Source organism: Sceloporus occidentalis, unplaced genomic scaffold (assembly GCF_023333645.1).
Source record: "Sceloporus occidentalis isolate IW3139 unplaced genomic scaffold, rSceOcc1.0.p SCAF_5, whole genome shotgun sequence".
Lineage (NCBI taxonomy): Eukaryota > Metazoa > Chordata > Lepidosauria > Squamata > Phrynosomatidae > Sceloporus > Sceloporus occidentalis.
The window spans coordinates 119,057,954-119,186,542 of NW_028316985.1; the positions used below are offsets into that span (position 1 = coordinate 119,057,954).

The 128,589-nt window shown below is 39.4% G+C and overlaps 3 protein-coding genes across 6 annotated transcripts; 2 read left to right on the forward strand and 1 right to left on the reverse strand.

Annotated features, from left to right (window-relative positions):
- The first annotated feature begins 28,672 nt into the window (after positions 1-28,672).
- SRD5A3 (steroid 5 alpha-reductase 3) lies at positions 28,673-36,246 on the forward strand. Its single transcript, XM_089526973.1, has 5 exons — positions 28,673-28,872; positions 30,218-30,390; positions 31,227-31,421; positions 31,905-32,027; positions 34,468-36,246. The coding sequence occupies exons 1-5, from the start codon at positions 28,673-28,675 to the stop codon at positions 34,725-34,727; spliced, it is 951 nt and encodes a 316-aa protein (XP_089383099.1). The 3' UTR covers positions 34,728-36,246.
- A 3,267-nt stretch (positions 36,247-39,513) lies between these two features.
- LOC149312736 (putative divalent cation/proton antiporter TMEM165) lies at positions 39,514-58,121 on the forward strand. Of its 2 annotated transcripts, none has more exons than XM_089525245.1 (6): positions 39,514-39,841; positions 47,270-47,495; positions 49,244-49,419; positions 51,075-51,257; positions 53,940-54,045; positions 56,849-58,121. In XM_089525245.1, exons 1-6 carry the CDS (start codon positions 39,620-39,622, stop codon positions 56,923-56,925), a joined length of 990 nt encoding a protein of 329 aa, XP_089381371.1. In that variant the 5' UTR covers positions 39,514-39,619; the 3' UTR covers positions 56,926-58,121. The 2 variants fall into 2 exon arrangements, with proteins under 2 accessions (XP_089381371.1, XP_089381373.1); XM_089525247.1 differs by lacking the exon at positions 39,514-39,841 and adding an exon at positions 45,660-45,788.
- A 1,284-nt stretch (positions 58,122-59,405) lies between these two features.
- CLOCK (clock circadian regulator) lies at positions 59,406-115,897 on the reverse strand. 3 transcript variants are annotated; one of them, XM_089525249.1, is made up of 22 exons: positions 115,756-115,897; positions 96,391-96,517; positions 95,925-96,011; positions 94,846-94,905; positions 92,532-92,680; positions 90,030-90,121; positions 88,378-88,467; positions 85,421-85,541; positions 84,357-84,470; positions 83,859-83,977; positions 82,963-83,045; positions 82,657-82,763; positions 81,898-82,045; positions 81,091-81,166; positions 79,646-79,787; positions 79,026-79,120; positions 77,870-77,959; positions 74,220-74,378; positions 73,148-73,354; positions 71,368-71,573; positions 70,119-70,431; positions 59,406-64,563 (listed from the first exon to the last, which is right to left on the reverse strand). In XM_089525249.1, exons 3-22 carry the CDS (start codon positions 95,969-95,971, stop codon positions 64,369-64,371), a joined length of 2,613 nt encoding a protein of 870 aa, XP_089381375.1. In that variant the 5' UTR covers positions 95,972-96,011; positions 96,391-96,517; positions 115,756-115,897; the 3' UTR covers positions 59,406-64,368. The 3 variants fall into 3 exon arrangements, with proteins under 3 accessions (XP_089381375.1, XP_089381374.1, XP_089381376.1); XM_089525248.1 differs by having other exon boundaries at positions 95,925-96,016; XM_089525250.1 differs by lacking the exon at positions 96,391-96,517 and having other exon boundaries at positions 95,925-96,016.
- Between the last annotated feature and the right edge of the window lie 12,692 nt (positions 115,898-128,589).

A 128,589-nucleotide genomic window follows, 5' to 3' on the forward strand; every position in this document is an offset into this window, starting at 1 on the left:
ATTAATCACATTAGTTATCAAATGAAAAATAACAACCTATTGTGAGGCTTTCTATGAAATTATCCTGTTAAAATAGAAATGATAATACTGGGAGTGGGGCCAGGAAGCCAATAAGTATCTTTGTTTCTCTCTTTAAAAATTTTTATCTCAAAAAATCTCAAGGAAGGATAGCATCAATAAATTGTATATCTTACCCTGAATGTAATAAGTGGGTGGGAATGGATAGTTATTTTAGGCAAGTTAAGATTCCCCGAATCCCTCTAAAGTAATTTTTCCAGTATCAGTCTGTATCAGATGTATATTGTCATGGTTACTACAGGCAACACAATGAGTAAGGGAGTAGCACAATTGTATCTGGGGAGTGCAGTATTGCTGTGGGTGTCAAGAGGTGGTGGCATTTCTTAAAATACAGAGCCTTGCAAACTGCAGTGCATGGACAACTGATGGCCCATGAACTCCATTCACAGAGCCATGGAAAAGAATAGATTGTGCCACCCACCCATGCCAATTTCCATAGTACTTAAAGCCAGCTAAGTTATTTTGCAACACAATGCCTATCTATCTATCTATCTATCTATCTATCTATCTATCTACGGGCCGGAACAGACAGGCCAAAATAATGGTGCTTCGGGTCACTTTGAAGGTATGCAGTTTAAATGACACACACATCTTAAGAGACCAGAAGCTGCACCACTTCTGGCTTCTTAGGATGCATGCATCATTTAAACAGGATACCTCCAAAGTGACTCAATGCAGCTTTATTTTGGCTTGTCTGTTTGGGCCCTATCTATCTATCTGTCTGTCTATCTAATCCAGGGGTAGGCAACCTTTTTAACCCAGGGGCCAGGTTGCTGTCCCTCAGAAAACTGGGGGGCCGAAGCCAAAAAATAAATAATTAAATATTTTTTAAAAAATTATATAAATAAATAAACCGGGACAAATGTAGGACAAAATTTTCAAATGGAGGACACTTTTTTAAAAAAATGGAGAACACACGAAAAAATTAGCTGATTTTTTAAAATTTTTTAATATAAATGCATGTTTCTGAGGTTTCTATAGACAATTGCCCCCCTTGCCCCGCTTGCCCGCCGCTTGCTCCCCCTTGCCCACCGCTTGCCCCCACTTGTTCCCCCTTGCCTGCCTCCTCCTGATAGGCCAAAGGCCCTGCGCCCTTGCGCGAGAGGCCAAAGGCCCTGGTGGCAATCAGCAGCAGGACTGGGCTGGGGCCGGTCCCAAGGCCTCGCCGGGCCGGATCCAGCCCACGGGCCGTAGGTTGCCTATCCCTGATCTAATCCCACAAGCACTTCTCCTCATTATCCCTGTCAGTAAAATAAATGAGAGCCAGCATGGTGTAATAGTTAGAGCATTGGACTTTAACTCTGGAGATGAAGGTTCAAATCCCCACTTGACTATGAAAACCTAGAGTGACGTTGGGCTACTCACACTCTCTCAGCTTCAGAGGATTACAGTAACAAAACCCCTTTGAAAAAAATTGCCAAGAAAGCCCTGTGATAGATTTGCCTTAGGGTCACCATAAGTCAGAAACAACTTGAAGGCACACAACAACAACAAAAATAAAATGAGAATAACAACAAATAGCGTACAATGTGCTGGTTTTTTGTGACATCTGTATGCTGAAGCAATACTGGACCTATCCATTCAGGATATCTGCTGAAAAGTTGCAGAACCATCACTAATATCTGTATTTTGTTCTATGCCTTTAGTAGACTTATTTTTTCCTTCAAATTCTTGCAGTGGGAGGCATATCATAAAGTTCTGAGCAGGCAGAACTACAACATGTTTCCTTCTCATCACTGAAGCCCACTTTGTATAGTACTCAAACCTGCATTTTGGGGTGCAGCTCTGCTGCTCTTCTCTGTTCTCCACTGGCCAGAAAATGGCCATATTTTGGAGGCTGCAGCAGCTTAAAATTAGGGTATTGGTCATTGCACAGGAGGTACAGAATTCCAACTGCTGCAATGACCAAAAAACAGTTGTGGGTACATGTTGGACTTACAGCTTTGAAAGCTACTTACTGGATGCTAGAAATCATGTTTAGTGTAAAGTTATCAAACAGGCTAACAAGGTTCAACAGTGGTCCCATGATGTTCTTAATATGGCACAGGTCCAGTCTACTAATCCCCCCCCCCCAAAAAAAAAAAAAACCAGTTAAAAGGGCCTTATTGGAGTATGACTCTGAGATCAAGGTTTGAAACCCTCCTGCCATGAAACTCAGTGGATGACCTTGGGAAAGTCACATTCTCTCAGCCTAAGGGCAGGCAAGGGCAAAACCTCCTCTGAACAAATATTGCCAAGAAACCCTGTGATAGGATTGCCTTAGAGTAAATTGGAAACAACTTGAAGACATACAACAACAATAAATCTGAATAATGATGGTAATGTTAATGGTACATGCCTTGGTTACATCCCGTTTGGACTACTGTAATGGGCTCTACATAGGACTGCCTTTGAAAAGCGTTCGGAAAATTCAACTGGTTCAAAAAGCTGCTGCCAGGCTGTTAACAGGGGCAGATTACAGGGACCATACAACTCCCCTGTTGAAACAGCTTCATTGGCTGCCAGTTCGTTCCCAGGCACAATTCAAGGTACTGGTTATATCATACAAAGCCCTACATGGCTCAGGTCCACATTATTTGGCAGCCCGTTTCTCCTTGTATGAACCTGCCCGGACTCTGAGATCCTCTGGAGAAGCCCTTCTCTCCATGCCAACACCTTCACAAACATGTTTGGTGGGGACACGAGAGAGGGCCTTCTCAGCAGCTGCCCCTAGACTCTGGAACTCCCTGCCCAGGGAGATAAGAACGGCTCCCTCCTTGATGGCTTTCCGACGGCAGGTGAAGACCTACCTGTTCAAACAGGCATTTAAGGAATCACTATAAGAACAGGCAGGAATGTTGGAATAGTTTAATCATTCTGTTTAATGCATGTCATTTATCTATTTATTTTTTTAATGTTTTAATTGTACTTTTTGTTTGTTTGTTTGTTTTTTAATTGCTGTAAAGCCGCTCTGAGTCCCAGTCCTGGGAAAAGAGCAGGATATATAAATAAATATATATATATATATATATATATATATATATATATATATATATATGTGTTAAAGGGAAGAAAAGGAAACCCTTAGTTATTATGTATATGTATTTTCATTTACAGCCAGTAGTGAAGAAGGAGGGAAATGTAAGTGTGTGTGTGTGTGTGTGTGTGTGTAGAATTATGAACAAAAAAATTAAGTGGCCTCAGTTCCTTTACAATTTATAAGTGGTCCACACAAAAGATAAAAAGACAGAAAGAAAGAAAGTAAGAAAGAGAAAGAAAGAAAGAAAGAAAGAAAGAAATGAATTGAATTGAATTGAATATTAACATTTTGAGGGATTGTGAGAAATTGCTCACACACTTGAATACTCTATAACCATCTTACAGTCACAATTAATTCTCTGTTTTTTCACTTTTTCCAGCTGTTTTTAAAATCTCCCAGTTTTTCTCTCCTCCACCCACTTTCTGCTCTTATCTTCAGTTTACTTCAGTTGCTGCAAAGTGAGGTGGTATGCACATGGAGGAAAAGAAACGTTCCTAATCCATTCCCCCACTAACTTGTTTAGACGATGCATGGGACCAAAATAGTGAAACATGGGCCTAATCTGTGCTTCAGGGCAATTTCCTAGAGTAAAAAGAGTCCCACTGGACTGCATGCCGATGTAGGAACAGAGGGAGGAGCATTGGCAGACAGGTGAGCTGCTTCCAACTTCCCACTTTCACTTTCATGTTTGTGCAGTTCTGACATCACTCCTTTTGCAGATGTGCAAACTGATTGCATAAGTGCACATTAGCACAACAATAATATCAGTACAGTGCACCATTAATAGGATGGTCATTGCCTGGGAAGTGTGCGGACAGTGCTGATAGTATTAGCCCGTTGTGGGTGCCAGTTGAGTGGACAACTCGTCCTTCCCATGGATCCAAAATCCTAGTGGTAAGCTAGGTTTTCCTGTCAGTGTGGACATGGCCTGAACTCAAAGTGCAAAAGTAGTTTATGCTCAATTAACTCAAAAACTAAGAGGAGAAGAAGAGGAGGGTAAATATTGTGTTTCCCAGTAGGCTCATGCAAAAGCACATTGCTGCAGTCTCTCGTAGTTTGTCTGTTCTTCCACATTAATAACTGTTGCCATCTTAATTACACTGATTGACAGTACGTGTCTGGTTTTCATCTGTGAAATATACACTGAAATAGTATAGCATGGGAAGAATCTATCCTTAAATGAGATCAACAACATTTTTTAAAAGTTCACAACTGCTGAGGAGATGTGGGCAGAAGATTCTAGTAATCAATAAACTCATACCTTCTTCATGGGCATCTCTATGGTCAAGGGCCACACTGTGAGGACGGATCTTTGCCAAATTATTATTGTTCCAACATCAGACCTTCGTTAGATTACTTTTTTGGAGTGATCAGAATTCCCCCACCAGCATGGCCACTACTCTGGTTATGGGATTCTGGCACTTGAACTCATAAAAAATTAACATGATTTTATGTGACAGAAACTAGGATAGATGCAGCCTCCTTCCACACAGCATTCACAATTGTACCAGGCATCCTAACCATTATGGCAAAGACTGGGAATCATGACTTCCCTGCATAATAGTGCTAGGAAAATGCAACTGCACCATAGCAAAGGTGTGATACCTGATATGTGGATGTCCCTATAACAAACAACAGCATTTATTGAACGGTAAAAGCAATAATTGACAAGATCATGAGTGAAATTAATTTATGCACACTTATATAGAAAAACATACTAATGATCTCACTGGGACTTTTGAGGAACCATTTAGAATTTAGAATCTAAATACCCTTTTGTTAAAAAAAATGAGACTGAGAAACTTTATTTTCTCTTTTTAATTTGACATTGGTGAGCAGCTCTTCTCCAGTTTATTATACCATGAAATCTCAAACATGGATGGTCAGTAGTTTTCCAGTTTGTAATGAAACAGATCTGACCAGTACAAACAATTATGGAAGCTTTATTATTGAAAGAACAGAGCGTGTCCACCTTATCCACACTAGTTGTCATGCTGAGATCAATGTAAGTCTTGGAGGCAGTGAGATGAGCAGGAACTAGCTGTCTGTGAGTCCTGCAGATAGCATTGTCCTGTCAGTTTTCACTCCCACCAGCAACAAAGCCAGATAAATGGCTTCCTGCCATATGGTGTAACCTCCATTCCAGCTTCTCTCATTCACTCTGTAGTTGGCTTTCTCTTATGCAAAGACTCATTTTTCTAACTGTTGAAATCCAAAGATTGTTGCATATAGACACATCTTTCCATAGCTTGACAGTACTGTAGTTCATTACAAAACAACGAGTTACACATGAGTAATGAATTTTCCAACAACAAAGCCACATTGCAATTAAGCTGACAAGAAATAAAGATTGAATTCTTTGCAGTGCAATTGTAACTCTTTTAGTTACTTTTACAACAACAAGAATTGGAGCACATTTATTTTGATGTGTTTTGTACTACAGACCAGAATGTGTAGCATTCCAATGTGTATGTGTGTGTTTTAAAAAATAAATAATTAATGCTAGAAGCTGTTGGTCAAAAAAGTAACTTTTTCAAGCTTTTTTGGAAATGACAGCACCATTACAGGGTCTCAAGCAAAGGTTATTCTCACCTCCAAAGAATTCAGGAGAAGAAGAAGAATTGGAGATAATGCCAACAATGGGGGGAAAGGTGAGGTTGTTATTTGTTTTCCCTTGCTGTGCTGAAAATGCATTAAGAACTTCAAGCTGTGAAAAGAGATTTCAGCTTATTAGGTCTTTGCACTATAGGCATCAATGAAAAATGTGAAATGGCTTGCCTGCAGATTGAAGGGTATTTTGTTTGTCAATTTGACTGGTATGGGACAAGGGATGCTGTTCAAAAAAAAGCATAGGAGGAGGAATAAAGATTAAATCTGACACTTGAAATTGGATCCCTCAATAGTGGTACTCAGATCCTAATAATTCCTCTAGGGTCCTTTCTCACCCTTTCACAGGCAGAATTTTAAAAAGGCAAAATCTGGAAATGTTACTTTTGGGGGCCAAAAGCTACCAACATCCCCCAACCAATATAGATGTTAGTCTTGTTATTTGGGAGAGCAGAGGAGTTGCAGAACAAAAAGTAGCTTTTCCTGAGCGGGTTACACACCGCCATTAAAGTACGCGCAGAGCGTGTACTAGGGTTAGGGAGGTGCGGTGCTTCCGCACCTCCCTAACCCTAATAAATGCTCTGCATGTAAAAAATGACGGCGGCCGTTCCAGACAGCCGCCGCCATGAGGACGTCACGGCCGCGCCACCTCTATATGGGGCGGCGCGGATGTGACGTCCTCGCTCCGCACCAGGGCGCCTAGTGCGCCCTTAGCGCGGACCAGGAAGGAGCTTCATTTCGGAGCTCCTTCCTGGTTTGCGGCGCCGCTTTGCGTCGCTGGGCGCAGCCTTCAGACGGCTGTGCCCAGCGAAGCAAGGGATCTCCTCCTCCCCGCCGTCACGGGGAGTCCTTGGGGCTTGAAGCCCCAGGGACACCCCTTTTCAGGCTGCAGGGAAGCGGCGTTTTGCCGTTTCCCCGCAGCCTGAAAAGCGGCAGATCGGGGCCTCAGCGGCTGCCGTTCTAGCAACTGAGGCCCCGATACACCGGGGAAAGGGGCGGGTACAGCCTGCCCCAAATGGGTGGTCTGTAACCCGCCCACGTTCTGCTAATGAGCTGTGTGCCTTCAAGTTGCTCCTGACTGACAGTGATCCTAAAGGAAACCTATCATGGGTTTTTCTTGGCAAGATTTGTTCAGAGAAGGTTTGCCTTTGCCTTCCTCTGAGGCTGAAAGAATGTGACTTGCCCAAGGTCACCCAGTGAGTTTCCATAGATGAGCAGGGATTTGAACCTTGGCCTCTAGAGTCATAGTCTAGTGCTCAAACCACTATACCACAATGGCCCTCACTGTTAATGAGACAGCCTGGGACATACCTGCTCTAGCAGCATAGGCTTTGCCCATTAGGATATGTTGTCACCTTTGTGAATGTCCATGAAGGGGGCCTGAGACTGCAGTGGATGTTTCCAGTTATCAACAATCTATACACCGTTTAAAAACTTTTAAAAGGTTGATTTTATTTTACTCAGATCAAGATGAACTCCTCCTACTCTATACCAGTCAAATCTATGAGGGTTTCTCATAACACTAGTTATAGCTCTGATAACTTGTTATACCTGGGGTCCTTTCACATTCTGCTATTTATTTATAACCCTGGTGGTGCAGTGGTTAAATGCCTGTACTGCAGCCATTCACTCAAAACCACAAGGTTGCGAGTTCAAGACCAGCAAAAGGGCCCAAGCTCGACTCAGGCTTGCATCCTTCGGGGTCGCTAAAATGAGTACCCAGACTGTTGGGGGCAAATTCGCTTACTTGCTAATTAGGTTGCTTGCTGTTCACCACTATGATCTTTGGAATAGCGGTATATAAATAAAACAAATTTTATTTATTTATTTATTTATTTATTGAATTTTTGAATTATCACTGATCCTTGGTTGCTGGTCATGGGTGTTGGGAACTATACTTCAAAATATCAAGAGGTTGCTAGGCTGGGGGATGCTGATCTACTGTAATGAAAACTTTAACATCTTTTCAAACATTCATAGTAACAATTGCCAGGCACAGTGCTGCTTGTTCCTCCTTCCTCAAAGAAATTTCCACTGATCCATTTTTAAAAGGCAATACCTAATCAGATGTAGAGAATCACGACAGGCTGCACGAGAGGATTGTGATTTATCACTCTTAAGGCTTATCAGCCACTGATGGATTCTTTCAGGCCTCTCTGGGTTCCTCCTAATTATCTAAGGTTCTTTAAATGCTAATCGAGAGATATGGAACTTTCTGTGATCTTACCAAATGTTTGACCAGCAGTTTGGCTAGAAACACCACAGCATAAACATTCTACCAAATACATCCTCACTGGTGGCTAGGAAATGACAGTCCAAACATCAAAATACTAGCAGTCCCCCCTATCACTATAATTATCTCACAATCTCATATTCATGTTATGATTATGCATGGGATAATCAAGTTGTTTGAATTATAATATAACATAATTGCTTCAAGTTTTGTTTTGTTTTTTGCCTCCTCATATTCTTTGGTCCTATCAAGCCATCTAAATTATTAACAATTGTTCAGCTTCAGAACTTGGAAGTGTTACTTTGGGGGCCATGCTGGTTAAGGGATCCTAGGAGTTGTGGTCCTAAAAAGTAACTTTTTCAAGCTCTGTTTCACCCATAGGGCAGCCTAAGCCCCCCCCACACACACACACACACACACCAGCCATCCTGGCCATGCTATTTGAGAAGGATGGCAGTTTTAGCTGCAGGGCAGCAGATTGGGGAAGGAAGCAGGTGATAAGGATATGTTGCCAAAACATATGCAAACAATCTTTATCCTTTCCCCTCACACACACACCTTTCTAGAAATGTTTCAGCAATTTGGCATTTCATTTCCACCACATCATGGGTGGTAGCCTTGCATTTTCTACATGAATCTTGAGTGAACCATCTACAGAGAATTCAACTGTATATATACATTTTCTCCAAGGGAGCTGTGTGATCAATTTCTCTGTACCATGCAAGCTCAGGGCAGTTCTGTTTCCTCATTTTGGAAGGGCTGAAAGGACTAGTCCCACCTTCACTAAAAACTAAGCATTTTCCAGGCTGATGTCTACACAGACCCAAGGACAATGGCACCACTGTGTCTTGGGGAGCATCCAAAACCCACAGTCAGATACAAGAAGATCATGGGAAAAAACGGCCCTTTAGGTCCCAGATGCCTACATTAAAGGTTTTTTGTTCCCCTTCATTTACATCCTGAAAGATTTTTTACAAAATTAATTACTGATAAAGCTATTTGGTCAAGTTCAACCCTATGGCCTCATTAAAATGTATAGGGATACCAAGGAGATACAAGCAGATATGTTTATCTTTCCAAAGCATGCTTTCTGCAGTGGGTCGTGTGCCAGATGTAGCCACAGCTGCAGGAAGTTGTTTATCTGTCCTGCTGACCTTTAAGAAGTGTCAGGAGATGGTAAAATCATGTTTTTATTGCTGATTCCTCCTCTTTAATGAGAACCTTCTGGCAATCGGTTGTAAGGCTATCAAAATGCATAAAGAGGTCAAACAGCTACAGTTTAGAAGACCTGTAATTCAATAACTTTCTTAATAATGTACTTTCAGCAGTAATTTATTGGAATAGCAAAGGCCATAACAGTGGTTATTTTCCTGCAGACATGTATTTATATGACAGGAGTTGCAACTTCTGCACTTAGGAAAGGTGGAGTGACACATTATGATCCACATGGGATTCCCAACGGAAAATGGCTGCCCAGTGTCTCCTCCTACCCATGTTATAATTTGTGTGTTGTTGTTGTCATTGTTGTTGTGTGCCTTCAAGTCATTTCTGACTTATGGCGACCCTAAGATGAACCTATTGTGGGGTTCTCCTGGCAAAATTTGTTCAGAGGAGGTTTGTCATTGCCTTCCCCTGAGGCTGAGAGTATGTGACCTTCATAAGGTCACCCATTGGGTTTCATGGCTGAGCTGGGAATTGATATAACTAAGAAGGAAGTAATCTGAGGGGAGCAATGTATGGCTGGACTTTGTAGTATTATATATTTCCCCATTCTTGGTTGTAGAAGCAGCATCAGCCTCTAATAATGGTTTCAGGGCTGGAGAATGCACAGTAGGATGATGCCTGAACACGCAACAATTTTGCTGTAGAACTTAATAAAGGAGAGAACACAATAAAGAACTGGCAATTTCAGCAACAGTGTCACACTCATGGCAACAGGCAGTGCTGTCCTAAAAGTTGCATCTTCAGTAGATGCTGCTATTGTTACTGTTATTGTTTTCTGCTGCTCCAGAGACTAAGACCCAAAACAATGGATGCAAGCTCCAGGAAAAGAGATTCCACCTCAACATTAGGAGGAACTTCCTGACAGTAAGGAACACACTCCCTCGGAGAGTGGTGGAGTCTCCCTCCTTGGAGGTCTTTAAGCAGAGGCTGGATGGCCATCTGTTGGGGATGCTTTGATTAAGATTTCCTGCATGACAGGGGGTTGGACTGGATGGACCTTGTGGTCTCTTCCAACTCTATTATTCTATGAGTTAATGGGCTATGATACTATGGTCTGGTACAGAATGGCCGAAAAGGACACCCTCATCACATGCGAGGGGTGGCGCTTCTAGATGCCCCTCGACCCTTGCATGTGATGAGGGCGTCCTTGCTACGTGGCACTGAATAGACATGTGCATAGCAATGATGTCACTGCTGCACGGCCTCCAGGTGGAGCCACACATCAGCAACATGCTTGCGCCACCGCCAGCTGTTTGCGGCGGCGCAAAAAGGAACCGCTTTTTAGCAGTGTGATAATCTCCTAAATGAGATTATCAATTGCATTTCAGCTTTAATTTGGACCTTCTCTCACTGCTTACAATTTCCCCTCCAGTCTATTATAGAATATATAAAATATGACTGGGCTGGGTTGAAGAAATTGCTTTTCTTTGACTGTAATGTGGAATATTTTTTAAATGATCATTGTTTCTACATCTATGTATTCTCAGTATAAACACAGAGATTATTGTCTATGTACGATTCATATGTAATGTTGTTGCAGAATATTGTGAGCCTACTCTTCCTTAGATTCTAATGTTTGTCAGCAAGAGGAAGACTCAATGGAGAAGCTGCTATAGAATAATGACTTGGGGAAGGAGTGAATGGGAGAGACAAGAAAAATATTTCTATTTATTTTTCTTCAGACAGAAAAATAGAGTAAATTTTGCCATGTCTGTCCACGTTTTTGCATTTCTTTGAGCTGACAGTGGCCAGGTTGAAGCCATTCCATTGACATTATTCTGATTTGCTCTCTGTCTGTGCACAAATAAGAACATCTTATAATAAATAAATTCAGAAGATAAATAAGAAAGAGAAGAACATATTATAGTAAGAAAGATACTTTATACAAAAATAAATAAAAACCCAAAGATTTTAAAGGTTGTGTTATCGCGTATGAAGCGGGGAGAGAGAGATCTAACAGTTAAGTAGATGTGTTGAAAAACCAACATAGATCAGCAAAACAAAGTAGAGGGAACCATTTCACAAAGCCATTTCTCCTTGAATTATTGTGTCAATTTTGTGTCTTTTCCTTATTAAATCAGGATATCTCATTGGCTCAAATATCTCTATTCACATTTAAACACAATTTCAGATTGTCTGTATCTGTTAGCGCAAATGAAAAAGATATATTACTAATTTGCTACCGTTTCCAGCGCAACCTGCTTGCATTAATGTAGTGCTATTAAGGAATATTTATGTGTGCTATTAAAACTTAAAATATCATCATAAAATGGATTATCTGTACAACTTTTTTGGGGATAACTCCATAAGAATAAACTAAAAGAGATGTCAGGGAAAACTCTGGATGTCGTATCACAGCCAGCCTAAAAGGTGTTGACTGGCCTAATGGCATAAAGGCTCTAATGGCATAAACGAAGGGCACAGAACTGGATCAAAAGGATTAAGCCACATACAACTGGCATGGATCTATCAACCTTATCACTCAGGGGAAACAGTGATCGTGTTGTTAGCTTAATGTTTCAAAAAATAACCACTTCCTGCCTGAAAGCCAATCCTTCACAAACCTGTTAAGTTTTAGCTTTGTTATGACATTTTACAAAAATCTCAAAGAGTGCTTTAGTGGGGTTTTCCTGTCAACATCAGGATGTTAATAGGAAGTCAGCATGATCAAATGAAAATTGCTTCTCTGCTGCACACTAGATTGTGAGAATCAGTATAAAGACTCCAAGTCTACAGTGATCAAATGGTTTTTTGAAAGAAACATTATTTTTCATATTTGTACTTGTCTTTCCAAATGTCCCAGAAGCTCCTAAAAACTAGGTTGGGGGCATTATTTTGTGGAGCATAAAACAAAGAGTTCTCTTTCTTCCATTCGCTTGCATATGACAATTTTTAAAAAGGCCATCTCGGTTTGTTAGGCTGCCTAATTATACTGAATTTACTGGGCTAGATGACTTCTTAAACCTTTTCATAGTCATGTAGTGTTTAGACATGTTTATTAGGTAAACTTAACATTATGGCAACAGAGGCATGTAAAACTTTAAGTGAACGTCCAGTCAAGGTGTGCATACACATGAAGATTTTACACCAGGACTGCTTCCAGACAAGGCATATATTGTGCAATTTCTCTGGGTCATTAATAGAAAATGTAAATGGCGAATCTAAATGACACTTTGAACAGCAAGCCCTGGAAACAGCACCAAAAAAGCCCACAACATGGTTCCAATATATGGATGACACTTTCAACATTTGGAGCCATGGAGAAGTTCTGACTGTGTTTTTGAACCATCTGAACAACATCCACCTAAACATCCAATTCATGATGGAAGAAGAAAAGGAAGGAACATTGTCATTCTTAGATGTCCTGGTCATCCACAAACCGAACCAATGGTTGGGCCACACAGTATACAGAAAACCTACACACATGGACAGATACCTACACAAGAACTCCAACCATCACACAGGACAAAAAAGAAGCACAATAAAAACAGACAGAATAGGGAAACTGGTGAGGAAATACAGCCTCCAAACGATTTACATAGGGGCCATCAAACACAGTGTTCAAACACGAATCAAAGAATATGAGAGACTGCAGACTGGGTCAGCCAGAAAAATCAGCAGTAGCAGAACATGTGATAAACCATCCTGGACATAAAATGCTGTTTAAAAACACTGAAATTCTGGACAATGCCAATAACTATCAGTTCAGAATGCACAGGGAAGCCATTGAAATCCACAAACACCTGGACAACTTCAACAGGAAAGAAGAAACCCTTAAAGTAAACAAAGTTTGGCTACCAGTCCTGAAAAACACCAAAATCAAATCCCAGCAAATGCAAATGAAAACCACTCAGGGTCAGGGGGGGTTGCCAGCAGACAATGGATTAATCACTTCCTCTCAACCAACAATATATATACCCCACTCTCTTCCATGCCAGCACTCTCTGAAGATACCAGCCATAACTGCTGGCAAAATCAGAAATAAACTCTTCTAGAACACAGCCTCATATCCTGAAAAACCCACAAAAAACTAAATGATGTCATCTTCATTTATGATTTGTAACATTCTGGTGCTTCCCTGATGCTTCTTCCATCTTTTTCTTGTTGTAGTTGTTGTTGTTGTTAATTGTCCTTGAGTTGACCACAACTCATGGTGAGCCCATGGATGAGACATCTCCAAGACCCCCTGTCCTACACTGCTCAGCTTAAGTCCTGCACATACAGGCTCATGACCTCCTTTGATTGAGTTCATCCATCTGGCATTTTTGTTGTTGTTAACCACCCTCGAATCAATCTCAGCTCATGGAGATCCTGTGGATGAGACACCTCCAAGACCACCTGTCTTCCACTACTCTTTCTAGTTTCTGCAGATTCATACCCATGACCTCCTCAATTGAGTCCATCCATCTAACAAGTGATCTTCCTCTCTTTCTAATTCCTTCCACTTTTCCCAACATTATTGTTTTTTCTAATGAGTCATGTCTTCTCATGATGTGATCAAAGTACGACAGCTTCAGTTTAGTCATCTTTGCCAGTGAAATTTCAGGCTTGATCTGCTCTAGGACCCACCTATTTGTTCTTTTTGCTGTCCGTGGTATCCTTAGCACTCTTCTGCAGAACCACATCTCAAATGAATTTATTTTCGTTTTGTCTATTTTCTTAATTGTCCAACTCTCACATCCATGCATGGTAATGGGGAATACAATTACTTGCATGATTCTGACTTTCGTGCTTAGTACATCTTTGCTCTTTAGGACTTTTTCTAGTTCTTTCATAGCTGCCCTCCCCATTGTTAGTCTTCTGATTTCTTGACTGCAGTTCCAGTTTTGATCTATGTTTGGTCCCAGGTATAGGAACCCTTTTACTATTTCTTTTTCCTCATTGTCTAGATTGAACATGTGAAGATCCTCTGTGGTTATTATTTTTGTTTTCTTTAGGTTCAACAGTAAGCCTGCCTTTGCACTTTCTTCCTTGACCTTTCTCAGTAGTTGTTCTCGGTCTCCAATGTTTTCTGCCAATAGAATGGTGTTGTCTGCATATCTTAGACTGTTGATGTTTCTTCCTCCTATTTTCACTCCTCCTTCTTCTGTGCCCAAGTCTGCACTTTGTGTAATATATTCTGCATACAAGTTGAAAAGATAGGGTGAAAGGATGCATCCTTGTCTGACCCCTTTGCCATTGAACCCTGGTGTCCAGAGTCATAGTCCAACACTCAAACCACTACTCCACACTACTGCTAAATAAAAGATGTCATTCCTGGGCTTCCTCTGTTGCCACTGAAGTACAGATTCCTCATCAGGACTATCAAAATGTAGTGGCACTCCCAAGTCTTTAAGAGTATTCCATCATCATCATCATCATCATCATCATCATCATCATCATCATCATCATCACAAACCATTGGCCATTTAGAATAAGGAAAGAACAATTGCAACATGTATTGGAGTTCACTATCTGTTATCTAAATTCAAAATGTTATCTACAGTAGGAGGGGAGAAAAAATCAGGAATAGGTCTTGATAGTAGGTCACCATTTGAGATGTTAATTTAAAAGATTACACTCTCTTATCTGCCCATTGCAGAAGTGCCACAGGCATGTGGAGACCCAGTAGGTTACAGACCCATTTACTTAGACATGTCCTCATATACCACACTTTCTTTGTTCTAAAATAAAATTAAAGCCACTTAGTTACAGTTTTTAGCTGAGCGTAAGCTATTTATACACACAAATTCAGATGGCAGTAGTATGAAGGTTTGTATATCTGCATACCTAGTGGTTGTGTTCACACATGCTGAAATTTGGGTTAGAAGGCTTCTGGATGGGAAATAAAATTAGAAGCCTACAAATAATAATGTTGTTAAATTTGGTGTGTTGTCCTTATCCATGAGGGAAATGAAAAATTGTGTCATCAAAATCTACTTACCTTCAGTTGGATAGTAGCCTAATTTGATGTGGGAGAAGCCTGGATATCAATTATAAAAAACTTGATGGATAAACAGTGGAACAGACTATAATGGCTGTCATTTATGGATAAATTAACAGGCCAAATAAGAGCCAATAGACTGGAGACATGTGATAGTATCCATTTAGTAACTATGCTAATTGCAAGTAAAATGGTATACACTTGTGGCAGAAGCTGCTGGTATAATTAGAAAAATCTCCTTTGATTTGTATTGACATTTCAACCCCTGAACAAGGCATCTTGATGTACAGTCTAGAATCATAGAATCATAGAGTTGGAAGAGACCACAAGGGCCATCCAGTCCAACCCCCTGCCATGCAGGAAATCTAAATCAAAGCATCCCCAGCAGATGGCCAACCAGCCTCTGTTTAAAGACCTCTAAGGAAGGAGACTCCACTACACTCCGAGGGAGTTTGTTCCACTGTCGAACAGCCATTACTGTCAGGAAGTTCCTCCTAATGTTGAGGTGGAATCTCTGTTACTGGAGCTTGGATCCATTGCTCCGGGTCCTAGTCTCTGAAGCAGCAGAAAACAAGCTTGCTCCCTCCTCAATATGACATCCCTTGAAGTATTTAAACAGGGCTATCATAGAAACCTTCTTTTCTCCAGGCTAAACATCCCCAGCTCCCTAAGTCGTTCCTCATAGGACATGGTTTCCAGACCCTTCACCATTTTAGTCGCTCTCCTTTGGACACGCTCCAGTTTCTGAATGTCCTTTTTGAATTGTGGTGCCCAGAACTGGACGCAATATTCCAGGTGGGGCCTGACCAGAGCAGAATAGAGTGGCACTATTACTTCCCTTGATCCTAGACACTATACTTTTATTGATGCAGCCTAAAATCGCATTGGCCTTGTTAGCTGCTGCATCACACTATTGACTCATGTTCAACTTGTGGTCTACTTGGACTACCAGATCCCTTTCACATGTAGTCTCATTCATCCAGGTGTCACCCAACCTATATCTGTACATTTCATTTTTCCACCCTAAGTGCAGTACCTTACATTTCTCCCTGTTGAAGTTCATTTTGTTAGCTTTGACCCAGCTTTCTAATCTATTAAGGTCATTCTGAAGTTTAATCCTGTCCTCAGGGGTATTAGCTACTCCTCCTAATTTGGTGTCATCTGCAAATTTGATAAGTATACCCCCAATTCTGTCATCCAAGTTATTGATAAAGATGTTGAAAAGCACTGGGCCCAGGAGGACAGAACCCTGTGGAACCCCACTGGTCACTTCTCTCCAGGATGAAAAGGAGCCATTGTTGAGCACCCTTTGGGTTCGACTGGTCAACCAGTTACAAATCCATGTAACAGTTATGTTGTCTAGCCCACATTTCACTAGCTTGTTTGCAAGAATGTCATGGGGAACCCTGTCAAAAGCCTTAGTGAAATCAAGATATACTGTTCACTACTGATTTTCTAAGTTTGTAATTCTTTCCCATGAATATTAAATTGAAAAAGTAAATAAATTCAGAGCCACACAGACCACTTCTCTACTTCCAGGTCCCTAATCAAACTATATATATTCAATGTTCTTGCCATCATACTGCAACTCAGGGAGAGATTTCATCAGTTAAGACAAAATATGACAGGACAGGCCACAGTAATAGGCAACTGGTTAAAACAGTTGGTTTTCATAGCTTCTCAATCCATCTCTCATTTCATAAGGGAACAAGACACAGCATAATGTTTGATTTCTCAGCCACGTAATTTGCTTCACGAGATTCACTCCAGTATGTAGATGAAACAACAGTGCATCATAGCATGTCAGTTTGTTCAACAGAATGAACAATTAGAACTGACAGCTATATGAAGTGAGGTGAGCCTGAAGACTTAATAGTGGCGTTGATTTATCCTCTGCTACCACTGAGGTCAATTAGGCATGTTGAGATGCCTTGCTTTTTGATCTAACTCAGTGGTCATGTTTCATGCTCTGTAAAGAGACTGTCTTCCATAAACGCTCTTGAGTTGCATACACAGCAGTAGCTACTGATTTGAACAGAGTATTTGCCAACTTGAATGGTTTTGAAAATAAGGAGAAGCTTGTGTGCTAGTGCAAGCAGGGGCAAGGAAAGATGAGGAGACAAGTCCATCTCGAGTGTATCCATGCTTTTACTAAGCAAAGGGATTCCACTATTTTCACATACCTACCAAACAATTTACCAGGCAATCCTATCTGTGTTTACTATGAAGTCAATTCTCCTATTGAGCTTGGTGGGACTATCTTCCATACAAATATACATAAGATTGCAGCCTCACATACATTTGCCTAGATATTTACTCTGACCTTTGTTTCCCATTGTTCAGTTGGACTAGCTCCTAAGTACATCTGAATGAAACTACAAACTTTGTTCCTTTCTCTCAGCAGTTTCCAAGTTTGTTCTACACTCTTTTTTGCAACAACACTATTATATGCTGTTCTACCAGAGTTTGTGCAGTACTCCAGGTAATGTAGTGGTGGCTTCCATGTCAGTGGGGTGCTGAATCCAACTCAGGCTTTAGCCTGAAGTTTGAAGGAACTATCTATGTTGATGAAACCTGTCTTCAAAATAGGTGTAGCACCCTGGACATCTCCCTTAAATACACTCACCACCTCACAAATATGGGAGCCAACCAGTTTCCATTGTATAGTAGTAGTCAGCAAAAGCAACAGAAATTAGGGCTGTGTGAAGAGGATAGATGTGAATGTGCCCACTGGGCACCAAGAATGTTGGTGTGGATAATGGAGTTGCATACATAGAACAAAGCCAATTAAGTGTAGACATTTACCCCCTTTCAAATCCAGATAGGAGTGCCCAACATCTCTGTAAACTGCACAATACCTTACAGTGTGTGTGTGTGTGTATGTGTACCAGTCTGAGCCAGTTTGGTAGGGTCTCCATTCAGTGAAAGTAAACAAGACAGTTAAGCACTGATTGCTTTCCTCAACATATCAATGAGACCTTTTCTTTGTCAACAGATGGGAAGGAAATCCCAGTTTGTACTCTAAAATGAGGCTTCAGTTTTCCAAGATGGACAGGGATCCAGATTCTCTTGCCATACCCTCCTTACCTTTTGTTGTTGCAAAAAGAGGGTAGGACAACCTTGGAAATTGCTGAGAGAAAGGAACAAAGTTTGTAGTCCAGTTCGGTTGTACTTCTTTCCCTACCCTTCCAGCATGCCTTCTTATAATGCGTTCAGGCTCTGGCAAGAGGCAGATCTCTCCCTAACATCAAGGTCTATTGATTCATATTTGTTGCATATAACTCACAATATGTCTTCCTCCCAAAGGAGTGGAGGTGGGGACGCAGTACTATTAAATAAAAGAAATACACTTAGAACGTAAAACAAGACCGACAGTTTAAGCCAAATTAAAGGCATAGTTTTATAAATTGGAAATGCCATTTTAAAATATTATTCATTTATTTGATTTATATCCCACCTTTTCCCCAGTACAGGACCCATTATAAAATAGATTTTAAAATGTTGTTTTAAATAGTAAGTTTAAAGCAAACTTGGGTAAAACAATGTGTGACACATTTTTTAAGTCATTAAACAATCAATCCAATTAAAACATGAATTTAACACATTAGTTTTAAAACAATTAAAACACCAACAACACAAAACGTATTTCACTTTGCTATGAAGATTACACACCCAGCTGGCAGTAAGTCTCACCCTCTGCAATCTATTAAAAAGCATGAATTAAAAAAAGTTTTACCTGGTGGCAGAAGTACAATATGGAGATAAAAAACCTAACTTCTCTTGGTAAGGAGTTTCAGTGCCTATGAGTTCTAAAGCACCAATATTAATTACATGACTGTAAATAAATGCAATGTTGTCGGGCTTTCTGTGCAACTTTACTGATGTTAAACAAGTTAAATAAGTCTTTGTAGCCTTTGTTTTGAATCTAAGCAGAATGAACATTGATTAAATACTCTCCTAGAAGACATTTGTATATTCCAATTGTGCACAGCCAAATTGGCTGCAGTATTATTTAGTGTTGCTGGCAGCATCTAACAAAATCACCCAGAGAACATTTTTTTTGCCAGGAACTCTCTCCAAGTCAACCTTGACTTCCAGTTTCTTTTATTTTTCTAGCACTGAAATTCAGAACACTGAAATGTGATTTACATGAAACACAGGCTTCTAGGAATGCTCCCACTGATATTAAACTTGCCAGGATTTGATTCACATCACTGCTACATCAATTTTATACCACCAATAAACAATGTGAATAGTATTTCATTCCATATCTATCTATCTCTATGAAGCATGCAGAAGAAAATTCCCAAATGCATCTTTTTTTCTGATCAGTCATTGTTCTCCCAATGGCACTTTGCTTTTCGGTAAGAAAAAACCACAATGCTTCTTTTGACACAATAAACATTAGCACATTTTTATAGTTTTTGTGGAGTTTTAGGGCTATAAGGCTATGTTCTAGAAGAGTTTATTCCTGATGTTTCACCAGTACTGTGAAATTGTTCAGGTGTTTATGGATTTCAACTGGAAAGAAGAAACTCTTAAAGTAAGCAAAGGCCCAATACACACAGGCATAAAAGCGCCGTGCTGGCACCGTACTAGGGTTAGGGACTCTGCAGCAACCGCACGGTCCCTAACCCTAGTACGGTGTGGTGGCACTACAATGGTGGTGTCCTGTACATACAGGTGCCGCCATTGTGGCCTAAGCAGCGCGTAGCGTCCACACATCACTGCGTGCCACTTATGTGGCAAGTGCACCCAGTGGCACACTCACGATGTCACTGGGGGCTGCACCATCCTTGCGGAGCAAAAACAGGCACCAGCAGGCTGTTGTTTCTTGGCGATCTGTCACGGGCCAAAGTTTGGCTACCAGGCCTGAAAAACACCAAAATCAGGACCCAGCAAATGAAAATGAAAACCACCCAGGGTGAGGGGGGGGGGTCCCAGCAGTCAATGGATCATTAAGTAAATGGACACTCTGTAGGCCTTGCCATTCAGCAACAGAACAATACACAGATTAACATGCAAATCACCTTCTCTCAACCAACAGTATATATACCCCATTTTCTTCCATGCCAGCATTCTCTGAAGATGCCAGCCACAGCTGCTGGTGAAACTTCTAGAACACAGCCTCATAGCCCGAAAAACCCACAAAAACTATGGATGCAGGCCATAAAAGCTTTTGACTTCACATTAGCACATTTCATTTGGCATAATCCCTCTGTGAACTGTAGCCTGTTTCATTTTGTCTTTATGAGAAAGTGTTCAAAAGGACTAGAAATAAGTGCAAAACTGCAGCAAGCTATATCCTTAACTAGCATGACTATCATGGGCTGACTGATATCAGAAGAACGTAAAACACTGTCTTCTTGGATCAGACCATGTTACACCTGATCCAGCCTTCTGTTTCAAAGAAGACCAGGCAGACACTTTCAAAATCTCACAAGGAGGATATTGAGGCTATGGCCATCCTTTGATGCATGCTCTCCTTGCTGCTTCCTACTCAACTCAATAGTCATTTATCCACCATTTACCTTAAGCTTGAGAAGTCACTTTTAGCACTACAACTCCCATAGTCTCCTAAACAGTATGGTGGAGGAACCTGGCAAAAAGTAATTCTTCCAGGCTCTCATTTAGCTCCATCCCTCCCTGAATTGTCCAAGAAATAGAGGATGGGGGCCAGGGAATATGTCCCTAAAGTTCAATAAGCACTAACATTGGCTCTTTCAAATATTTCAGCTCTTCACACCTATATTCCTAAACACTCAAAGCTAGTGACGTCCTTATGGCTGGTTTATTTCCTGCAGCCCGAGATTAATATTATCACAGGTCTCCCAAGATTAGCAAGGGCAAATGTTAACACATATTTATTGGTTGTAGCATTACCCTCAAACAGGTTTGTAATAAATATTTACAAAGCAATTTCACGGAAAGGAAACACATGGACACTTTTTAAAACTTGAAAAACAGAAGAGAAAAACCATCCCACTACTACAAAAATAAACTCCTAAGCAAGCCCTTGGCAGACAGAGGTTGAAAACATTAAGCGTGTGCCAGAAAGGGAAGTACAGTACTACTTTAAGAGTACAAACCTACTATCTCCAGATCAGACAATGCAGTGGAAGAACAAAAGTTCAGGGGAGCATGAAGCTAGAGGTGATGGAATCGTATTTGTTTTTAACTGCCATCAAGTCAACTTGGACTTAAGGTGACCCTATGAATGAGGGACCTCTAAGTCACCCTATCATTAACAGTCCCGCTCAGGTCTTGCAAACTTAGGCTGTGGAGTCATGTTTACTCCACCCATATGTCTAAAGGCCTAAGATCAGAAGAAAGGCCATTGGACCACTGAGCTAAACAGTCTGCCCATCTATACTGGCCAGACAGCTGTCATGGCTGATGGTGTGAAGTGATGGTGATAGCCATCTTCTGCTCATCATATCTGCAGGATCTAGGAACAGAAAAGAACTTGAGTCTCTATGCAAGTAACCTTTTCACTCCTCCTGGGATCTGTTGCAAGAAGAAACACAGGGTGATTTTTGTGATTGTGAAATATTTTGGGAGGAATAAAAATGCATACAAAAGCACTTTCTAATATAGGAACAATGTGTGCAGTGGAAAAACCAGGTACAAGCTAGTCAATGAAAGGAGATGTACCTTCTTAGGAACATGCAGAAATAGATGCACACATTGTGGAAAAGGCATTGAAATACACCCATCACCAGGTGCCCTGCTCCCCCATGTCTCACAAGTATCACAAGCTAACATGAAAGTAAAATATGCTGGTGGGATTTGGATATTTTTATAATTTTTTACAGGTATACATTGATTGGAGCTAAACTTTCATGACTATTCCTCCCCTTTTTTGCTGCACACAGTCTTAAAAACCAATCACATATTTTCAAATATAAATAACCAATTCATGATTAATAGGGCCATTCCTGCCACCTGTAGTTTTGGTTCAAAGGGAGACATGCTACAGCTTCTTTTAACCAAGGAAAAAGATGCTAGGAAAGCACATCATAAATCTTCAACAGACTACTAGCCTCTCCCTCAGTTTTTGGTGGCAGAAGTGAAATGATCTTTTATATTCACATCTCTGGAAAATGCTGCTTAAGGGCAGCAAAGGGCAGAATTCAGGAAGACTTTTTTAAACAGTAGTTAATCATTATGGTATTTCTGAGGCTCTCAAAAATAATTAGATACTATTATAGTTGTAGTTTTTTCTTTAAAATAATGCTTTGTTTTCTCATTTGTCGAAAGTAACTGAATAATTCCTTTTAAAATGGCATGACTGCTACAGTCTAATGACCTGCGTGACAAAATACACTTCCTTCTGGCAAAACGTCAGGAAGAAACTCTTCTAGAACATGGCCACATAGCCTGAAAAACCCACAAAAAACTATGAAAAACACACTTCCTTCTTCCATTTGAACTCCCTCAACAGAATATGAATTATTTTAAGGAACAGTATAAACCAGCCCTTGAACCGTGATGTAATGTTCCTCCACTGTTAGTGAGGCCATGCCCCTGTAACCATAGCTAAAAAGTTGTGGCTACAATTCAAAAGTTGTGAAGTGATTGTTTGTTAAGTCATAGTCATATTGTAATGCAATTGCACTTTTATTATAGGGAAAAAAAGATGCTAATTCTAAGGAACTAATTTGTAACTACCTAGTCCAAGTTGCTTAAAAAAGGAAAAATTATTTCCCCTTCTTTCTTTTTCTGAAGAAAAAAAACCCCACCTTTGGAAATAGTTATCAACCTGGAGCAATTTCATAGAGGGCCAACCATGCCATGTTAGTTGGTCCAAAACCAACAAAATACCATAGGGATTAGTTGACATAAGCTTTTGTGGAGTCCACTGCAATTCATCTGATGCCTGATGAAGTGGGCTGGAGTCCACAAGCAATAAAACCTGTTAGTCACTAAGGTGCCCCTGAACACTGTTGTTGTTTTTAACTTGAAGGCTGATTTCTTAGTAAGTTACCTTGCCCTTCCCTTTTATCCCATGTGTAGAACAGATATTGCCATTGTTAAGAGACCTGGTTAAAGGTCCCACTAAGAAAATAGGATCCCACTGATAAACTTCAAGCTGCAAAATGTTGCTGAGAAAATAATATACATTGGACCCTTGTTATATGCTGGGGTTTGGTTCCAGGATCCCCCGTTGATAACAAAATCCGTGGATGCTCAAGTCCCATTAAATATAATGACATAGCAAAATGGTGTCCCTTATGAAAAATGGAAAATCAAGGCCACTGATAACTTCCCCAAATACTCTTGACCCCTCCTTATCCATATTTGTAAAAAGCTCAAACTAGTTATTAACTTACAAGGAACTATCACTCCACTAACATACAATCCCAGCTTTAAATGTATGTATTTATTTATTTGAAAGTCATAATATTTTCATGTATTTGTAATGTATATGTCTTCAGTTTGGCTGTAGACTTTTGGCGACCCCAAGAATTTGATTGGGTTTTCTTAGGCATGGAGTACTCTGAGTATACCATTGCCTTCCTCTGAATGTAGCTTACAACACCTGGTATTCTGTGTGATACCACATCCAAATACTAGGCCTAACCCTACTTAGCTTCCAAAATTAGATTGGATCTGTCATCTTCAGGGCATTTAGGCTTCCAGTCTTCAAAACTGTTCCACAACGCAAGCCTCAGTCTTACATATGTCAAACAATATATGAAAGTACAGTGGTCCTTTGTATCCACTGGGTTTGGTTCCAGACCCCCTACCTCCCCCATGGATACCAAAATCTTTGGATGCTAAAGTCTGTGAATGCTCAAGTCCCATTCGGCACAGTAAAATGATGTCCCTTATACAAAATGGCAAAGTCAAGGTTTGCTTTTTGGAATTTATATTTTTTTGAATATTTCCAAGCTGTGGATGGTTAAATCTGTGGATATATGGAGGACCAACTGTATGCAGAATATTATAAGTATTAGAAGGAATATTTGGGAGTGATTGTGCCCAAAAAACCTAACTCTTCAGACTTCATCTAGAATGTGTCGCTAGAACATTTTAAACAAAGATTTAAAACAAAAATAGTGCATTTTTGTAGTGTTTATCACTGAACAAACTAGGCAGAAGCTGCAAGCCCAAATTAGCCAAAGACTGACACAATGGACTACACCCTTCAGATACAATGAAATCTTTTCACAAAGTCAGGTTACAGGAGCCTTCTTTTCTTTTAAAACTCACAAATATGGTTTTGGTACCACCTAGCGGCGAGGTGCCATGTATATTATATTCAGTTACAAATACAGGTATGCCTCAGTTAATGAAACTTTATTTCTTTACCAGCTATATGCTTTCAAGCTGGTTGTAGACTTGTGGTGATCCCAAGAAGTTCATTAGGTTTTCTTAGAAATAGCACCGAAAGAATAGGGATAGGTCACTGAACCGCAAAAGTGAGAACAGTTCAACGTATTTGACCGAACTTTTTATTCAAAACATTATTCATATGAGAAATGAAACAGCCAAGGCAGGGAAGCCTTGCATAAGGAAACAAAAATATTCTAAACCTTTTAGAGACAGATCTATGCTTTTTTAACACGCCAAAGTAACTGGTAAGACAGCCTTTCAAAGCGCCACTGGCTTCTTCATCAGGCAAGATGTTACATACCAAACAGGAGAAAAATTAGAGATGTTAGTAAGATGCCTGCATTTTGTTGTTTCTGTCCTTAATTAAGATGGCATGGGGAGGGTATATTTAGCGAGCTGATCCCTCTTCCTCGCATCTTGCCTCATGAAGAAGCCAGTGGAGCTTCAAAAGCTTGCAACAAGTATACTGTGCATTTCGGTTGACCAATAAAGATATAATTGTTTGGTGGATTTTTATTTGGATTTACTAAATGGCCAACACAGCTACCTCTGCATGTTTTCTGGTGAGGCAAGTTAATCTGCTTTGTCCTTTTCTTTCAATTTTACTCTGAGCACATGGTCAGTAAGTGATTCTAGAGGCAACATTTTACCTTGCCTGTTGTAAGTAAGCGCACACAGCTACAGAAGGATTGCCTAGCGTAGAATCCCATTCTTTCCTAGGCCACGCTTTATGCATTATTTACTGCATACAAGTCTGTCTTTCTCCAGACCTCTTTCGCCTAGGGATGCCATATCCCAGTGGCCCCCGGGACAAAACCGCTTTTGGGGGGGCCCTGCCCGCCCCGGCCCGGTTACCCCCCAATTGGGGCCTTTGTCCCGGGCCCAGCCTCCGGGCCGGGCGCGCTCATGTGGCCATTACCGCGGCTGCTAACGCGGCTGGCCGGCCACCCACCTCCTCCTCCTCCATGGCCGTGCCGCGCTGCCCTCCTCCTCCACCACTCCTCCTCCACCTCCCCCCCAGCGCAGCTGCTGCGCAGCCCGCAGCGCTTGCCTGGGCCACGGCCAGCAGCAGCGCACGCTCGCCCCTTTTGTGCGCTCGCGCGCGGGGCTTAATGGGCAGCGCTCGCCTCCTAAGCCTTCTGGCCAATGGAAGACGAGCAGGGACTGGCCTAGTTTCCAGCCCCAGTCTGCCATTGGCTAGTGTCAGGAGCCGAGGAGGAGGCGGAGGCGGAGGCAAAGGAGGAGGAAGAGGAGGCAATGGAGGAGGAGGCGGTGGCGGCGGTGGCAGCAAAGGAGTAAGAGGAGGAGGAGGAGGCAAAGGAGGAGGATAGGCCTCTGGGCCAGGGGGAGGGAAAAGGTTTTTTTTATTTTTAAATATATACAACCCAGCCTTGGTATTTATTTTATTTTATTTTTAAATATATACAAACCAGCCTTGGTATTTTATTTTATTTTATTTTATTTTATTTTTAAATATATACAAACCAGCCTTGGTATTTTATTTTATTTTATTTTTAAATATATACAAACCAGCCTTGGTATTTTATTTTATTTTATTTTTAAATATATACAACCCAGCCTTGGTATTTATTTTATTTTATTTTTAAATATATACAACCCAGCCTTGGTATTTTATTTTATTTTATTTTATTTTATTTTATTTTATTTTATTTTATTTTATTTTTAAATATATACAAACCAGCCTTGGTATTTTATTTTATTTTATTTTTAAATATATACAAACCAGCCTTGGTATTTTATTTTATTTTATTTTATTTTATTTTATTTTTAAATATATACAAACCAGCCTTGGTATTTTATTTTATTTTATTTTATTTTATTTTTAAATATATACAAACCAGCCTTGGTATTTTATTTTATTTTATTTTTAAATATATACAAACCAGCCTTGGTATTTTATTTTATTTTATTTTTAAATATATACAACCCAGCCTTGGTATTTATTTTATTTTATTTTTAAATATATACAACCCAGCCTTGGTATTTTATTTTATTTTATTTTATTTTATTTTATTTTATTTTATTTTATTTTATTTTTAAATATATACAAACCAGCCTTGGTATTTTATTTTATTTTATTTTTAAATATATACAAACCAGCCTTGGTATTTTATTTTATTTTATTTTATTTTTAAATATATACAAACCAGCCTTGGTATTTTATTTTATTTTATTTTATTTTTAAATATATACAAACCAGCCTTGGTATTTTATTTTATTTTATTTTATTTTATTTTTAAATATATACAAACCAGCCTTGGTATTTTATTTTATTTTATTTTTAAATATATTCAACCCAGCCTTGGTTATTTTATTTTATTTTATTTTTGTTATTAAATAACAAAATGTCCTCCATTTTGACCATGTCTAAGAAACATGCATTTATATTCACATTTTTTTAAAAAATCATTATTTTTTTGGCGTGTCCTCCATTTTTTATAAAAATGTGTCCTACATTTGTAAATCTTGTCCTACATCTGTCCTATATTTGTCCCGGTTTGGAGCTCCTGACTTATGGCAACCCTACTTTCACCATCTTCCCAATGCAGCAAAAAACAAAACAAAACCCTTCCAGCTGGACAGAAGACAAGAAAAGCTGGAAGACTGGGTTGCCCTAAAAAAGACTTTGTAAAAAGGAGCTTCTTTTTCAGTGGTTTTGTTAACTGAGGCATGACTGTACCATTTAAGTTCCAGCAAATTTAATTTACACATTTTCTTATTTTTCAGCCACTATGGCAGCAGTTTCTGGATGAGTAGAAAACTGGATGTTGCAAACACACCCACACCCACACAAAATACAACTTCCAGCGTAGGTTTTCTACCTGTCAAAATGCCCAAATCCTGCCTGATCTAATTTATAATTCGATTTGCTTTTTCATTCATATGAAATGAATCAATAAATAGTTCTAAAATTGCGTATTTTAAATATGGATTGTATATGTAAATCAGGATTGAGGAAGATCCTTCCCTTAGAGCTTGATGCACGCTAGAGCTGATTAAATGTATGTCTGTTTCTTCTATAAATATCATATTGGATCAAGAATGAGAAAAGGGGCTTGTAATTTAACCAAAGGTAGAGACGTTCAGGGGAATTTAACCTTCGCTTCCCTCCAGCGAACACTGATTTTTGCTACTACTGATATAACATTCTTGTTTATCCATTGAGAGCATAACACTAAGAACAGTGAGAAAGACTCAGCCTGTTTCCCTTGTTCTTGCTTAGCATTTCAGATTCCATAACTTGGTGGCAGTTTTAAGACCCAGAGAATTTAAACATTTGTCCCAAATCTTTCTTGCCGTGTTCAAATAGAAAAGACGCACTCCCAAGTATTAGATGGACCATGGCTGCACCTACACTGCAGAATTAATGTACTTTGATACCACTTTAACTGCTAAATGCTATGGAATTCTGGAACTTGTAGCTTTGTCAAATGGGGAGAAATTGGAAGTATGATCCTGCAATTGTGGTAATGGTTTTCACACGACATCGTGTTCAAAGTGATATTATCCCATGAATAACCCATTATTATTGTGCAAATGCGCTAAAGGTTTTCACACAATGTCGAGGTGAAACATGATCAAAGTGCCATTAACCCATGAATACCCAGGCAAGACGCAGCAGTAAATCATTCATAGGATTTTCCTGTGAATTACTTTTTGCTGCTTATTGCCTGGTTATTCCCTGGTTATTCACAGGATAATGGCTCTTGTGTTAATCTCATTTTAATAGCATTTTAGCATCAATGAAGGACACATATGGGAATTGTAGAAATGGAGGGATTCTGGGAATTGTAGTTTGTGGTGGCAATTCCATAGCACTGAGCCAATGGCAGTTAAAATGGCGTCAACCTGGATTATTTCTGCTGTCTGGATGCACTTTATATTCGTGTGTTGTGTTTTAAACTTTGTGAAGCTCTCCCTATATAGGTTTGTACAGTTCTCTTGCGGTTTGTTTGTATTGTCATACTCTATTGTTTGACATATCTCTATAATCCCGGGACTTCCGTTTACTTGTTGAGTGACACGGAGAAGAGCCAATAAGAAAGGGAGAACGCATAGTCAGCCCCGCCCAGGTAATGGAGATAGAGCTATGTAGAGGTAGTAGTGGAGGGCAATTCCCTTGCCGCGTTTGATTGGATAATTCTGAGGCGAAGCCCCTCCCCCGGTCTCTATCCCGCACTCCCATTGGCTGCTTGAAAGCAAGGCGTTCCACTCTTTGGAACTCGCAATGCTGGCTCTGCTCTGGTTCGGGCTGGCAGGGAGTTTTCTCTCTGCTCTGCTGGCCCTCCGTTTGCAGGAGCCTCCTCCGCCTGGAGCCTCTTCTCTAAGCCTGTCGGGTCTCTTCCAGGATCTCCTCCGATATGGGAAGACCAAGAGCGGCTGTGGGCTTCGCCCTGCCCGGCTCCAGACCTTCGACGTCCCCAAGAGGTGACGCTTCCCCCTTTGGGTGCATCCACACTGCAGAGGCGATGCGGTTTGTTACCGCTTTAACCTCCATGGCTCCAGAATCATGGGAAAGGGAATTGCTTGTGGCACCAGAGCTCTAGAAAAAGCTAAGGGCTGCATCCGCACTGGAGAGATAACCTGGTTTGGCACCGCTTTAAGTCTTTGTCTGGCTCAAGGCTATGGAATGCTGGGAGTTGGAGTTTGTTGGGCCCCACAACAAGCTCCAACTCCCAGAATTCCATAGCCTTGAGCCAGACAAAGACTTAAAGCGGTGCCAAACCGGGTTATCTCTCCAGTGTGGATGCAGCCCAAGGTGCAAAACACACTGCAGAAATAATCCATTTTGAGACCGCTTTAACTGCCCTGGCTCAGTGCTAGGGTATCCTGGGAATTCCCATTTCCAGTGGAAATTAACGTCTCACTGAGCAAAGCAATTACTTTCTTTCCTTCTATTTTCCTTAGTCTATATGGAGTGAACACATTCTTCAAAGTACTTATACAGAATCATAGAGTTGGAAGAGACCCCAAGCGCCATCTAGTCCAACCTCAGCCATGCAGGAATTCACAATCAAAGCACCCCAAACAGATGGCCATCCAGCCTCTGTTTAAAGACCTCCAAAGTAGGAGACTCCACCACACTCTAAGGCAATATATTACACTGTTGAACAGCTCTTACTGTCAGGAAGTTCTTTTTAATGTTGAGGTGGAATCTTTTTTCCTGTAGCTTGAATCCATTGCTCTGCATCTTATTCTCTAGAGTAGCAGGAAAAAAGCTTGCTCCATTCTCAATGTGACACCTCTTTAAATACTTAAACAGGGCTGTCATGCCACCCCTTAACCTTCTCTAAACATACTCAGCTCTGTAAGCTACTCCTCATAGCACGTGGTTTCCAAACCTTTTCACCATTTTGGCCACCTTTCTCTGGACAGGCTGCAGCTTGTCCACATCCTTTTTGAATTGTGGTGCCCACGATTGGACCCAAAGTAGTTCCAGCCATGCACAGGTTTGGATGTATCGGCAAGCATGGGGAATCCTGAGGTTTGCAGAAGAATCAGAAACAAGCCATTTCGGTCTGAGTATGTTCCACGGCGGTGACAGACTAGCTGGTTTTGGGGCATGGAAGCGAAGAGAATGGCCTGGAATATAATAGAGCAAGGCATAACATGAACAGATGTACTCCACACTGTAATTGACTAACTGATCTGATTTTGTTGGTGCTGTGCTAGCTGTAGGAAAGATAGCCGATTATGAGGATATGTGGGATTTGGTAGATCTTTATAGGTTATTAGAGTAAATTAATCATGAAAATGATTATTTTTTCTTCAGATGGTTCTATCACTTCTATGTTATATCTGTAATCTGGAATGGTTTCCTGCTCCTGTTGCTTCTGCAAAGCCTGCTAGTATCATGGCCCTTCCCCATTTGGCTTCAGGAACTGCTCAGCATTCTTGATGGAGTAATACATTACCAAGATGGAGGCATGCTTGCTTCTGCGAATGGTATGAACTTTTGTTTGTAGCGTAAAATCCTCCAGGTTTTTCTTTTCAAGAAGGATGTTCGATATAAACCAGGGATGGGACACCTGTGGCCATCCAGATGTTGTTGAACGCAGCTGTTCCTATCTTTGGCTGTATCTACACCGTAGAATCAATGGAGTTTGACTGCCATGGCTCAATGCTGTGGAAATCTGGGATTTGTAGCTTTGTGAGATATTTAACCTTCTCTGTCAGAGAGCTCTGGTACCACAACGAACTACAAATCTCAGGATTCCATGGGATGGAGTCCTGACAAATAAAGTGGTGTCAAACTGCATTAGTTCTGCAATGTGGCAGCAGACTTTGTCTGTCTGTCTTTGTTTAGCTAGGGCTGCTGGGAGCTGCAGTTCAACATCTGGAGGACTGTAGAAATCCTATCCTTATTATGATGTGTTCCACCACTTATATCCTAATATTACTGTTACTAATACTACTATTCTCTCTTGCTACTATCCCAGAAGAGCTCTTTATGAACATGTAAATTAGTTGAACGATAATCTCACAGCAGAGTGAAGTCACATAGATGGGAAGAAACTATTTATTTTACAGAAATTCACTGTTCTGAAGTGGCCAAGATCTTTCATACAGAATGTACGTGCAGTAAAGGAACAACTTCTAACATGCCTAATTTTCTCCACTAGTATTTAAAGCTACGTAGAATTCTGCATGCTAATTCATTGCTCAGTTAGAAATATTACTTCTTTTTACCTGCTTTCTAATGAAACTTTTTCTGTGACTAAATTCAGTAATGCTGGTGAAGAGATGGATTGTTTACACAGTGACCTATGTTGGATTTCTAGGTGGTGAATCCCTGTCTGCTTTCCTGGTATGCCTTTTTGTCTGGTTAAATAGCTGTAGGCGATTACGCGAGTGTCTTCATATCAGCGTATTCTCTGGAGGTGTCATTCATATCGTACAGTACTGCTTTGGACTCTGTTACTATGTTCTGGTGGGCTTGACAGTTTTATGTCAAGTGCCAGCCAATGTCCGGGAAGGTATGTTCTGTCTTTAACGTTCTTGTTAACTGAAGCGTAACTGTATTTAGTTATTTATTTGGTACATTTATATCCCACCTTTCCACCAACAAGCTCTTCCTCTCCACTGTGTCCTGTACAGTAGGTCAGACTGAGAGAAAGTGACTGCCCAAGACTAACTGATGAGATTCATGGTCCAGAGGGTACTAGAAACTTGATAACTCACTTCCCAGTTCAGTATTCTAGCTGCACATTGGGTCATAACGTTCTGGTCTTATATAACTATAAGGGAGAGGAATTTCAGTGATTGGAAACCCAGCCTGCATTGTAAGAGGTATGCCTAGAGCCTACCTAGCAAATCTTAAGTCCAGGCTAAGACATTCCTTCTTACCAAGGCATATAATGTTTCTGCATTGTCTCTGTACTTTCTCTTAATTATGTTGCTTAGATATTGAGTTTTATTGAATTCCACCCTGAAGTATTTCCTATTTCTGCCTAATGCAGGCAAAGATCCACAACTAGCAGTCCGTTGGTATCATGCTGTAGGACTCTTGATGTTCATTTGGGCCTCTTTTCATCAACATAGATGCCATGTGATTCTAGCTAATCTTAGAAAAAATAAATCAGGTAAGATATTTTTCTGCTTTTGTCTTGTACACTTTTTTATCCTTTCATGTAAAAATATATTACAGCACTAGCCATATCAACTGTCTTTCTGATGAATCACTGGAAATATTTAAACCCAGAGTGTACATATGATGGAACAATAGCAGACTGCTGTCTCTTTAAATGAAGATATATCCCAATCATGTGTAAGTAGGGAGAGGGGTTCAGTTCAAAGAGCTAAGTGGAATGTGTAGTTGAGAGGAGCTGCACCCTCTTTTTTACCCACTCCTCTCTGTCTCCCAATATTCTCTTCTGCAGGCATCCCCCCCCCCCCCCCCAACTTGAGCTCTTAGGTAAGTGTAGGCAATAGATCTAAGTGACAGACCTTAGGGTGGGAAGTTTCAGGTACTGGAAATGTTCAGCACTTTCTGCCTGTCATCCTCCATTTGATCTCTAAGTTATAACCCACATCCCACTTTGGAAATGATCGGAACAGATCCGCATTTAATGACATAGCTCTCCTACTATTATGTATGGGTTAATGGATCTGTTAAATAGACTCTTGGGAGCAACTTTTAGATGGAGTTGTGAATTCGCAATCTTCATGGGAGGTGGATTTCCAAACATGATTTTTCCATATTCACACCATCTTTATTGCTTTATATGGTTTGAGGCAGACAGGCAGACTTATGTTCTGTTGCTCTTGATGCAACTAAGGCTGGTACAGACCGCTGCTTTACAGTGGCCTGGGGCCGAAATTAGGGTTAGGGAGAGCAGAACGTCCACATGCTCTGCACTCTCCTAGTGCTATTTTGGGCGTTTGCCCCAATAACATGCCTCATGTGCCGCCTTTAAATGGCACAGTGCACAAGAGACGTCACCGCGCCGCTCCAGACCACTAGTGGCACCTTGGCAGCAGCGTGGAAAGGAACCACATTTCGTACCTCCTTTTTGGAGCACATTGTTGCCCGTGTCGTGCAGTCACCGTGGCAATGATGCAGGGCAGCCCCTAAGTCCATTGCTGCAGAAAGTGAGGAACACAATTGATCATGCTGATACAGGAAGTGGACCTTATGGATCAACAGAATATAGTTTTTGAATTCGTAAACAGGGAACTGAAAAAGCATCAGTACTGAGGATCTATTAGATTTCTATCCCACCTTTTGGCTGACATATCTGTGAGTCAAGCAAGGTATTAAGAGGATCTACAGCTCAAAATTTGGATACCTCTGCTTAGTGGTAAAAAGTTATCCCTTTTATTATTTAATTAGCTTATACCCTTAGCAACAGTCATCCATCCATTCCTGAGTCACATTGCATCATGATTACTACAATGTGCTGTGTAAGGCTACACTTAAAGAGTGTTCAGGAGCATTGGAGCAACACAGACTGGCTAAATTACTAACTGCTGCATGGTATGAAGTGCATGTTACTCCAATCCAGAAGACCTGTACTGGTTGCCAATTGCTTTCTAGGCCCAAATCAAGATTGGTTTTAACTTTTAAAGCCCTGAATGGTTTGAAATCAATTTTTCTAAGGAATCACCTGTCTTAATATCTGTCTAGATGTTAAGATCTTCAAGAGAGGCCGTATTGAGAATACTATCACCCAAAAGAACAGTTTGACAAGCAAGCAGGAGAGGTTTTTTTCTTATGGTGCTCCCAGATTGTATTGTATTGGGTTTCTCCTGTGTTTTTTTTCTCTCAAGAGTTGTCTTCAGTTCTAACTCTTGTTGCTTTTAGGAAAGGTCCGAAGATGTATCTTTTCAATCTGGATTTTTAAACTATTTTGATATTTCCTGATTATTCCAGTATTTTAATGAGTACTGTTCTTTTAGTGGAAAGGCAAGATAAAAGGTATATTAAAGGTATAAGTCAATTTCCTGCACAAAAAGCACTAAAGACAACTAATAATAATTAAATACACATTTAAAATAACATCTGAATTAAAATTGGATACTCAAGCTATTTTGAAATAGCACTAAAAGAGATAGATAGCAATCAACCAATTAGGCCTCTCTCAGCCACAGATCAGCTTATGTGTCAAAGGTCTCTCTGAATAATACTGTATTTGTCTGTTGGTGGGAGAATAATATACAGGTGATAAACCTAACCTCCTTTGGCAGAGAGTTCAAGAGTCTGGGATCAGCTGTGCAGCAAGACTTCTCTCTGCCTCCGGTCATAGTGGCTTTGGCTGAATGTTTTCCTCTGAAACTCTTATAACCTAAAACAGGCTCATATAGGAAGACTGGAGTATTTCAGATAGTTTAGCCCCAGTTTGTATAACACTTTAGACATCATAACCAGCACTTTAAATTGTGCCCAGAAACACACCTCACAAATCAAATGTTTTAATCCTAGTCCTAGTAGCCGTACATCACACTATCAGTAGTATACACTCATGACAATTTGACAAGGCTAATTATTGTGCTGTTTTATTATTATTTTTTGTCTATTTCCAGGAAAAGTTGTGAACTTGGACCACAGCATTCCATTTGGAGATTGGTTTGAAATGGTCTCTTGTCCTCATTACTTTGCTGAACTCTTGATATACATCTCAATGGCCATCATCTTTGGATGTACAAATTTAACTTGGTGGTTGGTAGTGATGTATGTGTTCTTTAACCAGGCAGTGAGTGCTGTTTTGTGTCATGAATACTACCAGAGCAACTTTAAACATTATCCCAAGTATAGGAAAGCATACATACCCTTCCTCCTTTAGCCTGCTCATTTGGGATAATTTGAAATTCCCATCCAAAAGAACATGGAAAGAGGTTTTCTATGGACAATGGTTTATATATCAGTTGGGATCTTTGTGTGAAATCAGATTTTTGCAGATGGATTTGAAATGCCTAATTAATTCTTTTTTTAATAGGCAGTCCTGTTCTATACATGAAAGCAAGAAATAGTAATAGCATTAAGGAGAAGCACAAGACATTCCTAATGCATGTTTTTTCAGGAACAGTTTCCAATGCATTGGGTAGAGTACTTCTACAAAACAAAAGTATATATGAGACTATTGGCATTAACTGCATCTCACATACACCTCGACAGAAAGTAATGCTAAACAAAGTGGGACTTATTTTTGCATAAACTGAGCTCTTAATACATTCTGGAGGAAGTAAGATTACTATTTTGTTGGAATTCTAAAGCCATTTTTTCTATGTATAGCCCCATTAAAAGGGAATTATTTGCATAGCTGGAATGAACCAAACGTAATATATGAATGGATTGAATTCACATATTTTTAGACTCCAGTTTGCGCAGGACACAGATAAAAATGAAATCTCTGTATCTTCAGTCTGATTCACACAAGAATGTGCTTGACTTCAGTAATGAAATTACAGAAAATGTAATGGACATTTTCATGTATGAATGAGGTGTGCTGAAATCAACTTGGTTTTGAGGGAGAATGAAAACAATCTGTGTTGCAAGCCTCTGATGATTTCAAGTGGCCTGCAATGGCCATTCATTCACAGCAGTATCATTAGTTGATCCTGCAGTTAAGCAGTGAATATCCATCTTTCCTTTTCAGGTGTGAATTTAAACGTTACTTGGAAATTTAAGAGTTCATATGTATGCAGTTAGCAATGTATGTTTAGCTTGTGTAGAGAATTTGATGGGAGCAACAGAGCTTGTGTGTGTACACATATCCCTCTTCAGTGTAGCTCTTTCTGTGTGCAAGCAAATGCCTGTGTATGACTTATGCCATGGGCTGTTCCCTAGTTCTGGGTTCACACACAAGGCATATTTTGAAAGACTCGTATAAGTTAATCTTGCCTGTAATGTGTGAAAGTTACTTTTTTTGTCTACAGCTTCCAGAATCTCCCAATTAAGCATGGCTGGTAGCTATGTTGGCTGGAAGCTTATGGTAGCTTTCGTCTCAAGGAGTAACTTTGCAAAGCTTAGATCCCACTAGCATCTTTTAGCCCAAGGTACTTGAAAATATTATCTGCTGTGTGGTATGTAGAAGAGTAGCAAATTTCGTGCAGGTACTCACAGCCTGATGTATGTGAACTGTACCCTTGTACTAAACCTAAGTGAATATGGGTTTTCAGTTTTTGTATGAGGTACCAGGCCACTGTAGATTTTTAGTGCTCTGAATGAACATTTCATATCAAATTTCATTTGGTACAGAAAATACACTGTTTTTATAAAACTATTTTGCACTATTTTGTCATCTACTGTATAGAGATAAAAATATACTATTTATACATATTTAATAAAAGCTTGAACTACCAGTCTGTTGGGGACAAATAAAGTATAGTGTACAGTTTACTTTTTGCAACAGGAACTAGAATCTTTACAAAGCAGTTTTAAAACCACATATATAGCAACAGTAAGAAAAAGCAAAACTCTGTGGAGGCATTTTGCATTGTTAGGAAAACAAAATGCTGTGCCAAGAAAAGCTGACTTTTGTGACATGCAGTTGCGTAATTTGTACATAAATTTCTAAATGTCATCTTGGTTAGTTGAGGTCAAGAGTAAAGAGTTATGGAGGACATCAAACCCTGCTCTCTGAGGCCTAGGAAATATGTGTAGCATGCAATTTCTCATTATCTGGAAGATCTGCTCATTTATTCAGCCCTTACATTTTCAAGACACTCTTAGCCGGCGGAACTTAGAACCTTATTTTAACAGAGGGAATTAAGATTTCATACGCACAGTTGTCTCTCAGAACACTTGCATGAGGTCACCTTTTCAGCTGAATTCAAATCCTATTGTAAAACTGTGAAGCTTTTGGCACAACTCCTAGCTTCCATGTCCTATTACCAAAACTATTTCAAGTATCTTATTGTTTCAAGTGGGTATTTGAAACCGATGTAATGCACGAAGCCTAACAAATACAGCAATATGTCTGATAGAAACATAGGAGGGCACATTCTCAGTAACTACTCCTAGGCTATAGAACGCCTTCTCAAGAGAAGTTCAGTTGCCTGCCTCCCTGTTCTGGTCTATTCTCATTGTCAGACAAAGATGTATTTATTTAAAATGAGCCCTTAAGTGGTTGTGGTAGAAAAATGTGCAATAAGTGTGCTTTTTAAAATAATAATAATAATAATATTAATAATAATAGTTTTTATTTGTATCTTCTCACCTCTCCCAATGGATCGAGGCGGGATCACAACAGAGTTAAAAAATACTTACGATATTACAACATTAGTTAACACACAATTAAAACCACAGCTAAAAACATAAAACATCAATCAATCACAGGGTCAGATGCTCTCGTTCTATACCAATGGTCTTCATAGAAGGTCAGGAGGGGTATGAGCGGTGAAAGAGCTCTGACTTTACAGCCTTCTTGAAAATTTCCAAGGATGTAACAAGGCGAGTCTCTGGGAGTCCATTCCATAGTCTAGGGGCAGCTATACTGAATGCTTTTTGGGAAGTGGAAACATGTTTGGATGCTGGCACCCCTAACAAGTTCTTCCCACTTGTTCTAAGAGTGTGGGGCGGATTGTATAGGGAGATGCATTCCCGTTAGTAACCCGGGCCTAAGCCAACCTATACAGGTTGAGCATTCCAAATCTGAAAATCCAAAATGGTCCAAAATCCCAAGATTTTTGAGCACTGACATGACACTTTGAGGCTTTGATTCTGGAATACAGGTATCATAGCACATACTGTATTTGTGAGGCTGGAGAGAGATGTGAGGATCTGTGAAATGGGAGGTGTGGATTCACACCAAGCACTACACTTTAATTCCTGCCATTTCACAGATCTTCATGTCTCTCCGGACGCACACCTCTGCCCAGCCTCACAAATACAGTATGTACTACACTACTTACATCCCATCATCTAATAATAATAATAAAATAAAAAATAAAACCCAATTTTGAAACACTTCTGGTCCAAGCAATAGGAAAGCAGGGAGGGGACCAGCCTAGCCTCCTGTGGAAGGGATGGTATGGGAGCAGCCACCGAAAAGGCTCTCTCTTATGTCCTCACCAAGCGAGCCTGTGATGGTGGTGGGACCAAGAAAAAGCCTTCCTCTGAACATCTTAGACTTCTTGCAAGTTTGTATGAGGAGATACGGTCCTACAGATAGTCTGGACCCAAGCTGTATAGGGCTTTACAAGTCACAACCAGCAGTTTGAATTGTGCCCAGAAATGAACTGGTAGTCATTCAGTGAAGCTGTTTCAACAAGGAAAGGAAGTTATATGCTCCCTTTAACTGGCCCCAGTCAGCATTCTGGCCATTATAACCCATTGAAATTTCCAGTTTCCAAAGGCAGCCCTACGTAGAGTGCATTGTACATTGCAAAGAAACCTGACAATACATCTTGTACGGGTATAGTGCTTCTTAATATTTTATTATTTATCTATTTACGGTATTTATACCCTGCCCTTCAGCCCTAAAGGCTCTCAGAGCGGCTTACAATTGTTACTTTAATTAGACGGTTGCCTGCCCTCAGGCTTACAATCTAAAAATCTAATATCCAGGTAACAAAAACATGAAACCTGAGGAATAGCAGATAAATTCAGTTTGGCTGGGCCTATTTTGTCTATCAACTGGGATGAAATGAATGGCTGGGCCTGAGAACCTTATGGGTAACTTGCTTCACCATACATTGTGTATGATACCTTCAGAATGGCTTCCAATGTGAAGTTTACTATCAATCGTAACAGAAGTCGGCGTTAGTGGAAATCTTTACTCAGTCCCTTTCTATATTTCATGCTTCCCGTGACAGAAACTGGGCTTGGTTCCCAAGCAAGCACCTGGCTTTCATTCAAGGCTTTTGAACGTTGGCAGCATTCTGGGTGTGATGAACAGACTTGTAAAGTAGAAAGAAATGACTAGTTTTGTCAATTTGCTTGGCAAAGGTCGGCAGGAGGAGAGGTATGGAAAAGACTGAACAAATATTCTTGCTCCTGTGCCTCCCCATATCTAGAGTTTAAAAGTCTTGGAGATGTATAGCAGGGATACAGCCATGTCTCTGGGACTCTAGACTCTAGAAATTCTGGTTTTAACAGTAATCTATAATCAATAATCTATAGCAGTGACAGCCTCTATTCCTTGGCACAGATTCCTTATCATTGGGACTACTATCAGGATGTGCTTCTTGTTACTTAGCCCTGGCACAAAATGGAGGGCATTTTCTGAAACCCCTCCAGAGAAGGAGGTTGAAATGTAGGACGCGTCCTGGAAAAAGGAGGACGCCAGGTCGTCTCTGGTTAGAAGAAGCCTGAACGGTTCCAACTGCCACTGCGCAGACTCCACAATTTGAAAAAAAGTTAAGGAGGGGGAAGGGGCGGGAGAGCGCACGCGCGCAACTAAAGGGAGAGCACGTGACCTCCCCGGTCGCTAGGCGACGACCTGGCCCCGCCCACTCCCTACAAGCGGCTCTCTTTACTCCCCCCTCTTTTTTTCTTTCTTTCCAACATGGCCGTTGACGTCATCGGAGTGACGGGGCGAGGCGTCCAATGAGAGAGGCGGAGGCAGCGCAAGGGGCGGGGCTCGCCTGGGGCTTTGCTTGCGTGGCGGAAAGAGTGCAGCGGATTGGCTGAGAGGGAGCGGCAAAGGAGGAAGTGGACATGGCGGCGGCGGCGGCGCTGGGCAGCCGCTGCTCCTCTCGTTCTCGGAGGCCGCGCTCTTTCTCCTAGTCGGCCATGGCGGGACCCCCGAGGCTGCGGCCGCTCCCCTGGCTGCTCCTGGCCCTCTGCGTCTTCCTCTTAGCCGCCGCGGCGGCAGCAGAGCCCGAGAAGGAACGGGAGGCCCCGCCGCCGCCGCTGCTTCCTCAACAGGAGCAGCAGAAGCCCCCGCCGCCCCAACAGCAGCAGCAGCAGCTCCAGCAGCCTGAGGAGCGGAGGCCGGAGCTGGGCCGGGCAGAGGTGAGCGGAGCTTCGCATGACAGCACTTGCCCATAGGGAATAATAGAATACACTCCTCCCTCCATATTCTCTGGGAACACCTGGGTCCTCCAGTGCAACTCTATGGTCCCATTGAAAGACCTAGAGATTCCTAGAGAGAACACTCCACTGGGCATTTGTGGGTCCTATGGGCAAGTGCTGTCATTGGCTTTAGTACGTCCCTCGCTCCGTTGCCTTTAGGATCCATTGGCCCACAGGTCCCATCATCCCCAGCCCACGGGACCGTTTGGGAACTTGAGTGGGGGCTTACCAACATCCCCCAAAAAGCAGGCTGGGCATAATGAGCCCCAAGGATATGGAAGCCCTTGGGCTGGGAAGGGTTAACTGGGTGTGATGAGGATGATGATGGGAGCTGCAGTCCAGCGACCTGCGCAGGGCCTCATCACCCACCCGGACTTATCTGGTGATCCAAAATGGTTTTAGGTGTTGCAGGCACGAAAGAGACACTGGCTTCAAAAGCATTGGTCCCAAACTGGCCCCTTTAAGGGATTTTGGACTTCAGCTCCTAGAATCCCAGACTACTGGCCAACATGGCCCAGGCTTCTGGGAGCTGCAGTCCAGAATGCCTTAAAGGGTGCAGTTTGGGGACTGCTGAGTTAAGGGCTGCCCTGTGCAGGTTGTGGGGAGGACAGGAACTCACACGCACTTCGTTGTGTGCCCAGGTTTCAACCAAGGTGATTGTTGTTGTTGTTGTTGTTGTGTGCCTTCAAGTATCAGTGCTGAGCTACACAGACCGACAGCCTGACTCACTACGAAGTCTGGCTCACTCTGTACCATCCTCTAATTTGGCAGGTGCCTCCTTGCACTGGGATGAGTTGGGTTGGTAAAAGATAGGGAAGGAACACCTTCACAGCATGGCTTGTAGATGAGAGATGGAAGGGAAGCATAAAAACATATTGTCACAATTGGAGAGCAGCCCTAATTTCTAATGTGTTTTGGAGTTACTCTGGAGATACTTTGGAGATACTTGGCTGTAGCATACAACACTAAAGAAGTGTTGGATTAGCACCTGCCTGATTATGCTTGCAAAGAAATGTGAACTTCAGGACCAAGGGCTTACTTAGGGCAGGAGCCCAGCATCCTAACTGTGCTTTGCAGCATACAGAGAAGTTTCTGGCTTTTTGTGCCCTCACCCTTCCATGTATCTGCATATCTGTCACTTGTAGAGACCACTTTTTGTGTTTGAGAAAATGGCCTCTCTGCATTAAATTTTAATATAATAATAATAATAATAATAATAATAATATAGATTTATTTGTATCCCACCCAATCACAGGGACTCTGGGCGGCTAATAGCAGTAAGGAAATACAATACAGGAAATACAATAAGATACAAATAATCCCTTCCCAATCCCCTAACCAATATTAAACAAAACAAAATCAGTAAACGATATAAATACAATGGCAATCAAATGGAAATATAAAGGCATTACAAATCAGTGAAGTTCATAAATAATCCTTTTCCCAGTCCCTCAACACTTAGTGGATCAGGAAGTGCAACTGTCTCAGAACTGGAAAAACCTGGTTGCTACCTACTTATATCCACAAAGATAGCTTAAGGGAAACCTTTTTCATTTAGTTTGCCTTAATTAGACTACTTGGACTGTTCCAGGACATGTCGCCAGATACTTTCCACTCCTCCTCCCTTCTGTGAAGGAAGTATCTTCCACTCCAGGATGTCCCTACTATCTTTCAGGTTTCTGTAAAGAGAAGGCTTAAAGTAGACAGTGTATTCTGGGAGCTATGAACAGAAGAGTGATTCATAACTCCAGAAACAAAAGCCAGCCCATACAGCGATGGTATGCTGTTTACTGCTGTAACTTGAAATATGTAAAGGGGAAGAAAAAAACTGTTCTCTAGATGATCAAAAAGGAGTTAAGGGAACAGTATTTAGTCCTGAAGAGAAGAGAACAAACAGCATTTAGTCCTGAAGAGAGAGGTACCAAGCTCTACATCTTTGCTGGATCCCTATATTAGCTGAACTGTTTAAACAGAAATGCACAGAGTTGGTCTGCGCTTGAAAAGAATATGTGGGCCGGAACAGACAGGCCAAAATAAAGCTGCTTCAGGGCACTTTGGAGGTATGCTGTTTAAATAACACACACATCTTAAGAGGCCAGAAGCTGCGCTAAAGCTGTGCTCTAGTCCTTAGGACTGGGCCATGGCTTTGGCATGGCTTCCGGCTTCTTAGCACGCATGCAGCATTCAAACGTCGTAACTCCAAAGTGACCCGAAGCAGCTTTATTTTGGCCTGTCTGTTTGGGCCCTGATTTGTCTTTACTTAGAGAGAGTTTGCATTCTTACATAAGCTGTGTAAGGAGTGGCTTTAAGAAGTCATTGTTTCAAAGTGGGAGGCCAAGGATCTTTGTTTCTGTCCATCACTGACAGGGCTAAGAGAAAAGACGGACAAGATAAAAAAAACATGACACTGAACAGTCTGATGGTGTGGTTGTGTGTAATGAACAGTCTGCATTGTGCATCAGAACCAGTGTTGCCAACAAGCCTCAAAGATATTCCCCGGAATGTTTTACCAAAATCCCCAGAATTCCCCAATATTTATTATTATTATTCAGTCAAAATCCCTGGAAAGTAATTAATTAAATTGGCAACACTGATCAGAACCGTTGTATGTAACCTTATTTTGTATCAATTATTCATAAGATGTTCCCCCTGTGGATTTCATATTGAAGACATTCTTACACCATTCCTTAATTGACCTGTGAGCAGGACTGGATTATTAAAGAGTGATTGATACAACTAGACTTGGAGTGAGGGAGGATTGGCTTGATATTCTTGAAGGTGTACAAGATTTTGGCGACATCTCTTTCACAATTGGTCATGTATGTATTCCATTATGAGAAAGTATCACAGGAATTGCCCAGTTCCTTATTCTTCAACTATTTCATGCCTTTGCTATCTGTCTTCTAGTAGTGGTTTGTTTTGTTTTGTTTTGTCTCTTAATAACTGCTGTGTGGCAATAGTAAGTCAGCATGGATGACTTTCCCAGTAGGTAGATATGCTGATGGGGGAAGGTTATCTTGCAGAATTTCTGATTATCAGGGAGTTACCAAAAATGCAGGAGTCCTGCCTGGGATCTAGACATTTTTATAGGAGTCAAAGATTGTTATCTTGCGGTTTCTCTGTTTCTCCCATATTCCTTTCACCTAGGGCATCTGTTTCAACCTGGGAACTCTGGGGTTTTTTGACGTCCAATCCAGGTCTCAGTGCACGTTGCAACAAATACCACTGTAGCTACAGCAAATACAATTATTGCTTAAAATGTGAAGCAGTTCTAACAAACATAACCGGTACAGATCTGTTTCTGAGACTGAATGAGATGCACAGCTTGGAAATCAAAATTTTGCAAGACTAATGCTCCAGTGCCTGCAGTTAAGATGCTAACCCAAGCCAGGTATCTCAGAGCACTATATCTCTCAGCATCCTTGAAGGCTGGATATTTTTAAGAGGCTTTCCTGATGCATGGCAGTTCAGATTTTAGTGGCATAGAACTTTAGATAAAACATGTATTATATAAAACTCTGTATTTCTATTGATAACTGGCTCATCAATGTTCTCTTGAACAATTTCCATGTTCATAGGATGTAGTAATACTTTGTGAGAATTTCAGCTCATCGGTATATTGTTGATAGACTACTCATGTCAGGATAATATTGGTAACAATATCTCATGTAAAGTCACACTGATCTTTAACGCTCTTGACTTGTTCAGTTGTAGTGAACTAGGAACCATGGTGTAATTCTCATATGTTTTTCTGCCTGTTCAACAGCTCTTCCAACACAGTTAAAATGTTTTTGTAAAATAGAAAATGTTGATTATTACAGCAAAGATGAACAACTGCTTAAGACTGGAAGCTACCCTTATTCTCCCCCTCCCCTGAACTTAAAAGGCTCTACTCCCTAGTGGTCCCTTCTGAGCTGTTTTATGGCCCAAACAGACTTTTTCATCAAACAGGAAGGAAACTGGAAGTTATGTTTTATCTCCTGTTTAAGTAAAAGGCCTCTGAGCCTTAAAAAAGAAGCTAGTGAGAAGGGATGGTACCCTTGGGGAGAGCTGCATGTAGCCCACAGGTCACACTTTCACCCAACCCTGGATTAAAGGAACATTGGAATAAAATGCTTCATTAATGCAGCTAGAATGCAAAAGGGTTAACCTCTTTCTTTTGATCCATAAGATTTAGGCAGAAGATAAACCAGTATTCCTTTAGAACTGCATAAGCAATGTACAAAGTTCCTACTTAAGGAAAGGACTTACAAGAGAGGAAGTCACAGAGGTATAAACTTGTTTCTCTTTCAAAATGGATATGAATTGAAGCATCTATGCCCCCTCAAATAGTTTCAACATGCCATAAATGATCTGTCTGGAAAGATAAATGGCAAGTAGTTACACAAACTGGAGAAGTTGCCATAAGCAATATTGTTATGTTCAAAACCAACTTTTCCTGTTCTTGAGCTCTACTTTTACTGGTGTTTGAGTCATCAGTGACAAAGGACTGGCAGGGTAAAACATGTTCTGCATGCTAGCTGAATGTGTGTGTGTGTCTTGTAAAATTAACTTACATTTTAAAATTTTCCACTACATATTTCGTGTCTTCTTTTTTTTTTTTAAGAAGAAGAACTTAGTTGCCTTAATTCACCTACACTTGCATGGGTACATGCTATTTTCGTAAGATAGATTAAAGGGTAGTGTATACATGTTTGAGCAGTTTTACAGTTTTCAGTTGAGTATTCCTTATCCTAAATACTTTGGACCTGTAGTGCCACTGGCAGAGACGACCTTGGCCCAGCAGTAAGGGCCATGAGGGAGGAGGAGGAGAGGGGAGGAAAGCCATCACTGTCAGAGACCACCAGCAAGGGCCTCGAGGAAGGAGGAGAGGAGAGCCATCACCACTGCACAGATGGAGAACAAGGCAACACTTGACAGCATTGAATAAGGGGAGAAAGATCTGAAGGGAGCTTAAACTGGAGATGAGATGACTTGCAGAGGGATTGACTGGAGGAGACTTGAGAGGACTACAGAGGGGGATGTTCTGAGGTGGAAGGATTGAAATGGAAAAGAAGGGAGTGAAGGGGAAAGCCTGAGGTGGGTGACATTGGTGAAGGATCTTTCAGAGACAACAGGAGTGACACCACAACTAATGTATGTTAGTACTGCAAGAACTCCACACCAAGAAAACCCTCAGATGACACAATCCAAAATAAAACAAAATGCATGATTAGGGCACAAAGGGAGAGCTAAAATGCCAGAGGACAATTACAAATAGTGATGTGGGAAAGAGCACAACAGAACACAATAATATGGTAAACCATACAGCAGACCTATCCAGAAATGAAAAGCAGTTTTGAAGCCATGCTTCACATGTTATAGGTAGAAAAATTGGTTGTTGAAATTATATGATTTAGCAGAAATGGATAAATTGACAAATTTGAGATAAGACATTAGATGGTTTTAAAGTATTGAAACCAATCATTGAATATATGAGAAAAAGTTGGGGGAAGTTGGTAGTTTTATGTTTAGGTTTTGAAGAATAGCAGATCAAACTATTATGTAGAAGTATTGACTATTAATACTTCTACATAATAAATATTTTGACTTAGAGGAAGTAGAAATATTCAACAACTATCATTATTAGCAAGTTAGAAGTTGTATATATTCCTGTGGCTATGTTTGTGATTGGTAGCAGATTGTAATTGGATGTAATTAGATATAGTTAGGTTAATTTTGTCTGGTGTTTATAATTTTACCTTGTATGTTGTTTTATATTATTTATGTGTTAATGAAAATAACTTTCAAAAAGAAAACTGCCAGAGTACAGTCTACTCAAAGTCTAAAGTACAAATCATCTTCATACTTCAATTTTCAATATACTACCTTTGAAGATAAAATCAGGGTAGGTAACTAAAACTTTAAATGTTAACAAGACTGTGCAGGCCAAAGGAAGATACGCCAAAGTAGTTGCAGGGCTTGAGATCAGATCTGAAGTTAACATTTGTGAGCAGAATACAAAAAGTGATGTTTGAAATGCTCCAGTGGAGTGGTAGTTTGTTGACCAGATTTGAGGATCCCAGTGGGATGTAATAAAGAACGTTGCCCTCTTGAATCCAGATAAGTGGCCAGTTTTCACCTAGCCCTGGATGTTATTGGTAGACTTTGGGCCAATTACTGTCCCCACTAAACTACGTCACAAATGCATTGTGACATGAAAATGGGATAATCTTATCTCTCCTGCATTAAGCGAATTGAAGGAATAAACTGGGGTATAAATGTAATTTAAAATATTAAGTAAAGATGTAAAACATTAGTACTGTGTTCTGATGTATGCAAACTTAGCTGTGGAAAACCTCCATATATGTTATTTCTGTTGAAATTGCAGTCTACTCTCAAAGTATATTGCTGTTCTCTAAAAAATAAAATTTTATACAATAACAACCCACATTCTTAAATGCTTGGATTGGTAGTTGGTACTTAGAAAGCAAAATAGTACCCTGTTCAGTGTCAAAAACCTAACACATTTATTGTGGCCTTTAAGTTGCCACTAGCATCTGGCACAGCACCAACAGACATGGCTGTTCTTCTGATACGTATTTGTAGATCTTCAACCCATCTGTCAGCTAGTGTAATTAACAGCTTGTTACCATGAAGGATTTCTCTTAAATGTACGTTTCTCTTGAGTAGCCTTACCCTTGGGAAGAGACAAATAAGTCCTTTTTGAAAAGTCCTATGCAGAAGCTAACATTTTAGTAGAAGCTTCTTTCTGAATCATGCTGAAGTGCTAGAATTATTGAATTATATATACAGCAGTGACAACCTAATTGGCAGATGTATTGCATTTGAGTAGGAAAATGGGGAAATCTCTAAATTTGTGTTGTAGTAATAGCTATTTTAGCTATGTTAGAGGTCACAAAATATGGTGTGGCTTTTATGTTCTCTAGAACTCTTCAATGGAGAATACGAGAAAGGCTTAGGGAGGAAACGGGTTGATACTGAAGACACAAAGTGGGAGAAGGCTATAGGGCCCGAACAGGCAAGCCAAAATAAAGCTGCTTCGGGTCAGTTTGGAGGTATGCTGTTTATATGACACACACATCTTAAGAGGCCAAAAGCTGCGGCAAAGCTGTGCTCCAGTCCTTAGGACTGGAGTGTGGCTTTGGTGTGGCTTTCGACCTCTTAGGACGCACGCATCATTTAAACAGCACATTTCCAAATGACCCAAAGCAGCTTTATTTTGGCCTGTCTGTTCGTGCCCAGAGATCTCCAAATTAGTCTCTACTGGGTATTGTGATGGTTTTCCTCTTTGGAAAATATAAGGACATTTATATGCTAAAAGGTAGAGTGACTTGGAAAGAAACAGCTAAATCTTTTTCTTTTCAGAAAGGGCCCACCCCTGTTGCTCCAGTTCATTCTGTTAGTGAAGATTCTCCAGAGAAGACTAACCTAGGATTTATCCATGCATTTGTGGCTGCCATATCTGTCATTATTGTCTCGGAACTTGGTGATAAGACTTTCTTTATTGCAGCCATCATGGCAATGCGTTACAACCGCTTAACAGTGCTGGCTGGGGCTATGCTTGCCTTAGGGCTGATGACATGTTTATCAGGTTAGTACTATGATATCTCTGTCCTGAAATGTATGAATTAAAGGCACACTCCATGAGGAGGTGGTACATATGTAAGGGGGAGAGCAGCCCCTAACCAAAGATTGCTTTTGATGTTTCTATATTACGGCAGTTTCTGCTGCGAAAGAGACAGGTCACAACAGTTCACAGAAGCAATAATTACTACAAACTGTCAGCATTTTGCTAGTTCATGTAGTTTAAACAAGTAAGCATGACCAGTGTTCCTTAGTGATGTTAATATTTTAAAATTATTATTATTATTATTATTATTATTATTATTATTATTATTATTATTATTATTATTATTGAAAGATGATATTTTGATCTTTCAGAGTGAGGTCAGTAGTGTATTTATTAATAGCAGCAGCCTTTTTTATCTGACACAAAGAAGCGACTACTTTAATTACAACATTTGACATCCAAATAGTAAATTTGATAATTGTACTGGAAGGATTTCACTGTAACACAGGGCATGAATACAGACATATCTAATCAGGTAATTTCAAACAGTCAGGTGGAAAAGGTATGTTGAACAAGAAGTTGCAAAGGTACTCATTGTGTAAATTTGATTTAAAACATTTTTCTGAAAATGGAGAATCATGTTCTATCTGCTAATCAAGGGCGGGTTATAGACCGCCGCTTTGCGGCGGTCTCCCACTGGCGCCATTTGCTCCGTGAGGGAGCCGCAGCAGCCACACCGCGCGACTCCTGCGCGGAGCAAAAAAGAAGCTCCATTTTGGAGTTTCTTTTTGCGGCGCCTCTATGACGTCGCGAAGCGCCTGGGGCGGACTCGCGACATCATAGACGCCGTGCGACGTCCGGACGCACAGGGCGCCGCCATCTTGTACGTATTCTATACGTACTAGGGTTAGGGGGGTGCGGAAGCACCGCCCCTTCCTAACCCTAGTACGTATAGAATACGTACTAAATGGCGGTGTGTAACCCACCATGGAGAAGTTTTTTTCCCTTATACAAAGCTGGAAGATTATGAATTGTGTAAATTAACTTTCTGATTTATATGACTTAATGGATCTAACAACACAGTAGTAATTTGTCTGTTTAGCTCAGTGGTTCCCAAACTTTGGTCTTCCAAATGTTTTGGACTTCAAATCCCAGATGCCCCAGTCAGATTGGCCAACAGTCTGGAATTCTGGGAACTGACATCCAAAACAATTGGAGAATAAAAGTTTGGGAACTACTGATTTAGCTGAATGACTATAGAATGAATTATTTCATGCTTTATGTAAGATTGCTCAAATGAAAAATTTCGTCTCTGTGCTGTGAGAATATAAGATGTCAACCCAAAATTTATATAGACAATTTTGTTCCCAAAGCTGCTGCTGAATTTTGGTGATGTAATGGTAAAACAGCTAGGAAATTCTGGAAGTAGTAGTCTAAAAAAAATACTTTTCTAAGCTTTGATGAATACAGAGGTGGCAAAGTAAGTTGCAAGCATGAAGAGAGCAAAATCCAGTTCGTACATCAATAGGTCTCTTATGAGACTGGTGTGCTGCATCAAATCCAGAACAGCTGGCAAGATAGAGAATGAAAAGAAAGTATATTCTGGAAAGCTTCGATTGATTGCCCTGTACTGGAAGATATTAAGAATTCCTAAATATAATGGCTAATGTAATGTTCATTTATCAGTTTGCAAGTCAAAATTTGCTAGGCAAAGAAAATGAGCATGTTCTATTTCACACATAACTTGATATTTGCTTTTATATTTTTAGTTTTATTTGGCTATGCCACAACTGTGATCCCCAGAGTATACACCTACTATGTATCAACAGCACTCTTTGCCATTTTTGGCATCCGAATGCTTCGAGAAGGCTTGAAGATGAGTGCAGACGAGGGTCAGGAAGAGCTTGAAGAAGTTCAAGCAGAACTCAAGAAGAAAGATGAAGAAGTAAGTTAAAAGTGAATGCACTGCAAAACACCTTGATGAAATCATGGAGCTAAGGGAGTGCCAGTGGCTGCTTAGCCTTTTTTTTCTTTTTCTTTCTAGGATTGGTACAGTGGAAGCATAATTGAACCTAATAACCTGCCTTCACTACTTTGGATAATAGTTATGTAGCAAAATAATGTCCAAACATGTGACAAGGATATTCTTGCTTTGGTTTAGTGATCATCATACATAGAACCTATACATAGCCTATTGTGCTTTATGAAATAAGCACACAATCTCTCTAGGATTGTTACTTTTACCCTGATTATGCTGCAGTGTTTGTATGCAAAGAACCATTAAATTGACAAAACAACTAGGATAAGCAGTAGATCAATCTTGGGGTCAGGGGTGGCAAGACTTGAGTGCCTGCAAAAATGGTAGGAGAGGGCTATGTATTGCCATCCCTTAGTTTGGATACATTCTGTTTCCACCTTGGAATGGTAAAAGGAGAAATATTTAACTTGTGAGTAAAATGAGTTCTCTAAAGAACTTTGCAATTACAGGTCTAATCTCATCATTGCAAGATTTTAAAAGAAAAAATATATATACATGTGCAAAGCAGGAAAAAAAGGAGGTGGGGGGCTGGGTTCATTTGCATTGTGTGGAAAACAAAGACCAAAAACAAGGAAAAGTAATGTGGAAATAAGTGTTTGAATAGCTTTATTGCTACCACTATAATCACATTAAAGATATTGCATGATTACAGTGCAAAAGCACCCTCATGCTGTAATCTCCTAAACCTAGAATTTCCAGTGATTCAGGATTCTTGAAATCTGTGCTGTTTTAATTTTGGAATTGATGGTTCTGTAGATAGTTGTTTTATCCTGCATCAATGGCTCCTGTGAAATGGAAGATCACTTTGCAAGAATTGTTTACATAAATTAGTAAATTAACACCTCACCAAATTTAGAGAAACAAGCCTCATTCTTCATGAAGCTGGAAGGTCCGTGACATAACAGAAGCAGGGAGAAGCGTTCATGACATGCCCAGTCACACCACGTTGACCTCGCAATAATACTACTGTAGCACTAAAGCAATCTGCACTTGAGCAATTGCGTGAATGTAGTGATATTGGCAGTTATTGATTCATATCTCTCATTAATGCGAAATTTCATGATAATGGAATGACAACAGATCAGCAATGGATGAATGGTGATGTTGTGCAAAAAGGGGAGGAATCATAGGTTGCAATTCCACTCTAGTTCCATCACTAGTGCCTTGTGCAGTTATCTCCTTAGTAACTCAGAGTTGTTAATACAGTGGACCCTTCCCAGAATCCTGAATCCCTTCTGGACCTCCCAAGTAAGGAAAATCCCGCGTATGGTGGAGCCTCATTAAAAATAATGTGGCTCATGCCCGTGGCATGGTGTAGTGCACATGCCATGGGCACACATCCTATTACTTCTTCCGGGGTGCACCATGGCTTCTTCTTTAGTGGCTTTCAGCATATGCTGAAAGCCACGTATATCACGCCTGCGAATGACACGGGCACACTGTACAGATTAACCACTGTATGTTTCCAGTTCCCATTGTTTGCTAATATTATTATTATTATTAACCTTTATTTATAAAGCACTGTAAGTTTATTAACCCTAATGTCTTCCTTTTGTTTTTAGTTGCAGAGAACAAAACTGTTAAATGGGCCTGGAGATGTGGAAACAGGAACAGGCCCAGCTATACCTCAAAGGAAATGGCTGCATTTTATTTCTCCAATTTTTGTACAAGCTTTCACTTTGACATTCTTAGCAGAATGGGGTGATCGTTCCCAGTTAACAACAATAGTTCTGGCAGCAAGAGAGGTGAGTACACCTGTTTAAGAGATGTCCACTGTCAGAGCACAGAGAGACAAATTCTGAAGTTCTGATTAGATGTAGACAATTTAATGATTGCACCAAGGGACAAAGCTTAAATGTTCTTACTTTCTTCTCCTGGGTTCTTGCCTACAATGCATATGCTTTTACAGTTGGCCCTCCACATTTGCCCGAGTTAGGGGAACAAGACCCCTGCGAATGTGGAAAAACTGCAAATAATCTGCTTGCCCCCCACATGGCAGCCATTTCCAGGTTTAGGGGGCTCGAGGCAGAGCACTGTTCCCTTCCTCTGGCCCCTCCTGCCCTGGAAAGTCTTTGCGGCTCAGGGTTTAATATTCGCAGATAACCAAAACTGCAAATGTCAAACCCAAGAATGAGGAGGGCCGACTGTAGTCTGTTTTTGAAATCATATTAATAGTACGTATCTTGTGGTATGTAATTTCATGTGCTTTTTAAGCTCTTTTGAGCAATAGCAGGAACTGCAATTAACAAACTCTGGCCCCTATTCAGCATATTTTCAATGTAGTGTAAATATCCACATATGGACCTTGCATTCTTCTGATTGATATACCACCAACAACAACCCAACTTATTTTAAAGCTGTGAAGCAGCCTTCTTGGTATCCAGTTGATGATTCTGGTGCTGAAGCTGCTTTATTCACCGTTCTAGTTTTCCAGTTTGGCTTATATACAGAATGCTTTGTAATGTTGGGTTCTTCTGCCAGCATTCTTGGCAGCAAAGGAGAAAATATTATGTGATAGCATCATCAGTTACTTCATTGCAACAAGCACCTGGGCATGTTTTGCTTGTTGGGCAATGTTATAACCATAAAGAGCCAAATAGCAAAGGAAAAGATAAGCACAAAGAAGAGGATGGGTCTGTTAACAAGGGCCATTTGGAAAGTAATGCAAGGGTGATCAAACTTAGTAACTTTTGTCATTTACTTTTTGAGAATTTATCTTAGTAGGGAATAAAACCTGCTAAGCTGATTAAACAAAATTAGGGCAATGAGTACCTGAACATAGTGGTGCCTGATTGGAAAGCAGATAAAAATATCTCACTGCAGTTCTTTAAACAGAATGTTGTTGCTGCAGACTTAAGTAATGCATCTTTTGCATCCTTCTGTTGTCAAGCAGTTGTATCGTTGCATCAGTATCATACAGCCTGAGTTCCTGAAATTTGTTTGCTGTGCTCCATAGAAGAGTTGTACAGATATTCCAGTGGGTTCTTTTCTAAGCTGTTTTTTTATTCTTAAACCAAAGGTGAAGGGATATTCCCTTCATATTCCCACTGAAACCTCTATCTGTTCTTGTATTGAAGGAAGGACAATAGGGGGTTCTAGGCAAGGAGCATGTATGCATGATGTGTTGCTCTGTGTGAGGGATAGAAAACCTGGGATACTGGAGCTGTTGTTGAACTACTTCTCTCTTCATCCCTAGCGATTGGCTAGGCTGGGGCTGATGGGGAAATGGAGTGCTGCAGCACTCCATTGGTTCCTTGGTCATACTAAATATGCCTATGGTCGGCTGTGTCTCCAGGCATGAATTTTCTTCCTCCTGATCTCCAGTTTTAACTTACTTCATCCTAGTTTGTTTATTCCTTCAGTAACACTCCTGTTGCTTTTTCTTACTGCTTCTCAACCCTTATAGTTTTAACCTTTGGGGAAATACTCTGTGATATTTGTAGGTCATCATAGGTGCTCATGTCTTTGGGCTACTACTGAATTTACCCTGATTAACGATACAATTCTGTCACATTGATGTAATTGAGGTTTACTTTGGACAAGGGTTGCAGACTTAAATACACCTACCTACATACCTGTCCTGCATTTTCAAGTACTTTAAAAGCTGGCAGCAGGTTTTGTCTGGATCCTAGGCCTAAACTGTTGATTTTTAATCTGTGTTTTGTGAAGTGGTGACTACATGTGGCTTCCAGGCAGGCCCATATCAAGACCTGGCAGACTACTGTTGTGCATGCACACAGAGGTACTTCAGAATTATTTCAGGTGCTGTGGGATGTGAACTTTTTTTCTATATATTTATATATCCATTGAGGGAGAAACCTACCTATTTCTCGAGAACTGAACCTGGCTGACAAGGCAATATGGCAACCCTAGCATAGAATACTACTGCCCTGCACATGCGTGTGGTACACACACATACACACTTACTTCTGGATTACTTGGGTTTTTGTAACTGTGTCCCCAGGTGACTTCAGCAACAGGTGTCAGGTACAGCCACCCATGCAGAACCTTTTCCTACCGTTCTCTAATGGTCTTGGTTAATGACTGCTGCTACTGCTACAATCACCTGGCTGCCCCTGAATAGATGATGGTTGTCTCACAGGTTGCTATGTATCTTGGACCCTGTTAAGCAATTAGACCAGCTTTTTGATTGGCCTTCTGTTCCTGAAACAGAAGTGGGTACTTATAAATGGGCTGGAAAAGCACTTTTTTTGCATCATTTCCCTGCTGTGCTTTTGTCAGACCATGAAAACACTTGCACAGTAATATCAACCTAGTTATTAATGCTCACTTTGATTTAGTTGACAGTATTCTCTGCACATTGTTTTATCTGTGCATACCTTTTGAAATCATCAATATTTCCCAATACTGTTAAGGCCTGCAGGTTTTGAATTGCACTTAAAAGTCTATTCTGTGTATTTCTGTAGGATCCCTATGGTGTGGCAGTAGGTGGAACAGTTGGACATAGTTTGTGTACTGGCCTGGCAGTGATTGGAGGACGAATGATAGCACAAAAAATCTCTGTTCGGACTGGTAAGTGTTCTTTTTATTGGAAAAGCAGCTTGTCTAATGCTTATAGATTGAAACAGAACATGGGGAATATGCAAGTTCAGAGACTGCTTTGCAGCCAAAAGCAATCTGTATACATGGGCTCTAAGAAACATCCCTGCAATATATCTATAATAATAATAGAATGTGTGAGTGTCTCTGGTAGCTATAAGCCATTGGGACATTATCTTGTAAGACTCAGCATTTCAGTGTGTTGACAATTGTTCAAACTACAGTGCCAAGTTTCAGGTTGAAATTCCTTGCTGAAAATAAAAAGATAGCTTGCCATAACTCATTAGACAATATTGCTACTCAGATTGTTGAGACAGCAAAATAGAGGGATATGACACTTCTCTAAGGCCTGTTACAGACTGCCAAAATAAAGCTGCTTCGGGTCTCTTTGGAGGTATGCTGTTTAAATGATGCATTCATCCTAAGAATCTGGAAGCTGCACCAAAGCTGCCCTCCAGTGCTTAGGAATGGAGTGTGGCTTTGGCGCGACCTCCGGACTCTTAGGACCCATGCATCATTTAAATAGCATACCTCCAAAGAGACCCAAAGCAGCTTTATTTTGGCAGTCTGTAACAGGCCCAAGATTCCTGAGGTTTAAATAGTATGGGAAACAAAGGGTTTAATTCCTGAGGGGTCAAGCAAGAACAACAAGAGACCCCATGAACTTTTTTTGGCTATTAGATGCAGACCCAGGAAGTATGAAGTATACTTCAGTTAATATCAAGTATATAAGAGGGGGAAACTACCCTGTATGAACACTCAAGAATTCACCTGTGCTTCTTCTGTGTATTCCAGTGACAAAATTTAATGTTGAGTTAAACAAGTGGTTCTCAAACCTTTTAGCCTTGTGACCCCACTTTGCATCTACATGAGGATGTCACACACACACCACTGAACATAGTTTATGAATAAAAATGTTTTATTTGCTTAATATGAATTAATGTGTGAGAGAAAGCCACTCGTACACTAAGGGAGCTACCGAGGGTATGTGAGAATCAATGCATGTGTGACTGTGAGATTCGCAGTGTGTATGAATCAGTGTCTGTGAGGGAGGGTGAGAGACCATGACTTGTGTGTGTGTGTGTGTGTGTGTGTAAGAATTAACAATTAACTGGCTAAGAAGCTGTAGGGGAGAAAACAAGCAACAAAAAGCATGCAGCTGAGCATGTATGTGCATCTGAGTGAAAGACAGGCTTGTGTATGTCACAAACAAAGAGATAAAGGAATCCTATGTAGCACCTTTTGAAACTGAAAGAAATTCCTCTCAGCGAAATAGGTCAGCAGGTCAGACAATAAGCATGAATGAATCCCTGCAAGAGTGAGCATATGAAAAAGAGCAAGAGTAACAGTGTGACTGAGTGAGAGAGAACGAGTATACATGTTCCAGTGCTCACGGAGGGCAAAGAAATAAGGTTCTTTGGAAGCTGGTTCCACCAGGCCTCCAAATCTGCTGCCCTTCCAACAACTGCCCAAAGTCATCTTTGTTTGTTCCTCCTGTCCTTGGGCCCTGTTCCAATTGTGTGCCTTACCAGACCAGAGAGCAGTTTGTCAGACACCTCCACCTGTGAGTGGGAGTCTGCAGCTGGCTGGCCAGGGGGATAGAGGTGATGGTATAGGGCAGCAGCAAGCCCAGACACACGCTTTGCTCGCAGAAAGTGGAGTGTTTGCACTGCTTCTCCTTGGCCAAATGATCCGACATGCCATTTGTTTGGGAGCAGAATCACCAAGGTTACTTCTTTAGTGGCCATTACTGGAATTTGGACATTTCATCTTTTCCCCAGTGTTCCTGTTTTTCCACAGATTGAAAATTCTAGAATCATTAAATTTCTACTCATAAACCATGCTTTGTATACATAAAAGGTTGTGGGTTCTTGATGTTTCTAAGTAAACCTGGGGAAAACTGTTGTCTTGGGGAGCTGCTGCTATCCCCAGATCAGCCATTCTTTACCATTTTTACTCTGGAGGAACCCTTGAAATAATTTTCAGATCTCAGGGAACCCACAGTCTACTGCTTTAAAGTGGTTGCCCCCCCTCCAGTCATGACTTCTCATGCAACCCAAAGCCTCCAATGAACCCCAGCTGAGAAACCCTGCTCTAGACAGTATAGAAGAGTGTTTTTAAAGCAGTTTGATGTGGAGATTGGTACTACATTTGTGACCATTAGCTTAAATTATTTATTTCCTGGGAATTCCAAGGACTGGCAGTTGATGACTCATGGGCTGGCACTGGTCTATGGATCAGCATTTTGAGTACCACTGGTGTAGGCAACATTGAACTAGATGGACTGATGGGACATCATGATATCATGGCAGCTTATGGTATTTCCTACATTTTTACCCAAGCAGTCAAATCCACTGTAATAACTAAACATCTATTCCCAAAATTCCTCATTCTTATGTTGACAGTAAGTGATCTTCCCATAACAAAGTGCATGAGGGGAAGTGAAAGATTGCATTTAAAAAATCTGTCTACGACATCCGTTTTCTTCATGTTTGCCTGCCTGGCTGACTTCTCTAGTGTGAACTGTACTGACTTCTGTTAAGAATACAGAAGGCATGAACAGTGAAGAAGCATTTGATACTGTCCTTTCTTGTTTTTGTAGCTATCGGGGAAAATAAGTAGTATGTAGCTATGATACTGCATGAATCAGGCTCTCCTTTACATGATGAACATTACTTGGGAAGCAGGGGTGTTGTCCAAGATGAAACTCAAGGGTGCATTGTTATACATTTGTTCTTTACTTAAGATTATAACTTTTTCTTTTTTTCTCTTGCAGTGACAATCATAGGAGGCATCGTTTTCTTAGCATTTGCATTTTCTGCACTATTTATAAGCCCAGATGCTGGTTTTTAACAAGAGGTTTTCCCCCCCATTACTGGAAAGACAGAATTAGGAGCAACAATTGTATCCTTTCTCCCTGTATATAATAATGTACAGCTATTTAGTCAAACAAGCACTGAAGATGGGATGCTGTAATTTTATATTTGTTTCGGACACTTCATGGACACATTGTGTGCTGGAGATCTACTTCCTCTATATATTTGAAATATGAAAAAATGTTTGCTCAGGTGAACTGAGACCCACCTCCTGAAATGGGATTTGCTACTTTATCTACATATTGCCACTAGCCATTGCTTACAGATCCCCTTTTTGAATGAATTGCTGCTGCCTGTGGCTAGCAGTTACGCCTTATAAAGTGTCTGGTATTAAGGAGAACCTTTTGCCTCTGACCTTGGAACCCAAGCACATTATCCCATTATCAGAAATGAAAATGGAGGTGTTTCGAGCTGCTCTTCAGACTCTCATACACAAAAATTTGTAAATATTTAAATTTGTAACTAATGTGTGTGGGGGAAATCAGGTTATTTTGGTATAGAATGTGCTATTCAAATACACAGTACATCTAGATATTTACCAGATATATCTTTTGGTATTTATGCTAAAATTTGGTTGCATTTCCAGGCTAAAGTACTTAAGTTGTTTATTGTTTTCCTTTAGTATTAATAATATGCTATTTAAGAACATAAATTAGATGTCATCGGATGTAATAACTTTGTTAGCTTAATTCAGAGGATAATACTGTGCAGTAAACCTACTGCTCAGTATGTTTTTACTGTATAAAAAAAGTTGCTTTTTGTTTACCTTCAGTGTCTTTTGAGCAAATTTTTGTTGATTTTTGTTGTTGTGGAAAGGTTGCTACTCCATCTGCATAACTTAATTCAGTCCTCACTTCAGTCTGACTGTTGCAGATTTTGAACAGTTTGTTGAAAATAGACTAAAACCAGTATTTTCAAGTACTGTAACTGCAGTAGTTCAAATGCTAGAAGTAGTGTACACATTTTAAATCTGGAGTACAGCGGCACTAGGAATCAACACACCTTTCCAAAAGTAGTTTTCATGACCCTTTAAATTAAACAGGGGTGTAAGCACACATTTTACAACTCCTAGTTAGAAAGCCGGATTAAGTGGCCAAAGAGAAAATATTACTGTATGTATAACTCATCAGGATGGAGAGATTACTTGAAAAATAAATTTCTTTGTAAAGCTGACCTTAGTCTTTTCTTTTGTTACTGGGGGGGGAAAAACAGGACCTGTAACAGTTTGGTGGTGTAGTGTGTGCCTATTGGTGATTCAAGCCACACTTTGCTTTGCAGTACTCGATTCCATTCCTCTTCTCCCATCACTTTTACATGATCACATGTGTCAGCTATTTTTAGGAGTCCATCTTCATATTTTTCCCAAATACTTTTGTAATTTCTACACACCAGAGAGTTGCCTCAGAGGTGCTTGCTGACACCTGCTTCTTGTGCATGGATGGTGCCCATCTGAGTAAGAAATAGCATTTGGCTTTGAACAGTGAGAAAAATTATTACTGCCAAGCAATAGGATATTAAGAATAACTGAATATACTCTGGAATCTGGAAGCTAACACGAATAACGATAAGCTGCTTACCGAGATCAAAGGGTCAATTCTGATTTGAACTGCAATATTTTGAGGTGACACTACCTGTTGTCATTGTTAGAGATTAATGCATAAGTGGGAGAACCTAGATCAAAAAGAGGCACCAGGTTACCTAAAAGGCTGCTTGTTCTTTGCTGATTTTTATCTGTAAAATGCAGCCATAGGCATGAGGTGAATGCTTACTAGGGGACACCAATAGTTTTCATGTAGTCATAGTATAATGTAGAGGACTGTGAGCAGTGGTCTAAATGTGCATAGCCTAAATCATGTTCTGGAATTCTCATCTAACACTGGCTGTAGTTATGTGATGCACAAATGTTTCTTGCCCTGATTCAGTGGGGGAGATTTCACAAAGAAAGCAAATGTAAAGCTGGGTATTTGTTTTACTGTGTTGTCCAGACATAATTCATTGATGATCTCAAAGCTTTTGGTCTCTCTGCTATGATTAAGCAGTTACCTGTTTTTTAAGGGCCTTGTGTATTTAGAATTTCCAGCCAGAGTGTTCCAGGGGCTCACCAAACTACAAAATTCAGGATTCTACAGGATACAGCCATGGTAGTTAAAGCAAATCACTGTGATGTAATTACATGAGTAACTGCATAATGTACTTTTAGTCTGGATTTTGAAGGTGACCGGTACAATCAATGGGAAACAGTTTTATTATGCTAAATACACCAACATGATTATGTGGATTCAATGTGTCTGTATCACTTACATAAACAATCCCCACCTTGGACAAACAATCCACAGCTCTCCCCATGTTACTTGTTCCTGAGAGAATGTAGCATCAGACATACTGATAAAAGGTTTAGACATAAAAATACCCAAGCCAGAAACACTACCATGACTGCAATGCTACAAGAAGCAGAAATTTCAAATGTTATGTTTATTCAATTAAAAACTGACACTTGGTAATGATCACATGAACACTAGGGAACCATATCTACAGTTTCCTGATGTCAGATCATGAAATTGCACAGGTTTTCTACATATACAAATCTAATGCCAAATTTTAAAAATGCAAAACCAAGACAATGTGAAATCAACACTGAAAAGTATCCAATTAGACAATTTAAAAAATAAATACTTTTAAGAATAAAAAACATTTCAAAGCAGCTGTATCTTTTAAGAATCCCCCTCCCCCCTGAAAAGTCTTCCATTGATTTTGATTGTCTACTAGTGCAGCACCTTTCCTCAGAGCTGGGATCTGTGTATCAGGCGACACAGTATTTTGTTCATACACAGTGTTTCATTTTGCTTTTTGTGTTACTGGTAGATGTATTATCTTTGAGCAATATCATGCTGGCTTAGCTAACACCCATGCGGATGAAAAAGCATGAAGCATAGCAACACAGACTGTAAAGTACATGTTTATTAAAAGACTGAGGAATGTAGTGTTAAAAATATATATATACTGACAAACTACCCAGTTTCGTAAACGCCCAAATTACTTTTTAAAAATCTCTCAATGCTTTTCTCATTTACTGTTAAACATTCAACTTCAGACAACTGTATACACCTAGGTTCATGAAAAAAGAAAAAACTCCAACTGTTTTTTACTGGGGAGGAAGAAAAGACCCTTTTCTTCTCTTTTAAAGGAAATCTGCTCCCTGCGCCCCTCCACCAGATGTTTTAGCAACATACTTCATTGGGAGACAATTTATGAGTCTGACATGCGGACTCACACGACACTAACATAAAACACATGCGTGCGCACACACAACAAAATGGGCATTCTCTAAAAATACAAACTATAGTTGTAACTGAAGCAGTCTACTAAAGGCCACATCTGTAAACCCTCTACACTTTTTAATCCTAAGGACCACTTGGAATCATTTTTTAAAATTGTCACAAGCCTCAGGTTGATATCTTTCTGTGCAACATTTTGTTCTTTAAAAAGTCTAAAAATGCTCATGTGTGTAGATTTATCCATTACACACCAATCCAACTGATACTGGACGCCTACATAATCTTGTATTTAGAGTCTCAAAAGGATCACCACATTGAGAAACATTTCCCAGCAATGCCTCTTTGACAATAAGTCTACATTCTTGATTCCTTTGGACCCACTCTGTGAACAGTTCCCTAGCCTTAAAAACAATAACTCCAAATGAATTTTCTCCCACCACCATAAAGTGCTTACATTTACACATATATTTTCCTCTACCCTAATTCAATATGACACTCAAGTAAGATAGATGGTGACCACTGTGGAGGGACAAAAACATGGCACTTTTGAGAAACAGGTCTGACTTGCCAGTGTTTCAAAGGGCAACAAGATACCATCTTTGGGGTTGGCCCCTTGATGAAACCAAAGACCAGAGTAGACTGTTCTTTCAACTGCCTTTTAAAAAACAATATCTAATGTCCTGCCCCAAAATGTGGTTACCCTAACTATTAGTAATTCCAGTGACTCTAGGTATTGATCAATCCTGTCCTTAAGCATCTGGCTGAATTAGGACCAACAGCTTTGCACTTGTATGGATGTTAGGTAATTTTTATTATTGGTTGGCAGCAGGTGGGCAGCGTACACAATGCTGTGACATAACACCAGCAAGTAAACTTTAGATTTTTTAAAAAATGGAAGGCATATGGAGAGCTCTGACTAAAATCTTTTAATATGTGTACAAATATAGTATATATATTAAATATAATATAAAAATATTTATACAATTCCCTCTAACATTTCCCAAGACTCATCTTTGAGGATTTTTCCCTTCCTCAAACTTAAGCAAACCTAAACCATAATTCTCCTATTGAGCAGTATTTTGTCATACATTCTGTTGGCTTTGTTGTTAATTTTCATTAACAACAAATCACTATGCTTTCCCTTCCCTCCCGCTTCTCTCTGTCAGACAAAGTGATCTGACTATATTAAATCCTAGAAGGTGGAATATTCAATTGTACAGCACTACCAGGAAAAAACAAGAGCCTTATGGAAACAACCATTGTGATGACAAAGAGCACCAGAGTCTAATCTTCATCTTATTTTAGTGGAAATGATACACGGCAAAAAGAGGACAGATCCCCTTTAAATATACTAATAATCAGAAACACTATGCAGTGAATATCAATGCCAATATAGTTTTACTAGCAAGCTTTTTTCCACATACTGCTTGAGCTTCAGGAGAATTGTTTTTAAAACAGTTATTATTTTTCACTTTCTCACTGCTTCTCCACTTTAACAGAAAATCTCATTATAACATGTACATAACTCTCATTATAAATGAAACGCATAAATCTCATAAACAGATCACATCTTACATCAGTGGATCCTCAAGAAATAGCTGTACATGTTATTGTATCCAATATATGCCAACTCTGATCTACATTCTCACTTACAAATACTAAAGCTTTACCATCCTTGCCTAAAAAGCACTATTAAAGCTCTCCCAATGTACTTTCTGAGTGATATGGCTATGATGATGTATCACTTAAATCCCACAACAGTTCACTACAACAGTGTAACTAAAGAGCAAATCTTTGTTCTATACAAGCACATTTGGTATTACAAGCAGAATGGTATGGCTGGACAAAGCTATTTGCAGTTATGTCAATGAAGTTATCTCCTCACAATATGTGCTTCTTACACTTTTTAACTAATTTAGGGAATGCCACAAAGTCACTTTAAAGAATATAGCTAGAAAGTGTCTTAGATATTTTTATCCACTGATTTACTGTTCATTCCTACTTTCCTTGCCTTGGAAAATAGTACAATTCTTTGGCTCCCCCCCCCCCCAATAAAACCTGTCTTTTTATTATGGTGATTACTGTGTATGTGTCCTGGGGGGAGGGGGGGATCATGCAAGAGTATAGCAAGGAAAAGGACCCCAAAGGTTATTTGCAATTGTTAATCCTCAACTAGAATGGGACTTGTTGATTCAACAAGTATGGATCTTCTATATATAATAGATCTAGCCCTATGAATTAGACTCAGAGAGAACTGCTGCTATCATTTGCTACCATGGTGTTGCCTTTCTTGCAAGCTTTGCTTATCCAGTGGTACATTCGTTGCATCTCCCCACACTTTGGTTGGTTAATAAAGCTTCTCTATAATACTCCATGTTTCTTGACTTCCTCATAAACATATTCTTTTTCTAATCTGTATTAAAAGTCATTTTGCTCTGCAGATGTGATTTTTAAAACTAGTACCATAAAAGCTACTCTATTTTTAAAAATGTACAGAATTTCAGTTGGATCTTTTTATTATCTTTCTGAAATGAATTTGTTATCTGAAGTCTCCATCTAATAGATAGAGGTTTCAATCCTGATTATCTCTTATTTATAGTTTCCATTAAATGTCAGTAAAATGTAAATTTGAGCTGCTTTACGAAATGGACATGTTAATTACTATTCACTTCTCTTTTTAAGTCATTTAGAAGAACTGAATTTCTTATTAGATGAATACATCAAATAATCATGACATTATGTATATCTACAAACTTAATGCCAAACTTAAAAAAAGTACAACTATAGTAATGACACAGCTATGTAGAGTGTTTTGTTAACAATGAACTAAGACTTTAAAAATAGTCATAAAAACAATATAAAGATGTGATCACCTGAATCAAAATCAAGGCACTATGGGTTTCTTTTTGTTTGTTTCAAATGACCCTGAATCATTTTCTGATTAAATGAAGGTCACATTTTTCAAAGGAGAATAAAAAGATTCCAACGAATTCTGAAGTTACGTTTCTCACCACAGAGAAGGTTAAAAAGTGCCTACAATTATTAAATTCAAATATATTCTTGTGCAAATTACTCCTACATTTGAGACATTCTTGAAAAGTACTTTCAATTTTTTAAACTTTTTTTACACAAATATTTCCAACTATGTATTATATCAAAAGATAGCTTTGGGGAAGTAAAATTCCAAACCATCCACAATAGAGCAGTGCAAATTCCTATTTCTTTTCCAAAGGAAAAAAATTAGAGTATTTATGAAATGACAAATGTTATTTATGAAACTGAACGCCTTGAACCCTCCACAGTTCAAAGACTTTCATCAATAATTTAACTTCAAAAATTCCACAAACCAGCACACTATATAACCTCATTGAACAAACCATGACACCACACATAAACCACAAACAGGAAACTTGTGCCCACGATATAGGTGAGAATAAAGGATGGGGCATGTTGTAGGAGACAAACAGGTATAACAGATGAAAATAGCAATCTGAGCATTGTGTGAAAATTAGGGGGGAAATATATTCAAACCCAACAGTTTCATGCATCATATAAAATATTCTGCTCTCTTTGCTTTTTATCCAGACATATACACAGTATTTTACAGTATCTGTACAATAAAGATTGATTCCACACAATATTTTGAAAATATTTACTGTCCCATAATATGAAAAAAATAACTTTACCTTTCTTCTAGAGCATAATTGCAGGCATACTTTAAAAAAAAAAAAAAACCAAAGCTGTTGTAGCAACAGCATGTCCATTGTAACACTTAATCTGATAGGTGTTAAAAACATCACAATATTTAAGTGCCCTATTTCAGTCCACTGAATATTTTGAGACTTGATCTGAACAACTTAATACATGGCAGTACATGTCTTTTGAAGGAAAACAAACATAGAAGCTGGAGCAGCTAGATACCTGGTAAAGGTAGCCACATCCTTGTCTCCAGCTATTTTCTGCATTTATATCTATTGTATCTTCAACATCATTTTGCATTATATTCCTCAGCAGACACATTCCAAACTGTTAGGACAATACTCAGTACTGCACTTTTACGAAGTCTGTGGGCTTCTGTCTCACACACACCAGTGCAATTACTAATGGAGCAACCTTGGGTTTGCCTCCAGATGAACAGCCCCATGTTACTGTGGCTGGACTTTGGAAGCCTCAGTCATGCTGTCAGTTCTGTGTCGTGAAATTTGCTGCTGCTGCTGCTGCTGCTGCTGCTGTAACTGCTGTTGCTGGTGGTGTGACTGTGTAAAAGCGCTTTGTTGTAGAGGAAATGCAGCTGAGAGAATAAGTTGAGTCGACTGATTTCCATGAAGCAACCTGGATGTCTAAAAAGAAAAATAGAAGTGTGAATGAATTATTAGTACTCGCCATGAATGTTAATTCTTGGTGGTGCAGAGGAGAAAATCACTGTCTTTTATTATTTCTGTTAACTCCCTCTCTCCACTCTCAGGTACATAGCCTTGCTAAAGAGCTCAAAACTGACAGCAAACGTGCATATAGAGAAGACAAGAAAAAGCAACAAAACAGCTAAGTGTAAAAAAAAACAAAAAACCTCAGTCACTCACATTCCCAACTTTGGCAACCATATATTATGGGTATGGGTGGATTGGTCCTCTGCACCTCCAAGAATGAACATTCACAATGAATACCAACAGTTCATTTGGATGGAGTAGAGGAATAATCCACTATGTTATGGAGCATACGAAAATCTTAACAGGTGGGAGTAGCAGCTTTTAAAATGATTTATCACTTCAATAGCCTGTGACTGAAGGCCACATCTCCAGAATAATATTTTTCTATTTTTATTTCCTTATGAAGGCAGAAGGCTCTTTCCAACCAGGAATCTTCCATACGCAAAGCAGAGATGTCAGGTTCAGATAAATCCAGAGTGTCTTGTAATAGTGCAAAGACTTTAAGGGATCATTCCCCTAGATGACTCACATAATGTACATGCATATACAGGAGGCCTTTCAAGTGAATCTGAATTGGATTAGATTGATTTCTTTGCACAGTTCAATAGTTTGGATACCCTTCATCAGCCATAATGAATGGGATTAACTCTTGCTTGGTGGTGCATGCCTTCACTGCTGTGTTGTCCATGTGAATCTATGTATTTCCCTTTGACAACTTTGGCAAATTTGAAAACTGCCAATCTTGCCGGGCTCAACTTCAAAAAGGCAATGCTATGTCCTCCTTTCCTTCACAGATTACTTGTCTCAGACTGACCTCTTGTTGCAAAGTGATACCAAACATGCTAAATTCAAATACCTATTATTATTATTATTATTATTATTATTATTAAATCTTTTATGGGGAGGGAGACTTCCTGGATCCAACACAATACAAGGCGGTGCTGAAAAGTTCCCAGCTTGATTCACTTCCCAAAATTTGAGTGGAATTTTATTGCTGTAGACTGAAAGAGTGTTCCCTTGTATAGTAAACTGCCACTTTGTAGGACTGTAGCTCCAATTTCTATTTTTTCAGATCATTGATAGAACCACATCAATGAAAAGTGCAGAACTTTCAAGGGTTCAACTCTGAGCTGTCATGAAGTTCCTGTTCCTGCAGAATAAAGCTCCAAAGGAAATCCATGAGTGAATGATGCAAACATTGAGTTACAAGTGTCTGCCATACCCAAATGTGAAGAAGCAGTGTGCCAACATTCATCATTGAGATTTTCAGATCAAAGATGCAGCAAGGTCTGGGGGATCTTAAACAGTGTCAGTTCCTGAAATTGTTGAACATATTCATGACCTGACCTAAAACAATTGCTGAGACAACTGTGGGTGAGACAAAGCATGTGCTGAAATATTTGACTTCTGACCAGAAACAAAATTAAGTGGATACCTCCAAATTGATTCTGTAGCATTAGGAGTGATCCAGTGATAGTTTTTCAGAACAACTCATCACTATTGTTGAAACATGGTTACATCACTATGATTGGGAAACCAAGTAACAATCCTTACAGTGGCAGCACTTTGAGTTCTCCAAGGCCAAAGAAATTCAAGACTCAAAGATCAACAGGAAGGGTCATGAACACATTTGGGGGAGGGGGAGGATAATGATTTTGATTATTATCTTCAGAAGAGCCAAACAGTTAATGCAGAATACTATTCCCTTTGCTCATTAAAGGAGGCATTGAAGGAAAATGCCAAGGGAAGCTGCAGAAAGATGTCTTTTTGCAGGACAATGCACCTGCTCACAACTAGTAAGATGATGACTTGAAGAATTTGGGGTTAGCAAACAGACCACCCCCTACTCACCAGACTTTGCTCCATCTGACTATTGTATATACTCATCTATAAGTTGACCTCATGTCTAAGTCGAAGACAGGTTTGGGGGCTAAAATTATGGATTTTGATATGACCCATGGATAAGTCAAGGGTAAAACTTAGGGGCATGTAACAAAGAATGTGAAGGACAAAGCAAAGGAAAATGATGCTAAAGAACTTGCAAAATTCCAGCAGACATAAAGGCTGGCAGTGAAATGTGTGGGAAGTGACCAGGCACAAGTGAGGCTAAGAAAACACATGCATGTCAAAAAGGAAGAAAAAGCAAAGCAAAGAAAATTGTGACTACATTAGTAGTGATGTGATAACTTCAACTTTAATATGGTAACTGCCTGATTTTAACCCAGAAGAGCTGACAAAACATGCACAAAGCCCAATTTCTCTTGGTGTTCTTTTGAGGAGAAAAGCTAAAGAGCTGCCACTGCTGCCTTTTTCCCACCCAGGCACTGAAAAATGTCAGAAGCAATGCTGCGGTGGAAGTAGTAGAGGGGGTCTGTGCTTCTTTTAGGTGCTTGCAGGATGGCTAAGCACTTGCTTTTTGATGTTCTACTCAGAGAAGGGGATGGGTTAAAGTAAAGTAATTACACTGACCCATGAATAAGCTAACCCAAGTTTTTCCAGTTTCCAAACCTTTAAAGAGTTTGAAGTAAGGACATTTTCTAATAATTCAGAGGTAGTAGCAGCCAAAGAGCAGTATTTCAGTGACCAGACATTAGATTTTTTTGGAAGGATTAAAGAAACTTGAGAAATAATGTGTCAAGTGTGTCCAACTTTCAAATGAGTATGTGGAATAGAATGTTAAGTTTCATGGCTTTGGGTCATTCCTGTCTTAGTTGAGCCGACAACTTTTCAGCACTCCCTTAAAGGTTTTCACATTTTTCTTTTGCTAATTTCATTTAGTAATGGCATCTGCTTATTATTATTACCATTTGAAGTTGTCTCAGCAGCATTTGCAGACCTCTTGTGTGAAATCAAGCCCATTCACCAATTAAATTGCTGATACCAATAAAGCAGAGTATTATTTGCAAATCTCAATGCCTTCAGTTCTTCAGTTTTGATCTTAAAACCTGCTTCCATCTACTTCTAACTCGAAAGGAATCTTGTACATTGTTAATGTCAAATGATCTATAAATGTCTTTCTTCCTTTCATTAGCTCCCATCAACATCAGAAGGATGTAATCTAAGTATGGAAATAATTGAAAGTTTGTTTTGAATGTCAACAGGACCAAAACTTTCATAAAAACCCTTGAAGCAAATGCCAGACTGAAAGGAAGGACTTTGAATCGATAATGCTGATTTAACATTGGAAACATAGAACTAGTCTGCATATTGGTTTCATAGGAATAGGAAGACACATTTCTATCAAATGTATCAATGTTGTAAAAATGTTCTATTGTACATTGTGTGAAGGATCTTCATTTTGAAATGCTGATATTCCACAAATGCCCTTTAACAAGTTGAGATGTAACATCAAGCAAAATCTAGCACTGTGCAAAGAAAATAGAGTAGAAACGTTTGAACCCAAGACACAGATTGCTGCAAAGGAGACCGAATTGTAAATGTCATGATCCAAAAACTGTCATACTTTGTAACTTCTGTTTAGTATGCACTAAAAAATACATGCATCAATACAGTGCACCGTCATATGCGGACGCACTATAAGCGGCTTTCAGCATATGGTGAAAGCCGCATGGGAGCACGTGGGGCACAAGGGGCAGTGCGTTCCATTTAGATTAAAGGGGCGTGTGTGCGCCGCTGCCATATGCACAAGGCCCATCCTTCAATGGGGCTCAAGCATACACCGGGGGGTTTACGCGGGGGGGGGGGGGGTCCGGAACGGATCCCCCACGTAAAAAAAGGGTGCACTGTATCTACTTCTCCTATAATAGCCAACACCCACAGCAATGCATCTCTAGCAAACACACCTTAATGCTGCCACCAAAGATCTGACAGCTGAAGCCTCATGTATTTTCTTCAATGTCATGTATGTCTTTCATCACTGTCTTTAGGTAATGTGTCACTTTCCTTACACACCAGAGCTCCTGAGACTAATGCTGATACTGAAGTATCTAACAATGTAAAAGCTAACTGTTCCACTGCTAGTTTTTTCAAAGGCGAAATATTTCTGAAAAACACTTGTATTTATTTATTGGCATTTCCCATTCCCATGCAATCAGCCCTTTAAACACTTCAGACATTGGTAAACGCTTCCTAAACAATTGCTTTCTCAAAATGGGAAGCAGCTTTCTGAACCATTTTATGACACACTTCATTCAAAAGTTAATAATCAAAAAGATTAATAAATTTAAGGAATCTACTGCAGCACCAAATTTATTTTAATAGAAATAAATTTAAATATTTGATTATGAGTTCCCTAATAAATTTCTCCAAAGAAGGTGATGTAAATAGAAATATAATGAATTCAACTCAACAGCAAAATATTAATCAGAATCAGAATTTAAGGGATGACTCAGCTAATGGAGTTCAGGAGAATATGAAGTCTGGAGATGGAAATATCAGTGAGCCAACAGAACAGGAGATGGTGCAATCTTAGTCACAAACTCCAGTTCCCCTTTAATCATCTCTCTAACTTAAGTGTTTTTTTCTGCTGAAATCAATATTTTCCCCTGAAATCATTGTTAACACAGGTAAAGCCTGCTGCTGCTGACTCTAAAGACTTATGTTGTTGTTGCAAAAATCTTGGAGCAAGCACTGATTGACTGTAGGTAGCAGAGAAAACTCTGATGCACATAACTGAGTAACATGAGAGTGATCCAAATCTCTCCCTCTCCAACTCCTGACAAAAAAGGAATCTTCTTGCATTCAACATTATGCTCAGTTTCTTGCTTGTGTGCAGGACAGCCTGCTGCTTGCAACTGTTATTTCTGAACACTCTGCAGTCTAGCCCCATATATTGTGCCTGCATCCCCTTTTTCAGCAAAATGGATGGGAGATGTGATAAGATTTTTCTCTGTTAACTTCCATACTTCTCTTTCTTAACCTTTCCTTTCCTACAGCTCTACTCCCTTTCAATTGCCATTTCCACTTTTCCTCTTGAATTATACCTCGCATTCCCCCCACCCCACCCCCCATGAATAGACTGCATTTCTGTTCTCTTTGCAGCACCTTTTTGTTTCAATGCTGCTGCAGAAATATTCCACCCAGCCCCTTGGAATCACTCTCAGTTAGAAAGAAAAATCCTGAGAGTAACAAGTTTGTTCCCTGATCACAGGCTTACTGATGTACAGCCAATGTAGCAGTATCATTTTGGAGTTCTTATACTTAAATCCCACTCGGAGATTGGCTAAGGAGAGGTTAAATGAGCATTTACTATGTCTGGCTCCTCTGGTTCCCTTTCATTTCCTCTTTGAGGCTAATCACAGACCTTGCTCTGATCTGGACCTAGAATTTTGGTAATTATTATTACCTGCTCTACATCACTATGTATTAATATTGTTATAAAGCAAAACTTGTATGACATCATTTCTCACGCGAAACATCTTCCTAGGTAGGTTCTTGGAAGTAACATTTAAATTAAACTGAACAACCATTTAATAACCTTGTTGCATGGGACAAACATGTGGTTTTACCTGCAAGAACTGTTGTGGATGCTGGGATAACTGTGTCTGAGCTGGTTGCTGAACTGTAGCAAGCTGTTGCTGTGGTTGCTGCTGCTGCTGTTGTTGTTGCTGTTCCTGCTGGCTCTGCTGCAGCTGTTGTTGTTGCTGCTGCTGCTGCTGAGCTATTGATAATGTCTGTGGCTGCTGCTGTTGCTGCTGAGCAGCAAAAGTGGGATAGGCAGTCACCACTTGACCCATAAACATAGTGCTTGGTACCATTACTGCTCCACAAGCTACAGGGGCAGTGACTAATTTTGTTACAAGCTGCTGACCTTGAGGAAATCTGTGAAAAGAAAGAAGCATCAGTTTTCCTTCTCAGGTGTACTAAACAAGAGTAACACAATTAAATTCAGTTATATGTCCGTCTGTATCAAACCAAAGCTCCATCTATCCCAGCATCTTCTTTTGAATAGTGTCCAGCCTGTTGTAAAGTTATTTTGAAGCTTTATATATGATTATTCCCATGACAAAGAGAAAAAGCAGTAAAAGTATTTTAAAAATTGAAAACAAAACATATAAATCTGCAACACAATACCACTATAATTAGAAGTTTAAAACTCTGGAAAATAAGATCTTTACCTGGTACCAGAAAGTCATAACAGTATGTACCAACCAAGATTCCTTGGAGAGAGCAGTCCAGCTATTGGACTTTGCAACTCAAATGGCCCATTCTGGAAATTCACAAACAGACCTTTGAGACAACAGCAGATGGCTAAAGTTGCCACCCAGTAACTGGCATCCACAGACATACTATGTACCTCTGCATCTGGGTCAGTCCATTTAGCCATCATGTCTAATAATTCTAGAACAATAGCCAAAATATTGCATTATGCTGTTCCTTCTTCTTCTTTTCCTAGTTTGTTTCCAAGTGAAATTCACTCAGAACTTGAACTTGAGTGAAAAAGAAAGAAAACCAAGTGATTTTCTTCTAAAAAGACACATCGCATACATCAATACTGAACTCAGTTGCTGAATTATGATGGTTATATAGCCAAAACCAAACTTGTGAGAAGCCAGAGAGAGGTATCTACATACTTGGAAGTTATGTATAAAGAAAGAAACCACAGAATGCTGATTGTTTTGGGGGGACAGACAAGAAACTAGTTGCAGGCAAGAATGGAATGGAATATTTTGCAAGAAGACATAGCTGTAACACTGAACAGAAGCACTGTATTCTCAGTGCTGTGTGTTATAGTCCCATTTGCCTCTCAACACTCACCTGATTTGTCTATCCTGGGCAAATGTGGTAATAGCGGCATTCTGGTTATTAGTTTGTTGCAAAGTAGAAGGAATCTGGACCACATTGCCCGTAGCCGGTTGGGAAATCACCATAGTGTTATACAATGGGGTTGACAGTGTGTTCTGAGACTGGGTAGCAAGAGATGCCTGCTGACTGTGTCCACTGAGAATGCTTTGTTGACTATGCTGCGAAAGAAAATACCTTTGTCAACAAGTTTATTTAACACGAACATACATACATACACGCATTTAACACACACGCACACACACCACCATCACCACCAATTTATGGATATTAACTCTGACAATCCTCCAAACAGCTTGATCAGAAAGAGAGACATCCCTGGTATTTGGTAAGGGACTCTTAGAGGGTGGATGTCAATCCAATCCATTTTTATCTGCCTTCATTGACTCCAGCTATAAAGGCTGCTATTGCTGCACAATGTGTCTAGAGAGTATTTAGCTCTGAATCTTGCAAGGCCTGGGTTATTTAAATCTGGAGTTGGAATTCCTAGTAAAGTAGTCAGGGAGATGCACAGAACTACTTGGTTGTGCACCCTTGCCTAACCAGCAAAAGATCTAAGAAGCCTCATCTTCTGCTTTCTATTGATAAAGCAAATTTGAAAGAAATGCTTCTCAATGGGCAATTAATATGTGTGCATGCAGTCAGCTCTTTCACACACAGTTTGCATAATAAGCGCATCATTTGTAGAATATAGAAATTGCTTTGCTTGTCTTTATGTTTATCTAACTGAGAAAACTTAAACCCTTTTTCTGACTCTAATAATCTCACCTTGTCAAAGTTTGTTATTTGCAACTCAAGAATAATTCTAATTAAAAATTGAACAGTTATAATTAATACAATGAATTCATTGTTTCAGTTAAGTGATTAACACTTCTGCCATTTAAGCTTATATTGTCCTATTAACAATACTGAAGCATTGTACAGAATTTGTCTCTACAGGTGCAGAAATCACCTCTGCCTCTCCTCACCCTGCCAGTTAAAAAGATAACAAGAAAAAGAAAGGAAGAGGAGACAGTATCTGCCTTCTGATGCAACTTATTTTTTGCAGCTCACCTAAACCAAGAACTTTCCTTAGATGGCATTGTATGTCACAAATCTAAGAAGTGCTGACTCACCACATTTATATCATCGTACTAGGTAGTGCAAATTTGCAAATACAGATGATTCCTAAATGTTCCTTCCACTCATTCCCACAACAAAAAGTGATTTACATCTGAAAGATTTTGCCTCACCAATATTTTGACTTCTCTAGCCTCCTGCCTTATATTTGTCTAATACCTTCCTGTACATTTCTAATATTAGCTTTGGCACATGAGTCACACACTCTTACACTATCTTCACAGTGGCAACTGTCAAAGGTGAGGGGCCATATTTGGCTCCTAGGATCAGTTTTTGGCCTCTGCTGGGCCATTTTAGGCACAGGAGAGGCTTTTTTTTACAAGAGGATGTGAACAGAAATGTACCTTCTGTTTCTTTTAAAGGCCTCTTGTGGGCCTAAAAAAGCCCAAGGGAAATAAATAAGGGTGAATATGACACTTCACAAAGTCAGACAGCATTTGGGACAAAAATGGTCCAAAGAGGCCACATGTGGTCTGTGGGCTGCACTCTGCCCACCCTGTCATAGGCCACACATTTTGGTTGAGGGCAACATACAAACACAGTGACTGCATCTGACAAGGAACAATATATGAGTGAATAGATCAACAGGCTTAGTTGCATAAGATTAGTTGTATACCTGTCCAGCAGTATTTTGAAGAGGCTGTTGTTGAATCATGTGCTGAGTACCAATATGCCCAGTGTTTATACCACCTTGAATCTGATTAGTTTGAACAACTTGACCTTGCATGTTAATTGGTGTAATCTGTTGAATATTTGATGGGTTTCCAGAAGTTAGCTGCACAGAACCAAAATTTAATCCAGGAGTCGACTGCTGCAAGAACATCTTTCAGAGGAAAAATGCCGATGTTATAATATTACTGATCACAGAGAATATATTAATCTTTTAAAAATAACAACACTGAATTCTTAGTGATACAGCTAAGAAGTACCAATGCTACCAAACTGTCTAATATTGTTTGTCAGAAATAGCTCTAATAAACCAATGGAATATGAATCTTACATTACAACCCTTTCCAAACTTATTTGGAAGTAAATTCCACTAAATGCAATAAGACTTGCTCCTGAGTAGACATGTACAGTGCACCCGCGTTATACGCGGACGCACTATACGCAGGTTTCAGCACACTCTAAAAGCCGCACGGTAGCCACGAGGGAGCGTGCAGGGCGCAAGGGGTGGCACGTCCCATTTAGATGAATAGGGCATGTGCCCAGGGCGCACTCACGCCACCATGGCACCGTCGCATGCACGAGCCCCATTACTTTCAATGGAGCTCAAGCACATACATTTTTTTAATGCGGGGGGGGGGGGGGAATCCAGAATGGACCCCCCACATAAAACAAGGGTGGACTGTATAGGCTTCTGTTATTCTAAAGGACGTCACAAAATTCCACATATAGTTCCCTCCCCCCCCCCCCCAGATGAGAAAAATCACAAGAGTTCAAGACCATATTAGTCAATAGGTGGACACATGAATACACCTGCATGCACAGGTGCCCCAATCCACAGATGGCTAGCCCACCAATATGGTGGGTTCACCATAATAACATACTGTGCATCTTTGTACTTTAATACAGAACTTGCAATATTAATTTTACAGAGATTGCAGGTGATGGAAATAGGAGCTATGAACATGTACACTAAGTGAAGAATCACTAGCCATGGTAGTATTTGCTAAATTTTAACCAACCTGAAGCCCTTGCCCATGGACCATTTGGAGTTGCTCCTGAATTTTACGCAACTCTTCTTGTTGGCGATGAATGTTAGCTTCTATCATTCGTGTCCTTTGTTCCAGTTGGTCCTTTAAATGTTGCATAGCTCCTAGTTGAGCTGAAAACTGAATCATAGGCTGCAAAACAACATTTAAGTAAAATATAAGATTTGAGTTTGTAACCATTATGCAGTAAGAAAATTAACCATCTACTATATGAACATCCTACTAAAAACACATTATAGGATACAGATCCCACAGAGACCATACCCTTTTTGATTTGGCAGTACAATACAGCAAATGATTACATATTCAGCACTAAAACATTTAAGAGCAATGGACTGAATACTCAGTAATCTACAGTGTTCTGATGATAGTTTAACAGTAATCTGTATCAGATTTCCCCCCTTGTTCTTGCACAATATGGGCTCTTAACTCGGGTCTAGGGATGAAATTCAATTAAAAGAAAGGAGGGGGGAACTGTGCCAACCTAATGAAGTGATTTTACACACAGAATGGGTTTAGAAAAAAGGTCAAATATATGGACACATAAGAAAAAGAGCTGCTGAATCAGGACAATTTAATTACATCCACTGAAACTAGCAGGACTCCCAGAACCATGTTCAAGATCAGCTCTGAAAGCAATTCACAGGTCAGTTGGAGACTACCAAACTTTAATCAAATGGGCGGGGGGGGGGGGGGGGAGATCTGTAGGCAGGTAAACAGGGAGACAAATAATTTCGTTTATATATGGTTGATCTGCTATTTCATATACATTCTGGGAAGACAAATTGCCACTGACCATACATTTCTCAAGATTTTTTTAAGGAAAGATTTGTTCCTCAGAAAATTTCCTCCTCCTTAATCCCAAACCTATGCTTTTGTAGTGTCCATGTAAATGTGCACTGAAACAACTAATATTGGTAATACCAACTTTACTACAGAGCCTGATTGCTTGTCAGAGTCAGTTTCTATATTACGAGAATAAAGAAATTGACCACTCCTGCTTAAATTAATGAAATGGTACTGTTGTTACTTATCATGAAGGCCCATGTCAAACAGATTAAGTGTCATTGCCATCCAGGCCAGGCAAAGTTCATATGAACTAAACTACTGAACCCCTGGCTCACCCCTGTCCAGTTCTTTCCATAACCAAGCATAAATGAGAAGACAGGTCATAATCAGGAAAGCAGGAGAAACGGGGGGAAAGAGCAACCTTCTGAATAAATGGAAGGTATTACAAAGAATCCAAAGAACAATTAGATGAGAACAGCATTCAGCTACTGGTTTCATGCAGGACAGATCTAGGTGTCTTCTGTGCAATCTAGATTGCACCTTCACAGTGAGTAACTAATGTCTTGTTCCCAAATTACAGAGAAAACTGGTCAGACATGGGATTTACTTAAATTTAATACTGTACTGACTTGCATAAAGTGGCTGAATCTACTATGGAACCTATTATGTAACCAGCCAAAAGCACCTCAGTAGAAGCAAACTCATCTAAAGATTACACTAGTCTAGTGAAGTTGAATAGATTAACTCATAGCACAATTTCACTAGAGGCAGTAGTAGAGAGTACTGCTCACATAGTTGCTTCTTTAATAGAGGGACCAAGGATGAGGCCATGCATTGTAAGCTATGCAGCTTACATAGCAACAGCTTTTAGACACCAAGTTAAGATGGAGACCATTTCTTTAATTCTCAAATAAATAGATAAAAAAGATACTTTTTGAAGCACCCTTCTGTCACACACCGTTTCAGGTTGTCCAGTTTGTTATGTCTAGTAATAGGTTAGGTGGTAGGTTAGGTGACGTGACTGCCCTGAACATTTCAGAGAGAAGTGCCTGAGCTGGAAAAAACAACTGTAGTAGCTGCAGCCCATGTGGAAGGTGGTATTTAGGTTTTAGCAAATATCAGGATACTCTGGAAATAAAAGCTTCAGCTGCCAAGCTAATGTAAGGGTTGTGTGATTGATTATTCAACAAGGTACAGAGGAAAGAAACAGAGAAAGACTGAATGTTCTCTTCGAGGGTGATCAGAGCTTGAACTGTCTGCAATTCCATGTCTCCACACCATGCCTCCCCGAGAGTGTTTAACAGTGAAAACTGGCACACATTACTGCTATAAAATTAAAGGCTGACACTTACTGAGAATGGTCATTCTTGGGAGACTGATGCCAGAATCATTTTAATAGCGACTGTGATCCAGACTCGGATAATTGTCATTCACTAGACGGAATGCCTAAACTATTACACTATTACTCTCCGTGAACTGCTTACTTGCAGTTTTGGAGGTTTGAGACATGCCAAAGCCATTTTCGGCTTGATGTCTCCATTTTTCAGATGGCAAATGGTCACTGTCTGAAAATTCATCTACTTGTTTTCTTTTCTTATTTCCTAATTCTGATGCCATTCTAACTTTATCTTTACATTTCTTTTTTCTTTTTTAAAAAATATTTTTTATTGAAACTAAAGTTCTACAATGAATTTTATACAATACATAATTCCGTATATATTTTCTACAATTTATCTGAATATCTTTTATATCCCACCTCAATGCTCCCCTTCCCTGGAGCCATTTTCACCCTTATATTCCATCCAAAATCTCAGTTCCTCTCATGGAGGTAATCTTTCCTCTTCTTTTCGCAATACTTTCTCAATGAATTATTTCCAAATTCCATCAAAGTCACTTCTTTTTCATAATCACCTTTTTACTTTTAACCTGCATCTCAATTTATCATTACAGTGCGCCCATGTTATATGTGGATTTGAGCGTATTGGCTCAAATGAATTTATTGGCACAAGGGATTAACCATTTGTTGTGGATTGTGCCTTCAACCTCACAGAGAATAAACCTTACTGGTGATAAGATACAGCAGGTGGTCTACAGCAGAGCATCACAGACCATTAGTGGATAGGTCTGAGCATCCTCTCACAGTAGGTGGTAGAATCAGGCCCCTAAACAATGAATTCTATCCAGATAATTCCAGAGCCAACACTTCATAACCCCATTGCTGGAAAATGGGCCCATGCTTATATCCTACATATGCCCCACTTGTTTTTCTTCATCTGTCTGCTGCTGAATTACACTTTTAAACCCAGTTAAAAACAAATAGCAATGGAGCCACTTATTTGCCTTAATCTAAGGAGCATTTACTACAATTTAGTCTTAATGTCCCTCCTCCAAGCTTCTATGACAGCTAAGCACTGGGAATACCAATTAATCTTTTTCTGGGGAACATCCCATTTACAGGAAATTCTCTTTCACTGGCTCCGTAAGCAATAATTGAAAAGAGGGAATCTCCCTAAATTTGACTTATCCACGGCTCATATAAAAATCCCCAACTTTGGCCCGAAAACCTGCCCTAGGCGTATACATGGTGGCACAGTGGTTAAATGCTGGTACTGTAACCACTCACAGCCACAAGGTTGTGAGTTTGACTCCAGGCAAGGCTCCAAGGTCCACTCAGCCCTCCATCCTTTCATAGGTCTGTAAAATGAGTACCCAGCTTGTTGAGGGCAACTGGCTTACACATTATAAATCGCTTAGGGAATGTTAATTCACTGATAAGTGGTAGAGAAATGTACTTGCTACCTGTTATTTAATATGCATTCAGATTTAATTCCTACCTGAGACATGCCTTGTTGAATCTGTAAGGTTGTAGGCTGAGGCGTCATTGGTTGTGCTAAAGGTTGTCCAACAGATTGTGAATTTAAAGACTAGGATTTAAAAACACATATACATAGCATCAGTAACAAGACCAACTACTACCATGGCTGATTACTTCTTTCTTTAAAAGGAAACTGAGTTCCAAAATATAGTGTGGGAGCACCGAGGTTTAAAAGCACATACCCACATGAAATTTTCTTTTCCTCCCAGAACTCTGTGATAAGAAATAAATTCCTCTGTTATGAAATGGCAAGAAGTAGTTTGGGCCATTGTAAATTATTTTGTCAATTTAGTTTCTTGTCTTTTATTTGCCCATGTGTATTAACTTCATACATAAGAAGACAAGAAACACAAAGGCTATATAGGCCAAGGATATAGGTTTTTCTCAGCTCACAGGTATTCTCCTCCCTTGCTTAATACAGGACAAGCTGACTTTTTATAAGCATCAAGCCAACCAGCCCCTGCTAGTTATTAATGATTACACTGAAGACAGGAAACACAATAATATATGCAAAAGGCAGCAGTGAACTCCAAGGAAGGAGATAAGAAAAATGATCTCTCTAAACTGCATAAGGTAACATTCTGGGTTTTATTTTTTGTGCTTTTGTTTTCAAGTGGGAAATTCAGAAAATACAAATACAGAAGAGCACACAATGGAGTCCACAAGAAAAAAAAGAGGAAGATATGTCTCCAACTACTCTATAGATTGTCTTTATTTTTCATTTTATTACAAGCCCAATGCGTTTTGGCCTATGTAAATATTTCAGTGGGCTTCCTCAGGAGCTATATAAAAACAAATACAAATACAAAAGTGCGAGGAAAGCAAATTCTTCATTCAGTCTTCTACACACCAATGATTTTAATTTTAATATAGACCCTGAGGAAGGCCACTAAAATATTTACATAGGCCGAAACGCATTGGGCTTGTAATAAAATAAAAAATAAAGACAATCTAGTTGGAGACATATCTTCCTCTTTTTTTCTTGTGGACTCTAAAACGTGTTGGGCTTGTATGATTATTATGATAAAAAAATAAAGTGAGAAATACAAAATCTGTAGCCCTGAACACATGAAAAAGAGATGTGGTATATATATGTGTGTGTGTTGAAGAATTACCTGATTACCAAGTGATGCCCTTCTTTGTGCCGACTTTTCGTGAGCAGATAAATTTTGCCGTGGAGGAGTATCCATTGTCATCTTTGTGGGTGTTGCTGAAGTCACAGTGAATGTAAAATTGAAGAGACACTTATTTATCATTATCATCAACATCATCGTCCTGTGCTTTTACATATACAGTAATTATGCTTAGTCAAGCAATTAGTTTTGCTATTGTCATGTGCCTTCAAATCAACTCTGACTTATGGCAACCTTATAATAGGGTTTTCCTCACAAGAGTTATTCAGATAGGTCTGCCACTCTCTTAGGCTGAGAAAATATGACTTGCCCAAGATCACCTAGTGGATTTCTATGGCTGAACAGGGATTCAAAAGTACGTCTCCTGAAAACCTAGTTTAATATTTACATTATTGTACCACGCAGCTCAGTGATTTGTTTGCAGTAGTAAATTTGTAAATATTGTAAAAATTGGTAATACAGTTGTATTAATTATTAATTACTACTATTAATTATGATTTACTTTTACAAGCACATGATTTCACTATCATAAACAAACCAGACAAAGACATGAATAAAACCAAGACACACCCATGTGGTAGGTTTAAATACTGAACACTCACATGAAGGGTCTGAAACTGCAGTATGAGATGATTTCCTAGAACTCCTGGAGGAGGCAGAAGGTGTCGGACTGTGATCAAATCTCTCCAATGCTTCTTTGAGACTCACTGTACTTATATGATTGTCAGAACCAGAGTCCTGACTCTAAAATAATTAAAAAATATTTTGTCTGTCTAATCACGAAAATGCAAGTAGGCAAACACTGATTATAAGTGTTATAAGAATACTCATATATGCATATTCAAAAAGATTTAAGTATTCACACTGCAATCAAATTTCCAGTGACACCCTGCAGATCTTAAAAGCTTGCACATTTTTATGATAGTTAAACCTAGAGTAGTAAACGTATTACTTAATATTGTATATATGTAGGGATGCTAGGGATTTAATATACTGTACATTTAGGGTCAAGATAGCTCTCTTTGCTTTTCTTTTTCACATTTCTATGCTTCACTTTCTTTATCTTATCTTATCCCAGCCATGTTTGATACCTTAATAACTTAATTAATTTTAGGCAATTCAAATGTGTCTGTCGCCTGCAATACCAACATCTGTTACAAGGTGACAGATGTTGCAAACCAACAGAGAGGGAATTCCAGTAAGGCCTGGCACACTTACCGTATATACTCAACTATAAGTTGAGAAATTTATGCCTAAAAATTAACCCTAAAGTCTGGGGTCAACTTATATATGGGTCAATACAGTACCCATGGATTGAGATCGAGTGGAGGGCAGTTAACAACAACCAGTAATATTGCTCATAAAGGTCCTTTAAAAAACAGCCCCAATGCCCCACTCTCTGTGATTGTTGAAAGACCTGCAAGGCACAAGTGTGTGTGTGTGAGGGATGATTCTCTTCTCAAGTCGATCTCCATACTTTTGCTTCTCCTCCTCCTCACATTTCCCCATTTTCCCTCCACTTGCAGCCATATCTTAAAACCTTTCCTTGTCACCTTCCTCCTCCTTACATTTCCCCATTTTCCCTCCAGTTGCAGCCCAATCTTCAAACCTTTGCTTCTCCTCCTCCTTGCATTTCCTCTGATGACAGAACACCCCTTTTCTCTCCACTTCCAACCCAATCTTAAAACCTTCAATCTCCTAAATTATACCCTCAATTTAACCAGGGTCATATCAAAGTTCATCATTTTGCCCCTAAAACCTTCCCTCAACTTATACATGAGGTTCACTTGTACACAAGTATATATGGTATTTCTTCAGATAACCTTTGAGCAGCTCCATGTGGGCTACAAGGAAGTGTGGAAAACAAAATGTGAGGCATGACTACTGAGAACCTTGGCAGGTCTCTTTGAAAAGTAGTAGGGAGTTTTAACAAATTTCAAAGCCAGGCAAGGTAGATACACACACAAAGATACATGGTACATTTTGGAAATCAGAGTTGCTTTATGAAAAAAATAGAACAAATGAAAAGACTCAATGTAAGACATACCTTATCTGCTGCTATCTCTGGCAGAGACTCTTCAATACCAAGTTCACGCCGTCTTTCTGCTCGAACTTCTGCATAACTAGATTTTTTAAAAATCTAAATGTCAATGTACTATGTCTGATTATATTTCTGAAACAGTAACATATACCTCTATATCCACACACAATGTGATGGTCTTTCCCTCCCACTACAGCCCTCTGCATTGGCCAAAAACCTGCTCCATAATGTTTCCCAGCAGGTTTTTAGGATGCACAGGGGATTAGAGGAGAGTAGTTATTTTTGATGATTATACAATGAGGCCTTGCTGTCTGCTGGCGTATTATCTGCAGATTTAAGCATCTGTGGACAGCAAGGCCCACTGTTCCCAATGGAGGCATGTGGAAGCGGCTGCACTGCACTGCCACTGGGAACTATGAAATTTGAGGTCATGCATTTTTTCGTATCTGCTCGGGGTTCAGAACAGTAGTTGCTTCTGGTAATGGAGTTGTTTTTGTCAATGGAAAGTATATCAGTGAAGCAGATTGATCTTAAGTACAGTTTTAAAGACAGAAACAGCATAGGGTTCGTAAGTTAGAAGGCTTTGGGGTAAATTCAGCTGTTAGACTCTACAAGAGGAGACTTACTGAACCCATGGGGCTTAATGTAAATGTTCTGTTTGTTCAATGGATCTATTCTACTTGGGACTAAGAACTGAATTCGATACTTGAATAGCTTTTTAGCTGGTTCTCAAATGCTTGATAAAATTTCAAAAACACTGTCATAAATTTGTTGCAAAGTCTTGACATAAAAGAAGAAGCAGATTTCTGTTACCTTACTACTGTATGTGTACATACGATGAACTCTGGTCTAGAATTCCACTGATGGTAAGTGATATAATAATGTGTCTGCAGCCAAATCCACTGCTGTCCTTTTGTGAGGAATCTGTAATAGCAGGACTTTCCTTTTCCATACTGCATTACTAAAGAATTAAAGAATAATATTTGCTTCAAAAGATACCAGCTTAGTAAAATGAATTAAAATATTGTACATAATTGATCTAAACTGTCCTTTCATATTAGTCTATTATCACAAATATAAATACTTCCTCTGCTGAATAAATGGTTTGCCATTTTCAACAGGGTCTAGTTTTAGAACATCACAAGCCAGATACAGTAGGCCCTTGGTATCCACTGGGGTTTGGTATGAGGATTGCCCATGGATACCAAAATCCATGGATGTTCAAGACATATTGTATGCAGTTGTGTCCCTTATATAAAATGGTAAAATCAAGGATTATTTTATGGATTTAAAAATATATTTTTTCAATCCCTGGGTGGTTAAATCCATCAATATGGAGGGTGGCTATATTCAGATTATTGGGGAAATTGAACAGGAAACTGGAGAACACCTTATACAAATACAGTGTTGATCTTCCCTCTGTATGTCTTCTTCCACTTGACCAAAATAAACTAGGAGTAGGTTTTGTTATTACAAACATACTGGAGACTATATTATCACACAAGTTTGCCATCTAAAGTAACAGATCTAAATTATTACAGATTTATACAAAACACTATGACATTTACTTACAATGTTCATGACATTTTGCCAGATCTTCTAGATCATCCACATGATAATAATCATAGCCTGAGGTCCCCAATACTTCAAATGGTAAATAACCTATTATTGGTGGTGCCCTGGATAATGAAATATGGTTATTTTATTTCTTAGAAAGGAATGAATCACACTCTTTATTATATATGTGCATACAATCAAGCAAGATGTATTCAGTAAAGAAATAACATTTATTTCTTGCTATAAATAGTCAATGCCAATAAGTTGCCACTAACGGTAACATAATGCTACCGTTCAGTACTACATGGTAAGAAATGGCACCTGTGATCCAAGAAAAGGAACTTCCATTCTAAGCTATGTCTAGAGGTGAACTCTTCATTGGGTTCTTCAACAGTGCTCATTTCCTAAAAAAATAAAAAAATGTAAGTCTCTCAGAACTGCACTACTCTAATTTGAAACTCATCTGAAACTGACTTCCAAACAATTAAATTAACATGAATGTAACATGCAAAATATATTATCTTTTTATTTTGCTGTTTCATTGCTGCTTGGAAGAATAATGCAAGCAACTCGTTACTCATGATCTGCATGCGCTATGCCTAATATGACAATGGCAAGCCCATCAGCATATGAAGTCTATGCAAAGGAAGATGTACATTAGCATTTGCCCATCTCTTCACATTTGTATATGTGAGATGATGTGGAAGGCTGTTACCAGATTTGCAATAGCAATTCACAACCTGCATTTTAATTAAAAGAGGAAATCCTTTCAAAACAAAGCTTCAGCCAATTTAACTTAAATTTGCAGCATGGAAGGTCCATAATGTGTTTTGAAATTTTTATATTGAAGCAGACTGAGCAGTTTTCAAAAGAAAGAACTTCTCAACAGAATATCTTTGCTACTGGAGATTGAGTATTTCTATAACATGTGGTTATAGCTGCCAATTTTAATAGCATGAGCTATCTGTTGAGATTGTATGTTAGGGTCTGATCCAACTACAGCTCTTCAACCGTACAGTTGCATGCTGGGTGTATTTTTACTAGAGCAAACAATCCAAAGAGCAATTCATGGAAGAAAGCCCATATTGTGAAAGAGATCAAACTCCCTGGGCTGGTGGACAATTACTTAAACTATCATTCATTGAACAAGCTCAGCTTGGATTAATTACAAAGTAAAAGCAAATACAGATTTTGAAGAGACGATAATTCTTACATACCTTAATAAACTGAGGTGTAGCTAATCTAACTGTGGCTACAAAGCAAACTCTGTCTTCATAGGAAGGCCTATGGGACCTCTGTATAGTTTCTTCATAACCATTATGTGCAGAATTAGGCACTATGAAGAAGAGAAAGATGAAAATTATAAGTTGCCAAACATGTTTTGCTGGCACACCAGAAAAATCATTGTTGTCACAAACCTCAAATAGCCTGAGATACTAAAGAACAGCAACAAAAGCAGTGGAAGTCATGCAATCCAAGTGGAATTGGACAGTTACATTAATAAGTAAGATTCCTATGTCAGAAATAAGGCCTATATGTTTTTATATAAATTAGTGTACTTAAACTTTTCATTAACCTTCCCCACTTAGTATTATTGCTGATTAAAAGAAACAAAAAATGTATTTTATACTTCTTTTAACATTTCTTATTTGAGTTGTAATTTAAAACGTGTGGAAATCATTTATTAAATATAGTTTGTGGTATAATTAACTTACTGTTATTTAAGGATTTGAAATTTCCTATACATTTGACATATTCATATGTAGGTGGCTCTTTGGGGTCTATTGTCCCTCGGAGCATATGGCAACAGAACTCAAGCTGATTTTTTGCTGTAACAAAAAATAGTATAGATTCAAGCTTAACCAAAAAACCAAAATGAACATCCAAACTTTACAAGCTAATATAGTTGAGTAAAGTATGCAGTGACATGAAAAGCAATGTACCATATTACCCACTACATATTTAGCAGTGACTCTTCAGATCACAGTTTTTTTCCCAGTTCTGCTACTATAATGGTCGTCAAGTGGAGATGCTAGGGACTGAACTCATAAGTACAGTGTGATAAGAACATACATGAGTGCAGATTTACTTTAAGTGCTGTTACTTGAGCATGTCCTTTGAATAACTGTAGTTTGAGCAACATAAAATAAAATTCTCTTAACAAGAGCTTTTTGGAAAGCCTTTAAAGGTGTCCATCAATATTCCAAATTGAGAAAATTTTTAAAATGTTAATTTAGTAGCACAGTTCTGTTCTTAGTGCACAAATCTGGAAGATGCCATGTTTAATACACTTTCACATTCCCTCTGTTTCCAAAGTTTAGAAATGAGTGTGGATCCTTTTGTAGTCAAAATGGAACCATCTCCACACAAAAGGTGGGTATCAGCAGGAATGGGATAACCCCAAGCCTTGAAGAAGTATGAAAAAATATTTAGATTAAAAGGTGCAGCGGGGGAAGCAATGAGGACGATATGACTAGTGCTAAGTTACTCTTGGGGAAAGAAAACATAATGGTTTGGGAATTAAATGAACTATCATGGAAGAGGGATTTGCTATCTGACCATTAGACAACAACTAAATAGAAGCATTAAAGGTTGTAGCACCTTCATGCAGGACCTGCTTATCCTGTATAATGTATTTGGTATATCAAATGATTTCAGGAAAGTCTTACCCCAATGGGATAAACCCAAGTCTGTACTTTCATACAACCACGTGTTTTTGAAAATGCTGTCTTTAGGAGTTCTACATGTGTCACAGAGATAACTGAGCAACGTAACTTACATTTCAAATATTCTGGGGTCAATGAATCACTTTCCAACAGATGAGTAGAGAGTATTTTATAAACCTCTGAATGTTCCCCCTCTGGGACAAAATTAAATATGCTCTGATCCACAAGGTCAGACTGTAAGAGAAGAAGGGAAAATGAGATAAAAACTAAAATGCAACCTTGTAAAATTTCATTTTTGAGTGCCGAGTAACTAACAAAGCTGTCAAAGAGAAAACTTTACAATTATACAGCCTGTAACATGTAATCTTTAGTATCACATCATTCCAAAATATTTTTACAACATTAAAATAATATTGATTTCATCAATTTCAAATGCAGTAAACAAACATCACTAAGTCAGTCTAAAACACAGAACTGCCCTTTTCTTTAGGTTGTTAAAAGTACTTTTCAGTGATGAAGTTTCAAATTGTCCATTTTTTATTTAAACTACAGTACTATCATGGTCCTGGGCTGCATAAAAGCACCAAATATTTTAAAACTAAATTTGAAAAATACTGTGATATTTTATTGACCAGCTAATTAGAGTGGCTGGGATCAAATAACAGCTTTAGGTATTCCTAAGTATATGTGCAGAGTAGTAGTAAAATTTTATTCGGTCATTGACCAATACAAAAATTGACAATATAACAATTACACAGTATGGTTATTAAAAATTGTCTATACAATTTCAGATACAATTTCAGATCAGCTGTAAACAATTCAGCTTTCGTCAGCAACCAGTTGGGGGCGTAATGTGCAGATTATATTTACCTGGTTTGTTTGAGTCTACTAATTAGTATCAGTTTCAAAACAGTTTGTAACATGGACTGGGAAACTCCTGATCCAGAATGTGAAGCACAAAGTTCTTTGCACAAAAGGAACTAATTGCAAAATAATATGAATCCTCATCAATATCAATGCAATACCACATTTTTTCATCTTCATCTTTCAATTCATATCCAAAGTATTTCCAGAAAGTAATTTACTACTCTTACATTAATTTCTTTAACAAGAGAACATAGATGGTGAAGACTGACAGAAGCACAGCTATTCATTTGAGAAATAAAAGAAAGGTTTCACCATGCTCAAGGAAACCTTGAGGCCTGGAGAAATTTAAAAAAAAAATCTTTAAAAAAAGGAAATAAAAGATAGCAAAAAAATAATAAAAATACAAAAAAAAAAAAATACAGCTAGGAGAATCGATCAGAATACCCTACTTAAGCTCCTCACAGCCAAGTCATACATTATTTTGAAGGAAGGTGTGGTTATCAGGCAGGAAACTGGAAAAGGACCACTTCCATCAGGAGTTGAGGATACACTGCAACATTTTACTGCAGGCAAAAGCTTCACTTATAATGTATTAGATATACTGACCTCCTTACACTGGCCTGTATCTGAACTTGTAAAAGTAGAAAGCACATCCAGAATGGTCTTTACTGTTCCTCTTTCCACACTGCAGACTCCTATACTCTCTCTGAAAGCTCCCCTAATTATCTGAAGACCCTCAAGGAAACTAAGAAATATTTTCAGGGGACTACAGTGAAAGAGAAAGTAGGCAAAAATTTGACAGCCACTGTATTTGTATAACCTACTGCCATGCAGTTTTTGTATTCATCTCTACCTCTCATTGCAGCACCCTGCACACCTCGTTAAATGTTTTTTGAAAGACTGCTATGCCTGCAGGAGAGGGAGAGCTTTCCTTACGTAATTTTGAACATACACCACAGTTTTCTCTACCAGTACATTACTTAAGGAAAGTTTTGGCTGTGATGCAGTGAATTTTAGAGGAAGAAGTTAAAAATCAGTGAAGTACAAGGTAAATGGCAATTGCTAAGCTTGACAGAGTTTCAGATATATTACCTGATAAGATACCATAAATCTATCTGTTATGTTCCCATTATCTACAGAGTAACCATCCATTGTGTAGCGCAGGGATAGGCAACCTACGGCCCGCGGGCCGGATCCGGCCCGGCGAGGCCTTTGGACCGTCCCCAGCCCAGTCCTGCTGCTGATTGCCACCAGGGCCTTTGGCCACTCGCGCAAGGGCACAGGGCCTTTGGCCTATCAGGAGGAGGCAGGCAAGGGGGAACAAGTGGGGGCAAGCGGTGGGCAAGGGGGAGCAAGCGGCGGGCAAGCGGGGCAAGGGGGGCAATTGTCTATAGAAGCCTCAGAAACATGCATTTATATTAACATTTTTTTAAAAATCAGCTAATTTTTTCGTGTGTTCTCCATTTTTTTTAAAAAAGTGTCCTCCATTTGAAAATTTTGTCCTACATTTGTCCTGGTTTATTTATTTATATATATTTTTTAATTATTTAATTATTTATTTTTTGGCTTCGGCCCCCCAGTTGTCTGAGGGACAGCAACCTGGCCCCCGGGTTAAAAAGGTTGCCTACCCCTGGTGTAGTGGTTAGGGTTTTGGACTGATTAAACCTGGGTTCAAATCCCCAATCAGATTAATCTAGCCTAATCTAACTCACAAAGTTGTTGTGAGGATAAAAAAAAGTGATCACAATCATAAACACCACCCTGGGCATTTTGGAATAAGGGCTGGATCAAAATGTCACAATTAAAATTAAAGTAAAATGCCATTTAGACAGGTGAGAACAAATACATTTTACATCAGATGCACACTCATATATGGAAGGAAAATAATGCAGAGAGAAGTTGTTATCTTTATGTGTCATTAATGGAAGCATCAACAAATGTGCTTCCATTTGGTGGTTGTGTATGAGTAGAGAAGAATATCTAAAGCTGCTAATTCAAGAATGGTTAAAGTAATATCATAAGATACAAAAGAGACATACATGAGATACAAAATAAGAGAGTAGGAACTGCAATGGGGAAAATACAAGTTCTGTTAAAAGATATGGAAACTCTTTAAGCTGCAGCATCTTAAATGACAGATGGTAAATTGTGTGTATAATGATTGAAAGTCTAGAGTACTTTCTTGAAGGCAATTCATACTTACAGGCAAATGCTCAAGTAAGGGGGTTACACTTTCTGATACATATATTATACTTCCATCTGTCATGATTGCTAGAAAGAAACCATCAAGAGCCTGGAATTAAATAAAAAATTACAGTTAAAAAGAGCCAAACAGGTAGCTGTAGCAGTACAGTTTGGTTAACAGAGAAGCTAAACTGACTTGAATGATCACAAAAAACATCCTGAGCAGATGTTTTACAGTACTGAACACTATTTGATAACAATTTCTAGAAGGACTCTAGAGAAAGGAATACTGGATTATGCTGAGATTTATTTTATGCTACTTGTCAGTCAAATGGTACCTGAAGTGATACACAAAAGTAAAGTAAACTACTCTGGGATAAATAGTTTGAAGGACAGTGCATAAATACTTTAAATATAAATATGCAAGTACCAATATGAAAATAAATATGCATGTACCATAAATATAAATAAAATAATAATTAAATTTATTTCAATTTATTTATATCCTCTTTCCCTTGGCATGAAACATAAAACAGATTACCTCAGGGCTAAAGTAAAAGAAAGCCAAAAATCTTATAATAAAAAAGTTAAAATGCAATTTAAAAAGATAGCAAAAGTGAAAATTATTTTAAACACAATAAAGTAAAAAATATAGTACCCCTCCATATAAACCATTCCCTTGCAGTCAATTAATCATTAAGATTTTAAGGTTTGTTTGAAGTTTTTGATGCATTTTTAAATTTTAATGCATAAATGTTTTAACTTTTTACACTGTTTAATTGTTTTTTAAATGTTATATATTCTAATGCTTTTGTATTGTTTTTAAATTGTATTGCTTTAAACTTGCTGTTCACTGTCTTTAATCCCTATATTGGGAGAAAGGCGAGATATAAGTAAATAATAATAATAATAATAATAATAATAATAATAATAATAATATGTCTGTCTGAATAAAGAGGGGTTTGCCTGCCAGTGAAAGGAGAACAAAGGGAACAGGAACAGCCACCAAGAAAGCTCCCTCCCATGTCCTCTCCAGACAGGCCTATGATGGTGGTGGGACCAAGAAAAAGCCCTCCGTAATGATCTATAGCAGGTTCATATAGGGAGAATTACAATTTTGATACAAATGTTTCAAAACAATCACACTGATAATTAAACAAACAAGCAAATACAACCACAGCAGCATAAAACCAGGGGGCTAAAGCAATAAATCCGCAGTCAAACCATGCCTAAATACGTTTTGTTGGCTGTGGCAAACTGTGGAGAATACCCAGTTCCATGCATTAAAAGCAATGATGAGATGCAAGCCCTACTAAATATCTGAATATCTCAACAAGCAAATTGTATCATATTGAAGTAGGTGCTCCTTCATATACATTGGACAGTAGCCATTTTGTAATGTAAAAGTCAAAGGGCTATTTTATACAAAGTTTAGGAATGGACTTTAAAAAAATAGTTCAAAAAGTATACCAATGTGATGATCCAAGTAACTGACCTGTGTGCAGCATTCTACGTATGTAGCATCTTCCTTTATATATGTTTTAATGTATTATCAGTATAAATATATTCTGATTAAAATAAAGATGAAAATATACCCAACTATAATCTTATAACATACAGTAATAGTTACTAGAATATCAATGTTTTTTAAAGTAAAAATAAAGACGCTACCTCTAACATTAACTGGGTGAACTCTTCATTACTAAGAAATGTGGGTTTCCAATCTTGTCGGATTTCACTAGCGTCTGACTGGGCAGTGATTTCTGTAAAAGGAAACAAGTTATCTGCACATGTATTTATTCTAATCCACACATCTGGCTCTGCACACTAAATTATAGTATAAAGATTAAAAGCTCTCCTAGAGAAAAATAAAGTCACTGGTCCTTTTCCTCTAGTCCAGTTGAACCATCCCAGTAATTTAAGATGCCTGGCTTAAAAAAAAGGCGGGGGGGGGGGAGAGGGAAGAGAGGGTTAAACATAAATAGCACTCATGGCAACATTCTGTGTTTGAGTGCTAAGAGAAAAAAAGAGTCACCATGCAAAAAAAGAGAAAATAATACATTACTTTTTTATCAATGAAGGAATGGTCACTTTGGAATATCATATAATTACATAAGATAAAACAATTATATTAAAAGGATTGAATAGGCTTAATGAAAAATTCTACAACATACACATATTCATTCTTTCATCAGGCTTTGTGTGGAGGGAAGAGAGAAGAAGCAAATGAGAGAAAGATACAGCCGCACCACTCAGATTAATAGAAAAGGAGTGAAAGTTTGTAACACCAAGATCCATGACATAGGATCAGAATGCATAATGAAAGAAATAGGTCCTGGAGGTGGGAGGCCTACAGACACATACAAGAACAACTTGCTTAGCACTTCATGTGACATAAAAACTGTGAAGAAGACACACAAACACACCATAAATTGCATTTAACAGTATAGTGCACAACTGGAAAGAAGGGATTTGGTATAGATTTGATAAACCCTATAAACCATTAGTTCATGTCTCCAATTCTAATAATTCCATTAACTTTTCTTAAAATACAATTATGTTACAGAATACAATACAGGAATACACTGATCAATGTCTTAGAAGCCCTAACAACAACCTTACTGCCAAGGCCTTTGCTCTCTATCTGTTCTGATGCTGACATCAGACATTAGCCCAAAATATGTGCCATAGCTGGGTCTCTCACCTAAAACTAAACACTGAACAACTCAAAGCTGAGCAGAAATATGAAAATATTTCAGGACAAGAAAAACAGAGATTCATGTTACCCGAATTTGTTCTCTACTCAGGTATTCACACATCACAAACGAACATTAGTATAATCTTCAGACCACAGGTACTACCATAGTACACAACAGTGGTAAATAACAGTTCATTCAGCTATCTCACCTGATTGTTAAAGATTCTCCTTACACTGTATATAAGAAGAAGAAATCAATTCTTTTCAGAAACAACCCCTTGTCCAAACAGTTTCTTCAGTTTGCTAAAAATGACTAGGTATCTTCATAAACACAATTAATTTCAGAGAAGGCTGTGTTTATTTTCTATTTTTAAAACACTGTTATTTTTCTCTTATGATTATTTTTTATAACTGCAACTTATTTAGAAACTAAGGGACTGAGCAGACTGAGAGGGAAAACCAGGCCAACCAGTTTTTATGAAAATGGGTGGAAGCCTTCCTGTCTGCACAGTCTACTCCAAAGGCGGGCCCAACATCCATGGCTGGTCCACATCACACGGTGTCACATCACACCTCGAGTATTTTCCCTCTGCCTCCCTCCCCCCATCCATGGACACCATCACACGAACACACCACCCGAGACCCGCAATTACCTCCCTCTTCCCACCCAGCTGCTATCCCACTGGATGCTCCGTGTGACCAACCACACAATTGCACAAGTGATACACGACCCATACAGTGCATTGGTACACCCAGTGACACATTGGGAAATCATAATCATGGATGTCCCCCCCCATACATGTCCACTTTCTCCTCTCTACCCCATGCTCCCCTGTTGGACTGTCTGGTTTGTGTATGTTTCAATTACATTGAATGCTTTATTGGCAATCTGCCCCGTTTGTCGTACTTGTTTGTGTGACAGGTTGGTGGTGCGATGGCTTGATGGTGCAGCTACCATTTGTGTGCCTACATGCTCAAATGAAAAAAACGGTAGGGCAAGCAGTGGTGCTGGCGGTTGCGTCTCATCAGTCCCAGGGTGCATGCTTCAGACCACTTCCATACACTTCTTGGGCTTTTCCACATTCCCGCGGTGCTGTTTACATGCTTGTGTGATGATGCACATTTTCCATGTTGAAGTGGATTATCAGACCTCCTTTTTGCTCTGTTTTTTAGCCCCGGAGCACAGCTTCTTTTCGGTTTCCACTCAGTTTGGCACCATACGTCTTCTGAACAGGTAGGCTTCAAGTCAGTTTGAAGCAGCTTTATTTTGCCCCTGCAGACAACCCCTAACTTACAAGAACTTATGTGCCAGTTTGTAAAACTTTTTTCTTTTTAGAAACAAAACACAATACATATTTACTATATATATGATTAAATATGTTCAGCTGCAAAGACATTTTAAATATTTTTGTGTACAAAAAAAAAAAGAAAAATAGCTTAGATTTTGTATTTTTCATGTAATATCCCTAAATTACCTTTATGCTTCCGTAAAAAGTCGATGCTTTTCTGCAGTACAGTAGATTTGTCCATCTTCCGAGCATTGCCTGGAAGCATGGATCCCAGCTCTTTGATGAGTACATTAAACTGATCTCTACGTTTCTTTTCAGATTTGTTTCTTGATACTCTAAAAAAAAAATGTGGCAATCATAAGAAAAATGGTTTTATACATTATATATATTCTTATGTGCTAATGGGTTGGATCTTCACTAAGTTAGCCACGTGTCCCACTGAGATTGTATGGATTTAAGTTAAATATCACTACTTTAAGGTTCTGCCAAAGGCCAGCTGAAGGAAAACTTAATGTCGTAAAAGTGCTCCTCTACTGAAGAAAAGAAATCCTACAAACAGCACAGCTGTTCTGTGCCATATGACCTCTAGTATCCTCATGAGAAACTCAATAGGTAACAAGTTATTATTGATACTATAGCTGTTGGCAGTAGGGCCTCAAATCAGGCATTCTGAAACGGATGATATTTATTTATTTATTTATTTATTTATTTATTTTGATTTATTTATAGTATTTATACTCTGCTCTTCAGCCACAAACAATATCAGAGTGACTTTGTTGTTTTTGTTATTGTTATTGTTGTGTGTCTTCAAGTCATTTCCAACTTACGGTGACCCAAAGGCAAACCTATTATATAATTTTCTTGGCAAATTTCTTCAGATAGGATTTACCATTGCTATCCTTTAAGCCTGAGAGAGTGTGACTTGCCCAAGGTCATCCAGTGAATTTACATGACTGAACCAGGATTTGAACCCTGGTCTCCTGAGTTGCAGTCGAAAACCAAACTACTACACCATTCTGGCTCTCCAGAGATGCTTACAGGTTGTTAATTTGACATAGGTATATTGATATAGGTAGCTTTGGATTCACAGAATTGAAATGCCACTTATTGCCCTAACAAAATTATATGTTGGACCTCCAAACTACAGCCCGTCTTCCCCAATGAGAAGCCACATTGCCCCTAATGGCCATGCATGCACACGGCTGTGGCAAAGCAGCAGTACGCACATGCGCCATCACTGAAAAACACAGAATTTCAGGTCCTGTTTTTTTTTTTCATCTGCCGGGGGGGGCAACGAAACCCCTCATGGATACTAAGGGCCAATTGTCATTATTTTCTCACCCACTGATGTCAAAGGGGAGGACAATTTAAACCACTAGGGATAAAGAGAACCTTTCACTTTCCACCCTGGCTGCTGTGAACCAGCAGAATCTAGGCAGTGATGGCATCTCTGCTACAGAAATCCCCCTCCTGGATGATCTGTAACTTGCCACATTAATTTCAATGGAACTAATACATATCTAAATTAAGTCTGGATACATCTAATGTGCTAGGTATCAACTAATAGAAAAAATAATTTCAAATATGAGCACTGTAAAATTATCAAGAAAAAATAAGATAAAGAAATGTGTAATAAAATTAGTCATTAATGCACTTAATATTGTTTTGGAGCTATGAATATGGAAAGCTTAGCAATATGCTTAATTGCCTTTTAATTTTTTTTCTGAACAGAAATGTAAAAACCTATTTTGCAAACACTTGAGTGCCTGCCCATATATAGAGGGATTTAACTTATTTCATCAACAGCCATGGGAAGGCTATCATTAAAACAAAAATAAAAACACAAGTCAATACTGTTCTCTGAATGTTTACCATAAGGATACTAGAGCAGCTTTTTAAGAGACCAATTCATAAGATTTGTATTAGGACCTTGTAATGAATATACCTAGTCTTGAGAATATCTTCAATCAACACTTACTGTAAAATCTTTTCAATAGTGGATGAGAAAAATGTCAGGAGGGGTAAAAAGTGTAAATCTGGTAATTAAAGATTACGCTCTGTTACACTTTTGCAGTAAATATTTATGTTAATCTTTCATTTGCAGTCTTTTAATATCAGCAAGCCAAATGTGCACCCACAAGCCACAGCTGCCATCCAAAGTCTTAGCATACAACTGCAGACTACTTGCAAATATCTCCTGCTCTGATGGGATGGCAGAGTGTCAATTTGGTCTACAGATGAGAGGGCAAAAGGAAAAGAAATGTCTTATGTTAGGCTTCCTTTTTCGCCCCCTTCTTATCCTAGATCGTTAGTACTGTTCTAATAGATAGCTGATTACATGTTTATCAATGGATGCAAGGGGGAAAGAGCACTTTGTACATGCTTATTATTACTGCATATGGGACTCCTCCCTCCCACACCCTTTGCAATAGAAAGAAGAAATGCATCCTGTATATGTCCTGATCACAATAAAATGTTTAGTGCTGACTGCCTCACATACCTCTTTGCTTTGTCCTTGTCATCTTCTTCCACGAGACCATCAAAAATGCTACCATCATCCCTATAAGAGCCAAACAAGTTTCAGACAACGGCCACATGGTACAGAATTTCCTCAAAGCAAAATGTTAAGGAAGCATGTCAGAAAATATTTGCAGTTCCAAAAAAAAGAAAAAAGAAAGAAAAAAGAAGAAAAACACAATCTTAACATATTTATAGTGGACAAAGCACTATGTACATTTACCTTTTTCTATTCCATCTTAAGACACAATTAGAAGAAAGTGTTCAAACCCTTTTATTGTTTTCATATGTCATTTTAAAAAAGTTTAGTTTTCTAAAGCCTATGGTTTAAATTTATCCTTATGATGCTGTATGTGCAAAGTATGCGTCCCTGTATTTGTCTTTTCCTCTTTCCATAGCTTTTTATTAGACTATATAGTCTTATCAAGGATGTTTTTGTTGTTCTGTTCAGCACCATGTAGGCTGGTGATGCTACATACATTGCCTTGCAGAAGTACTCATGCATACATCTCTCTGACTGTTCCACATTTTGTATTTAATGTATTTAAGTGGCACTGTTATCACTTGATCTACATCATAGACTCAAACCTGTCAAGGTGCAAGACATTTTTATAGCAATAGAAACAGCAAGTACATTTCTATATTGCTTATCAGGGCACATAGGCCCTCCCTAAGTGATTTACAATGTGTAAGCTAATTGCACCCAACAAGCTGGGTACTCATTTTAGCGACCTCGGAAGGATGCTAGGCTCAGTAGATCCTAAACCCCTGGCTGGTATTAAACTCACAACCTTGTGATTTGTGAGTGAGTAGATGCAGTACAGGCATTTAACCACTGCACCACCAAGGCGCAAAAGTTAAGTAAACAAAAATGGGAGAGGAGAGGACAGAAGGGAATAGGAGAGGAGGAGTGGGTAGCATAGAAGCTCACCGTATCACCTTCACAGCACACTAAGTTTTTGCATGACCTTCAGCTACATAGCCTCACACTGCAATTCTATTTTAAATCATATGTAACTATTAACAAATGTATATGTAAAAAAAATTAACAATGTAGCTTACCTGTCTGCAATAGAGCTCATTTTATGGTTGCTTATGGTAAAGAACATAACACATCACACTTTAGTCTTGTGGTAGACATTTGTATTTCTGCTCTATGAGAGAATGGGGAAAAAATGTAATTTATCAAATACAGCTCCTTTATTTTCCCAAAATAAAATGTCATACTGCCACCAGAGCAAGCAATGTGGAAAATTTCAAAGAATAATTCCAGATGGCTAAAAAGCTTCAGAGATATCTCGTAAAACAGTAAAACCTTCCCAACTGGACAACATGACAAACTATACTGGAAATTCAACAGATATTCAAAAGCAGTTTATGATATGGTATGGTAGTCTGATATTTTTTAAAATATCAGAATTCCTACTGGGAAGCATAGCATATCAAGAGAACTCTCTAGATTGCAGTAAGTACTCTTCTTGCTGGTTCTGCATCTCAATTATCTGAATATAATCTTTTGGAGTTTTACCGTTTATACTTTTCTGGATGATGAATAGTGATGATCTAGAACCATCAGTCCCAGAAGAAGCCAAATGTCAGATATGAGTATCTTAAACTATATTCCCAAAAGAAGATCATGGAGCTCCAATTTGGTTCTTTAAACAGAAAAAAGAGTAATGTTACTACAGTTCTGCACAAAATGAATGTTTCCACATAAAATAATTACACATGTTAGGAACAAAATAACATATTTAATAGTATAAGAATATAAGAAAAGACTTGCTGGATGTAACCCTAGTCCAACGCCCTATTCACACTGTGTACAAGATATCTATGGAAAATGTGTACGTAGGACATGAAACCGCCTACTCAACCAATATAGAGAGGCAAACTGTTTCCAATAACACAGATAACATACGTCTGATTTCCTTGTAAAATCACCCAAATTGTGGCAAGCACTATTCAAGAGTTTGTCTATGTGCTGTGTGAAGTACTTCCTTTTGCCTCTCTTGAATTTGACACTTAGCTTTCTCAGTTAAGTCAATTTACTATCAATTTACTATGACACTGTATATTAATCATTTGTATTCCTTTGCTTATGTCCAAATTTTCATTCTGTTATGCTAGCTGTATCTCAAACCTTTTTTCTTCACATCAGATTTGTCAAATCACTTTTATAGCAACTTGAGTTTGGACCATATCAATCCACCACTATCATTCTCCTTTTAAAAACTTTACAACAGGGGTGGGCAACTGTGCAAGACTGGGGGGGGCACTTTAGACCCTTGGAGGGCTGCAGATGCTCCTGAACAAAAGAAAAAGGCCTCCAAATGCCTCTTGGGGGTATGAAAGCATTTTCATCATGTTTTAGGTTTCAAAAGAAGTCTCTTTTGAGGCCTGGGAGGGGCACAAAATGTGGTGGAAATCGGGGTTTGGTGGCTTAAACCAGGTTGCTTTAGACTATGATTTGATCCTTGGTTTAAACCAATTGACTTTTAAAAAAAACACCACACCCGGTTGTTAAACTGATTATTCATGTGTGTGTGTGTGTGTGCGCGCACGCGCGCGCGTGCATAAGAAAGAGAGAGAGAGTGAGAGAGAGAAGTTTGGTTATTATTGTTATTTTCCAACCCTCTTACTGGGTCAACAATATCTGTTTGCATTAAAACATTTTAACTTTTAATGGTTTAATGGCAGTTTATGGTTAGACCAGTATCCAGTGTTAATTGCTTTTTAATCACATGGGCGGGATACATACCGCCATTTAGTACGTATAGGATACGTACTAGGGTTAGGAAGGGGCGGTGCTTCCGCACCCCCCTAACCCTAGTACGTATCCTATACGTACAAGATGGCGGCGCCCCTTCCACATGGGCGCCGCCATCTTTACATATCGGACGCTGAGCGTCCGTACGTGTCGCAGCCTTTATGACGTAGCGAGTGCGCCCCTGGCGCCTCGCTACATCACAAACGCGACTGAAAAAGAAGCTCCATTTTGGAGCTTCTTTTTCGGTCTGCGCGGGAGCCGCGCCGTCTGAAGGCTCCGGCTCCCCCACGGATCTACCGGCGGCGGCGGCAGACTGCCGCAAAGCGGCGGTTTGTACCCCACCTTTATTTTATTGTGCAAGAAATGCCATTCATAAACAAAAGCTTCAACTAACATAAGTTTAACCAAACCAACTCTGAGAGGCTCCCCCTGAAGACACAGGTTCACATTTTGCGGGTACTCTTGGACTCCGCTTTGAACCTGGAGGCCAAGGTCTCTGCTGTGACCAGGAGTGTTTTCACACATTTAAAACTTGTGCACCTGCTGTGCCCATACGTTGAGATGCCAAATCTGGACACAGTGGTACATGCCTTGGTTATATCTCGTTTGGACTACTGTAATGGGCTCTACATGGGGCTGCCTTTGAAGAGTGTTCAGAAAATTCAGCTGGCCTAAAGAGCTGCTGCCAGGCTGCTAACAGGGCCAGATTAGAGAGACCACATAATGTCCCTGTTGAAACAGCTTCACCGGCTGCCAGATTGCTTCCGGGCACAATTCAAGGTACTTGTTATTACCTATAACAGTGATGGCGAACCTCTGGCATGCGTGCCAGAGGTGGCACTCAGAGCCCTCTTTGGGAGCACATGTGCTATCATCCCAGCACAGAGTTTGCCAGAGTTTGTTACTAGAAAGTCAGAGGGACATGGCACTTTGCAATTAATAAGTGGGTTTTGGGTTGCAGTTTGGGCACTCAGCCTCTAAAAGGTTCACCATCACTGACCTATAAAGCCCTACATGACCGTATCGCCTTGTATGAACTGGCCTGGACTCTGAGATCCTCTGAAGAGGCCCTTCTTTCCGTCCCACCCCCATCACAAGCACAGTTGGTGGGGATGTGAGAGAGGGCCTTCTCAGTGGCTGCCCCTAGACTCTGGAACTCCCTGCCCAGGGAGATCAGAATGGCTCCTTCCTTGGTGCCCTTCCACCAGCAGGTTAAGACCTACCTGTTCACACAGGCTTTTAAGGAAGTGTTATAAGGACAAGCTGTGATGTTGTACCATTTTAAAAATTTGATATAGTATTTTTATATAAATATAGTTCTATCTTTTTAGAATGTTTCATTTTTTTAATAACTATCTGTTTTAATACTGTAATAATTTAATTCCTTTTTAATGTACTTTTTTCTATGTTTCTAATTGTACTGTTTTTAATGTTGTGAAGCCACTCTGAGTCCCATTCTGGGAAAAGAGCAGGATACAAATAAATAAATAAATATTATAATAATAATAATATGCAGAATGGACAAGGTATTCCTGTCAATCGTTCACAAATGTATAAGACAAAATGGATTAATTTATCCAGTAGTCAGAATATTTTCCCTGCCAGAGAACGCCAGTGCCTCATGAAACAACCAGTTCTAGGATTACATACAATGCAGCCATGGCAATGAAAGTAGAATCACAGTGCTATAACTGTGTTGTGTGAAAGGGCCCAAAGTCCAAAATCTTTGAGTCAGGGAAATTAGTGCTGCTATATTCCATTCTAAAGCTTATACTTACTGTCTGTAATAATCAAGAGAACAATGCAATATATCCCTTGTTCTACTCTTCTGTCTTTACTAACTTTGGTTAGTAAAGCATTTCCAGAAGTACTTCTGTCCAATAACTGAGCTTGTATTTTTAGTTTCATTCTGAGACACAAAAGGAATGTTTAACCTTCATTTGCTATATTCTAGTGACAGCAGAACTATCGAAACAAGAGATTACTTCTTTTTAAACCAAATGTTAAAAAGTAGGAACTAAATACAGGGAAAAGGAATCTGCCCAGAGGGTGGAGGTGGGGAGGAACACCAACCAGAGCATGACTCAGAAAACCTGCTTGTGTCCTCTTGGCCTGATAGCCTAGTGTCCTATTGACCTACTTTTCCTGTTATGGGAGTTACACCCTTATTTCCCACTTGAATAGACTTCTTTCTTTTGGTGAGCAAATGTATCCACTAATAGACCTTATGAAATCTAGAGTACAGACACTGTAACATGAAGCTAGTGTTTTAATATATTTAAAATATGGGTTGCCAAGTATTAAACAGGTTTAGCAAAAAATATATATCAAAGAGACAAGTATTATCTCTCACACAGTCAGTCTTCAGAGCTGTGTCTAACTCTTACTCCAACATATATCAGTATCCAATGTATAACTTTAGATTATTATGGCAGGTATCAACTGTTCTAGACATGGTCAAAAGTATTTTTCTTCCCCTGCCCCCCCCCCTCCCAAAAGCAAGCTGTCTTTTGACCTTCTACAGTTTCAAAAGTGGTTTAATATGAAGCTTTAAAAGAGAGGAGAGGCTGACTTTGAGCAAACACAAGCTGTAAGTCACTTTGGGCCATAGAAGAATTTGCACCGTTCTTTGGTTCCTGGCCTATGCTTATTAAACAGGAAAGAGGAACAAGAGGGGGGATGGGGGGGGATCCTGGTCTAGCAAAACTGCACAAAGACAAGAATAAACTAGTCCAAGATATTTGCTGTCTCGGTTAGAGCAACAAATGGATGTCAGCTTGCATAACACCCAATGTTAGGGAAGTGTTTTCAGCACGAGGCAGAAAATCCCACAGAAATACAGTATCAGATTAAACAACAAAACATTTCCTACCTTTTCAGCACACTTTACTGCCTAGGTATCATTAGGACCTTGCCAAATAGTACAAAGGCATATACTGTATATACTCATGTACAAGTCTAGAAATTTTAGTCAAAAAATTGACCCCAAAACTTGGGTTGACATATCCACGGGTCAATGTAATTACTCTAATTTAACTCTTCATATATATATATATATATAAAAAAAAGGAGCCATCCTCTTCCTTTGAACAGAGTGGTAAAAGGCGAGAGCTTAGTCCATCCCAGGAGCACCAAAAAGGAGCATGGATCCCCTCTGCTCTCTCATCCATTCAGCCTTTAGGATGAACACAAATAGTTATGCCTGCCAGAGTTTTCTAACTTCTTTGGCATCATTTTCCTTTGTATCATCCTTTACATCCTTTATTACATGCCACTAAATTTTACCCTCGATTTATCCATGGGTCATATCAAAATCCATAATTTTGGCCCCCAAACCTGCCCTCGACTTATGTATGAGGTCGACTTATAGTTGAGTATATAAGGTATATCTAGGCTTAGTATCATACAAGGACATATAAAGCTGACTGATGTGGATTAGTATACCGTCAACAAATTCACTGTAACAATATGCATGTGTAACATGTCACATTTTACGGATTTTTATTTCTATGATTAACCTTTCTGAATGGGCGCATGCGGCAGCGCAAGCAGGAGTACGTAACCATTGAGAATAACGGGACTTACAGTTTTTTACTATCTGCAGGGATCCAGAATGGATCCCCCACAGATAGCAATTGCTATCTGCTAATTACAAGCACTTAAACACGCCTTATTATAAATTCTCCCTCATACTGTTAAAACTATGGAAAATTCAACATCACAAACATTTTCTAGTAGTTTGCTGAAAGGAGGGTGTAATTCTAAAATTTGTTGTTATTGAAATACACCAGCTCATTTCGGCACCTCAGCCAAGACTGATGTTCATTTCACATCAGCACTGGACACCTAATGCTAGATTTGATCGCCTGTTGCCACTGCACAACATAGAAGTAGGCTATGTTTTAGTCCAAATCTACCCTGTCTGAAAAATGAGATGAAATTGAATGGAACACTTCAGCCATTTGAACTCTCTCTTTACTGGCTAAAACACTGCTCGTGAATTGCAAAGGTGAGAATTTGTTGTTTGTTGTTAACTGCTGTCAAACTGACTTCAACCTACAGCAACTCTATTAATGACAGTCTTCCATATCATCCTGTAATCAATAGCCCTGCTCAGCACTTGCAAACTCAGGGCTGTGGCTTCCTTGACTGAGTTTGTCTGTAGTGGGGTTGTCTTCTTTTCCTACTGCCTTCTACCTTGCCAAGGATCATTGTCTTTTCTAATGAGTCATGTCTTCTCATGATTTGTCCAAAGTGTGAGAGTCTTCGTTTGGTCATCTTGGCTTCTAGAGAGAGTTCAGGCTCAATTTGCTCTAGGGCAATTTATGTGTCTTTTTAGAGTCCAGCATATCCACAGAACTCTCCTTTAACACATTTCAAATGAACTGATTTCCTTCCTATCAGCTTTCTTCACTGCCCAGCTTTCACAACCACACATATAAACTGGAACTACAATGGCATAGGCAATCCTGACTTTGGTATGCAAATGAATGTCTTCATATCTGAAGATCTTGTCTACATAGCTGTCCTTGCAAATCCTAGTTTTCTGATTTCCTGACTGCAGTCTGCATTTTGGTTAATGACTGAACCATAGGAAATCTTTCTTGCGCTCAATGCCTTCATTGTCTCCTTTGAAGTTTTGTAAATAATTTGTGATCATTATTTTTGTTTTCTTAATGTTCAACTGTAAACTTGTCTTTTCACTTTCTTCCTTGACTTTCTCCAGTAGTTGTTCCAAGTCTTTGCTATTTTCTGCTAGTACTATAGTGTCATCTGCCTAACTTAAATGGTTGATATTCCTTCCTCCAGTGTTCACACACCTCCTTAATCCATCTTTTCATACTATACGTTCAGCTAACTCATACAGTGCGTCCTTCTCTTACACGGGGGGGGGGGGGGGGGGGGTCCATTCCAGATTCCTCATGTAAGGGAAATACTGTGCATGCTGGAGCCCCACTGAAAACAATGGGGCTTGTGCCTGCAGCATGGCACGCACACCATTGCCTCTTCCAGCATGCAGCTTTCAGCATAAGCTCATTGTACAAGTTAAATAATAAATAATAATAAACAGATAGATTGATAAAATGCAACATTGTCTGACCCCCTTGCCAACTGGAAACCACTGTTTCTCCATATTCTGTTCTAATGGTGGCCTCCTGTCCTGAGTACAGGTTATGCAGTAGGATAAGAGGCCTGTGGGCAGAGTTAGGGTGCTGTGTCTGTATGGTGCGTGCTTTAACCCCACCCCAGGGTGCCATTTTGGCATGCACCGGTCCACATGATGCGCGCCATAACGATGCCCCTCTGGTGCTGCATCCACAGGATGCAGTATTGAAGGGGCATCATAAAGCCGCAGTGTTGTGGCTATGGCGCCCCTTTGAGGGCGCAAAAAGGAGCCGTTTTTGCGGCTCCTTTCTGCTCTCTCCAGAGGCCGGATTGGAGCCATGGAGTGAGGTTGCTGTGGCCCCAATCCAGCCAGTAAAGGGGCGATCTGTATAGCCCCTAAGAAAAGAAACCAAAAAACTACAAGCCTAGATTTATAGCTCGAGATACCACTTTTTATGCATGAAAGATCAGTGATTACTTTTTGTCCTTACTTTTTATTAACTCTGCACTCCAAATTACATTTTTATTCTGATATTTCTTATTTGAATATTATCATTCTGACAACCTACCAAGGCAGCTAGCTATTTGTTTTATGCTTAATGAATAAATATTATCCAAACTGAAAACCCAACCCAATCCCCATCTTCAGAAAGGTATCCATATGTATTGCTACATGTATAATCAGAAATAGTCAAATACACAGAAAGGCAGCAGAGGGTCATTTTCTCAACCACTGTCACAAGTTTTAAGCAGAACACATACTTGGTTTCATTTGTTCTTGCAGAACAGACAGGAATTTAGCACACAACAAAACCTGAAGCAGATATGTTCATTCATTGTGTGCGTGTGGAACAAAAAGCAAAGCAATCCTACCCTTATAGTGTGTTGGGACTGAAGATACAAGGCCTCTACACTAGTCACCCTACTGTATCTCTGTTTGCAAAAAGGACATATACAGACTTAACTAGAAACCAAAGAAATTGTGAGAACACAGCGCACACAGCCAGCATACCTGGAAACTGCCAATGTCCACTAACTGAGACTGTGTCAGTGATGACACTCACAAGCTGCCCATATACAGAAGCAGCCAATTAACCTATGATGGGTACTTGTTTCCTGCATATCCCCAGCCTTACCACATACAACACATACACCAGTATCCAGGGTTGGCTAATTCAAACCAAATGACTTTTAAAAAATATACAAACACTTCTGGCTTTTTAAAATTGGTTGTTCATATTTTTTTTCTCCAAGTCTGGCTATTGTTACTATTTTGCAATCTTCTTACTGAAACAACAATGACTGTTTGAATGTAAACATTTTTAACAATTTATTGGCAGATGTTAATTGTTAGACCAGTATCCAGTGTCAGTTGCTTCTTTTTCATCACTTTACTGTGTAAGAAATGCCATTCAGAAACAAATCCTTCAATCAACAAAGTTCAACCAAAACAACTTGCTTTAAAAGAGTACTTTTTAAAGATCAGTTATTATTTAAGATAGTGTTCATAATTTCACTGCTTAATTTTCTGATTTAGTGGTATATTTGGTGTAGTCCTTTACTGTCCAACTACCCCAACTGCAGGCTTGCCATCCATGGATTTGAGCATCCATAGATGGTCCCGTCCCAGGTATCAGTTTTGTGGATTTTGGATGATACTGTCCTTTACATTAGACCTATTTTAAGGACATTGAACAAGTAGAAACCCAGGTTATGCCTGAAAATGCAGTTATGGATATCCGTGCACAAAGCCTTATTCAAATCAGGTGAAGGGAGCAGAGAGGAGAAAGAAAAGTGGTTGTTATATAAATATCTTTTGTTTTATGAAAATGACCAACACAGATTTAAACCTAATGAGGAACTAATGGCAGAAGGAGTAAACACACACTGGTACTGATACAGACAAATGTTTCAAATATATAATACAGTGGACCCTTGTTATACGCTGGGGTTTGGTTCCAAGATCCCCCGTGTATAACAAAATCCATGTATGCTCAAGTCCCACTAAATGGTGTCCCTTATAAAAAATGGAAAATCAAGGTTTGATATTTGAAATTTATACTTTCTTTGAACATTTTCAAACCGTGCATGCTTGAATCCATGTATAAAAAATCCATGTTTAAGAAGGGCCGACTGTACTGATTTTAGAAATGTATGCCTCTGAATTTAGAAAGACAGAATATTAGACTCAATTATAAGCCAATGATGAACATTTAATCAAGAAAATGTGCCATTTATTGCTGGAATTAGAGGAGGAGAGGATAAAGGAGTGTATGATCAAATGGGCTCAAAATCTTGGACACAACATTAAATTAGAGAGTTGGGAAATAATGTGGACAAATGGGCTGAAATTGTATGATAGTAAATGGACCATCATACAATTTGTCTATGAACAAGAAAGTGTCTATAAAAGACAAGAAAATGTCTTTAAAATTATGTCCAGATCACATTTAACACTGGAGAAGTTATCAAAGATGTATAAAGGAGCTAAAAATAAATGCTGCAAGTGTAAAGAGCAAGTGGCATTATACCATCATATGTGGTGGACTTGCAACAACGCTATATATATATATATAGATACTATATAGAAAAGATACTTAACATAAAGCTGCATTTTAAACCAGAATTATTTTTGTTAGGCCTAGTAGACGATACACAGAGGCCTGTTACAGACTGCCAAAATAAAGCTGCTTCGGGTCTCTTTGGAGATATGCTATTTAAATGATGCATGCATCCTAAGAATCCAGAAGCTGCACCAAAAGCTGCACTCTGGTGCTTAGGAATAGAGTGTGGAATTGGTGCGACCTCCGGACTCTTAGGACCCATGCATCATTTAAATAGCATACCTCCAAAGAGACCCGAAGCAGCTTTATTTTGGCAGTCTGTAACAGGCCTAAGACTGCAATGAAAACTTCCAATGTTTGGTCACAGTGGGGGAGAATTCTATATGTACAAAAGTGAAAGAATATAGAAATGCTATCAATTCAGGACTGGGTTGTGAAATTTTTTGACCATGCCAAGACGGATAAATTAACTATGTTATTAAAAGAAAAATCAACAGATAGCTTCAAAGATTTGTTCAAGAGTAAAATAGATTGCCCTGGAGAGTGCTAGGTTCTCCTTCTTTGGAGAACATTAAACAGAGGCTGGATGAGCATCTTTTAGGAGTGCTTTACCTGTAAATTCCTGAATGGCAGGCAGTTCGACTAGAACACCTTAACGACCCCTTCTAACTCTACAGTTGTTTATTCCATTCTGCACTTGTTACTTTAAAGGACTTTATCTGCTGCAGCATACATGTGTTTATTCTAACTGTCATGTGTTTTATAATCTTGTAAGACACACTGTAAGGGCAATGCATTCTAAAATGTGGGTTAACAGTATTACTGGGCAGTTCTTCCTCACAGGCATGCAGTCAGTAGACCTCTCAGGGGGCTGGAGGGGTGTATTATGGCAGGGGCACTATCAAAGTGTTCAGTGGCTAAAGCTCAACTCAGATGGGATAGGCATATTGTGTCTTACTCCAACAGCTGCATAACTTTGTTCCAAGATTTTGGTGCATCAAACTAAGCACTACTGCAATGTGCAAAGCCAAATATGTGTTACAGGTTCCTACCTATTTACTAATCCAGCACTAGCAATACTTTCTTTTTCCCTATGTATCAGCTCATCAGTTTTTTTAAGTTACCCTTAAAGCTTCTCTTACCCATCCTGATTTTAATAAAAACTATTTGGATTACCAATATCTGTAAAATTTTCTGGTTTTAAAAAAGCTCTGACAGCTTTTACTGCAAATAACCACTTTTCAGTCAGCAACTTATGTTTTATCATGCACATAAAGGACAGCAATATAGACACTAGATGGGGTTCCCACAATTGAATGGCTGATTATTTACCTAGGAAAACACTATCTCAATCCTCTATCAACTGCCTAGTTTGAACAGAAAAGTGAATTAGTACTACTTTTCATACTCCTATACGATACTGTTTCCTAGCCCTTTCACATCAATCCTTTACTCTGCTTCAGTTGTGTAGTAGTTCTTATAACAATTCAGTCTTTCTGTCCTAGCAATTTAATTGATGCCTTCCAACAGCAGCTGTTATACAACCAAAAGGTTTTCTCTCAAGCAATTTTCTTACCATAATGCCAGAGTAAATATTTGGATTTGCCTTGTAAACCAAGGAGTAATCTTTTAAAGGAAAGATTTTAACTGAAAGAGTGGCAAAAATGTGACAAAAATGCTTCCTTGACCCAGAAGAAGTAGCACAGGGATACCATGTGCGATGGTTTCACGGCATTTTGGAGGTGCGGCGTTTACATGTGCTGCCGTAACACAGAGAAGACATTTTGGCTGCAACAAGGGCGCCCTTTTCCCACCCCAAAAAGGAGCAGCATTTTGCTGCTTCTTTTTGTGCCAGAAAAACTCCAGATCGAGGCCACAGTGTGTGGTTGCTGTGGCCCTGATCCAGCGCTCAAAGGGGCGGTGTCACACCACCCCTTTACAGCTGTCTGTTTCGTCCCTAAGATGGCTGAAACTGGAAGGAATAATTTTGAAACATGTAGTCATAATTAAAGTTTTAAAAGGGTCTCCCATGAATCATAAAATTATTTGTTCTGTGTTATTATTAATATCATCACCATCAGCTTTATACCCTGCTTCCCCTGCAAAATGAGGACTCAAAGTATCTTACAAATTAAATGACCGAAATATAAATCAAATTATACAGTCTATAATAGAATTAATCTGTTAATATCATTAAAACAAGTTAAGACACACAATTAAAATGAGTAAAATGAATTTTAAAGCAAAAATTAAAACTATATACAGGTTGAGTTTCCCTCATTTGAAATGCTTGGGACTGAAAATGTTTCAGATTTTGGATATTTTTGGATTTTGGAATATTTACCAGCTGCCCACTTTTGCTTTAGAAATGAATTACAAGGAGCACTGCTACTGGAGGCTTGAAGGCAGAAGTAGGAGGCTGGAGGTGGCATAGCAAAATGGTGTCCTTTATATACCGTGTATGCTTGAATTTGTGTACAAAAAATCAGTGTATAAGAAGGGCCGACTGTACTGTAATCTTTCTCTTTAATATCCACCAGGTTTGAGGGAGAAAGAAAAACAGAACAAGATTGCCTACTTTAATTCTAGTTCCAGCCCCACTCTGTTTCCCCTGCTCATCATCAAAATATAGTTCCCTTTTGCATAATTACTCACAAGGGAATGGATCTCTTAAGAGAAAAAATGGTTGTCTATCCCTGCAAAAGACAATGGAGAATCAAACATACTAAAACACCTTCAATGCAGAACTAAAAGCTTAGAAAGAGTCCTTAGTTTTTGCAAGCCACTTCAGCAGCTGTTTTTCCATCCATTTTTCCCTACAACTAGTACATGGGGTCAGGGATAGAGGAAAGAAATTAGCAATTCAAAAGTGTTTGCAGTGGAGGAGAAACTTTCCTCTGGTGGCTTTTTTCCTAGGTTTTCACAGAGAATACTAAATAAAACTTTGAGCTTTTTCCAGTATTCTCCCCCTTCAGGAAGAGGTTAAGAAATAGTGATTCACTGCAAAATGAATTCAACACCATGACTTCTTTTCTCTATCAAATTATCAATCCGCCCCGCACTCTCAGGTCGGGCGGGAAACATCTCTTAACCATTCCAGACGCACGTTACAGTGCAACTCAGAGGGCATTCTCCACCTCAGCCCCTCGTCTCTGGAACACCCTTCCCGACGAGCTCCGCACAGCCACCTCCCTTGATGTATTTAAAAGGACTCTTAAAACTTTCCTTTTCCACCAGGCTTTCCCCCCATGAGTTCAGTCTGTTATGGTTTATTGTATTGTCATTTTGGCTATCGGGGTTTGTATATTGGGAGGGGGTTGGAGGGTTGTTGCTGTTTTTATATAGTTCTTGCTGCTTTTATATTGTTTTTAACGTGTATGTACACCGCTATGATCTAAAAAAGGAATAGCAGTATATAAAAATTATTATTATTATTATTATTATTATTATTATTATTATCTTACTTCAGAAACTATAGCAATTTCATTAAGAAGCTTAGTTTCATTTTTGAAAATATATTATTTCATATCTTATTTAGGTCACACAGATGCCTTTATGGACCAGTAATGAAAAACCCAAAATCAAAAGCAATCAGTGATTCCAGCAGTCTGGGGAAAAATCTAGCTATCTGCCAGCAATCCTAATTCACATGCAAACCTATTAGAGGCATGTGAAACTGCACCACTAAAGAAACAAATGCAAGCTTTTAAAAAAAATCAGGTCAAAAAATATATGCACAGGGAACATTCTGAATATTAACTAGATATTTCAGCAGACAGCTAAAAATGCAATCCTTAACAGATATCACTGATCTCAGTGGGACTTAGTTTTGAATAAATCTGTATAGGATCGCAGTACAAGTATATTTAATTCTCTTGGTACAGGGGCAAAACAGAGCGGCAGTAAGCGCCGGGTTGTGGGTGGCGTCTGAGTATAGCATTTAGATGCTGCATGCTTTGATGCCACCCCACACTGCCAGGGAGCCGCACAACTGACCGCATGTGCAGCAGCTTCATGGCGTTTCGGCGGCACAGTGTTTACATGTGTCAAAATACCATGGCAGCAGTGGCAAGGGCACCCTTTTTCCTCTCCAAAAAGGAGTACATTTGGCCGGTTCTTTCTGAGCCAGAAAAAGCCAGATTGGGGCCACAGGATGGCTTCACGGAGAAGCCATTTTTGTAATAATTATTACAAAAATAGCTTTTCCACAAACGACTGGTTGACGGAAGAACAACGAGAGCACTTCAGTGACATTGCAGAAGCACAACGGACAATCCCACCTCTACGCTTCTGGAGTGTTTGGGCCACGATTACCACATGTTAAATTCCTCATGTGATAAGAGTCCTAGGTCCCTTCTTTATACTGTAGCTGATAGAAGACATGGAAGAGAGCAATGAAATCTAGAGGAACTTTTCAAACTAGTATACTACAGGCATGTATGTTAATAATCTTCAATGGTCTGACAGAAAAATATTTGAATAGCAGCTATAAACTTATATAGTAGTAAGACCTTCAATTAAAAACTTGACATGAATACCCAAATAAGTTCCGGGAAGGGGGGGGAAATTCAACATTGATATAATATATCCTGTTTGTAGCTCTCTGTTACTATGCCAAAGAGCATGTGTTGCCAAAGATGACTCTGTGATCATGTGGCCAGCATGACTGCACAGAATGCTGTTACCTTCCCACTGAAGTAGTACCTATTTATCTACTTTCACTTTTACATGCTTTCAAACTGCTAGGTTGGCAGAAGCTCAGACTAGTGACAGGAGCTTTCCTCATCATGGGCCTCGAACTGCCAGTCTTGAGATCTTCAGAGTCAGTGTCTTAACCACTGAGTCACTGCATCCCTGCATTCAAAGTATGCAGGCTTTTATATTTTAAAAAAAGAGTTCACATACCGTAAATAACACTATTCAAAAAATAGTTGGTGCCCCTGCTTCAGAATGTCCTCCAACTTGGAGATATGAAACACCACAAATTTGGTTTTTAGTGCTGCTGAACTAAGCTGTTTGCCAGAGTACTGAATTTTTAAAAGTTATATTACAATTGATTACTGTGATATTTTTTGTTAGCTTCCTGATAAAAGACTTTTTATGCCTTTTGATTTATAATTCCATTTTTTTAAAAATTGTATATATGCTTTTTAAAAAACATTGCAGATGGAACCCTGAGATCCCTTATATATTAAGGGCCGCTTCAGCCTAAAAGAAATGGCAAGCCTCCTTTGAATAAATCTTGCCAAGGAAATCCCATGATAGGATCACCATTAGTCAGAATAAACAAACACATTTAAACAAAGGATACATGACACTAGCATGTTACAATTCTTTATGTACATGATATAATAAACAGCAATTGGACAAATGTGTTTTTCCATTCTTAACGGAATCCTAACAGTGAAGACACTGAAATCAATCAGTAATGAGCAATCAAATGCGACAAGAAATTTGCCTAACATTATGGTACAAAACTGTAATATTTTATAACTACAACAAAGAAGAACATCAGGCTCATTGTAGGGCTACCCAAGGAGTAGTGCTACTCTTCTATTTTGCCTTGTAATACTTACAGCTTGCCTTGCAACCATGCAACACTACATCTCACAGTTCACAAGCTCCCAGTGGTCCCCAAACTGTATCCTCTAAGGGATTTTGGACTTCAGCTCCCAGAATCCCAGACTACTGGCCAACATGGCTGAGGCTTCTGGGAGCTGAAGTCCAAAATCTCTTACAGGGCACAGTTTGGGGACCACTGAGCTAGACCAAGGTGTTTCAACCAGGGCTCCATGGGAGATTATGATTTTTAAAAAAGAACAACCAAAAACATTTTAAGCCATATATGTAATGATTTTTATGCAGGGTTCCTTGAGTCCTGTAATTTTATACAAAGGTTCCCTGAGACTTGAATTCAACGGTTCCTCCAGGCTAAAAAGGTTGAGAAAGGCTATGCTAGACACTAGAAGGCAAACATTTTCCTTGTATTTGATGAAACAGGGTAAAGTGTTCTGTTTTGCTGAAAATTAGATGTGGTAAAAATACATACAGCATCCAGTGACTGGTGGTTATGGAACGCCAGAAGCTTTATCATTGTTTGAAACTAAAGTTGCTGTAAACCTGATGAGTGCCTGCAATTTATACTGGGATATAAATACAGATTTGAGCCTTTTGATGGAAAAGTGTAGCACAGATATAATATGAGCAGTGCAGTATATAGGGCAGCAATACAATTAAGCCGGGAAAGCCCACAAAAAGTAAGCCAATTCATGCAACTAGATATCAGAGTAAGGTATTCTCAAATGTGGGGTTAAGATGTATGCACTGTGTAAGGAAATATTAAAAAATGAGAAGGAGAAAAGGGGAAGAAAAGGGAAGGGGAAGTACATAGGATATGAACAAGGAACAAATATATACACTGGTATCAGCTGATCATATTTCCAAAAATACCTTTTCTTGAAGATGAGTCCTATGAAATTTATGTTTGTGCATAGCAAAAGCAGTAGGGCTTTCTGGCCATTGACTGATTGATGAAGAATGTTTATCTTTCAAAAGTATAAGTCTATTTGCAATACTAAAAGCATCCAGGAATCAACAATACTGACCTTTAGTTAAATTCCACGTCACAGGAATAACATTTAAAACCAACATGTGTATCTACAAATTTCAAAGGCTTTTCTAATACAATACTAGTGCATTGGGACATATCCCAACAAAATGGAGTGAGCACTGTACACACTCACATCATACGCCATGAAGAAGCATTACCAGGATCAATCACCAACACTTAGTTGAAGTATGCAGGTTCTTTCTAAAAAGACGTTATGGTGTCCAACACAACCAAAATATCAATTTTTGCTAAACCACCAATAGTTTTAGCTCTATAGAGGTTTTAGTTACTGAAGCTAGGGCAGTTTCAAATTTTATTTCATAACCAAGCTATTCTTTGCCATTCAGAAGTGGACAATCTTTCCCCCCATTAAGGTCTACATTCCCTTAGTAGTAATCCGTTGAAAGGGGGAATACGCCAATGGTGGAGAGGGGGGGGGCTAAGACTAAAAATAGCTGATCCCTCCCACCCTTTTCTCTATTTTCGCTTTCTTTCCTTTCCCTTAAGAACAGATCATTACTGCCGAATCTGTTCTGATCATTTGCAAATGGCTTTTGAACTGATGCCAAGAGCTACAATACATCAGTCTAAGTGCCACAAATAAACCAAGATGTACACGCTTGGAAAAAGGGGGATCATTTATAAGACACTGTATGCAAAACAAGATAAAACTTGAGTGCTTTACTCAATGGCTTACAAATGTTACTAAGTGGATCCAAAACTCATTTGTAACACATTTCTTTATTTAACAATATATTGGCCTGAACCTAAACATACTGTATATACTCATGTATAAGTCTAGAAATATTAGTCAAAAAATTGACCCCCAAAATCTGACTCGACTAATCCACGGGTCAATGTAAGTCCTTTACTTTAACTCTTATTTTAAAAGGAAACATCCCCTGGTGAAAAGCAAGTGCTTAATCTGTCCTGGAAGCATTGACTTCCCTCTACTCTCTCATTCATCCAGCCTTTAGGATGAGCATAAACAGTTGTGCCTGCTGGAATTTCATAAGTTGTTTGGCATTGTTTTCCTTGCTTCATCCTTTAGATCTTTTGTCACATGCCTCTATGTTTTACCCTCGACTTATCCACAGGTAATATCAAAATCCATAATTTTGGCCTCAAAACCTACCCTTGACCTATACATGAGGTCAACTTATAGTCATGTATATACAGTACAGTTGGCCCTTCTTATACACTGATTTTTTTATACACAGATTCAAGCATCCACAGTTTGAAAATGTTCACAAGGAGTATACATTTCAAATATCAAACCTTGTTTTTCCATTTTTTATAAGGGACACCATTTTTCTATGTCATTGTATTTTTAATTATTATTATTATTATTATTATTATTAACCTTTATTTATAAAGCGCTGTAAATTTACACAGTGCTGTACATACAATCTTTTTAATTGGACGGTTCCCTGCCCTCAGGCTTACAATCTAAAAAGACTCGACACAAAGGGAGTGGTGGTGGGGAAGGGGCCTCTCTAGTAGGATAATACATATAAAATACATAGCAATATAGGAAATGATTCAATAAAACAGGGGACTTGAGCATCCATGGATTTTATTACCTTGGAACCAAACCCCAGCGTATAACAAGGGTCCACTGTAGTAAGAAACCTCTCAATTCAACAAGGTTTACTTCTGTCTTTGCAGATTGCATATGAAAAATATGAAGAAAAAGTATGAGAGTCAGTGTGATGTAGTAGTTTGAGCATTGAACTACGACTGGAGTCTACTGATCAAATCCCAGCTCAGTCATGGAAAACCATTGGGAGACCCTGGACAAGTCATACTCTCTCATCCTCAGAGGAAGGCAACTGAAAAGCCCCTCTGAACAAACAAACCTCATAAAAAGAAAGCCATGAGAGGTCTGTCTTAGAGTCCATAAAATCAGAAATAACTTGAAAGCGGACAATAACAACATAGAGGAGCATGCTGGAGTTGTAAGACACTTCCCACTTTATGTACATAAGAAACAGACAGGAATAATATCAGCACTAGCGAATGCCTAACCATCAAATCCATCTTCTCTCATTGACATCTTCTTGTTGTTGTGGGTCTTCAAGTATAGTACCATATATACTCAACAATACATTGACTTCGTGTATAAGTCGAGGGCAAGTATTGGGGCCAAAATTGTGGGTTTTGATATGACCCACCGATAAATCGGGGGTAAAATCTAGGGGCATGTAATAAAGGATCTAAAGGAAGATGCAAAGGGGAGCAATGCTAACTAAGTTCTACATATATATAGTAGCTCTATTGAACTGTAGATAAGACGACTCAGGACTAAAATTTCTAGACTTATACATGAGTATGTACAGTAGTTTACAACTATCATGTGGTTTCCTTGGGAAGTTTCCTCAGAGAGGGTTTGCCATTGGGAATGAGAGAGTGTGACTTGCCCAATGTCACCCAGCGAGTTTTCCATGGCTGAGCCAGGATTCGAACCCTGATCTCCAGAGTCATAGTCCAACGCTCAAACTACTACGCCACGCTGACTCTTGTACTTGTGTTTTATACTTTTCACAAGTGACACGCAAGAAAGGGCGCACTCCTAAGCAAAGGCAGAAGCAAATCTTGTTGAATTCAGAGATTTCTTACCATGTTTAGGTTCAGGCCAACGTACGGTTAAGTAAAGAAACGTCTCACAAACTAGCTTTGGATCCATTTAGTAAGATTTCTAACACTGGTTGAATAAAGCACTGGAGCTGGCAGGATAACTTGGCATACTCTCCACCAAATGCATCTGAGGAAGTAGATCGAATCCTAGGAAAGATCATGTTGCTGCTTTCTTCCTTTCAGTGAGTCTCAAAGGTGCGACAAGATCTCTCCACGCACTGATTCTACAGACTAACACGGCTATGTCTTTGAATATTGCCGTACTATAATGCTGCTTTATTTTGTATACGACAGTGTCTTATAGATGGTCTCACTTTCTTGGTTTATCTGAGGCACTCAGACTGATGTGTTTTAGCTCTCTCTCAAGATAAGTGCAAAAAGCCATTTACAAATGATCAGAACAGATTCAATATAGACAAGTGTGTCAGGGGTCCAAAACACACTCTGCAGAAACAATCCACTTTTGAGACCGCTTTACCTGCCCTGGCTCAATGCTAGAGAAATCTGGGAGCTGTAGTTTTGTGAGGCATTTAGCCTTCTCTGTCAGAGAGAGCTCTGCTGCCACAACAAACTACACTCCCAGGATTCCCTAGAATTGAGCGGTCTCAAAAGTGGATTATTTCTGCAGTGTTTTATTTTGGACCAGGGATCACCTGTTGTTGTTTTTTAGCCTTAGCCCCACCATCATCACCAACAGATTCCTACTAAACTGCAGCTGAGAACAACAAAACTACAACTCCCAGAAATCCATAGCAGCCTTGAGCCAGGAAGAGAGTTAAAGCGGTGCCAAACCGGGTTATCTCTCCAATGTGGATGCAACCATAATTTATCATATAGACATATATATATATACATATAAATATACATATACATATATATATATATATATGTCTGCTCTGACACCACTTCTTGAGCTGCCCTGGCTGAAATGCTAGGGAATCCTGGGAATTGCGATGTGGAGACATCCACTACAAGGGCCATCGTGGCTCCTCCTTCTTCCTACGGGGGATCTGTAGTTCCTTGGGAGAACCCCCATCTCTCAAGGTCTGGTCGAACTACAAATCCCAGGATTCCACAGCACGGGGGTTATTGACGCAGCCGTCGTTCCTGTGTGGGTCTCCGTTATGAAACACTGGGCCTGGTCGGGAGAGGGAGAGAGATGGGCCCCGCAGAGCCCTCCATCCCGCCTTTCCTGCGGCCAAAGTTTACCTCAGAGCCACTCTCCGCCGGCCTTTTCCCTTCAGCTTCGGCCGCATCCCGCGCTGCTGCTCTTCTTCCTCCTCCTCCTCGCCCCCCTTTTGGACACTGCGCATGCGCCGCCCTCGGCGTTTGTACCGGCAAAAACACAGCAGCCTTGGCCGCCGCCGCCAAACCCGGAGCAGCCTTGGCTGCACTGCGCATGCGCCCCCGCGGCTGCGATGGTGGAGGCCCTGCTTTTTCTGTCTGTGTCTTCTTCTACTCCCCAGCCGCTACCGAGCATGCGCAGTGGGTTCCCCACTCCCAATGAGGTGGACGGTGATTCCCTCTTCTTTCGTCAAGGTTTGAGGGAGGGAAGGGGGGGGTAAAGGGAGAAATGACTTTGCGCATGCGCTGTTAGGGCTGTTTCTGAGAGGCGTGCGTTGCGCATGCTCATTGGGAGGGATGTTTTCCCGCTGTGCGTTGCTGACCTCAGATTACCTTTCCTGAGAGAGAAAGAGTGAAAGGGAGGGAAGGGCGAGAATGGGGCCTGGCTCCTAAATAGATGGGTTTGGGGTGATGTCAGAGTTTTCTAAACAGTAAGAAGAGATGGTGGATATCCATTTCATGGTTAAGTTCCCTGCTACTTAGCTATCATGGTTAATTATCGTGGTTAACTTCCCTGCTACTTAGCTGTCATGGTTAACTACCCTGCCAGTTAACTATCATAGTCAATTATTACAGTTCACTGCCCTTACTTAACTATCATGGTTAATTACTGTGGTTAACTACCTTGCTAGTTAACTATCATGGTTACCTATCACAGTTCACTATCCTGCTGGTTAGCTATCATGGTTGATTGTCATGGTTAACTACCTTGCTAGTTAGCTATCATGGTTAATTACCCTGTTAGTTAACTATCATGGTTCATTATTATGGTTAACTACCCTGCTGGTTAACTATCACAGTTAACTATCTTACTAGTTAATTATCATGGTTGATTATCATGGTTAACTACTCTGTTAGTTAACTATCATGGTTAATTATCACAGTTCACTACCCTGCTAGTTAGCTATTATGGTTGATTGTCATGGTTAACTACCCTGCCAATTAACTATCATGATTGATTATCGTGGTTAACTGTCCTGCTAGTTAGCTATTGTGGTTAATTATCATGTGTAACTACCCTCCTAGTTGACTATAAAGATTAACTAACCTGCCAGTTAACTATCATGGTTAATTATCACAGTTAACTACCCTGCTAGTTAGCTATTGTGGTTAATTATAACAGTTAACTACCCTGCTAGTTAGCTATTGTGGTTAATTATCACAGTTGGCTACCCTGCCAGCTAAGTATCATGGTTAATTATCATGCTTAACTACCTTGCTAGTTAGCTATCATATTTAAATATCACAGTTAGCTACCCTGCCAGTTATCTATCATGGTTGATTGTCATGGTTAACTACCCTGCTAGTTAACTGTCATGGTTAACTATCAGGAAGTAGCTACCAACGTGTTTGTATTCCACCTAAACACCAAAGGAAAACATTGGTTTCAGTTAAATGTTTTGGACTTCAACACCCAGAAGCCATACCCAGCTTGGCCAGTGTTTGGGGATTCTGGGAGGTGAAGTCCAAAACACCTGGAGGACCAAAGTTTGGGAACCACTGCAACCAATACATACTTGTCTGCATCAGACAACAAGAAAACAAGTGCTTGCAAGAGATGATCTTCCCTTCAGTGGTCTTAGCAAAGGATAAATGTAGTTGTTTCTGATATTATAAACAGAGAATCCAAGCAGTAAATGAATTGTACCTTCTCTTGACACAGAATGACAGCTATGTATTCTGTCATTCTTATGAACTCTCTTATGTCAACCCACCAAATCTGGCAATGGAAGAACATTAAGGCCCGTTACAAACGGGCCTTAAAGTGCGCGCTCCGTGCGTGCTAGGGTTAGAAAGGGGCGTCCTTTCCGGAAGCCCCCAACCCTAGCACGTGCGGACCGTGCACAAAATGGCGGCGGCCATTCCACACAGCTGTCACCATTACAATGTCACGACCGTGCCGCTTCTATACGGGGCGGGGCGGATGTGACGTCGTCATGCCGCACCAGGGCGAATAGTGCGCCCCTTCCCCGGCCACAAAAGGAGCTCCAAAACGGAGCTCCTTTTCCATTTGTGTCGCTGGGCGCAGCCTTCAGACGACTGCACCCAGCGACACAGAGGAGAAAGGAGCCAAGTGGCCCCTTTCTCCTCCGCCCCACTGCCACGGGGTGTCCTTGGGGCTTTAATCCCCAAGGACACCCTTTCCAGGCTGCGGGGAAGGGGCCTTTTGCCGCTTCCCCGCAGCCTGGAAAGCGGCAGATTGGGGCCTCGGTGGCTGCCGCTCTGGCCACTGAGGCCCCAATCCGGTGGGGAAAGGGGCGAGTGCAGGCCACCACTTTTCGGCAGTCTGTAACCTGCCTCAATCTTGCCTATGTGAAGGCTACCCTCAATTTAAAATGGTAGATCTATCAAGTTGTTTTGGAAAAGATAGATGCAATGGCATAAAAGAAGCATAAAAATTATTGGCTTGGCAAGATGTGATCTCAGTCATCTGCAATTGCATCTCAGTATCCTTGAGTCTTTGGAGCATTAATGCTTTAGCTCTATCAAAACCTTGAGTCGAAAGAAAAGAGACAGTAAATCCCAAATTCATGGCAACCAGCTGCATTTTATGCTTCTACAAATCTGGATCCAACTCTTCCAAAATCATCAGAAGAAACTCTGATAGATTATGTTTAACCGAAAAAAGCAGGATTAACTCGTTCAATCTGCATACCAATTTTTTTTTTTGAACTCTCAAACAGGGAACATACTTAAAAATAAAAGAGACCTGCTAACTCTATGGGGCACAAGTTTTTTGGCTCTCAAATAAGGGATATCCATAAAAATAAGGGAAATCTGGCAACCCTATTAGGCATGAAAAGTCCTGCTGCCTCCCTGCAGGTCCTATCAAAGGCAATTTCTCGGCTTCTCATTTGAATAAATGCAGGTGTTTCAAGGTGTTGCAAAGAGTTTTTCTCTCATGCAATTACTTTCTAAGCACTGGACATTTTATAAGAGCACTCAGTGAATAATAAGCAGTGGAATAAAAACCATTTTGAAGGGGTTTTTATAAAAAGAAATTGAAAGCAATATTGAAATGTTCTTTGTATAAATACCTAATAATAAAATATCATGTTCTATGTTGTCTGCAGTGTTATTGCTTTTTTAAAGGTTAGGAAAAGTGTTGCACAGCTTTCAAGACTAGCACATAAATTGTGACTTCAGCTTCAGCAACTTAAGATTCATTTTGCCAGATGCATGAAATGGTCACTTGAGCAGGAAGAGGCATGCATATTATGTGAAGACTTAATAATGATAGCTACAACAACAACAGGGTGAATTTAAAAACCTATCTGCAATTCTTGACAAAAACGGGAAAATACCATCAACCTCATTTGAATGTTGCAGTGTATAATGCAAAATCTGCAGGCTGTCTTTACACAGAATTTAGACAAATGCAAAATCTGCTTTTCAGGTATAGAGTAAATATATAGCATAACACTGTTGAATACAACTGTTTTGTTCACCACTGCTTAGATCACATAGAGGCAGGCAGGGTGATTTAAACATGCCAGGAGTAAAGATACCATTTTCTCTCCCCTGCCCCCCAAGTCCATCCATCAGCATTGTGTATGTGTGTGCTTTTTCAAGTTTTCTGTGGACTTATGGCGACCCCATTAAATTCATAGGGTTTTCTTAGGCAAGGATTCCTGAGAGTGGTTTTGCTTCCTGTACTGTTATTAAGAATTAAATAGTGGGTCATCACTCCATTTATTGATGCTAACCTAATGCAAACCTAATTAAATGCATGAGACATGCAAAAATGCAACAATACATTTAAGTATCTAGATGAAGAAGTCTGTTAGGTTTTAGAGTGGATGCTTTCTAGTTCTGCCAATTACAACCATATTGTGGGCTTCTTTGGTGCTGTTTCCAGGACTTGCTTTTCAAAGTGTTCCATGTAAAAGTTTGCTATCACAGGGCTCAGAGGGCTTCCCATGGCTACCCCATCTCTCTGCTCATAGAATCCATTGTCCCACTGGAAGTAGCTTGTGGTGAGGCAATGTTCAAACAGGGATGTGATGTTTTCTTGCAAAATTTGCCAGCCGTGAAAGCCTTCGACTTCATAGTACATTACACCTGCGTTATACGCGGCTTTGAGCATACATTTAAAGCCGTGTGGGAGCGTGCCGGGCGTAAGGGGCGGCACGTCCTATTCACATGAATGGGCCGTGCTCCCGTGGCATGTGCCCTGCGCGCCGCCACGAGCACGAGCCCCATTCATTTGAATGGTGGTTGAGCATCTGCGTATTTTCTCTTACACGGGGGGGGGGGGTCTGGAATGGATCCCCCGCATAAGAGAAGGGCGGACTGTAATTTCTTTGTTCTATGTTTCTTACTTCAGGACCAAACTCTGTATTTTAGAACATAGCCCAAACTGCCAGCTTTCCAAGAAACCATGTCCAGATGGGCACAAAGCCATCATGGTACAACAGTATGAGCGTAGGACTAGGATTCTGGAGCCTGGGGATTCAATTCACCACTCAGCCATGAAACCCACTGAGTGACCTTGGGCAAGTCACACCTTTTCAGCTTCAGGGGAAGGCAATGGCAAACCTCTGAACAAATCTTGCCAAGAAAACTTCATGACAGGTTTGCCTTAGGGTTGCCGTAAGTTGGAAACTACTTGAAGGCACACAACAACAACAATGGGGACAAGCATCTGGTTTGTATGGAATGTTTGTGATTTCTTGCATCACACCTATCATTCACCAGATCCATGTGTGTATGTGGTGAATTGATAGGTATCACTTGTTATATCCCTCCCATTTTTTGAAGAATATACATGTTGTATTCCTCACAGTGTGTTAAACAGATAATGTAATAATCTGCAGAAATGACTTTCTTCATCCTTCCTACAATTGATCACACACCATACTGTTAGCAGAAAATGGCATAGACTTGGAACAATTATTGAAGAAAGACAAGGAAGAAAGTTCAAAGACAGGGTTACAGTTTTTATAAACTGCTTAAATAAACAATTTATTAATTCATTTATTTTTACAGGCATGAGTCTACATGTAAAATTCAATAAATGATCATTTTCACTGCATTTCTTTGTTGGCCATTATTATTAGTCATTTCAATTTATGGTTATTATTGGAAATAATATTGTTGTAGAGAGGAGTGGGGTATTAAAAAACTATCTCTACTGGGTATCAAATATACTAGGTACACCATTTAATCTTCTTGCCTCCTGCACACACCTTTACTTCATAGAACACTTACATCTTCATAGGACGTATGATCAGGAAACATTTATTTAAATATTAAACCCTAATACAGATGTGTTTTACTGCTGAATTCAGACATCATGGCTTCATAGTAAACTATCACACACACAAAAGAAGTATTTTAGCTTCCCTGAATACATTTTATTTATTTATTTTTAAAAAGCTACTCTAATAATTCTCCACCAAACAGATGGCATTACTCCAGAATGTTGCTTTTTATTTGCAGTTTTCCTTCATTCATGTGAAGGATCAACAAAGACTGAGAAATGAAGCGTGGATAACACAATGTGTTCAAACATTAGGCCTTGTTTTTAAAAGTATGGTTGCTGACCTTTTATTCCTTGTACAACTTGTGGGCCCTGTTTCACACATGGTTTAGAGTTATTAAAACCCAGGGTATGTCTGTTATCTTATTTGTATAATGTTGGTATTGTAACTGAAGTTGCTAAGCAACTTCACATAGAATTTATTTGATATATAAACTGTATAAACATATGTCTGGATGGACATGCTATTTTGTAAGAAAGCTTTGTCCTTAAATATAGGTGATTCTCTGGATGTTCTTGGACTACAAATACCACCCAGCATAACAATATGGCCAATGCTCAGGGACGATAGGAGCTGTAGTCCAACAGCATCTAGAAGTCCATACATTCCTTCTTCTTGGCATGAAGCAGAAGTGAACAGCATGTGGCTTTCCAGATGTTGTTGGACTGTACTTCCCACCATCGGCTATGCTAATCAGTGCGGATGGCCCTTGCAGTCCAACAACATCTAAAGGACTACAGGCTGTCCACCTCTAAACTGACACACATATATCTACAAATCTTGTAATATTTTATCAGAAGGTTAAAACATGCCTTTTTCAAAATCAGAGTGCAGATAAGGAATCCCAACTCATTTCAAAATGAATTCTCCTGAGAACGTTATGGTAATCATTAACATTGAGTATAGAACAGTAATTCTGACACTGGAGATTTTCAAAAAGGCAAAAGTGACGGGAGCATAGCGGGATCCTCCCATCAGTTTCACGCAATTTCACGGTGATTATCAGACTACAATAAGTAACATTGTGATAATCCTGTCATCTTGTGAATAAAGAGGAATTTTCCAGCTGCTTTTCATTCACAAGAGTTTCTCATGATATTGTCTGATAATCTCTGTGCAATTACGCAGAACTGACAGGAGCATCCCACTATGTTCCTGTCACTTTTGCCCGTCTGAAAATCTCCACTGTTAGTAAACTGTGGGAAGAACTAAGATATGGCTGTTAAATTAAATGTCTATTATAAATTAAAACTCTTTGATAATCACTTGCAGCCATCCCTGTGCAGTAAAGATGCCTCTACTTTTCGCTGATATGTAGGAAGTGATTCAACCCATATAAGGATGCTCAGGAAACTTTCATACAACTCATGCTGTGACCGATTGGTGTAAGAAAAATCCCAGAAACAACATATATCCTTGGAAACTACGGTCTCATCACGAGACAATATTAACTGGCCTACCCTCAGAGTATTAAAAAGTTGGTCTATACCTCCCAGCCAGCATGAGTGGAGGCTTGTGGGACTGGAAGCCCAAAATAACTTTTCCAAGCTCTGGTGATCCTGAAGTTTCACTTGGAATGTCTGCTCATTGTTCTGGGAGCTTCTGTGTCATTTTTATTTCAAGAGGAAAGAAGTATTAAATAACAGTACTGTTACGAAACAGCAGTACTGTTAAGATGAAAATTTGTGCTGGCATAAAGTCAAAATATGTGTGATACAAGCTGCCTAAAGGAAAGTTGCTTTAGTACTCCATATGCTTTGGCTGTCTTGTCACTTCAGTCCCATCCAGCATGCCCAATGGTAAAGGATTATGGGTTCCTGTATCCAAATATCATTCTAAGGGTGCTGAAGGTTCTTTAAGCATGTTGCAACATCAGCGCTCCTGAAACCATTCATTTGGCATCTTTTCAAGTCTTCAAGGCATGTTCATGTTCTTTATTACCATATTAGAGTGATCCCTTGATATCCCCTGGGTTCTAGTTTCAGGATCCCCTGTGGATACCCAAATCCCATTATATACAGAGGTGAAGTAAATGGTGTCTCTTATATAAAATGACAAAATCAAGGTTTGCTATTTGAAATTAATTTTAAAAAAAATAGTTTCAGGCCATAGATGGTTGAATCCATGGATATGGAGGATTGACTGTTTGTTGTAGTTGTGTGCCTTCAAGTCGTCCCCAACATATGGTGACCCTAAGGCAAACCTATCATGGTGTTTTCTTGGCAAAATTTGTTCAGAGGAAGTTTGCCATTGCCTTGCCCTGAGCCTAGAAGCATGTGACTTGACCAAGGTCACCCAGTGGGTTTCATGGCCAAGCTTAGAATCGAATCCTGGTCTCTAGAGTGGTAGGCCAACATTCAAACCACTACGTCACACTAGCTCTGTACTTGCCGGATGTTTGCACCACTGTTTGTAGATGTTTGCATCACTGTTTGTAAAGCAAGATTGCTTTCAGCTGTGGCTTTCTTTTCGCAGCATGGGAGGAATAGATAAGGATCACTGGATTTGTGCACATGTGTAGTCCACATCCATAGGGCAAATATTTGTTTAATCTATTCCCGTGATTAAGAGCATTCCTGATCCCACAGAACTCATTTACCCATTTGCTCACTGCACACACATATCCTCTCCATTAATATTTTCAGTGGTAGCAACTTAATTCTTAGAATGAGGATTCTGCCGAGTGAACGCTTCAAGCTGTTAATTAGGTGCTGCTTTTGTGAGCAGCAACTAAGAGGTGATTCTTCATATTGATTTCATTCATCATTACCCATATTATGAAATTAGTTTATATAACAGCAAATTGTATGCTCTGCTGTGACAAACAGCTTGATTTCAGCAAATATAAGTAAGTTCTCATACTGTATCTGGGGAAAATTTATGGCATTCTTTTTGATGCAACGAGGGGGGGGGGAAACTAGTGAAGGCACTCATTAAACAGGAAATACTGTGTGTGTGTATTAATGAATTCAAACTTCTGAAGACACCATTCACTGAGCAAACCCCGCTCTTTCCTCATGTTTTGGGAGGAGAAACTGGACTAGGCACCTACCTCTCTGCTTGCTGTAAAAAGATCCATTGAATCAGAATGAACAAGCTGCTGCTGGAGATGTGAACATTGGTAGTGCACTATTTGTGTTATTGTTACATGCCTTCAAGTCGTTTCCGACTTAAGACAACCCTAAGGTCATGGGGTTTTCTTGTCAAGTTTCTTCAGAGGGGGTTTGCTATTGCCATCCTCTGAGGCTGAGAGAAAGTGACCCGGTGGGTTTCCATGGCTCAGTAAGAATTCAAACAGTCAGCTCAAACCACTATACCACACTGGATCACTTGCACTGAGATACCCTGAAATCTCTACAAAAACCATCCCTTACCCTGAGGAGAGAGAAACTTTAGCTCTCCAACTATTTGGAACTATAATTCTCATAACCCCTTACTATCAATCATACAGACTGGTATAAGTCCAAAACAAACGGAGAGACAAAGGGTCCCCACCAATAAACTAATGCATAAGTTCTTGTACAATGACTGGCAATATTAGAGGGAAGGAGTGGGGGATATATGAATGACTTGGGAGCTTGCCAAATGCTTTCCCTGATGGTTTTAGATAGTCAATAGACATATGGAGTGATGAAAGGGATCTTTCAAAGACAAGTCAGTCTATTAATAATGTCTATTACTGTCATCCATCATCTTGTATGTATTGTCTGTATTAAAAAAGAGATAAATTGCATAAAGGAAAACATGTTCCTTAGTATATTTGTTACTGTTTAAAATTTCACAAGAGTCTTTGCTGGTTTTACCACAGCAGAATAAAATGGCTATTTCTCTGTAATTTGACATAAATTTGTTATTTCTTTTTTTAAAATTTTCATTTTTTGTGCAGAAAGATGACTGAAAATCAATCATTTAACTCTACAATAGAGTCTTTCACTGAACTGTATATGGATAGTAAGTTATGACCAATAATACCTTCACACCTAGAACTGGTGAGTTGCATCTTCATGTTGTTTGATATCAAGGTTGTTTTTAAAGGACTTTTAAACAATAGACAGAGGTTCCCTGTGGCCTACTAATGGAACAACCCCAGAATTAGTAAGATTCCTGTTAAGAGCTCTTTACTAATCCAAGTATTAGTCTCTACTAAAGAAGGTCCATTTAATCAATGGCACGTGTTAAATCAAAACCTATGTAAGCACACAAAGGTTGAAAAGTGCAATTAGACTAAGATACCATCTGTAGCCATACCTTATCACATGACACTGTGTCTGTCCAGTAGTTGGTCTGCAGTACATCCATTGCCGTAGTGCTCTTTCTCATTGATGGACAAAACACATTAATACTTTCCAGTCCCACTACTTTTCCATTCTGATTCAAAGTGGAGCTGCTTTGGATCCCATTTTGGGATAAAGGCAGGATAGAAATTCAATAAATAAATAAGTTAATGTGTGATAAGTTTCTCCTGAATCAATTCTGATGGCACTCATGTGATGGAAGAGGATCTGATTCTGCTCCTCTTCCTCTCGCCTGTCTCCCCCTCATTATTCCCAAGCAGCCAGCTTTTCGTTTTTATTTTTTTAAAAAATCTATCCATCTTTTTTTCTTAATGGATTCCATGACTGCACAATTACACTAAACATACAAATAAATACAGGCATGCTTGGAAGGGCTTAGGGCAGGATGGTGGGGCTATGTATGCTGGTGTGCAGAAGGCATAGGCCGGGACAGAAGCAGCACCATCACACTTTTGAAGAGCTGTGCAATAATTACTGTCAAAATAAACCACCAAGAACCCCTAGTACATGAAAACTACTGATTGATAACACACAGATACACAGTTGTGTACCTACCTGCTGTTGATGACTAATTGCTGTCCCTAACTGGTATGTTTATACTTCCTACAAAAACCCTATTGGGGTGGCTTATGAGCCTGCTGTGATAAAATCCACAGTCCCACTGATCCATTGGGTCTATTCTAGTATTTCATCAAAAATTAATTTCTGATTTTTCATAATTCACTGGCGGCTCATAGATTCAGTTTCTCAGGATTATCCATTCAAAGACTAGCAAGCCAAATGTGAAGAACTGGCAAGGCTGATTGAATTCTAGTATCCATGCATTTTTTTCTAAGCCTTTTATGGTACTTATTTTGCAGTGAGAGCCATGGAAAGATGAACAATTCTACAGGTTTCCCCCCTGTTGTCATTGTGGGGTGCAATTTGAGTTTCCCAGGGTGTTAACCCTTTTAAAGGGAAACAAAAATATGCAGTATGAAAGTTAAACTCATGGGTGTTCAGCTTTCATCAGCAGAACAGCAAAAGTGTGGGTTTATTCTAAATCTGCCTTCTTGAATAAAGACTTACTCATTTGTAGTTTAAAAAAAAACAAATAATAATGGCGTTAATAAATAAATACATAACAAACTAAATCCTATCCTAGCTGGTGATGATTTAGAAAAAGAGATGAAATCTCACCATCTTTAATATAGCAGGAAGAAAACAGAACAACTGACTGCTTGTTAGAATAGATTTCTGGCCATCTCACAATATGCATTCCCCTACTATCAGGAAAGCCAGGCCCTCTGCTTCAGTCCATGCAGTTGATTATAATGTACTGAATGCATGTGAAACTTAACACAATGTAGAAAACCTTAAGAAAGTGATCAGGAGAAACCATCATGTAATAAATGCATCATCAAATAATGATTTTAAAAGAGAAAATAGCTTACAGTTAAAACTTTTACACTGAGTACTTTCTAGTGCATTCAGTCTTGCTTTGTTATATGCTATATTTTGTTCCTCCCTCCACAAACAGACACACAGGTCATTACCTTCCTTTACTTCTGCTTGTGAAGCATGGAAATGATTATACTCTGCACCACTAGTTATCATTATTGTTTCCTTGATTCTTTTGTCTTTTTTTTTAAATCACTTTCACTCTTTTGCTGTTTATTTAAACTGGTGCAGTATGTGGTTGCCTTCTGCACAGGACAGGGAACCTCTGGTGATAAAATGAGAATTTCAACAACAAACAAGGAACAAAACATACCGCAATGTTTTTAATAATACGAAAACATTGCAAAGCCTTTGAGATTGTCTAGTCAGATTAGAGGTCTAACAGGCATAAGCAAAGTTATCTGGTTCAATATGTTCTTTTGTGAATTGTTCTATAGCTATTTTAGAAACATTGGCTTGGACTCTGAGAACCAAGTGAATTGCAGTCTGTTTGTGGAACATATCTTTCTCACCTCCTTCCTTTGCCCCTGAAAAGCCTCTTTTGGTCTAGGACAGTGCTACTTAAAGTTCTCATCCATGAACTGGTGGTGCTGGGCCATGAGCCATCAGCTGCTGGTTCTGGAGAGTTTCCAGGAAAGAAATAAACAGTTCCACTGAGTGGGTTCAAATGCGGAACAATGAGGGAGAAAAGTTGTTGGTTCTGTTAGCATACCCTACACCCTACACAGGGATGTAGCCAGGATTTTGGGAATGGGGTTCCAGACTAAGTGCCACCATTATAATGGGGCTTGGGTGCAGCGGCGCAGCAGCACACACCATTCATTGTATCTAACGGAAGGGGGGTCCGTACCCCCCCTTGGCTACCTCCCTGCCCTACCCACTGCATATGGAATTTCATATTTTTATATTTTGATATCTAGAGCCAGGCATGTTTTAAGAGGTCATGATGACCTTTAGAATACTAGGAAGATTTCCATGGGAAAGGCACATTGACCCAAAGACATATGGAGGATCTAGGTAATACCAAAATAAAAGATACATGGATTTGCTGATTGCTCTATTCTCCTCGTAGGCTTTCTGCATATCCTCTCAGAGTAGAGACTGAGCAAGGCTCATCACAAAGTAGTTAAAGACTATATTTTCTTTTTAACCTGGGCTGTGTTCCTATTTTCCTCTTTCTATACCACCATTCAGGGGTTGACTCAAATTCTATCAATGTTTTGTCACTCTAAAGTTAAATTCCATCAATTGTTCTGGGATTCTGTTGTTGATTTACTGGGAAGACCAACAGATCTTCATTACACTGCAGGATAGCACCAAGTATCCCGCAAGGCTAGGAAAGCAAATATAAATATCGGCCCCACACATAGCTGATTTGCTACTACAGACTGTTACAGACTGTTGCACACCAAGGCTCTGTCACACAGACTGGAGCTCCACTCTTTTTATAGCCCTCAGACACTATCTGAGTCTGGCTCCATTTCTGATGGAAATACTGTTTCAGGACTGGTAATTATCACCCCCTCTAATTCCTGATTTCTTGCTATCCAGCCTTTCACACCATTCTTTCTGTTAGCTCGGTATGGTTCTTAAGGTTTCATTAAATTTGTGTGATTGTGTGCATGTTTGCAAATTTCTAAATAAAACTTTTATTCATCAAAACTGGAGTCTCTGATGTTAGTACTGGTATACATAGATGT

What these genes read in the sequence shown, in the direction of transcription:
- SRD5A3 (XM_089526973.1), top strand. Translation starts at nt 28,673, where the DNA reads ATGCTGGCTCTGCTCTGGTTCGGGCTGGCAGGGAGTTTTCTCTCTGCT. An exon ending in ACCTTCGACGTCCCCAAGAG is followed by an intron (nt 28,873 to 30,217) that starts GTGACGCTTCCC and finishes TTTTTTCTTCAG; the next exon opens with ATGGTTCTATCACTTCTATG. An exon ending in CATGCTTGCTTCTGCGAATG is followed by an intron (nt 30,391 to 31,226) that starts GTATGAACTTTT and finishes TTGGATTTCTAG; the next exon opens with GTGGTGAATCCCTGTCTGCT.
- LOC149312736 (XM_089525245.1), top strand. Translation starts at nt 39,620, where the DNA reads ATGGCGGGACCCCCGAGGCTGCGGCCGCTCCCCTGGCTGCTCCTGGCC. An exon ending in CGGAGCTGGGCCGGGCAGAG is followed by an intron (nt 39,842 to 47,269) that starts GTGAGCGGAGCT and finishes TTTTCTTTTCAG; the next exon opens with AAAGGGCCCACCCCTGTTGC. An exon ending in TAGTTCTGGCAGCAAGAGAG is followed by an intron (nt 51,258 to 53,939) that starts GTGAGTACACCT and finishes GTATTTCTGTAG; the next exon opens with GATCCCTATGGTGTGGCAGT.
- CLOCK (XM_089525250.1), bottom strand. Translation starts at nt 95,971, where the DNA reads ATGTTCTTTACCATAAGCAACCATAAAATGAGCTCTATTGCAGACAG. An exon ending in TCCATGGGCAAGGGCTTCAG is followed by an intron (nt 73,355 to 74,219) that starts GTTGGTTAAAAT and finishes TTCCTCTGAAAG; the next exon opens with ATGTTCTTGCAGCAGTCGAC. An exon ending in GCCCAGGATAGACAAATCAG is followed by an intron (nt 70,432 to 71,367) that starts GTGAGTGTTGAG and finishes TTCTTTTCACAG; the next exon opens with ATTTCCTCAAGGTCAGCAGC.